Consider the following 143,673-nt stretch of genomic DNA (forward strand, 5'->3'; position numbering starts at 1 on the left):
TTTAGTAGAGACCAGGTTTCACCATGTTAGCCAGGATAGTCTCAATCCACCCGTCTTGGCCTCCCAAAGTGCTGGGATTACAGGTGTGAGCCACTGCTCCCCGCCTCCTGCATTCTTTCTTCTCTTTCTCATTTTTACAAGGTCTGGTCTCAGCCAGACATGAACCAATGATGATAGATGCTCCTGCTGAGCCCCATGACGTGCCAGGGACCTGACATGTGCGGCTTCTCTCTGATCCCCACGTGACCTGCAGATGCAAAAGCCAGAGCTCAGCATAGTTGAAAACCCTGACTGAGGTCATACCCCAGTTACTGGCACAGCCGGATTTAAACCTAAGACTTTCCCCTACTCCACAGGGCTTTTATTTCTTAATCATCTGAAAAGGTGTCAGCAAGGGAAATGGCTTGTCTATTTCCAGGGGCATTTTACAAGCAAACACTGAAAGGCTTCCGTGGGCTTAAAGGCTGATGGCTTTGATGGAATTTCAGGCATGTTGGCCCCCAGGGCTCTGTGTATATTTCCTGGGCCCACTCTGGGGATGTTGGAGCTGGAAAGTCCCCGCAGGCCACCTACTGCAGCCCTGCACTTCACAGAGAAGAGAAATGATTCTCCCTAAAATTACAGAGCTGGGTCCGAGATGCCTACTGGAGTAAATTCCCCTGGGGGCGCCTCCTATCGCAGGTGAGCCAGGCTAGTCTGCCCTCTCTGTGACTAACCCCCTGCACTTCAGCCACCAAAGTGTTCCAATCCTGGGGCATCCTTCAGTCCTTTTAGCCTGTCATATCCTGAGAGGCCAGAGCTACGGCCACAGATTCAAGAAGACACCCCACTCTCAGCCCTATCTCGTGCCTTTAGAATTATAAACACTTTTTGTCATCACAAGGTCCTGAGAGTCCCTTTAAGCCTTGGACATCAGGATTTTAAAGGAAGATGATTCTTAAGGTCCCATCCGACTCCCAAATTCCTGCGATTCGATGACATCAGGTCTGTGAATAATCAGCCTGGCCCGAAGCCAGAATGTACTGTGCGAACTTCCTCCCCTGCTTTATAAAAACAGGCCCCGCCCCAGCTCCCTCATGGGCCTGTCCACTGGGCATCCTCCTGCCGCACAGAAACCCGCCCAGCCGGGGCCAGCGACCCACCCCCTGCCTGGGAACTTAAAGGAGGCCGGAGCTGTTCAGGGAGCTCAGAGCTGCGATCCTACGGGAGTCCAGGGCTGGAGAGAAAACCTCTTTGAGGAAAGCAAGGAGCAAGTCGCGGTAGGTCGAGTTTCTGCGCCTGGGGTCTGTCTCCTCTTCTCTCTTAAAAGTCTTTCCGGCAAGCGGAGCCGGTGAAGGAATGCTTTAACAAAGGGACCAACTTTGTAATTCAGGCAACTAGAGGATACGCTAGAATCCACTCCAGAGGAGAGATGTCTGCATTTGCATGTGACTGGGATAGGCTGGAGTGTTTTGGAGAGGAGAGGGAGTCGGGGGAAGGGAGACTAGGGGGGATGCATTCCTTGGAGAAGCCTCTGCTGGCAGAGTAAAGGGGAAAGTGAAAAGGGCATACAGAAATGCCCCAAATGGGCTACAGAAGCACCTCAAGACAAGCAGGCAATGCAGGGAAAATTCAGAACGACTGGCTTTGGGTTGCTCTGGACAACCCATGTGTCACTGGACACGTGGTTGTGACAGCCGGGAGGGTCCTCTGGGGGTCCCCCAGTTAACTCCCTCCCCCAATAAACCCCCGGGAAGGAACTGAGGCTGTGGATGGGGCAGAGGGGGTCTTACTTCCAGGGCATGATTTGCTAGGTGCTGGGAGAGAGAGGCAGGTGACTTTCACGTCTCACAGTACCCCGTAGAGAAATGCCAGTGATCTCCTCCCGGGGCGCCGCCCCCGCGAGTCTCCACGGGTCAGTTTGGCGCTCTGGCTTTTTGCCCAGGGTGCCTCCGTCAAGGGTGCAGCCCTCCTTAAAGTCCGTTTCAATCTCAGGGGAAAAAACCAACATCAATGTCTTTTATTCCTAAAGCACTCTGCAGGAAGCCTGCGGACTCTCTAGAGTTTCACTGTTATTATCTTCATTTTCTTAACCTCACAGGGAGGGAGGAAGGGAGGGAAGAAAGAGGAAAACGTGCCAAGGTCCCAGGTAACTAATGACAAACTCAACCTCAAACAAGTGTGGTAACAAGGATGCATTTGGTGGCCAATTGGGAATAATATGGTGATCTCCCATAGCTACTTGATGACAGAAAAAAAATGTCCTCTGTGTGTGTGAGTGTGTGTGTATGTGTGTGCGCGCATGCATTGCCATCCCAGGAAGCAGTCCTGAAAATACCATTGTCAGGTGGAGTTCCCTCAAAGGTGACGTCCTAGCGGTTCTTGCTGGGGCAGGAACGCTCTCTCCGGGATCTAGAATCAATCCATGACAATCAAATCAATCAAAGCATGAGTTGCTGGGTGAGTGCTTCTTGTGCGGGCGGAGTTGGACTCTGGCACCGGCAGGGACGCGGTGCGTATTGAGATATGAATAGCTCTGTCTTGCCCATCCATTTATTCCACCTCAAATGTTCTCAGAGACGCCAGCCTCCGATCTCTGGATCAAATGATAAAGCCCCAGATCAAAATCTCAGGAGCAAGTAAAAGCTGCCATCTCTCCAAAGTGCTCCTTGTCTGCCTGGCTCTCCAAGACCAGCTCAGTTTGTTGCACGATGCCTCGTGTTGGATTCTCCCTGTGTCTGTGTCTCCCCCTGTTTCATCACAGGCCTGGGCCAGGTCAGGCAGCCGGGGAGTAGCTGGGAATAGCCATTCCCCTTTGTCAGTTTGTGAATTCACAGAGGCTTTGATTCCCCCCAAGGCCTGACATGTTGCCGAGCAGAGCCAGTGGTCAGTAGATTTCAAAGGATTCCCGCAAGCAGCCCAGGCACTTCTTTGTGAACCCAAAAGTATCTGAGACAGGTCTCAGTCAATTTAGAAAGTTTATTTTGCCAACGTTAGGGAAATATCTGTGACACAGCCTCCGGAGGTCCTGAGGACCTGTGCTCAAGGTGGCCAAGATACGGCTTGGGAAACATGAGAAATCAGACAATGTGTGTAAGATGTGCACTAGCTCAGTTGGGAAAGGCGGGGCAACTCTACAGGGACATAGGTCATAGGTAGGTAAGAGACAAAAGGTTGCATTCTTTACAGTCTTTGTCAGCCTTTCACTGAATACACAATTTATGTGTGAGAGCGGGGCAGAGGAAGAGTCACCTGTGCCTCAGTCGGCTCAGTGAATCTACTTTTTCTGGTTTTTTGTTTTTTGTGTTTTTTTTTTTGAGATGAAGTTTCACTCTTGTTGCCCAGATCCCGGCTCACTGCAACCTCCACCTTCCAGGTTCAAGTGATTCTCCTGCCTCAGCCTCCTGTGTAGTTGGGATTATCAGCACCCGACACCACGTCTGGATAATTTTTGTATTCTTAGTAGAGACAGGATTTCACCATGTTGGCCAGACTAGTCTTGAACTCCTATCCTCAGGTCATCCACCCACCTCAGCCCTCCAAAGTGCTGGGATTACATTCGTGAACCACCATGCTCAGCCTGAATCTACATTTTTAAAAAACAATAGGGCAGAGGAAGCAATCAGATATGCATTTGTCTCAGGTGAGCCGAGGGATGACTTGAGTTCTGTCCTTTGTCCTGTATCTTGTCACGTATTCATTTGCATTGCCAGGTGAACTCCAGCAGAACTGTTTTAGGGTAAAGAAATTGAAGCCCACAAAGAATTTTCTGGTGGATAAATTGTGAGGGAGGTAAGTAGCTTTTTATCTCTGTAGCCGCCTATGTAGGAATAAAATGGGAGGCAGGTTCTTAGCTTGGCTTTTCCCTTTGGCTTAGTGATTTCAGGGTCTCAAGATTTATTTTCCTTTCACACCTTGGTAGTGTCACTTGAAGCCATCATTACCATCTGGGGCTTTTCTCCTTTTCTGGTAAATGAGTAGCCGGGATTATACCACATTTGGGAAAAGTTACTGTGTAGCTCGGATGAGGCCTATTCCTGGTCTGCCAACAGGAGGTTTTTTTGGTCAAGGGGTTTTACAGAGCTTAAGGGGGCCTTTTGCTGGGTTCCTCCATTTGGAAGGAGTAGTGTTGACTTCAGGACTTCTGAAGCTTCCAGAGTGTGTAAAGGTTATTTTCAATCCTACGGCTGAGAGGGTGGTTGATAAACAATGGTAGTGAATGTGGCTCCCTTTGGAATTCAAAATCCATGTACTTCTCTGAGATACTGAGTATCTGGTGTTGAGGAAGATTTTAGGTTTTTGTTGAAATGTTGAGTTTTCCTTTTTTATTTTTTTTGAGACGGAGTCTCGCTCTGTCACCCAGGCTGGAGTGCAGTGGTGTGATCTCTGCTCACTGCAACCTCTGCCTCCCAGGTTCACGCGATTCTCCTGTCTCAGCCTCCTAAGTAGCTGGGATCACAGGAGTGTGCCACCATGCCTGGCTAATTTTTGTATTTTTATTTAGAGACAGGGTTTCACCATGTTGGTCATGCTGGTCTTGAACTCCTGACTTTGTGATCCACCTGCCTTGGCTTTCCAAAGTGCTGGAATTACAGGTATGAGCCACCATGCCTGAGACAGCACATTCTCTTAGCAATTTGTTGTATGTGTATTTGTGTATGTGTGTGTGTGTGTGTGTGTGTATTTTTTACAGACAAGGTCTCACTCTGTCACCGAGGCTGGAGTGCAGCAGTATGATCACAGCGCATTGAACCTTCAAACTCCTGGGCTCAAGTGATCCTCTGCCTCAGTCTCCCAAGTAGCTAGGACTACAGGTGCATGCTGCCACATCCAGCTAATTATAAAATTGTTTTGTAGAAGGGGGTCTTGCTATGTTGCTCAGGCTGGTCTCAAACTCCTGGTCTCCAGCAACCCTCTTGTCATGGCCTCACAAAGTGCTGGGATTACAGGCAACAGCCACTGCACCCAGCCCCTCTTAGTGATATTTTGCAAATTTCATATTCAAAAAAATTTTACATTTATCCCACTTGGGAAACTTTTGTAGAATGGGATAGAGGGACAGATAAACTCAATTCTTGATCCACTAAGAAATAGCACCTTTGACAGAGTGAAGATGAAACAGGTTCTAGGCACACAGCAGGTGTTTTAGAAGCATTTTTGAACTCAACTTTGCTGGAGTGGTGGTGCTGATTATGACTGCCAGGAAATGCGAGCCAGCTCTTCCTATGCGAGTTACATGACTGGGTGTCTGCAGCAGCTGCATGGCTGTGAATTATGCATACCGATGGCCAAGACCCAGCAGCGACTCGGCCAACAGACCCAGCCGATGCACACGGGTGATGGCGCTGTGCTCCAAACACACACACTGGTGGCTTGGGGAAGGTTTTTTGAGGATTGATCAGAAGATCTGATTCTGTCTGGAGCCTCTGAAGTGATTGCTTCCAGGCTAGGTGGAACCCGGATGCCAGGAGACCTGTGTATTGAGAACCTTTTCTATTTATTATGTAGTCACAAATATTCCATTAACATAGAGCTAGGCATGAGAGAATCCATACTGGATTCCTCCAAAGACCCCTAAATCCTTAGAATCCTCAGAGATTCCAAGCACATGTCCTCCTAGGACACCCTGGAGAGAGAGCCCCAAGGTGACTCTCCCCTTTGCCTGCTGTCGGGGCTGTGCTGATGGGTAGGGGGTTCTGTGCTTGCTGTGGCCCAGGCCCAAGTTGTGGGGATGTGCTGTGTCTGGAGCAGACCCCTTCACTGTCTGCCTAACTTCTTCGTGTGTTCCTGGAACAGCTTCTGTGTTACGCATTCTAGAAATCCTGCCTGACCACCCCCGCCTCAACAAGCCTGGGATGGACACCCTCCTCCGCATTCCCCTCCAAGCCCACCCCGCCCCCACCCCGCTGCATGGCAAGGCACTGCTCTGCTGGACCCGGAGTGTCTAGTCATTCATCGGGCCCCTTCCTAACTATGAGCTCTTTGAGGATAAGAGCTGTGTCTTTGCATCGCCAGAGCCTGTGCCAGGGCACGCTTGGTGCCCCGTTCACGTTGACGGTGAATAGATGGCACGGGTCGATCGTGGTCTGTGAATGCCTAAGAGGGAAGCAGCTCATGTGGGTGCTTGAGACCTGGGTGATAGGGGTTTGGTAGGCACTGGGAGGAGGACACCCTGCAACTTCTTCAGCTCCCTAAGTGGGGCTCTTGATATGAGCAGTTTTATTTCAGCTGAGTCTCTAGAAGGCAGGGGATGGGAACTGGGGCGAGGGGGCTGCTAAACCAGGTAGCCCAGCATGAATGAGCTAACAGAGGCCAGGTGCACAGCTCCTGCCTGTAATCCCAGTACTTGGGAGGCCAAGGTGGGCAGGTTGTTTGGGCCAAGGAGTTCGAGACCAGCCTGGTCAACATAGCCAGACTCTGTTTCTACAAAAAATGAAAAAAAAAAAAGTAGCCAGATATGGTGGCATGCACCTGTAGTCCCAGCTACTTGGGAAGCTGAGGTGGGAGGATGTCTTGAGCCAGGGAGGTTGAGACTACAGTGAGCTGTGATCACGCCACTGCACTCCAGCCTGGGTGATAGAACGAGACCCCGCCTCTAAATAAATAAATAAGAGAGAGAGACTACTGGTCAGCTTGATTTCTGCTGGCTATTCTCATTCTGTCATGTTCACCAAAAAGAGAAACTTGTTTTATTTTTGTCTTGTTGTAGCAAGAGTCAGTGTCTACCACCTGGGCAACTGAGAGAAAGGGAAGGATTTTTGGGGGGAAGCTTCAATTTCCTTATTTTTCTCACGTGATGCCTCCGACTTTCATGGTGCAGCCTGATCAGATGGGCCTTGTCAAAAGAGATGGCCTGAGGTCCCAGCTGTCTCAGCTGCTAGTTCCGGTTTCTGCTGGGAGTCCACAGTGGCCTCTGCATGCATGGTGTGAGAAAGGCAAATAAAAAAAACAGATGAAAAACCAGATTAGAGACACCACCCTCTATTAAGGAAATAATGGCTCTTATTGATACTGTTCTATGAACACAGATGAAGGCACAAAATTCTCCATCGGTTGCAGAGAATTGGTTGTAGGCTAACACAGGTGGCCAGACGATCTAGGAAGCAGGATTCAGTATTAACAGGGATCTATGAGGACTCCACGGAGTGTGGGGTCTCTTCCGCATCGGCAGCTTCAAGTTGGTCCAGGGAGAATCTGGAAAGCCTCGGAGCTCTGGTTGCGGAAGGAGTTTCATGACCGTAGGTGCAGGTCACTCTTGCCACGAACCAGGTGTGGGGGAAGGACTTACCTGCTTCTCCAGTTACCTTACAATTCAGCAAGATGAAAATGATTAGCTCATGAGAAAAACCAGGAAACTGAGGCTCAGAGAGAGTGAGTTGCCCACACAGGACCTGTGCTGTCCATGCAGTTAGGTTTCCAGGTTACGAATCCAGCGACCATGCCCCTTCCGTATGGCATCCTGCTGTTGTATAACACGTGGAACACATTAAAAATGCTATGACCGAGGCCGGGTGCGGTGGCTCATGCCTGTAATCCCAGCACTTTGGGAGGCCAAGGAGGGCAGATCATCTGAGGTTGGGAGTTCGAGACCAACCTGACCAGCATGGTGAAACCCTGTCTCTACTGAAAATGCAAAAATTAGCTGGGCGTGGTGGCACGCACTTGTAATCCAAGCTACTCTGGAGTCTGAGGCAGGAGAATCGCTTGAACCCGGGAGTCAGAGGTTGCAGTGAGCTGAGATCATGCCATTGCACTCCAGCCTGGGTGACAGAGTGACCCTCCACCTCCAAAAGTTACAGTCGGGTGTCACACAGTGAGGAGTAGTGGAAAGAGTGTCAGGTTTGGGGTAAGAGAATTGTGTCTCTTGGGCTCAAGTCCTCATGCCAGCTCTCACAGGGTGTGTCACTGTAGAGCACGACCCTTATATATATATATGTATTTTTTTTTTTTTGAGACAAGGTCTCGCTCTGTCACCCAAGCTGGAGAGCAGTGGTATGATCATAGCTCCCTGCAGCCATCCTCCCACCTCAGCCTCCTGAGTAGTTGGGACTACAGGCATGCACCACAATGACCAGCTAAGTTTTTGTATTTTTCATAGAGACAGGGTTTTGCCGTGTTGCCCAGGCAGGTCTCAAACTCCTGGGATAAAACCACCCACCCTCCTTGGCTTCCCAAAGTGTTGGGATTACAGACATGAGCCACCACACCTCGCAAATTTTTTTTTTTTTTTTTTTTGTACAGATGGGGCTTCCCTATGTTGCCAAGGCTGGTCTCGAACTCCTGGGCTCAAATGATCCACCCTCCTCGGCCTCCCAAAGTGTTGGGATTATGGACATGCTCTTGGCCCCTAAAACTTTTTTGAAGTTCAGTTCTCTCGTCTGTAAAAACGAGGTAATAATATTGCCTCGAATGACTTAATGGACATGAAAGCGTTTTGTAAACTCTGTGCCTGGAAGGGTGGAAGCTGCTCGAATGCCTGTTGAGTGAGTGGCATTAATCTGTGTACATTTCTCATACAACTATAATGTCACTTTCACATAAGGCCGGTAAAATGCAGGTCAAGTCGTGTAATGATACGATGAAAGCTTCTGATCAGTATTTCCTAATTCAAGCATATTGAAATGTGGAGATGGGCTGGAGAATTGTCAAAGCATTGCGTGTTTAATTACCTTGTGATGATGTTTGCTTTAGGGAGTGGAAGGAACATGAGGAACGAATGACCTTCATCACTGAACACGACATCCATTTAGATTCACTTTAGATTTCAGGGCTTGTTTAGATGCAGACTTTGTGGTTAACATTTTATTGCACTGACTGATTTAGTTTTCACCAGGTGGACCTTGTGTTTGCTTCAGAAGGATCTAAGTTTATTAGGACAGGGTTTCTTCTGTTTTGATTGTGGGAGGAGGCAAGATAGTCTTCTGTTTTCCTAGACCCACAACCAACATTCCCCACTTCTCCAAATAACCAGGATTACTGGGCCGAGGGTAGGGCATCGAGGGGGTGACAGCTGCACATGCCTGCTGTAGCTTTTTATGAGTTTAATTCCATATAGCTTAGACGCAGGCATGTGCCTACATTTGGAAGATGCTGTGGAGAAAATTCTACTCTGATGGGTGGGGACAGGGTGTGCCAGAAAAAGTTTCTATTTGTCTTTTTTAAGACCTGGGGTCTTTCTATGTTGCCTAGGCTGGTCTTGAACTCCTCGGCTTAAGTGATCCTCCTGCCTCAGCCTCCTGAGTAGCTAGGACTACAGATATAAACCACCACACTCAGCTCTGAGAGGATTCTATTCTCTTTACCTTATTGGAATTGGAGATATTAAATAAGGAACAGTTTCTTCTCCCCTAGTTATAAACAGTTCTGTTAAGAGAGGGAACATAATCATTAAGCCTATAGAAAATCACCGTTTTGAAAATGTAAGAATTACTTACGTGATGGTAGTTTTTGAAAGTGGTTTTTCTTTTGAGGTCATGGCCTCTGTAATAAGAAGGGCCTGGAGAAGTGGGACGAGAGCTACCAGGCTCGAAGCTTCTGTCTGGAACAAAGCTGTGCTTTCGTGGGAGCCTGCCGCCCTTGAGAGGCTAGTTCCTCTCCCAGCATCTCACCTCGGCTCTCGTCCTGCTCTAGAAACTTGCCTTTGCTGGTCCAAGGAATCGTGGCCCTTTCTTAATTGGTGGCATCCATCCAGGCTATGGTGGTTGCGGTGGGGGTGGTGGTGGAGAGTGTGTTGTTTGCTTTAAACCCGTGAGTCATTTTAGGGTATTGGTACTCTTGGAGCGTCTTTCTCTTGCTCTGATTTCCAGACAGACCTTTTGCAAGGCAACAATAACGGAAGAATCTTGACCAAAGACGAATGTAGCAAACCTTGTACATGGTGCAACAGTTAATAATAGTATCAATTTACTTTTGTGTTTCCCTTGGTATTTCCCTCCTCCACTAGCTTGCTGATGTTTCTACCTTATTCTTGCCACAAGAGTACAGACTATAATTCTTCAGTTCATTAACATCGGGAGCAATTGCTCTGTTTGCAATTTGATTGATTGACTACATGTGTACTGTTCCTTTATTGCAAGTCTCCTTTTCTTTTCTTTTTTTTTGAGACAGAGTCTCACTCTGCCACCAGGTTGGAGTGTAGTGGGGCGATCTGGGATCATTGCAATCTCTGCCTCCCAGGTTCAAGTGATTCTCCTGCCTCAGACTCCAGAGTATCTAGGATTACAGGCACCTGCCACCATGCCTGGCTAATTTTTTGGTTTTCTTAGTAGAGATGGGGTTTCACCATATTGGCTAGGCTTGTTACAAACTCCTGACCACAAGTGAATCCACCTGCTATGACCTCCCAAAGTGCTGGAATTACAGGCGTGAGCCACCACGCCTGGCCATATAATCTATTTTTTAAAAATGTTTTTATATGAAAATAAATAGAGACAGAGTCTCAGTATGTTGCCCAGGCTGGTCTCGAACTCCTGGGCTCAAGTGATCCTCCCACCCTGGCCTCCCAAAGTGCTGGGGTTATAGGCATTGAACCACCACATGCAGCCTCACTTTCCTATATAATCGAAACAATGGAACTACAGCACCATTTGTAGGAGTTTCCCAGTTTACACCGCGTGTGCACACTCCCTGTATCACATGTTCTCACAACAAAACAGAAACCACAGGATGTCAGCCCCAGAGGCAACCCTGGAGCATCCACCACTTGGTTCTGCATTGCTGGCAGCAGATTTTATGTCACAAAATATATATGTTTTTGGGGAAGGACAGCACATTAAGTTTTGCTCAGTCAGGCCGGGCGCGGTGGCTCAAGCCTGTAATCCCAGCACTTTGGGAGGCCGAGGCGGGTGGATCATGAGGTCGAGAGATCGAGACCATCCTGGTCAACGTGGTGAAACCCCGTCTCTACTAAAAATACAAAAAAAATTAGCTGGGCATGGTGGCGTGTGCCTGTAGTCCCAGCTACTCAGGAGGCTGAGGCAGGAGAATTGCTTGAACCCAGGAGGCGGAGGTTGCGGTGAGCCGAGATCGTGCCATTGCACTCCAGCCTGGGTAACAAGAGCGACACTCTGTCTCAAAAAAAAAAAAAAAAAAAAAAAAAGTTTTGCTCAGTCATCTTCACCTTATGTGAATGAGTTGATCAGTTCATTTCCTGGGAGCTGGTTTTTATGGAGGGAAGATGGAGCCAGAAGGAGGAAGATAGAGGGGGAAGGCGTTGAGACAGCGCCCCACCGACTTTCCCCTGTCCCTGCTCCAGCTCCACCTTTCCAGGGGCTGTGCCCAATCCAGAATCAGTTACTCACTGGTGCTCATTGACCATCATTCCCCGATGTGGCCACCACAGAAATGAACACCACCTTTCTGGTGTTCTGAGCCAAAACGGCACGCATCCTTAGCTCTGGGAAACAGTCCATCTTCCAGGAAAGTGCGCTTAAACAGTGTGGTACCCCAATCCCTAGTTACCAGACTAGTGTTCCCACGTTCCCCCGAGAACAGTCATCATTCACAGGTTGTTTGGCAGGGCCGGGGAACAGAGTCACTCTGGTTGCTGCAGTCAACAGACCAAAAATGGCTTCCAGCCAGGAAGCTCAGAGCGGCTCTGTGGGACATGCACGCCGCTCGGAAGCAGACAGGGCCAGCGGAGCACAGATCCGCACGCTGTGTCCGGCACACAGGTGCCTGGCCACACATCCTTCAGATCCAGCCTGGACTCTCTCGGCCAACCCACAGACCCTGTTCTTCTAATTCGTACAGATTCTTTGTCAACCTGCCGTGCCTTGCTGAACTTCATCCAACAGAGAAGGTGCCTTTGGCAAATCTGCAAAAATAACTTTGTGTGCTAGGGTGGCCTGACAGGGGAGGCTTTGGGGTCGTGGGACCAGCATTCCACCTCTCTGCTCTTACAGTGATTCAGGATTCCAGCCCAGCAAAAGTCAGCCACCTTGGGGCCTTCCTTTCTTTTTTCTTTCTCCTTTTCTGTTTTTCTGGGCCTCCCTTCCTGACCCTTTCCTTCCTTCTTCTTCTCTGCCTGTTTTTGTAGTTCTTTGATGATTGAGAAACTACTAAATATAGCAAAAGGAAGATAACACAGAACAAAATCACAAGTCTTTGTATTTATAAAAACGAGCCTCCGAAGGCTTCTTCCATCCATTCTGCCAATGCCATCTCTCCCCGACCTTGCCAGAGCACTCGCGGACCTCCCTTTGGTGAGGCCCGACGTCCACCCTGGCCACACCCTGCAGTCCTGGGTCTGAGTCTCGAGTTTTGGCTTTCAGTCTGCTCTGCGTCCTGGCAGTGCCGCCAGACCTCGACGCCCACCTCTTCTTCAGTGAAGGCAAAACAGGACACATTTTTCCTCCCTCTCCTCTCTTTCTGTTTTCAGACTGCACTGTTTTTCTGCTGGCTGGATGACTCATTTCTTTGTCATCTCTTACCCACTAGGCCTTTCCAGCTGCTCCAATGGCCTCTGCTTGATGTGGACAGAGCTATCGCCCTGCTGGGGTGAGATTCGCTTGCAATGAATCAGCTCAAGGCGCAGGAAGGTCCAGGGAGGCAGAGGAAGAGAAGAGACAAGTCTCTAATTCGCTGAGGAACAAAGACAGGAAGATGCTCCCGCTCCCTTAGCTCTTATTGAGATTGTTTCGTTGCAAAAGGGTTGAGTGGGATGCAGTTGGTGGTGTGTGTGGGCCAGCCCCAGACCCTGCTCCTCCTCCACAGGTACCCCCAACCCCTGGTTATCCAGAAAGGGGGATGTTCGCGCAACACTGGTGTGTCCATGCTGCACTTTTCACACTGCCGTTTCCCGCCATCTAGGATTGCATTCCATGTAGGAAGACTTTGAGTTCTTAAAATCAAGCAGTAACTTGGTGGGGCATCCGGAAAAAACAACCGAACTGATATCCCAGGCCTGGATGCGTGAGCCTGTCAAGAGGGCTGGGTGGTGTGGATGGGGATGAAGGTCAGGTTCCTTGGACTCACTCACCGGCTGTTTCATTCAGCATTCCTGTGAGGTGGGAGTGCTCACCATCCTTGGGGCTTGCCTAGGAGTAAGGAGTGGGCCAACCTAGAAATACATGAACATCAGGGAGAAGCGGGGAAGGAGTTTCAGATGAGCTGTTTTTAGAAGGTTAAGTAACGGGATAAAATTAAAGAGGGGAATTTAGGAGGAATTTTGGGAAGTTTTGAGAAACAGGAAATTTGAGGAACGCTGATAGAGAGGTGATCTGGAGTAAGTCCCGTGATGAGAAGATTCCAACCTGGACTCCTGATTTCTTCCGAAACTGCCTGGAGCCAGTGAGTAGCACAGCTCCTTCCTCCCGGAGAAAGGGACCCACGAAGAGCACACTCCAGGGAGACGCCGGGCACTGCGGGGGTCGCAAAGGCTGGAGCCGAAGATCCAGAGCCAGACCCAGGCAGGGAGGCAGGCCTGGAAGCCCCTGAGCCGCCAGGGTCTTAGGAGCTCGTGGGAGGGGGAGGGGGGACCTGAAGTTGTTGTGACTGAAGGGAAATGAGTCAGGGGAAGAAATGCCGTGCTTTAATCCTTGTGGATGAAGGAAGAGCAGGCTGCCAGACCGCAAAATAACACCCGACCGACTAACCTACTTTGAGCTGCCGAGGGCAGGGTAACCCGGGAGAGGCAGATGGAAACTCGAGCTCTGGGGTCCAGGAAGATCTGAGTCTTCCGACCAAACACCAGATGCCTCCCCTCCTTCCTGAAAATATGCACGTTGCCGGATCTGCTGCAGTCTATGAAAAAGGAGACAGATGTTCCTGCAGAGCGGTGGGGAGGGGCGGAGGCTGGGGAGGGGGGCCTCTGGTTTGTGGGGAGACCCTCAGGCAGGGGAGTAGGCTCCATCCTGCATGGAGGAACCGGGGCAGTCTGAGGCAGGCTGGCTCTGCAATGTGCTGGCAATAAAATCCCCACGGCTTCTGCTGCATAAGTCCAAGAGCACATGAATGTGGCTCCATCTAGTCAAGCCCAGGGCAGGAATTCCCTTCCAGGAAACCAAGCCAGGACACTGTGGTCTCTGGGCCGCCAAGAAGTCTCAGAAATGGTCTAGCCCTTCCGCCCACAGGGATCTCTGTGCAAAATTATCTCCCAGCATTGGCGAATGAACAGATAAACAAAATGTGGTCTATCCACACAGTGGAGTACTATTCAGCTTTAAAAAGGAAGGGAAAATGCTGGGCGTGGTGGTGGCTCACGCCTGTAATCCCAGCACGTTGGGAGGCTGAGGAGTGAGAGTCACTTGAGCCCAGGAATTTGAGACCAACCTGGACAACATAGAGAAACCTTATCTCTCTCTCACACACACACACACACACACACACACACACACACACACACACACAGATAAACCTTGTCTCTATACACACACACACACAGAAACCTTGTCTCTGTACACACACACACACTGAAACCTTGTCTCTGTACACACACACACACTGAAACCTTGTCTCTGTACACACACACACACTGAAACCTTGTCTCTGTACACACACACACACACACACACACACACACAGAAACCTTGTCTCTATACACAGAAAAACCTTATCTCTACAAACACACACACACACACCCACACACACACACACATCTAGGATTGCATTCCCACCTTCTCTCTACACACACACACACACACACACACACACGCACACAGCATGTGCAGTGGCACATGCCTGAAGTCCCAGCTCTTTGGGAAGCCGAGGCAGGAGGATCTGTTGAACCCAGTGGGATCAAGGCTACAGTGAGCCCGTGTTCATGCCACTGCACTCCAGTCTGGATGACAGAGCAAGATCCTGTCAAAGAAAAAAAAGAAAAGAAGAAAAAAAGAGAAGGAACTTCTGACACATGCTATAGCAGGGATGCACCTTGAAGACATTTGCAAAGTGAAATAAACCGGTCACAAAATAAGAAACAGTGATTCCACTTGTGGGATGTAAGAAGATTCATAGAGCCAGAAAGGAGCAGGGTGGCTGCTGGGGAAAAGGGGGGATGGGGAGTTAGTTTTAACGGCTGCAGAGGTTCAGCTGGGGGTGATGGAGAAGTCCTGGAGATGGGCTGTGGGGTGGCTGCACAGCAATGTGAATGCTTACCATGACTCAGCTATGCGCTTAACATCGTTAAGGTGGTAAACTTTGTGTTATGTATATTTTACCATAATAAATAATGCGTAGTTTCTAGAATCCTCTTCTAGATGCATGTCTGGCTTCTCCCGTGGGGCTGGTGCTGGAGGAAGCCAGCCAGGACAACGGCTGTCGTCTCCTCTTTTGCCATCGTGGACCTCTCGCACCATGTGATCAAGCTCTTTTTTCTCTCCTCCCAGAATTTCAGGGACGCTGTGAAGCAGTTATGAGTACGGTGAAGACAGGGCTCTGCTGTGTGCTGCTGCTCTGTGGAGCAGTCTTCGCCTGGCGCAGCCAGGTGGGTGTCCAGGATCCCCGCGTTCCGCCCCTTGAGACTGCGATGCTTCCAGAGGCTCCAGGGGTCTTCGTCCGTCCAGGCACGGGGTGGGAATACTGTCAGGGAGAGGAGAAGCACAGGGACGAGGGGTCAGCATTGCTGTGGAGCACACCGCCCACACTCCTCTCTGTACTGCAGACTGTATTTGGGGGCCCAGTGCAGAGCCCTAGGCACTTATTTTGAACTGAGTAAGCAGTTCATTCCACTCCCCGCCTATGACTGCTTTTTTGCAACTGGTTTTAAATAATGTATTCGGGCTGGGCACAGTGGCTCATGCCTGTAATCCCAGCACTTTGGGAGGCCAAGGTGGGAGGATCGCTTAAGCCCAGGAGTTTGAGACCAGCCTGGATAAAATAGTGAGACTCTGTCCCTACAAAAAATTTAAAAATTTGGGGGTGTAGAAGCATGCACTTGTGGTCCCAGCTACTTGGGAGGCTGAGGTGGGAGGATTGCTTAAGCCCAGGAGATTGACTTTAGTGAGATACGATTGCCCCAATGCATTCCAGCCTGGGTGACAAACTGAGACCCTGTCTCCAAAAAAAAAGGCAATGCAAGTGTCATGGCCACAGCAGCAGGCAAGCTGCACTCATGGTGCGTACTATCTAGCTGAGATGGAAGCGCTGCACACACTCTCAGAATGCCTGGCAGTAAAGGGCCTCACGGAAGACTCAACTAGCCCCACCTCTGCCACAGAACCCTAGAACGGGGAGAGCCCAGGTGACTACATGGAATAGACAGGCAGCCACAACCCCACTGCTCAATGTGATGGCCACTGACCACCTGTAGCTGTTTGAATTTAAAATAATTAAAGTTAAAAATTGTTTCTCAGTCCCACTGGCCACATTCCAGCACTCGGTGGCCTTGTGTGGCTTCTGTCATGGATAGCACACACAGAAAACATTTCCACCATGCAGAAAGCTCTTCTGGACTGTGCCAGTTAAGAAGGAGAGGAAGAATTGGACCAGAAGGCAGGAGATGGACGCTCACTTGGGCCAGTTACCCGAGGCGGGTCTCTGAGCTAGGGCATCTGGCTGGCAGATTCATGTGGGCTTCTGGGTTCCGCTTTTACTCTTAGGATGCCTGGCATGTACTGATCCTTCCTCTACCCCTGGTTTCTTTGCAGGAAATTCATGCCCGATTCAGAAGAGGAGCCAGATCTTACCGAGGTTGGTGCATGGGGTCATAGGGGCAGGAGGCAGGGTGGGTGCAGGGTGCATCGGGTCCTGTGAGGCCTTCCTCCACCTGCCACCTGCCTACGGTGTGACAGTGCCATCACAGCGTAATTTTACAGACATGCCTGTGTCGGCACCATTCTCCCTTCAGCTGTGGCCGCTGGGGTTCTGATTCTGACGGGGGCAGAAACAGGTGTCCAAGGAGCCCCCAAGGAGCTAGCTTGTCAGGGATCACAAGCTGGTGGGGGGGGTGGCTGGTCACTGGCCTGAGGTCCTGGTTACGCAGATTAGAAGGCAGATGCCAGGAGAGAGTGCAGCTTGCCCGGGGCCATGCAGCCTCCAGCAGCAGGGCCAGGGCAGTCATGGCCGCAGCCAACCCCACACTCTGGGTCCCGTCCTAGGCTGTGATCCCACCAAAGTGCACCGGCAGCTTTGCTGACAGCATCCCCGCAGCTCCATTTCCTTCTGCTGATCCAACAGGGATGTCCCACCTGGGCAACCCCCAGACGTGGTGGGGTCTCTAAGTCCACGTCTAGAGTTGACTCTAGGAGGCTGAGGAATGCGAGGCTCAGCTTCAGGCCCAAAACTTTCAGCCTAGACCCTCATTTTCCCTCCTTCACCGCCCAGTTCTTTCGGTTCCGGAAGACTTCACAATACCCTTCGTAAAGGTGTTAAAAAGGGTGACTGACTCCCCAGAGTGAGCCACACCTGGACGCCTAACGCCTTCGTTGTTGGATGGCCCCATGCTTCCTGCTAGGATATCCGGGCCTCAGCGACCTCAGAAGCCGCAAGGGTCTGACTTACAGTGAGGACATGTGACTTCTTTAATTAATTGAAAGTAAAGTTGTTTTTAAAGTTGGCATTCTGGCTTGAAACAGAAAGATGGCATGAGAATATTAACGGGAGTACTTCAACTATTTTCATTATGCCAAATACAGTTGGAGAAGTGGCACATTTTCTGCAAAGACTAAAATGTCAATTTTCTTTGTTTGGAGCCAAAAATGCATCATTTCTGTGTGGTAATACTTAATGTGGAACAAAAACTCTGGTAGGCAGTTATGCATATATATATATATATATATATATATATATATATATATATATATGTATACACACATACATACATTTTGATGGATTCCAATGAGAAAAAGTCCAGGTGTAATGGCTCACATCTTTAACTCCAGTACTTTGGGAGGCTGATTCAGGAGGACGGCTTGAGCCCAGGAGTTCAAGACTAGCCTGGGCAACATAGTGAGACCCCCCCTCAACTCCCCTACCCCCCCCACCTCTACAAAAAAAATTTAAAAATTAGCTGGATGTGGTGGTGCGTACCTGCACTCCCAGCTACTTGGGAGGTTGAGGCAGGAGGATTGCTTGAGCCTCATAGGCGGAGGCTGCAATGAGCCGAGATTCACACCCTATACCCCAACCTGAGTGACAGAGACCCTCAAAAAAAAAAGAAAGAAAATAAAATGAAAAATTAGGCTGGGCATGGTGGCTCATGCCTGTAATCCCAGCACTTTGGGAAGCTGAGGTGGTCGGATTACTTGAGGTCAGGAGTTTGAGACCAGCCTGGCCAACGTGGTGAAATCCCATCTCTACTAAAAATATAAAAAGTAACCAGGTGCAGTGGCAGATTTCTATAATCCCAGCTACTTGGGCAGCTGAGGAAGGAGAATCACTTGAACCTAGGAGGTGGAGGTTGCGGTAAGCCAAGATCATGCCACTGCACTCCAGCCTGGGTGGCAGAGCTAAACTTTGTCTCAAATAAATAAAAATAAATAAACAAATCATATGAGAAGTTACTCGATGGCACTCAGAAAAGAAATGCAAATTTATTTTATTTTATTTTGAGACAGAGTCTTGCCCTGTCACCCAGGCTGGAGTGCAATGGTGCAATCTCAGCTCACTGCGACCTCTACCTCCTGGGTTCAAGTGATTCTCCTGCCTCAGTCTCCTGAGTAGCTGGGATTACAGGCACCTGCCACCAAGCCTGGCTAATTTTTGTATTTTTAGTAGAGATGAGGTTTCACCATGTTGGTCAGGCTGGTCTCGAACTGCTGACCTCAAGTGATCCACTGGCCTCAGCCTCCCAAAGTGCCTGGACTATAGGCATGAGCCACAGTGCCTGGGCAGTATTCATTATCTTGTTGTCTTCCAGTTGCCTCTCTTCAAAAAAGTAGTATGCAATGGTGTCTATGGAAAGCAAGCGAGGGAGTTTTCCTGGTAGGTCCAGGGACAGTGAGTCATTTCATTTTGAGTCATACTCTGATGAGGCTGGCCTGTCTTTTCTCACAGCGCTCTGCAGAGATGAGAAAACGCAGATGATATACCAGCAGCACGAGTCATGGCTGCGCCCCGTGATCAGAAGCAACCGGGTAGAATATTGCTGGTGCAACAGCGGCAGGGCACAGTGCCACTCCGTGCCCATCAAAAGTACGTACTGACGCTGGGAGGTGGCGCATGCCTATGATCCCAGCACTTTAGGAGGCCAGGATGAGAGGACTGCTGGAGTCCAGGAGTTCAAGACCAACCTGGGCAACAGAGCAAGTCCCCTGCCTCTACAAAAATAAAAAATTAGCTAGGCCTGGTGGGGCTCACCTGTAGTTCCAGCTACTTGGGAGGCTGAGGCAGAAGGACCACTTGAGCCCAGGAGTTGGAGGCTGCAGTAAGTTATGATTGTGCCACTGCACTTCAGCCTAGGTGACAGAGCAAGCTCCATCTCCAAAACAAAACAACACAAACAAAGAAAAACAAAACCCCAAAAAAGCCCAGTCCGAATGGACTTTAAGCTGAGACTTTGCATTCAGGGGTCCAGTTTCAGGAGCCTGAACCCTGTCTTCCATGGTCCCCAGCAAGTTCAGATCTTCAAAAGGAGCTTCCAGGCCCGTTCGGCCTTAGGCGGAGGTGAACGAGAAGAAAAGGGAGTGAGACCGAGAGACCTTGGGCAAATGCCCACTTGCCTCGGTTTCCTCATCTCTAAAGTGGCGGAAATAATAGTGCACACTTCATGGTTTGCCGTGAGGATTAAATGAGCTGATTTTTGTAGACTGTCCAACAGTGCCTGGCACATAGAGCACACGCTCAACACTTTAACTCACATCATCCTTGGAGCTGCTTCGAGGGTACAGTGGACCCTTGAACAACACTTGTCTGACCTGCAGGGTCCACTTATGTATGAACTTTTTTCAACCAAAGGCAGGATGAAAGCAGTATTTGTAGGATGCGGAACTGGTAGACGCGTGTTCCACGCTGCGGGACTTGTGTGCATGTGGATTGTGTGGACAGGGCTCCTGGAACTGCAGCCCATGCACACAGAGGGAGGCGACACACTAGGGCTTCCTTGCTCATACTTGACAGGTTGCAGCGAGCCGAGGTGTTTTAATGGGGGCACCTGCCAGCAGGCCCTGTACTTCTCAGATTTCGTGTGCCAGTGCCCCGAAGGATTTACTGGGAAGCAATGTGAAATAGGTGAGTAGGTGGGAGCACGTGAGAGGGTCTGAAATGCCACCTCGCCAGCCCTCCAGGAAGGAAAGGCAGGGTGCGATGGCAGGGCCATGGTGGGGGGCCAGGGACAGGGAAGGCGCTTCTGACGTGGTTCGGGAAGCACAGTGCCAGGCAGCAGGCAGAGCCCGGGTGTGACCCTGGAACCAGGCTGGCACCTCTGCCACTAGTCTGTGGCTTTCCAGCCAGCCTACATCAGGCCTGGGGGATGACAGGGAAGAGGGGAAGCCCCCTGAGGGCTGAATGAAGGGGATTCCCATGTGAAGCATCTGTGCCCTGCTCTCCGTCAGATACCAAGGCCACGTGCTACAAGGACGAGGGCATCAGCTACAGGGGCACCTGGAGCACAGCAGAGAGCGGCGCTGAGTGCACCAACTGGAACAGCAGCGCGCTGGCCCAGAAGCCCTACAGCGGGCGGAGGCCGGACGCCATCAGGCTGGGCCTGGGGAACCACAACTACTGCAGGTAAGGGCATGATCCCGAAGAGGGTTCCCCTGGTGAGAAGCTGCTATGGCTAGGGAAAGATTCTATGAGATCCGTCAGGGTTCTCCCGAGAAACAGAACCAATACAGGATGGATGGATGATAGATGGATAGATAGATAGATGGATAGATAGATGGATGGATAAGAAATAGAAGATAGATGGATAGATTGACAGATGATAGATAATTGATGGATAGATGATAGATTGACAGGTGATAGATGATTGATGGATAGATGATAGATTGACAGGTGATAGATGATTGATGGATAGATGATAGATTGACAGGTGATAGATGATTGATGGATAGATGATAGATTGACAGGTGATAGATGATTGATGGATAGATGATAGATTGACAGGTGATAGATGATTGATGGATAGATGATAGATTGACAGGTGATAGATGATTGATGGATAGATGATAGATTGACAGATGATAGATGATTGATGGATAGATGATAGATTAGATAAATAGATGTTAGATACATAGATGATAAATAGACGATAGACAGATGATAGAGAGAGAGAGAGAGTGCATGTGAACCAAAGTATCTGAGACAGGTCTCAATCAATTTAGAAAGCTGATTTTGCCAAGGTTAAGGACATGCCGGTGACACAGCCTCAGAAGGTCCTGAAGACACGTACCCAAGGCTGTCAGGGCGCAGCTTGCTTTTACACATTTTAGGGAGTCATGAGACATCAATCAACATGTGTAAGATGTACATGGGTTTGGTCTGGAAAGGTGGGACTGCTCAAAGCAGGGGCTTCCAGGTCATAGGTAGATAAGAGACAAAAGGCTGCATTCTGAGTCCTTAATGAGCTTTTCACTGAACACAATTCAGTCTGGCTCAGTTGATCTGCATTTTAACGTAAACGATAGGGCAGAGGAAGCAATCAGATATGCACTGGTCTCAGGTGGGAGAGGGGTGACTTTCAGTCCCTTTACATCGCCAGGGTGAAATGCAACAGAACTGTTTTAGGGTAAAGATCTTCAGGTCCGCAGGGAATTTCCTTGTAGGGAATTTTTTAATAAAAATCTTTGTAGCTATCTTATTGAGGAAGAAAATGGGAGGCAGGTTTGCCTGGCGTGGTTCCCAGCCTGACATTTCCCTTGGCTTAGCGATGTTGGGATCCTGAGCTTTATTTTTCTTTCACACTGGATAGATAGAAAGACATTTATGTTATGGACCTGGCTGACAGGATCGTGGGGGCTGGCAAGTCTGAAATGTGTAGGTCAGCCAGGCTGGAAACACAGGCAGGAGCTGAGGCTGCTGTCTTAAGGCAGAATTTCTCATTCAGGAAACCTCGTATTTGCTCTTAAGGCCTTTAAGTGATTGGATGAGGCCCAACTACGTTATCTAGGACAATTTCCTTTTCTAAAGTCAACTGGCTGTAGGTGTTAAACACATCTATAAAATACTTAGACAGCTCTTAGATGAATGTTTAATTAACGAACTGGGTACCACAGCCTGGTCAAGTTTGGCACGTAAGACTGTGCCAGTCCACACCTTGTCAACTTGGCACCCATGGGCATCTCTTTAAACCACACCACCTCCAAGTAAACATAGGAATGAAGTCATACTCCTGCCTAACACGCTACAAGTACCAGTGTACAACCAAAAATGCACTCCTGCCTGGGCACAGTGGCTCACGCCTGTAATCTCAGCACTTTGGGAGGCCAAGGTGGGCGAATCACCTGAGGTCAGGAATTCGAGACCAGCCTGGCCAACATGGTGAAAACCTGTCTCTACCAAAAATACAAAACTTAGCCAGGCCTGGTGGGGGGCACCTGTAATCCCAGCCACTCTGGAGGCTGAGGCTGGAGCATTGCCCAAACCCAGGAGGTAGAGATTGCAGTGAGCTGAGATCGAGATCGTGCCACTGCACTCCAGCCTGGGAGACACAGCAAGACTCTATCTCAAACAAAACAAAACAAAACAAAACAAACAAAACAAAACAGAAAAAGCACTCCCCATTCCCCAAGAAGAGGATATAAGAGTCCTTGGGTCCCAGATGAGAGGCTTCACCATTGACCTACCCTGGTCATCCTGGGGCTAATTTTTCAGAAACCCGGACAGAGACTCAAAGCCCTGGTGCTATGTCTTCAAGGCAGGAAAGTACAGCTCGGAGTTCTGCAGCACCCCCGCCTGCTCCAAGGGTAAGCGGCAGCCACCCCACCTTCCCCTGAGTGCCCCTGAGGGAGGAGGGTCTGGGAAGACAGGCTGACAGCCCTCTTGAGTCTGAGGGGAGAAGCGGGAGGCAAGGAGTGAGTCATTTTGGTTGCAGAGGGAAGAAAGGCAGGACTTAGGGCTGTGCCTCGGCTTGGCCTCTGATTGGCTATTTGTCTGACCTGGAGTCGCCCTCTGACCCTCAGTTTCCTCCTCCGTGGAGGAGAGGATGGGCGGATTCAGTGGTTTTCAGTCCTTTTGAGAATAAATGGAGATTCTCCCTTCTTTGATTAATGGGTGAATGGGCCTTTCTCTCTTTCACTCCCTCTCAAACCTTTTAATGAAAAAAAAAAAAAAAAAAAAAAAAACTTCCCAGATGGAAAAAAATATATTAAGTTACAAGGCCAAGTACAGTGGCTTATGCCTGTAATCCCAGCACTTCGGGAGGCTGAGGCAAGCAGATCACCTGAGGTCAGGAGTTCGAGACCAGCCTGGCCAACATGGGGAAACCCCATCTCTGCTAAAAATACAAAAAATTAGCTGGGCATGTTGGTGGGCACCTGTAGCCCCAGCTACTCAGGAGGCTGAGGCAGGAGAATTGCTTGAAAGGAGCAGAGGTTGCAGTGAGCTGAGATCACGCCACTGCACTCCAGCCTGGGCTATAGAACAAAAAACTGTTTAAAAAAAAAGAAAGGAAAAAAATGTTAAGTTACAAAAAGGCACTATGGATTCAGTGGTACTTTTACAAATCATTACATTATTTATCACAGCACTATGAAAGATGCTTTTTAAAGTTCTAAACATATATAGGGCCAGGTGCCATGGCTCATGTCTGTAATCCCAGTACTTTGGGAGACTGAGGCGGGAGAATTGCTTGAGCCCAGGATTTTGAGACCAGCCTGGGAAACAAAGTGAGACTCCATCTCTTTGAAAAATACAAAAATTAGCCAGGTGTGGTGGCATGTGCCTATGATCCCAGCTGCTTGGGAGGCTGAGGTGGGAGGACGGCTTGAGCCCGGGAGGTTGAGGCTTTGGTAAGCAATGATTGTGCCACTGCACTCCAGCCTGGGTGACAGTGAGATCCGATCTCAAAATGAATACGTAAATATGTGTGGGGGTGTGTGTGTGTGTATGTTATATGTTAGACATGTATATTAAATGTATATATGTATATATATATAATTTATATGTATATGTCTAACACACACACACACACACACACACACACACACACACACACGCAGCAGCTATCATTCAGTGCATGGGTCCATGGGGCTAAGACGTTATGTCACTCTAAAGCATCCTCTCCATCACCCATGGTCTGGTCTAAATGAGGTCTCACAGAGCTAGATAATCTTAAAAATCCCTTCCATTTATGGTGTTTATGTATAGAGGTAGGCTTTGTCAGTTTCAGATGGGGAGAAAACAATGGGAAAATGGGAGAAATTGATGAAAACAGGCAGCACTCTACGGCTCATACCCTCCTCCTTTCTAAGCCCATCATCCGATCCTCAGGACACTGGCAGACACAATCTGAGAAATAACCCCCACCCCAGCCCCACCGAAGCACTTTGGTTCACTGCGGCCTGTCAAGTCTACACAAAGAAATCTCTAACAGCTTTCAGAGCAGATCCAGAAACAGTCCCCACTCAAGGAGCATAGCAGCCTTCCTGCTGAACCTGAAGATGCCCCTAACTCTCTCGCAACACAGCGAGTGATCTAGAGAGCCACTTCCAGTGGAGATGAACCCCCCTTGCCGTCTCTCTTAAAAGGACTCAAAGAAGTGGAAAAAGGCTGGGTGTGGTGGTTCACACCTGTAATCTCAGCATTTTGGGAGGCTGAGGTGGGTGGATCACCTGAGGTCAGGAGTTCAAGACCAGCCTGATCAACATGGTGGAACCCCATTGCAACTAAAAATACAAAATTAGCTGATCATGGTGGTGCATGCCTATAATCTCAGCTACTCGGGAGACGGAGGCAGGAGAATCACTTGAACCCAGGAGGTAGAGGTTGCCGTGAGCCGAGATCGCGCATTGCACTCCAGCCTGGGCAAGAAAAGGGGAAGTGTGAGGTGTTACACTTTTCTCAGTACCGGGCTAGCAGCCTCCAGCTTCCCTGGCTGGCTGCTCCACTTGAAGCCCCAGCCCCGACTTGCCTGCTTCAGAATTTGTTTTTGTTTGAGTTTGAGAATTCTTTTCTTCCAGGAGAAAATGGTGACTGCTACTTTGGGAAAGGGTTAGCCTACCGTGGCACCCACAGCCTCACCACATCGGGTGCCTCCTGCCTCCCGTGGAATTCCATGATCCTGATAGACAAGGTTTACACGGCATACAACCCCAATGCCCAGGCACTGGGCCTGGGCAAACATAATTTCTGCCGGTAGGTAGCATGGGGCAGGGGGTTCAGGACTTGGCAGAAAGCGGGATTAGGGTGTGAGATGGGGGAAGAGTCCATGCCTCAAGTTGTACGACAGACCCAGTGCATGGGACACACCCATGGATATTACGTAGTCCAGCCTCTTCATTTGCTAAAAAAACACTTACTGTGAAAAGCAAGGCGAGCCAGTTTTCCAACCCAAATCCCAAGTTAAGGGTCCTGGCCTGTAACCATTCAGTCCTCGTCTGTTCTCACCACATCTTTATTCCAATGATTTGTGAGAGTTCCGTAGCAGAAGAGCTCACAGTTCTGTCCACCAACCCTATGAGATTAATACTCTAGATTACTGGTTGAATAACAAAGTTGCAGAGACGTTCTCCTAGAGTGGGGGTGTGCCACAGAGTCAAGTTGAGCTCGGGGTCCTCCCTCCCAGCTCAGTGGTTTCCATCGGTTTACCGAGGCTCCTTCTACTCTTCCATGGCCTGTGATGCGACTGAAAATGGGATTGAAAACTTAAACTCCTGGCCTGGTATGGTGGCGCATGCCTGTAATCCCAGCACTTTGGGAGGCTGAGGCAGGAAGATCGCTGGAGCCTAAGAGTTCAAGACCAGCCTGGGCAACACGGCAAGATCCCATCTCTACAAAAAAATAAAAAATAAGAAGATAAAAAGGAAATCTTAAATTCTCTTATCATTTAGGAATCCTGATGGGGATACCAAGCCCTGGTGCCATGTGCTGAAGAACCGCTGGCTGACGTGGGAGTACTGTGATATGCCCTCGTGCTGTAAGAGCCGGGCCCCGGCCGCCTCCCTGCTCCTGGTCTCCCTTCTTCGCTGTCTCCTTACCACTTTCTAGGCCTTCGTGGCCGTCTGGTGCCGACTGTGTGCCTACCAGACTTCCAGGCTTGGTGGGGTGGGGTCTTCCATGACTGAAGCCATGGTGGGTGGGCAGGTATCCTCATCCCACACATGGGAGTGGTGGGGAGGAGCAAGAAGAAAGAAAAGAACACTGCAACCTCGCTGAGAAGTCAGTAGGCTCTACCCCGCTCTCTCTCTCTCTCTTTTTTTTTTTTTTTGTTTTGAGACGGGGTTTCACTCTTGTTACCCAGGCTGGAGTGCTATGGCGCGATCTCGGCTCACCGCAACCTCCGCCTCCTGGGTTCAAGCAATTCTCCTGCCTCAGCCTCCTGAGTAGCTGGGACTACAGGCCACGCCACCATGCCCAGCTAATTTTTGTATTTTTAGTAGAGACGGGGTTTCACCATGTTGATCAGGATGGTCTCGATCTCTCGACCTCGTGATCCACCCGCCTCGGCCTCCCAAAGTGCTGGGATTACAGGCTTGAGCCACCGTGCCCGGCTTGCCATCCTTTATTTCTTAGGCAAGGAAATGACTGTAGGAAAACATTAAGAGGAATGAAGGATGGCAGGTCCCCAGTTTTGGAGTCAAACACACTTGGGCACCAACCCAGGTGCCATTGCATCCTTGGGCAAAAATGCCTCCGCCTCCTGAAACTCATTGCTGTGGGAATTAAAGAGAATGTATGGACAACACTTGGCAGGCTGATCCCAACAAGTGAAAGTGGTGGTTTTAGTGCCATGCAGACGGCCCCATCATTCTACCTACATGTGCAGGAAGCCTGAGGGTCTGACGGCCTCCTTGTCCCTTCCTCCCCAGCCACCTGTGGCCTGAGACAGTACAACCAGCCTCAGTTCCGCATCAAAGGAGGGCTCTTTGCCGACATCGCCTCCCACCCCTGGCAGGCTGCCATCTTCGCCAAGTACAGGAGGTCGCCGGGAGAGCGGTTCCTGTGCGGGGGCATCCTCATCAGCTCCTGCTGGATTCTCTCCGCCGCCCACTGCTTCCAGGAGAGGTAGGAGCTCAGGAACGCAGTGGGTTTTTCCACCCTCTAAGGCCTAGAAATGAAATCCTTTAGGGGAAATCCCACAGCGAAAATAGCATTCTAAGGCTGTTTCTCTACCAGGTTTCCGCCCCACCACCTGACGGTGATCTTGGGCAGAACCTACCGGGTGGTCCCTGGTGAGGAGGAGCAGAAATTTGAAGTAGAAAAATACATTGTCCATAAGGAATTCGATGATGACACTTACGACAATGACATTGGTAAGAGGTTGTCATTCCCGGCTCCGGTTCATACTCCAGATCACACAACACACCCGCGGGCACTCACCTGTGTTTGCACACACGGGCCTCCTCCTCCAGCCCCTGCCCCTCTTGTGTGTTCCTCATCTCCCACGGGGCCGCAGCCCTCACACCCAGCTCACTCTTCCTCTCTCCCTCCCAGCGCTGCTGCGGCTGAAGTCGGATTCGTCCCACTGTGCCCAGGAGAGCAACGTGGTCCGCACCGTGTGCCTCCCGGCGGCTGACCTGCAGCTGCCCGACTGGACGGAGTGTGAGCTGTCTGGCTATGGCAAGCATGAGGCCAGTAAGTGGGAGGAAGTCTCGGCCCCATCCTGTCTGTGGGACAGCAGGGGAGGCTGCGGCGGACCAGAGGAAAACGCGGTCAAGAGAGCGACGTTCCAGCCCCGGGTCAGGCACTGATGCCAGTCCCATCTCCCGGTGCCATGGGGGCCCGTCTCTGTTGTCCCTGCCTCCCCGGGACACTGCAGGCCAGGAAAGGGCATAACAGCACGAGGGCCTCGAAGTGCTGCAGGTGTTGGGAAGGTTCTGAGTAGGAAGTATGGTCACCAAGCATGTGAGTTCTGGGAAGCTGAAGTTGTATAGACGCGATTTCAAATCCCACTTGCTGAGCTGTGTGACCGTGGACGTGGATTTTTACTTGGAACTGCTCCCAGCCTCAGTTTCCTCATTGGAAAAGTGGAAACAGAACTAGCTCCCTAATTAGATGAGGAGTGTTAAATGACATAATACTGAATGAATGGTTGTCAGCCGGGGTGTCCCCCCCCCCCCCCCGAGGAAACGTTTGGTGAGGTCTGGAGACGTTTTTGGTTGTTACAGCTCAGGCTGAGGGTTGACACCGGCCTTCGGTGAGTGCAGCCAGGGATGCAGGGCTGTGCCCTCCCCCACAACAGGGATCTGCCTGGCCAGAAGCATCCGTGCCACTACAGAGAGGCCACAGGTTCAATCCTGGAATCCTGCTGTTTTTGTGGTTCAAAACAATAAAATGCCAGCAATGTCATGGGATTCGACCTAACACATGTTGAATCTTGATTGATGTTAGCTATTATTGGAAAATTTGACTTTCTCTTTCTAAAAGGTTTATAAATAACTTTCCCTAAAACCATATGTTGGTTCTCCCTTTTCAGCTTCTCCTTTCTATTCGGAGCGGCTGAAGGAGGCTCATGTCAGACTGTACCCAGCCAGCCGCTGCACATCCCAACATTTATTTAACAGAACGGTCACCAGCAACATGCTGTGTGCTGGAGACACTCGGAGCGGTGGGCCCCAGGCGAACCTGCACGACGCCTGCCAGGTAACCAGGAGTGGCGTGCCCACGCCGGGCACAGCCTGGGGGAAATCCCCCCGGGACAACAGGTCTTCCCCAAGGAAAAACGTTATCACCAGAGTGGAGTGACTTCCTCCTAGCAATACCCCTGGGGATTCTAGACGAGGCCCTCAGAGAATAAAGCAACTGGAGAAAGATCAAAGTCACCTAAACCTGAGAACTCGAAACTGCAGGAAATTTCCCCAGGGTCTGCACAGGAAACTCCACCGGTGCGGGGTTTCCTTTCAGCCCAGGCAACTGATTGACTGCTGAAGGGATGGAGGGAGCCACACAGTTAAGAAATGTTTACCTCTGTTGGTGCCAGAGAATTGGAGTCTGCTTTGTAGAGGAGAAGGCAGAAAGGCCACTTACTGGGAAGCAGGATCTAGATGTTGTGAGAAAGAAGCTTTCAAACCTCATATTCAGCCCTAATACCCCAGGAAAGCACACTATTTGAGGTCCTTTGTGTGGGCAGCCTTATCAGAATTAGTACTTATATTTCATGATTAAGCAGATACTGGGGTGCCAGAGGACAGGCCAGCCTGCTGGTATTAAGACCTACACATAGCCAAGGATTGTTCTTCCTCAGACATTTCAGTGCCTGCGGCGTGCCAGACTCTCCTTTAGGGGATGGGGGTAGAAGAGATACAAAGAGAAGTAAGGCCAGGCTCTGGCTCTGAAGGAGGGGCGGGCTTTGTTCTTGCAAGCCAGTCAGATCAGCGGTTTCGCCTCTGATTCCCTGACAGTATTTGGTTTCTTTTTGAATGGTTTCTTCAGAAACCTCAGCTATACCACCTAGCTCACAGTCCAAAAACAAAAAGGTTGTACCAAAGTGAAACCATTATCTAGCTGCATGCTTAGTTAAAAACAAAAACAAAAAATCGATTCCAATATAAGAACAGCTAACAATTACCAAGAGTTTAATGTCTTCCATTGTCTCCATGCTTTCTATGCATTCTTCTACTGAATGCCATAACCATAACCACCCTATGGTTAGTATTAATATTATCTCTATGGTACAGATAAGAAAACCAAAGCATGGATAGTCTAAGGCCACTCAGCTAGTAAGTGGTGGAGCCAAGCCAGAATTTTTGAGGCCTGAAACATTTGAACAATTTACTTTACCGGAATAGATACAGCCTAATCCTCCACTTAACAGCATGCCTGGAAAAAATCGGTTCTTAGAAACTGCACCTGTAAGTGAAATGATGTATGACGAAACCAATTTTACCATCAGCTAATTGATATAGACAAGAGTTTACCAGGCGAGGTGGCTCCTGTCTGTAATCCCAGCACTTGGAGAGGCTGAGGCAGTGGATCACCTGAGGTCAGGAGTTCGATACCAGCCCGGCCAACATGGTGAAACCCTGTGTCTAATAAAAACACAAAAATTAGCCAGGTGTGGTGGTGCATGCAGGTAAGCACGAGAAATGTTTGAACCTTGGAGGCAGAGGTTGCAAGCCGAGATCGCGCCACTGCACTCTAGCCTGGGTGGGTGGCAGAGTGAGGCTCCATCTCAAAAAAAAAAAAAAAAAAAGTGAAGTTCCTGTGGCAATATTTCTAGTCATAAAAACATCAGCAAACTTTTAAAGACCCAAAACACTTCTAATATTCAATGTTGAAAGAAATGTGAGCTATACATATATTTAAGAAAGATTAATAAAGACAAACATCATATTTACACAATTTTTGGAGAATAAGTGAGTGATGGTAGTCATAATAAGTGGTGGGTTAATTCAGGGAATAAACGTTTGCAAAGCAAAAATGGTAAGAAACACCTCTCACTACCATGAAGTTCAAAAACAATCACAGGCTGAGTGTGGTGGCTCATGCCTGTAATCCCAGCACTTCAGGAGGCCTAGGTAGGTGAATCATAAGATCAAAAGATCGAGACCATCCTGGCCAACATGATGAAACCCTGTCTCTACCAAAAATAGAAAAATTAGCTGGGCATGGTGGCATGTGCCTGCAGTCCCAGCTACTCAGGAGGCTGAGGCAGGAGAATCACTTCAACTTGGGAGGTAGAGATTGCAGTGAGCTGAGATTGCACCACTGTACTCCAATCTGGTGACAGAGCAAGACTGTCTCAAAAAAAAAAAAAAAAAAAAAAAAAAAAAAACCACAAATAGGGCAGGCTTCCTGACTGCCTCCTCACCACATGGTTTATCGCCATTCATTTGTGTAGTTATCATAGACTAGACAGATTTTTACTTCACAACACTTTGTATTCATTCATTCATTGTCCAACCCACTTACTGCAGTTTGGGGTCTCTGGTAGGGGTGGCCAGAGCCACCAGGCAGCTCAGGGTGCAAGGCGGGACCAGTCCTGGACAGACAACACCATCCTATCGGAGAGCCACTGACACTCACTCAGACTGGGCCCATGTAGACACATCCTCAGCTGGCCTAACGCGCACAGCTTTGGGATGTGGAAGGGAACTGGAGTACCTGGACAAAACCCAGGCAGACAGTGTCCCCAGACAGAAATAGGTTTTTTGGTTTTGTTTTTTTCATCAATGTTATAATGAAATGATGTTGAATAGAACATTACTGAAGGACTTGCTGTCTTTTGAAGAATACAATGTTCATGCTACACATACTGACTTTCCCCAGATTGTCTATTTTTGCAAACGCTAAACCTGCCATCTCCTTTGCAGGGCGATTCGGGAGGCCCCCTGGTGTGTTCAAAGGATGGCCGCATGACTTTGGTGGGCATCATCAGCTGGGGCCTGGGCTGTGGAAAGAAGGATGTCCCGGGTGTGTACACCAAGGTTACCAACTACCTAGACTGGATTAAAGACAACATGCGACCGTGACCGGGAACACTCGACTTCTCAAAAGCAAACGAGACCCACCTCTTCCTTTTCTTCAGAAGACACTGCAAGGGTGGAGTGCTTCTCCATACAGACTTCTCCAGACCCACCACACCGCAGAGGTGGGAGGAGAGCCTCCAGGAGAGGGAAGAGTGCATTTTCCCAGATACTTCCCATTTTGGAAGTTTTCAGGAGTTGGTCTGATTTCAGTATACTCCATCAGATGGGAAGACGTGAATGCACACTCACCTCTCCAGGAATACCTCCTCCCAGGGCAGAGAGTGGGCATGCCACCATTTTCAGCTAAGCCCAACCTCCTGACCTGTCACCATGAGCACCTTTGGAAACAGGACCACAAAGATAAAAGCATGTCTCAATAGTGAAACAAGATCTTTCAGGAAAGACGGATTACATTAGAAAGAAACTGTATATTTATAGTCACGAGAGCCCAGCAGGGCCTCAAAGTCGGGGTGGGCTGGCCAGCCAGCCATGTTCCTCAAAAGCACCCTTAACATCACGTCTCCTTCCCCTTTCCCTGCTCCCTGGCTCTGGGAAGGTATTCCTTTTGTGTACAGTGTAAAGTGTAAATCTTTTTTCTTTATAAACTTTAGAGTAGAATGAGAGAATTTTTTATTTGAGCAAGTAGGCTTCGGCATATTTATAGCAATCCACGTTAGTTTTTACTTTCTGTTGCCATAACCCTGTATTATACTGTACTTAATAAATTCAGATCTATTTTTCACAGTTTTTCCAAAATCTGAGTGGAATGGTTTTGTTAGGGATGCTGGATCCCACTGTTCATTTGTGTTCACATTCTAAAATCATTTGGAATGTCTACTTCATTCACTCAACACACAACGCAACACTTGTAACATACAAGGCAATGGGCTAGGTGCTCCAGACCGGGAAAAGGAGGGACAGGGATGCTGAGTCTGATGGGATAATATGGCATTTAGAGAAGTACCAAGGTACAGTGGAGCTGGCCACAAAAGGGCAGAAACCTGTCATGGAATTCAGTTGCAAGAGGCATTGGGGAATCTTAAGGAAAAAACGGAATGGTGCAGTGTAGGGAGGACTTTTACAACCTGGGTGAGATGTGGACTGTGGACAGTGTGGAAAAGGCACTCTCCACAGAGGTCTGAATATTTAGAGGGCCAAGAGACGGGAGTACGGGGAGACGTAAGGAGTCGAGCTCGTCCGAAGAGAACGTCAGGAAGAGGAACATAGGCTGGAATTTTGATTATGGGGGCTCTGAACACCCAGCTGAGTTTGAACTTGACTCAATGCTGTAGGCAACAGGAGCTATGGAGATTTCTGCTCAGGGAAGTGAGGAACCGAGCATGGCCTAGGAAACCTAACCACGGGGTGACTGGCGAGCGAGCAGACGGCAGGAGAGGAAAGCTGGGGGACAGGGAGGAAGAACCTCACGGTGACCTTGCTAACACAGCAACATCCCAACTGTTGGTTTGGCCTAGAAGCTGGTATTTGGACCATCTGTTTCCCATCCTGCCTTAATTTTCTGCTCATTAGAAAGAATTAACCCCTAGGGCAGTCCACACAGTACGTTATCTAAGTAATGCTGCATCCTGCTTCTCTTAGACTACTTTCTACCTGTGAGATGTAACAACTCCTATTCCTGGCTGCTGCAGGCAGCTTTTGTTCTCGCTGACACCCTAGTTCCAAGAATAAATTGGATGCTGCAATGCTGCTGTTCGGGATACGCTGACACAGCTCCTCAGAGAGGAGAAGGTGGTCATCTCTCTGGTGGGGTTGTCAGAGCTGCTCAGTTTAGAGGGTCCTGGAAGAAAAGTCATTTAAATTCACAAAAGAAAGATTTTTTTTTTTTTTTTTTGGGCAGAGTCTTGCTCTCTCACCAGGCTGGAGTGCAGTGGAACAATCTCAGCTCACTGCAACCTCCACCTCTCGGGTTCAAGTGATTCTCCTGCCTCAGCCTCCCAAATAGCTGAGACTACAGGCGCGTGCCACCATGCCCAGCTAATTTTTGTATTTTTAGTAGAGACAGGGTTTCATCATGTTGGCAAGGATGGTCTCGATCTCTTGACCTCGTCATCCGCCCATCTCAGCCTCCCAAATTGCTGGGATTACATGTGTGAGCCACTGTGCCTGGCCAAGAAAGAGATTCCTTAATGCCCAAGAGCTTGATTGGGGTGGGGGAGGCAGTGGGGGACATCTCTGAAGTGCTGAAGTCCCCCCGCCAGTAAATAAATGCAGGTCACAGAGACTTAAGTCACACACTGCTTGCTTACACATTCAACAATCTTTAGACAGATGTGTATCTCAGCCATTTCGGAAAAACATCATTTGAGGCCAGACACGGTGGCTCACGCCTGTAATCCCGATGCTTTGAGGAAGCTGAGGTGGGTGGACCACTTGAGGCCAGGAGTTTAAGACCAGCCTGAGACAGAGTGAAACCCCATCTCTACTAAAAATATAAAAGTTAGCAGAGTGCGGTGGTGCAGGCCTGTGGTCTCAGCTACTCGGGACACTGAGGCAGGAGAATTGCTTGAGCCTGGGAGGCAGAGGTGGTAGTGAGCTGAGATTTAGTCACTGCACTCCACCCTGGGCAAGAGAGCAAGACTCTGTCTCAAAAAAAGAAAAGAAAAGAAAAACACTGATGGCCAGTAAGACGGAACACCCAGCCACTGAATTTCTGGCAGAAATTCTGGTTTCATCCCCCTGCTTTGCAGAATAAGCTCTTCTTCATGGTCAGTGAAATGAACTGAGGCAGTGAGGGCCCTGGGAATAAAAATGTGAGGTTAAAAGGCCCCAGCATTCCTCCCACACAGTCTTGAAACCACAGACTAGATGGAGACAATTGCTCAGAAGAGGCTCCTGACTGAGGGTCAGGGCAGAGTCCCAGCCCAGTGAGGCAGATTCTAAAACACGCTCAAAGAACAACATATTATTGCCCGGAATGGGTGTCAAGGAAATTAAATATCATCTCATTATTCCCAGCTGGTTAATAAAACAGATCGATGGTAACAGTCCAGGAGAACAAGAAAGACCTCCTGTGCAACTCTTCTTACTGGGTGACGAGCTAGAGGAACCCGGATGGCGACACTGTGCCCTCCCAGAGCCCCAGTCCCGTCTGTTTGTCAAAAAGCGTATGAACTTTTGGTTCCACCTAACTTCAAAAGCCAAAGACTCACACAATCCTCAGTACTTAGGATCTTGGAAGGCGTTTAAGAGTTTGAAATTAAATTTCCTTTTATTTATTTTATTTTGAGATGGAGTCTTACTCCTTTTGCCCAGACTGGAGTGCAATGGCGTGATCTTGGCTCACTGAAACTGCCCGACTCCCAGGTTCAAGCAATTCTCCTGCCCCAGCCTCCCGAGTTGCTGGGATTACAGGTGCCCACCACACCTGGCTAATTTTTATATTTTTCAGTAGAGATGAGTTTCACCACGTTGGCCAGGCTGGTCAAATTTCCTTTTAAAAATTCTAACAGTGGGCCAGGCTCGGTGGCTGACACCTGTAATGCCAGCACTTTGGGAGGCCGAGGTGGGAGGATCATGAGGTCAGGAGTTCGAGATCAGCCTGGCTAATATAGTGAAATCCCGTCTCTACTAAAAATAAATAATAATAAATTAGCTGGGCATGGTGGCAGATGCCTGTCATGCTAGCTACTCAGAAGGCTGAGGCAGGAGAGTCACTTGAACCTGGGAGGCGGAGGTTGTAGTGAGCAGAGATCGGGCCACTGGACACCAGCTCAGGCAACAATGCAAGACTCGTCTCAAAAAAAAATTCTAACAATTAAAACAATGAGTATTGATGACACGGAGTCCCCACCTACTGGCCAGAGATAAAAGTACATGTACACAACCAACTTCCCGTCCCACCACCAGGGTCAGAGCACAGGGGAACAGAACAAGGGAGCACGGGCAAAGAAGCAGTCTCTGATGGGGTGGGGCAACAGCAGGCACTGAACTCTCAAAGGAGTATGCATGAGTTTTAAGGTCTTTTCACGGTCATGAGACGTTTACAGAAAATCATTACAGGTGTGGCTAACAATTGGCTCCCAGCGCCTTATCTTGTAAGAAGCCTCTCCTGGAATAAAGACATCGAGCGCCGCCAACACCCCGCTTCATGCCTAAATTAACGGCAAGGGAAGCACGTTAAGAGAATGGGGAAAGCGCTAAGCCTCTGCAGCTTCAGCGGTTTTGTCTTTTACACTCTGGTGAAAAATAACTAGATGGATCGGGACCTCCCTTCTCAGAACCCTAAAAATGACATTAGTAGCAGCATCCGCTATCTTCCAGATGCAACCAGAGAATCTGGAATCGAAACACATGCTGCAGGTCTGCTGGCTGGACAGAAGCAGCAGGATCCTCCTGAGTTGCTGAGCTCCTTACTTACTGCTTCTCCTAAGGTGTGAGTGGCATAGCATTATTGTTAAGTCCTGGTAACAAATCACTGAGGACATAGAGGACTGGTGAAACTCAACTTTATTAAACTCAAACACTGGAGCCACTTCTGCACGTTAAACACACATGGAACCAAACAGCTCGATGGAGACACCCTGCGCTTCTGCTGACACCGCAGGGATGGTGGCGGCAATGCCCGCCTCACTCCACGGCCTGCTGCACACGTGACAGGACAGTCGTTTCATCTGTGCTTACACCTGCAGGCCCCTTACTCTAGAAACACTCTATTTCTTCTTAGGTACTTCCCTTGAAACAGGCTGAGTTCTAGAGGAAATAAAACAGCTGCACTTACAAACCTAAAAATATTCAGGGACTAAGATTAGTTGTTCTGTGACCCAGGATACCTTAGAATCCTGGAGGTCCCTCAGGAAAAGTGCTTCCAAGGACTTGGGAATCCACAGGCAGAGATGCTTCCCTTTCCATGGTTGGTGTGTATGTCACTCCGGGACAAACTGCGGAGTGATGTGTGTACAGCACAGTTTATCCCAGAGGAAAATCCCAAAGCAACACAACTCTGCAGCAAAACTAGTCCCAAAATCAGAAGATAAAACTAGCAAAAACTTTGCACAAGTATTTAGAGAAAAATTCTAGGGTGTAGAGAGTTAGGGTCTTCCTTTTTCTCCACACACGAAGCAGAGCACAGTATCATTCCTTAAGCTGTAATTAAACAAAAAGCCTTTTGTATAAATATTTAAATAGTAATAGACACACTGATCTAGGACAAAAATGACCCACTGGGAAAGAAAGCCTGAGGTATCCCTTTAGTTGCCATGTTTCTTAAACTGGGTTGCTTCCATCTATGATCAACACAGACCTCCTTCCTACAGCACAGATTTTATTCAGAGATTTAGAGGAAATGTTTTGTCTTAGAATGAAAAGGGACTGGTAGATATTAATGAATACATGATCAAGTACAAAACAAGATTGTGAGGAAATAACTTTACCAGGCAGCTTCAAGGCTCAACCACGCCCTTGACGGTAAACTTTCTCTTTTCCCAGGGAGACAGATGGAAAAGTTTCCAATGGGAAGGTTAGGGTCCGGTACCAGTCCAGTACTGGCAAGTGACCATATGAGCTCACTCACAGCCGTGCCCACCTTCATGGGAAATGAGTCGGCCCCCTCTACTCCACTATGAGGACACACAAACCCTGGCTGCACTGGGATTACGGGATTGGCTTCTCTGAAACTCTCCTACTTTTCAAAAATCTTGTGGAAGGATCAGGTAACAGGAAAATGGCTGAACTCTGCAAAAGGAAGTGAGTAGAACTGTTCTGGGTGAGAAAAGAGGCATTTAGGCAGCCATCATGGGAAGAAGACGGGTCACCTTCTCACTGAAGGTGAGAGACCAAGTGCTGATAGCCAGCAACAGGCAGTGTCTGAAAACTAGTTCGATACCATGATGGTCTTCGAGGGAAAATCTGATTCCACTGGGGTTTGCATGTCAATTGTGGACTCAAATTTAGTAAGTTTCCAGTCTGTTTCCAGAAGTACAAGTGTTCTCTACACATGACTAGGGGAATCAGAAAGAAACCAACTCAACTCTTTCCTTCCCATCCCTCCTTAAGGCAGAGTCTGACTGCTTTTCTTGCCAATCTTTCACTTAACTGTCTCCTCACAACTCCTTTCCTCCTATTTCCTCTTTCTTCTTCTTCACAGATCAGACCCTTAATGGGCCTTTCCTTGACTAACATTCATTTTCTTCCCATCTTTCTTTCTAATCTTTCTACCTTAAAAAATCAACAAAGAAGTATTTCATTGGCTTTAGACAATTAAAGCCAAGCAAGCTAACAAATGCTGGTCTTTCCTATGGAAACCATGTTTAAAATGGTTACGTAAGAACCAAGCATCCTACCCTCATCACACACCTCGTCCTTGAGAACTGGTGTTGCTGTGTTTCAGTTCTGTCCAGTTCTCCCTGGTGACCTTTTCCTCCCTTGATTAGTTCCATGGCACTGAAGGCTAAGGAAAAAAGGGAGTGGGTGGGTCCAGGAGGGGACGGACCTAGGAGACAGACTGATATTTTTTTACTTTTAGACAAGTTAAGAAATGAAAAATTGTGCAAGACGATTCCCTCTGCAAATGCTCCCTTCAGGTTCGAACTTGGAACTTTCCGGCTTTGGTCATGTATTTTATGCCCTTAAAGGGTTTGTACTTTTCTCCATACATATCCAGACGATTCACCTTGAGTCCTAGAAAGGAGGAAGACAGGGAAAATAAGACATGAGGATTATTCAAAACGAGCAGGTCGCATAACTGTTTCCATTCACTTCAATACACCAAGGTCAGTGGGATGGGCATCTCTGTGACAGGGAACCACCTATGCAGAGCAGATGGATTCTCCGGTCTTGGGACAGACACTGACAGCAAGAAAAGGCTCCAACAGAAAAGCTACCTATGAGAAGACCTGTCCCCGAAGTGGAAAGGGCACAAAGTCATGTGTAGACTGAAATGAGAATAAGGAAAAAATTAAACCACTGCATGATTTTTCTCAAATTATTGGATGGAATAAATGAATTAATAACAAAACGAATAGTGAAGTAAATTATAACTAAAGGAATTAACATCGAAAGTAATGAATTAATAAATGAATGCTTCCTAAGTATTCTCACTAGCCTAAGTCAAAAAAATTTTATACCATATAGAGCTTTATTGTTTTAAGATGGAAGAGTTTATAATTTAAATGAATTTCAATCACATAAATTGTATAAGGCCTGTTTGTAGAGAAAAACAGAAACTTCATATAAAGCTAAAATCATCTCCTTTCCACATCAGAGTTGTTCTAAGGATTAAAAGAAAAAACATACGAAAAGAGCTTAAAACAGTGCCTGGTACATAGTAAATATCCCCAAAGTGGTAACTGATTTCTATTGTGCTAAAGTCGGCACAGACTATAGCGAACTGACCTAGAGAGGCCCAGTGGTTCCAAAATAGAAATAAGGGCAAACATGAAAGTCTTCTGGCCGGGCGCGGTGGCTCAAGCCTGTAATCCCAGCACTTTGGGAGGCCGAGGCGGGTGGATCACGAGGTCGAGAGATCGAGACCATCCTGGTCAACATGGTGAAACCCCGTCTCTACTAAAAGTACAAAAAATTAGCTGGGCATGGTGGCACGTGCCTGTAATCCCAGCTACTCAGGAGGCTGAGGCAGGAGAATTGCCTGAGCCCAGGAGGCAGAGGTTGCGGTGAGCCGAGATCGCGCCATTGCACTCCAGCCTGGGTAACAAGAGCGAAACTCCGTCTCAAAAAAAAATAAAAAATAAAAAAAAAAAAAAAGAAAGTCTTCTGAAATTAGGAGAAAGCAGTGGAAACTCCTCTTTTCAGTTATAGCTGAGAATACACACGCATTCTCATACTGAAAACCTTGGCAACCTGAAATGAACAACCCTAGGATGATCCAAAAATGGCTGGTGAACACTTCTATCAATACTGTTTCTTTCTTAGTGTGTCTTAGGCACTTTTATTCAGGTCACTTATGCCAACTTCAAAGTAAGGATTGTAAATTTTCCCCAGAAATGTGCCAGAAATGATGTTACTAAAGATTGTATATCAGGTAATTAAACTAAATCTTGTAAACAGGAAGCCTAGAATGGCTTCCTGCTGTCTGCGCCGTGTGGGAGAAAGCCGTGTTCATTCCCTTTGGAGCCTCTTGAGCTCTGGGTCACTTACCAGAAATGGCCAGCTGCTGGATCTTAAACTGCAGGTTAATTGTGGGGTTTTCATCTGGTTTGGAAGCTCCAGCCTGAAGACTCATGGTCCCCTTCAAACTTGGTAGCTTTTGTGGATTTATTTTTCCTACATCCCAAGATAGCATCTTCAAAGAAAATAAAAATGGAGAAGTGGTCTTTCCAAAAAATAGTTACAGCAGAATCCCGCATTTGAGGTGGCTGAGATCTAATCTCAGGGCACCTTTTCAAAACATTATAAGCTGCCTCTGGGTATCTTTCCATTGAGAATCCTATGTGTTACTTTATCTCACAGGAGAAAACAAGTTCCCTTTGATTCATCTCGTCTTCCAAGCAAGGTCTAGAGTCTACGCAGAGAGAGCCTGCACACTGGTTTCTGCTTAACATCAGCAATTCAAGATGTCTTACCCATTCCTACCTTTGTGACTGGGTCGAATGTGTGTGTCCCCTGCGATGGAGTGAGGCTCATGTTGAGGACCCCCTTGGGCATCTGGCTGGTGACAGTCACTCCCTCAATGGTCTTCCCCATCGTCTGCTTGGGTCCCACCGTTATTTCAAAGCGTCCAAGGGAACTACTGTCCCGGAAACTGATGTTATGTTTGACATACACTGGGATTGCAACCAAACTGGAAATGAGAGACAAAGAGCCATTTCATTTGGGCACTGGGAAAATGGCAGTGTTTCCTCCTTCCACATGATGCTCTTTCTGCCCTGTTGGTAGCTGCTTCTCCCTTAACTATGTCCTTACTTTTTATCTGAAAAAATAAACAGAAAAAAACCCCAGTAATCTATTTTTTTCTTTTTGAAAAGCTAAGATACTGTCTAGTAAGTAAACTAACTTTCTCATGACTCTGAATAATATAAACAAAATCAAAGAGTATACTACTATGAGAAAGGCATAATGGACAAAAATGTATTGTCACTACATCTGTTTTTAACTTGTAACATGTAACCAATCATCATTTGCACTGGGGAGAATAAGATTCATAGCTCATGGACCTTTTATGTATATATATATATATATATATTTTTTTTTTTTTTTTTTTTTTTGAGAGAGAGAGGGTCTGGCTCTGTTACCCGGTTGGAGTGTAGTGGCACGATCATAGCTTACTGCATCCTCAGCCTACCGGGCTCAAGTGATCTTCCTACCTCTGCCTCCTGAGTAGCTGGAACCGCAGGCACAGAACACCATACCCAGCTAATCTTTATATTTTTTTCTGTATAGACCGTGTTTGGTCATGTTGCCCATGTTGATCTTGAACTCTTGGGCTCAAGTGATCCACCTGTCTCTATAATTTTTTTAGGATGCTTTCATCTGACCTCATCTGGTCCTTACAAAAATCCCATAAGGTGAAGTAGGCTGTCATGATTTGACAGAAGAAAAGGACTCAGAGAAGACACAGAATAATCCTGAAGTAATAACAGTTCCTAACATTTATTGAGTACTTCCTGTCTGCCAGTCACTATGCTAAATGGTTTCTCTCCATTTAACCCCTACTGTGTTTAATCCTCCCGATAAGTATGAAGTCGATACTGCTACTGTAACTATGCAGTAGGTACTGATTTTATAGATGAATACTGATGTCCTTAAGTATCTTGCCCAAGGTTCTAAGTACTGAAGATGGGGTTTAACTCCAGGGAGTGTGACTCCAGAGGCTCTGACCTCAAACACTCAGCTATTTCCCCAAATGATTTATTACATGAGAAGGGACTGGTGACTCTGGGGTCTCCTGACTCTCTTCTGTCTGTATGCCTTATGCTACACAACACTGCTTCCAAAACCCTTTAGATTCCAAATTAAAGAGAATGTTCAAGACCAAAAATCACTGAATTTTCTGCTTTTTCACAGCATAACTTAATGCTTCCTTTAGATGAGGGGTATTGAACACAGCAGATTCTGATTTGAGAAAATAATGTTCTTGTTTGGACATGTGACAACAACAAAAATAAGAGCAAACTTAATGAGCACTTCTTTGTGTTAAGCACTATTCAGTTATTCAATCCTCAGAACAAAGCACTTTATTATTTTCAGTTTACAGATGAGAAAACAGAGAGAGGTTAAGCAACTTACCTGAGGTTACTCAATTAGTAACCACAGAAGCTGGAATGTGAACCTAGGTAACTTTAGAGCCTGACTTCTTAATCACTACAGATACAGTTTCCACTACACATACATACACAGATTCCATTCTTAATTATAAGAGCTGCTTACTTCTGTGCACTGACATGGTAAGAGAGCAGGCGGAAGTTTCCATCAGGAGGAATGAAGGAGAGGATGCGCTCAGATTCCCAGCGCTTGAAACGAACACAAGGATGGAAGCTGACATCATCCAACAACCTAGGGTTCTACAGTCACCAGGAGAGGAGAAGCAAGAAGCGGGAATTAAACACCCACAGTGCTTTCAGGAAAGCAATTGAAATGCTGTTTTTTTAATTAAAACACCACACACACACACACACACACACACACACATACACACAGAGAAATAATGTAGTAACGTCTAGAAAATTCAAGCCTGATACAAGCTTCATGGCTGTCCTAATTATTTCTTCTTGTTCTATTCCATTCCCACTACTCTGTCTTTCCAGCAGTATCTCATTTCTCATCCCAAGAACTCAATCTCCGGCCCAGGATTTTACCATGAAGGAAAGTGTAAGGTCCGGCATGCCAGTCAGCTTGACACAGGCGTCAATCACCCCCTGGATCTCAGCAGTAATTGTGGAGCCTGAGACAGGAATAAGAAAAAAAGAGCACAGATTATTGAATACTTCTCTGTCCTTCCCAACAGACTTACTTCATCCCTCCTCCTTTTCCCCTTACTCTCTCTCCCTTTCTTTCTTTCTGTCTAACCATCCAATTCATTTATACAATCCATCTATCCATCATTCTGGACACTTATCAACTGCAAATCAAGTACAAGACACTATGATGAGGTAATGGTGATAAAAAGATTAATGAGGTAGTTCCTAGCCAAAAGGAGTTTTCAGTCTAGTATCAGAATTAAACAGAGCATCATTATTCCAGCCAACAGTCGAGAAAATTTCCTATCAGAAACTGTTCTCCCTAAGGTCGCCAATGAGCTCTGCTGCCAGAGTGAGTGGTCACTCCCGGTCTCTATCCTACAGGGCTTCTCTATGGCATGTGTCACTGTCTATCACTTCTGCCCTCCGTCCTAACCTCTCCTGGTGTCCTCCTATGTTCCCAGCTCCTCGTCCTCAATGTCTTCAGCAGGTTCTCTTTCTTTGCACGTCCCTTAGATGCTTTTTCAGTTCTCAACGTCTATTTTCTTGAACCTTATACACTCTCCTACTTCCCAAGGCTTCAATATTCATTTATGGCCTATTATTGCCTATTCCTTTTCAAGTTCAGCCCCATTCCTGCCTAATGGATATCTCCACTTGGATGTCACTGAGGCACATGTCAGAAGTGAGTCCATTCTCTCAAGCCCTGGACCCGCTGCTCCCATTTCCACATCTGTGTGATAGCACCATCTATCCCGCTGCCTAAGCCAGAAACACAGGTGCATCCCTGATGACTTCCACTTCCTCCACCCATGTCCAGTCAATGATCAGCTCCTCCCTTTTCTAGGACTCACCTCTCTCCGGTCTGTGCATTCCTCTCTGTCCTCACTGCACTATGGACATCTCTGCTTTGGGCCTGGACTTCAGCAGCAGCCTCCTAGCTGCTCCCTGCCTTCACGCCCGCCCCACTTCAGGCCATTCTTCACACAACAGCCGGACTCTAAACTACAAGTCTCATTAAGTCACTCCCCAACTTAAAACTCTTCGATCACTCACAACTGCCCTCCTGAAAGTGGCAGGCAAGGTTCTTCATGTTTGGCCATATATATTTTACTTTTTCATTGAGATAAAGCAGTAAAATGTAAAAATCTTTACGTGTACAGCTTAATGATTTTTTAAATATATACACATTTATGCAAATACTGGCTACAGCAAGAAACATTTTCAGCATCCAAGCACTCCCTCTTACCATCCCAGATAATCCACATCCCCAGAATTCTGACTTCTATTACCTTAGACTAAATTGCATCTGTTTTCAAACTTCATATACATGTAATCCCACTGTCTATAATCTTATACATCTGATTTTTTGCTCAATATTGTGTTTGTGCATAATTTGCTCCCAAATCCACATATCTTAATAACTTCATTTCACACCGATGAAGCATAAACACTCCCATGTCTCTGTTACGCTTTCTTCAGGGGTGGGTACCTCTCATATGCTCCGCCTTTTTAACTTCCTTTCTCCCTCACTAGATTTAACTAAGCTTTCTGCAGCCACAGACTATGTCTTACTCATCAAGTGCCGACTATCTAGCACTGTGCTATGACGCAAGTTTTCTTTTTTTTTTTTTGAGATGGAGTTTCGCTCTTGTTACCCAGGCTGGAGTGCAATGGCGCGAACTCGGCTCACCGCAACCTCCGCCTCCTGGGTTCAGGCAATTCTCCTGCCTCAGCCTCCTGAGTAGCTGGGATTATAGGCACGCGCTACCATGCCCAGCTAATTTTTTGTATTTTTAGTAGAGACGGGGTTTCACCATGTTGACCAGGTTGGTCTCGATCTCTCGACCTTGTGATCCACCCGCCTCGGCCTCCCAAAGTGCTGGGATTACAGGCTTGAGCCACCGCGCCCGGCCTGCAAGTTTTCAATAAACATTTGTTGAATGAGTAAGTTCACTAATGTGAAGAGAACTTTTTACAATTTTTTTTTTTTTTTTTTTTTTTTTTGAGACGGAGTGCAGTGGTACAATCTTGGCTTACTGCAACCTCCGCCTCCTGGGGTCAAGCAATTCTCCTGCCTCAGCCTTCTGAGTAGCTGGGATTACAGGTGCAAGCCACCATGTCTCGCTAATTTCTGTATTTTTAGTAGAGATGGGGTTTCACCATGTTGGTCAGGATAGTCTTGAACTCCTGACCTTGTGATCCACCTGCCTTGGCCTCCCGAAGTGCTGGGATTACAGCCGTGAGCCACCGCACCCAACCCTTTTTTTTTTTTTTTTTTTTTTTTCAATTAAAGACAGGGTCTCACTATGTTGTCCAGGCTAGAGTGCAGTTGTTATTCACAGGTATAATCATAGCTCACTGCAGTCTCCAACTACTGGGGTTAAGTGATCCTCCCACCTCAGCCTCCCAGTAGTTGAAACTATAGGTGCATACCATCAGCACTGACTTCTACAAATTCCAAAGCTTTAGGACTTCTAGTCATATTTACCTAATTCAGAACACATAAAAAAGAAGGCTCTCTGAATTTTGTGATTACAACTTTAGTTCTGCCATCAGAACTGGGAGTCAAATACTCTCAAGAAGGAAATCTTATCAGTAATAAATTAATTTTTTACTTCTTTTTTTTTTTAAGACAGGATCTTGCTGTTGACCAGGCTGGAGTGCAGTGGCATGATCAGGGCTTACTGCAACCTCACCTTCCCAGGCTCAAGCAATCCTCCCACCTCAGCCCCATGCAAAGCTGGGAATACAGGCATGCACCACTATGCTCAGCTAATTTTCTTCACTTTTTGTAGAGATGGGGTCTCACTATGTTGCTCAGTGTCTCACTATGTTGTTCAGGCTGATCTTGAACTCCTGGGCTCAAGCAATCTTCTCACCTCGGCTTCCCAAAGTGCTGGGATTACAGGCATGAATCACTGCATCTGGCCTGTTACTCCTCTTTTTTATTCAAGAGGTTAAGACCAATAAAGCAAGAAAATGTATGAAATAAACCCTGGTCTGCATCATAATATTAAAGTCCACTTCCAGGACCCAGCACAGTGCCCGACACAAGTAGACACCTAATTAAAGTGGATAACCTTGAATGGAGATTAACTCTGAAACTACAAGCATTATATGAAAGAGGCCCCTTTCTATTTTCGTATTTCTGAGAACATATTAAAAGGACCTACCTGATTTATCAATAATGGCATCGATCTCTTCGATCACATCAAAATAGGCCTCATTGTTGGTGTATTTCACCCCGGTCCGTCGCCAAGGCACCACTGACAGCTGGCCAGTGGGAAGTTGGTCACCCACATTGGTGCTTCCTGAGACAATTAATATGACTGCATTTTAACGCCAATTTGACTCTAGAAACCACAGAACACTTCCCTAGATGCTTCTATGCTCCCACTATTCACGCGCTTAATTGAATAATTTTTCAAACAAAAGAGGAGAGTTGTGCCAGCTTCCATATAGGGCAACCTAGTCTATTTTTAAAACCCTTTGTTGTCATCTGGTCTGCCTCTTCAAGCAGAATAAAGGTTTAAGAAAAAGTTACCTGAGAAACAGATATCATATTTTGGTTTTGAAAGTAACGTGAACTTAGTATCTCAGATTCCACAATAGCTTGCAGCTTAAATAATGTATTGGCTTTCAGTAGAGTTGGTAATCTACATATTGATATAAAAATTTCATGGGTAAAAATAGTATTTGAGCCTGAGGTAGGTTCTTAGGTACATTTATGGTAGGTATTAAAATGTATATATCAATATGATCTGTCTCATTCCTAAGCTCCAATATTGAAACTTAGGAAAACACAAATTTGATCTCTCTGTGTCTTTAAGAATTACAGACCAATTTCTTCACTTGTTTTTTTCCTTTACAGGCATAAAATTTTTTAAAAATTCAAAAGATTTTATAATGACATAATAAAATACATTAATTTGAATTATATTTCCTTCTTCCATTACCTGGATTGTTTTATTTTTTTCTGTCTTTAAAAAAAAATTTTTGTTTTTTGAGACAGAATCTCGCTGTGTTGACCAGGCTGGAGTGCAGTGGTACAATCTCAGCTCACTGCAACCTCTGCCTCTCAGGTTCAAGCAATTCTCCTACCTCAGCCTCCCGAGTAGCTGGGACTACAGGCACATGCTACCACACTTGGATAATTTTTGTATTTTTAGTAGAGAAGGGGTTTCACCATGTTGGCCAGGCTGGTCTTGAACTCCTGACCTTGTGATCCACCCACCTCACCCTCCCAAAGTGCAGGGATTACAGATGTGAGCCACCACACCCGACCAAAAAAATTATTTTAAGAGATAGGGTCTTCCAATGTTGCCCATGCTGGAGTGCAGTGATTATTCACAGGCACAGTCACAACTCACTACAGCCTAGACCTCCTGGGCTCAGGTGATCCTCCCACCTTAGCCTCCAGAGTAGCAGGGACCACAGGCATGTGCCACTATGCCTGGCTAAGTTCTGTATTTTTTATAAAGACAGGGTTTCATCATGTTGCCCAGGTTGGTTTCAAACTCCTATGCTCGAGTGAGCCTCCTGTCTTGGCCTCTCAAAGTCCTGGGATTACAGGTGTGAGCCAAAGTGTCAGGCCCATTTTGGCTTTTCCAAAGTGGTTCTCAGATTCCCCTTTTCTAGATTAAAGTGAGATACAGGCTTAACTAACTTCATAATATTCATAAATGATTCAGGTACTAACAAAGTTTTTAAGGCTTAAAATAAACTCAGAATATCGAAGAAACCACCAAATTTGTCTTCTTAAAAAGACGAACTAAGTATTCAAATGTATCATCAAGATATAATAATCAAAGCAGTCTAGGGAAAAGGCAGGAAAGCCTAAAAACAGACCAAGAATCTATAATGACAGGACAAGACAGAAATGTCATTCTAAAACAGGGAAAAGAGATAATTAAACAATGGTGCTAGAAAAACTATTTTGAAGAAATAAACATTATTGTATATCAAGATAATTTTTTTTCTTTTTTGTTGAGATGGAGTTTCGCTCTCATTGCCCAGGGCAGAGTGCAACAGTGCGATCTTGGCTCACTGCAACCTTCGCCTTCCAGGTTCAAGCAATTCTCCTGCCTCAGCCTCCCAAGTAGCTGAGATTACAGGCGCCTGCCACCATGCCCGGATAATTTTGTATTTTTAGTAGAGACAGGGTTTCACTATGTTGGCCAGGCTGACCTTGAACTCCTGACCTCAGGTGATCTGCCTGCCTTGGCCTCCCAAAGTGCTGGGATTACAGGTGTGAACCACTGTGCCTGGTCACCAAGATAATTTTCAAATGGATTAAAGAATTAAATCCAAAAATAAAATAATAAACGAACTAGAAGATAAGTTTTTTAAAAAGGATTTACCCTTCTCTGATCAAAAAGAAATTCTATTTTGTCTAATAATTATAAAGTTTGTTTGGGTTTAGCTCTTTAACCTAGCTGGAATTTATTTTGTGCATACTGTGAAGTGGAGGGACTTAATTTTTTCCATATTGAAGCTGACTGTCCCAGTACAATATAGTTAACAACTGCCCTGGTCCACTGATTTGATAAATGACCACATCTATCTACACCAAATTCCTGTAAAAGCAAGGGTCTCTTTCTGGACTATTTTATCCCAATAATCTAACTGTCTGTTATTGGACAAATACCAAAATTTTAAAACTACCCAAACTTGGCCAGGCGCAATGGCTCACGCCTGTAATCCCAAGACTTTGGGAGGCTAAGGTGGGTGAATCATGAGGTCAGGAGTTCAAGACCAGCCTGACCAACATGGTGAAACCCCATCTCTACTACAAATAGAAAAGTTAGCTAGGCATGGTGGTGCGCAACTGTAATCCCAGCTACTCAAGAGGCTGAAGCAGGAGAATTGCTTCAACCTGGGAGGCAGAGGTTGCCGTGAGCCAAGATTATGCCGCTGCACTCCAGCCTGGGTGACAGAGCAAGACTCCGCCTCAAAAAAAAAAAAAACTCCACTAATCAAACTTCATACAAGTTGAGTAATTTTATCTGAAATGTTCAGGACCAGAAGTGTTTCAAATTTTGGATGGTTTTAAATTTTGGAATATTTGGATGATATCAGTCAAGCATTCCAAATCCAAAAATCTGAAATCCTCCAATGAGCATTACCTTTGAGCATCATGTCACTGCTCAAAAAGTTTTGGATTGTAGAGCATTCCGGATTGATTTGGGATGTTCAACCATAATATATCTTGTAACTGGTAGGACACATTTTATCTTTCCTCTTTTTACAAAAATTATTTCCAAAACTCTCTTGGTTCTTGTAGTATGTCTCCTGCATGAGTATTTGTCTTATGTACTATATAAACTTGTCTTGATATTTGACAGGGCAAATCCTCCCAACAACCCCTTTGTAATTTTTTTTCAAAACTGTCCCGGCTATGGCAATATTTATACTTTTTTAAATGTATTTTTTGATCAGTTTGTAAAATTCCATGAAAATGCTTGTTTATGCATTAAACAAGACCCAAAATGTAAAACCTTAATGAAACAGAATGATGAATTTGATTCAATCAAAACATTTAAAATGTGACTAAACACCAGAACAAAGTTAAATTACAAGTGACAGCTTGTAAAAAAAATTCTGTAACGCAGTATTCAAAAAACATAAAAGAGATTATTTTAAATCCATATGAAAAAAGAAAAACAAGGCCAGGCACGGTGGCTCAAGCCTGTAATCCCAGCACTTTGGGAGGCCGAGGCAGGTGGATCATGAGGTCAAGAGATCGAGACCATCCTGGTCAACATGGTGAAACCCCGTCTCTACTAAAAATACAAAAAATTAGCTGGGCATGGTGGCGCGTGCCTGTAATCCTAGCTACTCAGGAGGCTGAGGCAGGAGAATTGTCTGAACCCAGGAGGCACAGGTTGCGGTGAGCCGAGATCGCGCCATTGCAGCCTGGGTAACAACAGCGAAACTCTGTCTCAAAAAAAAAAAAAAGAAAAGAAAAACACGTCAGCAACCAAAAATGAACAAAGTACACAAACCCGTAATTTACGGCAGAGGAAAACCGTCAATAAATATTTGAAAAGATTTTAGTCTCCTTAATAACGGAAAATGACTGTGTAAATACAAGATATTAATAAACTATCAAATTATTGCTATTTCTAAAAAAATGATTAATGATAATAATAGGGTTGACTACAGTATATTGAAATTGCTACTGAAAGTATAAATTGGCCTAAATTTTCTGGAGGGCAATGCATTATAGTCCTTAAAAATGTACACACCCCTTGATACAGCATTGCTACTTCTACTACTTAAAAGAAATCATCCCAGATGTGCACCAAGGTTCAAGTATAAGAATGGTAATCCTTGTTGACCAGGATGGTCTTGATCTCTTGACCTTATGATCCACCCGCCTGTCTCTACTAAAAATACAAAAATTAGCTGGGCATGGTGGTGCGTGCCTGTAGTCCCAGCTACTCGGGAGGCTGAGGCAGGAGAATTGCTTGAACCCAGGAGGCGGAGGTTGCGGTGAGCCAAGATCACGCCATTGCACTCCAGCCTGGGTAATAAGAGTGAAACTCCGTCTCAAAAAAAAAAAAAAAAGAATGGTAATCCTTGTTATTTAAAAGAACAAAAAAATCAGTAACCTCACAAATAGGGATTCAGTAAATAACTTAGGGTCCACTCCACATGGAAGAAAACTATAAATAATTAAAAATGAAGCCCGGGTGAGGCAGCTCCCACCTGTAATACCAGAACTTTCAGAGGCTGAGGTGGTTGGATCATTTGAGGTCAGGAGTTCAAGACCAACATGGCCAACATGATGAAATCCCATCTGTACTAGAAAATACAAAAACTAGCTGGGCATGGTGGTATGTGCCTATAGTCCCAGCTATTCGGGAAGCTGAAGCAGGAGAATCGCTTGAGCCCAGGTGGAGGTTATAGTGAGCCAAGATCACGCCACTGCATTCCAGCCTGGGTGACAGAGCAAGACTCCATCTCAAAAAAAAAAAAAAAAAAATATCGTCATGGGATAATGTTTATAAAGTATCATATGTTAAAAGTGTAGTGGGATTAAGAGTGATTTTTATATTCTTTGTGCTTTTATGTATTTCTTTAAGTTTCTACAATAATCACGTTTCTTCTGTAATCAGGAAAAAAAATTTGTAAAGAACACTTCATTTTGTCATTAAAATCAAGGTATTTTCTACAAAGCAAAAATATCATTTCAGGTTGTACTCAGTCTACACGAGCGCCCAGGCGCGGTGGCTCATGCCTATAATTCCGACACTTTGGGATGACGAGGCAGGCAGATCCTCTAAGGTCAGGAGTTCAAGACCAGCCTGGTCAACATAGTGAAACCCCATCTCTACTAAAAATACAAAAATTAGTTGGGTGTGGTGGTGCATGCCTATAAACCCAGGTACTTAGGGAGGAGGGGGGAGGCTAAGGCAGGTGAATCACTTCAACCCAGGGGGCAGAGGTTGCGTGAGCCGAGATGGAGATGACGCCACTGCACTCCAGCCTGGGTGACAGAGCAAGAGACTGTCTCGAAAGAAAAAAAAATCCACAAAGAGCAAAATTAATGCACTAGGACACCTGGGATCCCCAAAGACAAACACTCAAAACAATGTGCAACACTGGACTAAGCCACTCAGGCTACAGGATGGCCGCTCTCTATCGGTCTCCCCCTCCGCCGTACCTGTAATGGTGTTGACGACCGTTCGAAGGATAGTGGGAGGCTTTATGAGTTCTTTAAGAATATTCGACTCAGTAGCCAACGGAAAACCATTGTCAAGCATCTCTTCCAATACCTCATAAACCACAACCACATTGTCTTTGATCACTGGCTCTGAACAGACTCCAAAATAATCCTGATGGAGACAGAATACACACATTTATCACTCAGATACTGTAAAATAAATAAATAAATAAATAAATAAATAAATAAATAAAAGAATGTGCCTACAGAGAATGAGGATCTGGCCTGTCCATGTGTTTTTGGGGTACTCTTCTACAGTGAGGGACTGCAGCATAACGACCGTCCTCTTAGGCGGTCTGTTTGTTTGCTGGAGAGCACTAGACTGGCTTTTGGTACTACTGTCATTACTACAAACAAGGGGAACTTACTTAATCTCTTGGGTTAATTTCCTTAACTTGATAAAATACACAGGATATAAAATTGAATCTTATTATACGTGCTTATGAACAAGAATTTGAAAGAATTATACAGAATAATACTTGATATAACAAAGAAGAGTCCATGAAAATCTTTACCCCTACCGCTGTGCTATTTCTTAACATTCGTGCAGTGAGTAAGAGTTGAGAGACGGAAAAAACAAAATGAGGGGGACAAGCTAGCACACTTGAAAATTCCTTTCGCTCGTCCTTAAGATGCCAGGATTCTAAGAACACTGTCCTTTTTTTAAAAAAGCTAACCTTAGATGCTAAATTATCTGGATTGTGGGAAATGCGCTGGATTTCAAACCAGAAGACCTGGATTATAATTTTGTCATTTGTTAGATTAAGTCATGTTAACTAATTTCTACCTTGATTCTTTAATCGTATAATCAGGGTAACACCATTGGAGGCACAGGGCTGTTAGAACTAGGCATGACTAATTAAGCACTAATGCTCATGAATATACTTTGTAAACTATAAAGCACTACAAAATGGAATGCGTGGTAATTATTTAGAAAGAAATGTTTGTGGCCATTCAATGTTCCTTCTAGCAATGTCAGTATGTCTTTTATAGGGCCTCTGAAAAGGTCATGAAACCCCCTTGAACTCAGAGAATGAAGGAAATTTTACCCCTTTTAAGAAAGTCCATTCCATTCATGAACAGCTCTTATCATTCCAAAGTTCATTCTTTTGCTAAACTGAAATTTGTCTCCCAGCTGCTTTACAAAGCAAGTGTACGTAACCGCCCTGCAATTATTTGAAAACTACGAGTTTTCACTTCAGTTTTTTCTTCTTAGGGCCACACTTACAAGACACTTCCACTATTCATGGTAATGTATGGTTTCCAGGTTGTTTTAGCATCTCTCCATTTCTTTGACATCCAAAATTGAACAGATTCTACTAGAGTCTAAATTACATTAGATAACATCATTTATCCATGAGATTCCAACACCTGGGTCACCTAAGAGTTAGGAATGTATTCCTAAAACAAAAAGATTTTCTCTTTATAAGAGGAAAATTCTCATTTTGAATGAGAATTTAAAAGAAGAAAAAGTCGCACATTTCCTTCCCAAGAATGATTTAATTTTTAAAAAGAAAACACTTCACTAGGGTTTATAAACCAGGCATCATGTGAACTAAGCAGCTGGAAAGGCGCCTCACAATACGAACAAGTGCTGCAGCCGGCGAGGCTGCAATTCTCTAGCGGAGCCGCTCCTATCACATTCAGGTCCTGGAAAAACTATGCTGCCGGAGAGGACGCACATCAGAGAAGACATGAGAATCAAGATATGTCCATTGACTTTTAACAACTGCTTCAAAAATGACAAGCTCTGAAGTCTCAGACTTGCAAATTAGCAACTTTACTTTGTTTTCCCAAATTCCTCTGTGGTTTCAACTAGATCAAACAACTCTTCTCACTTCCTGTCTTGTAATAAGTTAGGTAATATCAGTGTGGCCATATGAAGCAGCTGTCAGTTTCACCAGTGGGGCTGTTAATCTTAGAATGGGTGAAGCATCACATGTGGAAATCATAAAAAGGCCCAGTTAAAGTGGTTTAGGATCACAGCTCCTGGGTTCTTCTGGTTCTTCCACATACCAGGGCTTATCATACTTAGGTTTTCACTGTGCAAAGGGACCAGTATGCTACATAAGAACTGAAATTCCAGAATACCAGTACTATCAGAGAGTATTTGCAGGGAAAAACATAAAACCTATTTTAATTCTCTTGGGAACGGAAGTTGTTCTAGATGTGGTACAGACAGGAGTACCAGAGAAAGGACTCTTTGACTTGCTTTTTAACTTTTATCATAATGCGTGGGTCCGCAGTCTTGTCTACAATTCCACAATTCCAGTATTCATATGACTCATTCCAGACCTCATATGACACAGACATCAAACCAAAGGGCCCTTGCTTCTCATCTGAGTTATGCAAATAACCACAACAGTCAGAAGCTGAGTGGTTCTGTTGGGAGAGGGTTCTTCTGTGTGAATCAGAGTTGGTGCCGTCTAAACTCCTGTGCTGCATGCGGTGGTATCAGCCCTGGTATCACAGACCTCCCTTAGACACCACTCCCTAACTTCTTAAAATCTATTCCTGAAGAAAAAGCTTAAAATGACAACTGTGCCTCATAAAACGGCTCATTAAATTCTTACGGGCACATAAGATGTTTCCCAATCTCATCTTTGCAGGGAGAGTTCATCAGTAGCACTCTCACGCCATTAAGAACCACCCCAAACCTGAGAAGCAGTACAGGTTCATGAATTACCCCTGCCTGGGACAGTTAAATTAAGCATTCCTTAGCTTTTTCTACTTTTCCTTTTCTATAACTTTACACAATCACTTTCTGATACAACTCAAAGCAACATAGGTAACAATGGTTAGCATCAAGACCACCAGGCAAAAACAATCTAAACTTCAATTTATGAGCAAAAAGTAGAACCAGAAGCAGAAAGGCTATATAGACATCGCAAATAGGGTGGCTTTCCCACGCAACAGGTTCAAAAACATTCCAATTGTCATTTTGTATACAGCCAATTCAAAAAACAGAAACCAGAATCTTATTAGATGGGAGAGGAAGTAATACCAGAGTTTTGATTTTTTTTTAAGTTTCTTTTTTGACAGAGTCTTGCTCCGTCGCCCAGGCTGAAGTGCAGTGGCGCGATCTCGGTTCACTGCAACCGCCACCACCTGGATTTAAGCAATTCTCCTGCCTCAGCCTCCTGAGTAGCTGGAATTACAGGCACAGGCTTGTTTTAGTAGAGATGGGGTTTCATCATGTTGGCTGTGCTGGTATCGAACTTCTGACCTTGTGATCCCCTCGTCTCAGCCTCCCAAAATGCTGGGATTACAGGCGTGAGCGATCGCACCGGCCAGATTTTTTTTCTTAATGGAGGCTTTATACAATGGAAATAGGACTACAAAGACACTTCACAGTTTACATATATGAACTATCCCACATTCACGAACCTGAAATGTGTCCACCACTCGGTGAAGAAACTCAATGACAAACAGAGGGGGAACCTCCGTCTGGATAACAGCTACGAAAAAGATCTTGTGGCGGTAAACACTTAAGAGATAGTGGTGAGGGGTAGGGATAACTGGAGGCACATTTTCTGCCTCAGTAGCTCTCTCTTGAGCCTCAAAAAAGTAATCACAAACAGAACGGCTGACCACGCTTTTCCAGTGTTTCTCCAGGAAAATGTCTCCAGAGGAGTTGATCAAGAAAAGACTATGGATCATGGTGGCGACTGTCCGTGACAGAAGAAAGCCTTTTTCAGTCTGAAAGCCTCAGGATGCAAATTTTCAACTCTAAAAACAAAAGTAGCAATATTCAGTTCCATTCAACCAAAACACCCTTCCCATCTTTTCCACAGTCCAAGACTTACCCATCTTTCAAGACCAGGCCCAATCTTTCCCTCCTGCATGAGCATGAAGATAGCCCTCCCTTGAATTCCAAAGGATAATGATCAGCCATCTGTCAATCATATACTCCCAGTCATCTTTACTATCGCCCGAATTGCATCCATTTAAAATTCTACTTAATCTTTGGGTGCCTACTGAACCGAACTGCAAGCTCCTTGAAGAAAAAAAAAAGGACCGTGCCTCATGTTTTGTGTTGCCTGACTGCAACATAATTAGTGTTCTTTGAAGACGGTTTCACTGAATTTGATGTTATGTTTTGGCCACAGCTCACACATAAACAAGAAATAGGCAGCTTAATACGACAGCCACTAGCCAAATGGGACCAGGGAGCACTTGAAAGATGGCTGGTGCGAACTGAGATGTGCTGTAAGTGTAAGACACAGGACAAATTTGGAAGGCTTTGTATGAAAAAAAAAAAAAAAAAAGAATTTCAAACATCAATAATTTAATATTGATTATATGCTGTAATATTTGGGATATACTAGGTTAAATCAAATATATTAAAATGAATTTAACCTGTTTTATTATTTTAAGGTAGTTTCCAGAACATGTACAATTCTAAATGTGATTCTCTTTCTATTTCTGCCGGACAGAACTGGTCCTTGGGGGTCTTTAATTCATCCAACCAGACCTATTCTCTGAGTGCTCCTCAAGCACTTGTTAATGCAGAAAGGCATTGGGGGCCTTTAAAAATATCCCTCTGGGCTCCCGGCTGTGATCCCAGCGCTTGTGGAGGCCTCCACCGGCAGATCGCCGGAGCCCAGGAGTTCGAGACCGGCCTAGGAAATACAGCGAGATCCCGCCTCGATAAAAAGAGATTCCCCTGGGGACAGACACCCCAAGTCCCTCCGGCGGCTGCATATCTCCGGTGCCAGTCGCCAGGATGTAACCATTCTGAGAACCGGCGCAGGTGGTCAAAACGCAGAGGCCTGCGGTGCCCAGCGCTCCGGGGCAACCTCAATACCTCTGCCGGGAGCCGGGAGCAGACAGCGGGTGGCAGGAATAGCCGGGCAGCGGGGGCTGCAAGGGAGAAGCGGCGGCCCAGGCCCGCGGTCCCTGCGCTGGCCCTAGCCCACCGCGGGCGGCGACTGAGGCCCCGGGGCGAGGGCAGGCAGGGGCCGGGCTGAAGGGGCGCGCGCGTTCCGAGGTACAATCGCAGGGGCGCCTGGCAGCGCCAGCGAGCGCACGTGCGCTGTCATGGCAACAGTGTCCCCTCCTCCTGCCGCCGCGGCGCCGGGGCGAACCCCCTCACCAAGCCCTGAACCTGGCCCCTCACCTCTCCCCGCCGCGTCCCGCAGCCCTGAGAAGCAGCCAGGCAGCATCCGGAGACCGCGTCCCCGCCCCGCGCATCTCCGCCCAGACCACCGCGCGCCCTCGCCCCCGCCCCCGCCCCCGCCCCAGGCCGGGGGTCGACCGCAAGCCTCACCAAGCCTAGCTGCTCGCAGCGCCCAACGCTCCTAGGCGCGGACAGGCCCCGCCCCGCCCACCGCGCGCGCTGAGGCAGCCGCTCGCCCGCTGATTGGCTGGCCCGAGGGCTATGCCGCCGCTCCGCCTACGAGCCCCTTCTGAAGGCCGCTGATTGGGCGACCGGGAACCGCTCCTCCCCCTCTGATTGATCGCTGTTGGCGGCTCTCCGAGTTATCGGGCTCCAGGCCCCCGATTGGCCCTGTTGAGGCAGCAGTCATCTCCGATTGGTGCAGCTCTGCAGCCTCGAGCCCTGATTGAAGGTCGAGGACAGTGCGAGCCGTTCGGCCCCAGTCATCCAGTCACAAAGGGCTGGGGCGGCCGCGGCTGCGGAGTGCGCCTGGAGGGGGCGCTGGAGTGTGTGTGCCGGGGAGGGGTGGCTTGCGGCCGCGAGTTGCTGACAGCGCCTAGCGGTTATTCAATCCGGAGGGTGGCGGCTACCCTCCACTCCATGGGCGCCTTTGGGAAGAGCGGCCTTCTCTGCTGGGTACCGGGCCCCGGGTCAAGTCGGCGAGGCTGGCAGTGGTGCCCGTGGCGCCGAGCCCTGGACCCCGACTCTGGCGGGGCGGCGGCAGGGCGCCCACCCTCCGGAATCTCAGTTCCCAGCCGGGAAGTGAGGGGCTGGGCGGGCCTCTCCACCTCTTTGGAGACCCGAGTCAGGACCTGGATACGCTTTTGAGTGGTCTCAGTCGTCGTGATCGCCGAAGGTGTGGAGTGGGAATCAGGGCCAGGGGCCGCCCCGTGACGCTAGCAGGCCGGGATGCGGTGAGGCGTCGCCGGCCTTGGACCGGGCGGTGGGCGCTGGTGACAGTGGCGACCTCGCCGAGGAGGGGTGCGCCCTCCCTGACTTTAGTTTTCGCTTTGGTGAAATGGAATGAGGGTGGCCGCTCCTCCACCACCAGCCCTTTGTTGAGGTGGTCTCCGCGCTTGCTAAGGGCAGATAAGTTGACTGATTTTGAAGTAAAGAGAAAAAGACAGAAGCAAAATGGCAAAATGATGGGTGGGCTTAGGGACGCTGGTGCCAGAGGACTTGGCTTGAACCTCCTCCAACACTTACAACCTCGGCGACCGACCGTGAGAAGGACGCGAATAGTACCTCCCTCCTCCTAGAGTTGTGAGGATGGAATTGAAAAGTGCTAGCAATGGTTATGCTCTAAGGAACAGCGTGCGATACTATAACACGTGGTGATGTGTGTCAAAGGCGAAGAAATGCAGTCGCTGCTGTGAGCGTTTCTCATTCATTCCCTCAATTAACATTTGCCGAAGACCCCCACGTATCGTCCTGTGCTGGGTGCTGGAGATGCTACAATGACTGCGGTAGTTACAGGGCCCAGCAAGAAAGACAAATGAGAACAAATATATATTAAGCAGAAAAAAAAAAAAAAAAAAAAAAAAGACAAATGAGAAGCAAGGGATTGCAATGCAGTGTAATGAATAAGGAATGCTTAGTGGGTGGGAGGTGTGCTGTAGAGATGACTGACCTCAAGTAAGGGAAGACCCTCTACCTTGAAACCTGAAAATGAGACTGGATCCCTCAAATGCAGGGATAGATGGACAGAGAAAAGAGTACATATGGAAGGCTCTGGAGTTAAGTAGCTGAGCTGGAATGGAAGGAAGAGCGCAGGGAGATGAGGCTGAAAAGCTAAGTAGGAGCCAGGTGGTTATGAACCTTGGAATTGTTAATATTTATAAAACACTACATGCCATACACTTTTATAATTTGTAAGTACCATTCCATAACTATTTAGTGAGCCCTCCCATGTGCCAGGCACTGTTCTAGTACTTGGATACATAACAAGAGTAAACAAAAGACAAAAATCCTTTGGGGCCAGGCGAGGTGACTCATGCCTGTAATCCCAATACTTTGGGAGGCTCACATGGGCGGATCACTTGAGGTCAGGTGTTCAAGACCAGCCTGGCCAACATGATGAAATCTTGTCTCTACTAAAATTAAAAAATTAGCCAGGCATGGTGGCACATGCCTGTGGTCCCAGTTACTCAGGATGCTGAGACAGGATTGTTTCTTGAACCCAGGAGGCTGAGGTTGCAGTGAGCTAAGATCGCCCCACTACACTCCAGCCTGGGCGATAGAGTGGGACTGTCTCAAAAAAAAAAAAAAAAAAAAGACAAAAATTCCTGTCCTAGTGAAGCTTATATTCTAGTGGGGAAGGACACATAATAATCAATAAACATAAGTAAACAGTAGGTTAGAAGATGGCACGTGCAATGAGAAAAAAAAAAACCATCAGGAATGTTATGGGATTGGAGGGCAAGTTACAGATTTAAGAAAGTAGTGATCCGGGCACGGTGGCTCAAGCCTGTAATCCCAGCACTTTGGGAGGCCAAGGCGGGTGGATCACGAGGTCAAGAGATGGAGACCATCCTGGTCAACATGGTGAAACCCCGTCTCTACTAAAAACACTAAAAATTAGCTGAGCATGGTGGTGTGTGCCTGTAATCCCAGCTACTCAGGAGGCTGAGGTAGGAGAATTGCCTGAACCCAGGAGGTGGAGGTTGCGGTGAGCCGAGATCGCGCCATTGCACTCCAGCCTGGGTAACAAGAGCGAAACTCCGTCTCAAAAAAAAAAAAAAAAAAAAAAAAAAAAGAAAGTAGTGAGAATAAGCCTCATTGAGAAGACAGATTAGCACAAAGACTTGAAGAAGACAAAAGAGTTAACTATGGGGAGATCTGGGGGAGAGCATTCTAGCAAAGGGAACAGGCATGGCAAACCGGTGAGGCCAGAATGCTTCTGGGGAGTTCCCAGAGCAGGAAGGGTGGCAGTGTGGCTGGAGTGAAATGGGCACAGGGTAAAGGAGGAGACAAGGTTACAGGGTGGGCGGTCTGATCACACAGGGACTTGAAAGCTCTTTTTAAAAAAAAAAAAAAAATGGGGTTTCACCATGATGGCCAGGCTGGTCTTGAACTCCTGACCTCAGGTGATCCACCCACCTCGGCCTCCCAAAGTGCTAGGATTACAGGCTGAAAGCTCTTTTAAAGATTCTGGTTGTGAAAGGGAGAGCCTATGGAGGGTTTGAACAAAGGAGTGAAAGGATCAAATGTATAAGTCTTCTGGGTTGAGAAGACTGTGGAAGGAGACCAGTGAGGAGGCCGCTGCAGTGACCCAGGTGAGAGATGATGGAGCTCAGGCCAGGCTGTGGCCACGGAGGTGGTGAGAAGGAGGTGGACTGTGCATGTAGTCTCCAGAAGGAGCCAGCTGGATTTCCAGATGGGTGGGGTGTGGGGAGTGAGAACAAGAGAGCAGGGAGGGCCACTGAGCTTCACCATGAAAAAGGATAGTTTCATCAACTGGACTAGAAACACTGTGGGTAGGCCAGGTGGCTCACACCTGTAATCCCAGCACTTTGGGAGGCTGAGGCAGACGGATCACCTGAGGTCAGGAGTTCCAGACTAGCCTGGCCAACATGGTAAAATGCTGCCTCTACTAAAAATACAAAAATTAGCCAGGCGTAGTGGTAGGCGCCTGTATTCCCGGCTTCTCAGGAGGCTGAGGCAAAAGAATTGCTTGCAACTGGGAAGCAGAAGTTGCAGTGAGCCGAGATTGTACCACTGCACGCCAGCCTCGGCAATAGAGCGAGAGACTGCATCAAAAAGAGAGAGAGAGGCCGGGCGTGGTGACTCACACCTGTAATCCAAGCACTTTGGAGGCCAAGGTGGGTGGATCACCTGAGGTCGGGAGTTCAAGGCCAGACTGACCAACATGGTGAAACCCTGTCTTAAAAAATAAATAAATAAAATAAAATAAATAAAAATAAAAAGAGAGAGAGACAGACAGACAGAAAGGAAAGAGAAAGAGGGAGAAAGACAGACTATGGGTAAGTCAGGTTGGAAGGGAGAAAACTTGGGAAAAAAAAAAAGAGGAAGGAAGGAAAAGAAAGACTATGGGTAGGGCAGGTTGGAAGGGAGAAAACTCCGAAGTTTGGTTTTGGACGTGTTAAGTTCATTACATGTGTTAGTCCATTTTGCATTGCTATAAAGCAGGGGTTTCCAATCTTTCGGCTTCCCTGGACCTCATTGGAAGAAGAATTGTCTTGGGCCACACATAAATACACTAACACTAGCAATAACTAAAAAAGGAAGCAATCACAAAGCAATGCAGCCCATGGGCCTCAGGCTATAAAGGAAGACATGACACTCTGTGATTTATAATATAAAGAAAAGAGGTTTATTTGGCTCATGGTTATGTAGGCTATGCAAGGGTGACACCAGCATCTGCTCGACTTCTGGTGAGGCCTCAGGAAGCTTTTATTCATGGCTGAAGGTGAAAGGGGAGCAGGCAGTCACATGGTGAAAGCAGGAGCGAGCAAGAGAGAGGAGGTGCCAGGCTTCTTTAAGCAACCAGCTCTCTCATAACCCAACAGCAAGAACTCACTCATTACCATGGGGATCAATTGAGGTGATTCACGATTCATTAGGGAAGCCATTCATGAGGGATCCACCCCCATGACATCTTCTACTAAACCCACCTCCAAAACTGGGGATCACATTTCTGCGTGAGATTTGGAGGGGACAGATATCCAAACTATATCAATGTATCTGTGAGCTCCATTAGCTATCCAAGTGGAGATGTTGAGAAGGCAGCTGGACATATGAGCCCAGAATTCAGGAGAGTAGGCTGGGCTTGAGATGTAAATTTGGGTGATTTCAGCATATGGGTATTTAAAGTAGTAGGATCTGTTGAGATGACTGAGGGAAAGAGCACGGAGAGAGAAAAGAACCAGATTCCAGGGACACTCCAAATTTAAGAGTTCACGTTAGAGAGGAGGATCCGGAATCATTTAATCCCCCCAACTACTCTAAGATGAATTACTGTTGTGATCCCCTTTTCATAGGTGAGGAAGCTACACAGACTGCTTAAATAACCTGCCCAAGGTCAAACAGCAAATCTGTGATTCAAGGACGTCGCAAAATCTAAGCAGAATGTCTCTGATTCCACACCTCCTACCTCTCATCCCAGGAACCTATTGAAGAAATGCGAAGCAGAGAGTGTCACGCTTTCAGATTTCCATTTCAGAAAGACCATGTGTGCAGGACGGACTGGAGCAGGCTGAGCCTGGAGGCTGGGAGGTCATTTAGACAATTGCAGCAGTCCCTAGGAGAGAGCTAGTGACTGGAGCCATGAGGCAGGGATTAGAGAGAAGTGGACACCTTCCAGAGAAGATAGGGATTAGGGATTGATGGAGGTGGTGAGGCAGACTAGGTTTCTGATTCCGGCAACAATGTGGATGGAAGCATCATGTGTTGAGATGGGGGTCACTGGAAGAGAGGCCCCTTGAGGGGAGGGTGCATGAATCCAGTCATCGCAGTGCCCAGGGGCATGAACCAAGTTGACACTCAAGTACTTGTTGAATTGAATCAAGTAAGATCGAATTTGGGAGCTCTTATGATACTTTCCCATGACTTTAAGAGAGGCCACAGGAAATCATTGACAAATGATAAGTCAGTCTATTTTGTGCATAAAAATCTCTAGGGAAAGATTTTCTAAAGCTGCCACTGACAAACCGTTCTGGTGTTCAACAGCTCTCACTGCTGAGAAATTTTTCTACCATAAAAAGTCAGTCCAGCTATCAGGGTTCACTGGGAACCATTTATTTAATTAATGTATTTATTAATTTATATTTAATTTTTGGTCTGAGACAAGAGAGGCCTTGCCCACCCAGAAAGACATCTCCAACGTCACCACTGAGGCTTCATCGCTTTCTCCCCGTTCACACGCATGCTCTCCTTGCAGCACACCTCAATGCCTTCTCCGCATGCCTCCTTCTCACAGAGCCCTCCACCTGGCACATGTTTGCCTTTTACTCATCCTATTTTGGAAATTCAATCCAGCCCGCAAGGCCCAGCCATATGTTTCCTCCTCCACAAAGTCTGTTGGAAGCTTCATGTCCCCACACTGGGAATAATGTTTCCTCCTCTGTGATCAAAGAGTATTTCCTGGCTCTTTCATGTAACCTACAGAGCGGGCACACTCTGCCATGCATCAGCGTGTGCATCTGCTGACCAAAATTGGATGATAAGCTCTTTGGGGGAACCATAGTGTGTGTCTCACAATGTTTAGTGAACAGTCACCTATTAAACTAACAGTGATGGAGTGCTTACAACCTCCTGGACACTGCAGGTATAAAGACGTGGTACTCTATGTTACTTCAAGGAGCATCCAATAAAATGTGAGGGAGTCTTAAAGAACAGACAGCTCCCCTTATCCAGGCCGGGCATGGTAGCTCACACCTGCTGGGCACTTTGGGAGACAAAGGCTGGCGGATCACCTGAGGTCAAGAGTTCAAGACCAGCCTAGCTAACATGGTGAAACTTTGTGTCTACTCAAAATACAAAACAAATTAGCTGGACTTAGTGGCACACACCTGTAGTCCCAGCTACTTGGAGAGGCTGAGGCAGAAGAATCGCTTGAACCCAAGAGGCAGAGGTTGCAGTGGGCCAAGATCACACCACTGCACTGCAGCCTGGGTGACGGGAAGACACCATCTCAAAAAAAAAAAAAAAAAAAAAAAAAAAAATCAAAACTAGCTTCTTTAAGCCTGATCATGAAAGGAGGCTGTCCATGTGGAGAGGAGAGACTGTACCTGATGCCCTACTCTAGAAAAAGAGACCCATCTTCCCCTTAGTGACCTCTGACTGCTGGCTGCAGCTCCCACCACCATACTGGTTTTGGGACAGTCAGTATCCCTTTAACTCTTCAATGGCATTTAGACACACTTTTTTTGTTATTCATTTAATTTCCCATAGCAGAGCAGAGACCAGGATGGACATTTATCCAAAGTTTGTCTAAAGACGAAGATAGGCTGGGTGCAGTGGCTCACACCTGTAATCCCAGTACTTTGGTAGGCCGAGGCGGGCAGATCACCTGAGGTCAGGAGTTCAAGACCAGCTTGGTCAACATGGTGAAACCCTGTTTCTACTAAAAATACAAAAATTAGCTGGGCAGTGGTGGGCGCCTATAATCCCAGCTACTCGAGAGGCTGAGGCACGAGAATCACTTGAACCCGGGGGGCGGAGGTTGCAGTGAGTCAAGATCGTGCCACTGCACTCCAGCCTGGCGCCCGGTGATGGAGTGAGACTCTGTCTCCAAAAAAAAAAAAAAAAAAAAAAAAAAAGACTTGAAGATAACAGAAGGGAAGTGAGCAGAAAGAGTAACATGCAACTAAAAATGTAACTCACAAATGTGATCAATCTGGGCATCTTAGATGTCTCTATGGGAGGCACACCTGCTTCCAGGGGGCAAAGGTGCTGCGTACCTCCTCTCATGCAGGATCCCTGGCAAGCCATCTCGAGTTTCTGAAATCCAAACCCTGTCAGACAAGGAGACAGCAGCTTCCCTCTCCTGGTGGCCTCAGGTTGACCTCCTTGTTCCAGTCTCCTGAGGGACATAATTATTGCACCAAATGCTCCCTTCCCCAGATGATTAACCACAAGAATATCCAATCATGAGGCCACACTCTAGCCTCAGGGGCATGGCATTATTCTGTGGCTTGTTAGACACTCTGCCATTCTTTCTCTACTTCTGCCTAGATGGCTTCAGGAGTGTAACACTCTTAATAACGACAGCTCTCCATGTATCTCCAAACTCAACTGTTTTCCCCAGCTTAGTAAACAATGCCACCATCCTTCCAGCTACTCAGACCCGTGAGTCATCCTTAAGTCCTGCATTACCCTCATCCCCTCATGTAATCAGAAGCACACCCTGTGGGTTCTATCTCGAAGGTACATCAGGAATTCAGGCTCTCTCCAGTGCAACGTCATCACACTGGTCCAGGCCATCATCACCACTTGCCTGAAAGATGATAACCGCTGCCGTACTGGTCTCCCATGTCTAATCTTGCCCCTCTCATCTTTTCTATACAGCAGCAAAAGTGAGCTTTTAAAACTGTAAACAGTTATGTGCAGCTTGGAACCCTTCCATGCATTCCGTGATTTCCATTAAATAAAAAATGCCTTTAGGCCGGGTGCGGTGGCTCAAGCCTGTAATCCCAGCACTTTGGGAGGCCGAGGCGGGTGGATCATGAGGTCGAGAGATCGAGACCATCGTGGTGAACATGGTGAAACCCCGTCTCTACTAAAAATACAAAACATTAGCTGGGCATGGTGGCACGTGCCTGTAATCCCAGCTACTCAGGAGGCTGAGGCAGGAGAATTGCTTGAACCCAGGAGGCGGAGGTTGCGGTGAGCCGAGATCGTGCCATTGCACTCCAGCCTGGGTAACAAGAGCGAAACTCCATCTCCAAAAAAAAAAAAAAATGCCTTTACTACTTCTTTTTTTATTTTTCTTGGTGACAGGGTCTCACTGTGTTGCCCAGGCTGGAGTGCAGTGGTGTGATCATAGCTCATTGCAGCCTTGAACTCCCCGACTCCTGGACTCCCACCTCAGCCTCCTGAGTAGCTGGGACTACAAGCACGCCACCACACCCAACTACCTTCACCACTTATCTGTCCTCTTGAGCTCTCCCGTTGAATCTCTTGCCACACTCCTTGACCCCTGTCCCCCACTCCCAGCTCAGGGCCTAGAATGTGCTCTTTCCTCTGCTTAGAAGCTCCTGTTCTTCCTTTAAGTCTTTCTTTATGGTACCTTCTCAGGGAATCTTCCATTAGCACCTTGTCTAAATCTACCCCCTATCTTCCTCTTCCACTGCCACCCTAAGTATTCTGTCTCTATTCTTCATAATACCCATCACAGCTTGTAATTACTGTGTTTATTCCTCTGTGGTCTGTTCTTCATTGTCACTCTTCCCCACTAGAGTAGGTGCCCCTGAGGGCAGGTAGTGTGTCTGTCCTGCTCACCTTTGTATCCATTGCATAGCACAATGTCTGGCACCCAGGAGATTTCAATAAATGTTTGTTTCCCTGTGAAAAGCAGTTTGGGGATCTCTCAAAGAACTTAAAATAGCACTACCATTCTACCCAGCAATACCATTACTGGGCATATACCCAAAGGAAATTAAATTGTTCTACCAAAAAGACATATGCACTTATGTGATTGTCACTGTGCTATTCACAATAGTACAGACATGGAATCATCCCAGGTGCCCATCAATGGTGGACTGGATAAAGAAAAGGCGGTACGTATACACTGTGGAATACTATGTAGCCATAAAACAGAGTGAAATCATGTGCTTTGCAGCAACATGGATGCAGCTGGAGGCCATTATCCTAAGCAAGTTAATGCAGAAAGAGAAAAGCAAATACTGCTTGTTTTCACTTGTAAGTGGCAGCTAAACATTAGGTACACACAGACACAAAGATGGGAGCAATAAACACTGGGATCCCAAAAGCGGGGGTAAGGGATGAAGTCAAGGGTCAAAAAACTACGTATTGGGTGCTATGCTTACTACTTGGCCGATGGGATCAGTAAAGCCTCAGGATCATGCAATATACTCATGCAACAAACCTGCACATGTATCCCTGAATCTAAAATTTTAAATAAATTAATGTTTGTGGCTTACATCAACTGTTCTGATCACCTTCCACTCACTTGTTGGTGAAGGAAGGGGATACCCGCCCTAAAAAGTGCAAGATAGCCAAACGCATGACCCCTGGCCCCGGACAGATGAGACTTACAGCATTTTATTCACAGTGTAAACTCAAAGCTGGAGGAGGAGGCCATTGTATGCTATGAGGAGACTGTGGGGGCTGCATTCCGGGGTACAGCAAACCACCAGAAAAGCAACCTTGGTAATGTCAAGAGGGCAAGATGGCCCTTGGTTCCCACTGGAGCATGTGATTGGTTTGTTTGAATAATTTCACAGGCTGATGGGAAGGCGAAGGTCATTAGGTTGAGAACTGTGTGGGTGCAGCTTGTCCAGCTGATACAATGAGCCAGACGTGTCTGGTGAGAGTAGGGGAATTCACAAGCCTTCGGGCCCTGTGATCCTCAAGGACATCAAGGTAGCACTTGAAAGTTTAGGTCTTACCATCCGTGGATCTATCATAGCATCTGGACAAGAGACATATACATAGAGTAGTCAGAGGCAGGTGGTATGGGGAAGATACTATATTATTACAAGACTAAGTGAATCAATTGTTTTACTATAGTCCTGTGATTTGTATGTACAGCCTACTAGATGAGTAGCTAGTGTAAGTTTTCCTTAAAAAAACAAAACAAAACAAAACAAAACAAAAAAAAAAACAAAAACTGGGGCCGGGCGCGGTGGCTCAAGCCTGTAATCCCAGCACTTTGGGAGGCCGAGGCGGGTAGATCACGAGGTCAAGAGATCGGGACCATCCTGGTCAATGTAGTGAAACCCCGTCTCTACTAAAAACACAAAAAATTAGCTGGGCATGGTGGCACCTGCCTGTAATCCCAGCTACTCAGGAGGCTGGGGAAGGAGAATTGCCTGAACCCAGGAGGTGGAGGTTGCAGTGAGCTGAGATCGCGCCATTGCACTCCAGCCTGGGTAACAAGAGTGAAACTCTGTCTCAAAAAAAACACAAAAAACAAAAAACAAAAAAAACTGAATTTCTGTTCCTACCTTTTTTTTTTTTTTTTTCTGAGACATGGTCTCTGTCACCCAGGCTAGAATGCAGTGGCATGATCTTGGCTCACTGCTGCAGCCTTCAGCTCCCAGGCTTAAGTGATCCTCCCACCTCATCCTCACAAGCAGCTGGGGACTACAGGTGTGTGGTCACCATGCCCGGGTAATTTTTCTGTTTTTTTGTAGAGACAGGGTTTCACAACATTGCCCAGGCCGGTCTCAAACTGGACTCAAGCGATTTGCCTGCCTCGGCCTCCCAAAGTGCTAGGGTTGCAGGCATGAGCCACTGTGCCAGGCCCCTTAATCCTCGTTTATTCTTGTCCTAAATGGGAGTCCATGGGGAATCACACTTAGCTGCATATAACAGAAAAGCTGAATAACACTGGCTTAAACAAGATAGGGGTTTATTTTTCTCTTCACACCATGAGAAGTCAAGAAGTTCAGAAACCCAGAGCTGGAATGGCAGTTTCCTTCATCGACTCAGGCATCTCTTAGCTTGTCTTTCCACCCTTCCTGGAGGTGGAGCTTTCGTCCTCATGCGTACAACATTGTTGCTGTGGCTCCAAGCATCAAGCTATATTCCAGGCAGAAAGAAGAAAAGATGAAGAGCAAATGGGCATGAGCCAGTTTGAGTGGCTCCCTCTATGGAACTTTTCCTGAATCCCACTGGCACTCTATTGTTCAGATAATAGCATGCTAAAAGAGGTCCTGGGATTGTTCTTAGCTGGGCACATTACTGCCCTGACTCCCACTTCCAAACCGGATTCTGTGAATAAGGACGACAGGAGAATGGATATCCAGCAGGTGACTAACAGTCTGTCCATAGCCAGTGGGAGTGAACAGTGTGATTACAATCAATGAATAGACTGAATATTTTAAATAAGGTCTGGAATTCAAGGGCTTAGGTAAGGTGGGCTGGAAAATAGAAAGGCTCCACAAGATTGCCTTTACTTAAAAAAAAATTTTTTTTTTTGAGACAGGGTCTTGTTCTGCTGCCAAGGCTGGCCTTGAGCTGCTGGTCTCAAGCGATCCTCCTGCCTCTGCCTCCTGAGTCAGGATTACAGGCACAAGCCACAGTACTCAGCTTTTTATTTACCCTTGTTAGAAGATAAGACAGACACATGTCCATTGTGAAAATAAGGTGTATATGTGATGCCATGGTAAGGGTCATGTCTGAAAGCATCATGGGGATGACAAGCAATCACAGGGTCATCGCTACAAACTGGCAGTGTGACCGTGGACAGCTTACCTAGGGAGGTCCTTGGGTCTCTGGGTCTTAAAATGAGAGGACTGAACTAAATTATCTCTAAGATCTTTCTCAACTCTAAATTTCTATTATAACGATCGTCATTTTTGTTTTAGACAGGGTCTGGCTCTGTTGCCCAGGCTGAAAGTACAGTGGCGCCATCTCTGCTCACTGCAGCCTCTGCCTCCTTCACTCAAACTATCCTTCAACCTCAGCCTCCAGAGCAACTGGGACCAAGGCGTGCGCCACCATGCCTGGCTAATTTTTTTTTTTTTTGACATGGGGGTTTTACCATATTGCCCAGGCTGGTCCTGAACTCTTGGGCTCAAAGGATCTTCCCAAGTCAGCTTCCCAAAGTGGTGGGATTACAGGTGTGAACCACCACACCTGGCCAATTTTCTTTTTTTAATTCGGTGAAATATTTTAGACAAATGAAAGGTTTCATAAAAACAGATGGAGAGCTGAGTGAGACAGAACATACCTACCTGTATTCTCAACTACTCAGGAAACTGACGCCCAGGAGTTCAAGACCATTCTGGGCAATATAGCCAGACTCTGTCTCTGAAAACAAAACCAACCAACCAACGAACAAAAAACGATCAAGCAGAGGTGCCCCAGAGGATGCAGGAAGAGAATTGGGGAGCAACGTCTACTTGGCCTCGGTCTCCATTCCCATGGGGTCCCCTGAGTTCTGTGGAGCTCACTTCTACGTAGCTCTTTGTGTAACTTCAACAAAATAAAATGATGCATTTATGGGTAAAAATCAGATTACCATCAGAAATGGAAAACTGCTTTTACTTGGTAATTACGATCTTAAGCACTTTTAACCAAACCCATCACATTAAATAACTAGCATTTCAAGTTGTGACACTGTGTAACAACCCTCATTTGAAATGACTGGAGAAATATGCACCAACTCTCACGGAAGAATGACAGAGTTTTCTCCAAATTTATCGGAAAAGAAAAGAGGTTGGACTGTCAAGAAACGTACTTATTATTTTCTAGTTATTCAGATAACACTCGTGCGCAGAGGGAAACACACCCCTGAGCTTTGCAAACCCTTGTTTCCTGTGTGTCAGACTCGCTTGCATCCTGTTTATCAAATGGAGCTGATAATAATTGGACGCAAAGACCACAGCCACTTACCTCTTATCAGTCACCTGCTTTTCTTGTCATACTTTCAGCATTTACGAAATTTTAAACTGTGCCTTTTAATCATTTGGTAATTATTTTTAAACTTTATTTAAAAATATAGAACTGAATTGTGAACAAATTATCCTTGAATTTCTCCCTCTAGTAGTTACACTTTTCAGTATCTGTGAAGTTTTCTGACTCCTCTGACCATTTTTCCTCCCGCACAGCATCTAAAGTGTATCTTTACAGAATAGCTGGAAGTCCCAGCTTGACCCTCTCTCTGCGTTTTCCTCTCACAGCCCCCTTCTCTTGGACTCTGCCCTTCCTCTCAGCACCGTAACGTTTTTTTATTTCCAGATAGGTTCTGTTCCCGTCTTAGGATCCCTGGGGCAGATGATAGGTGTCTCCCACATCCCAGACACATGGCCACCAAAGATGTTCTTGCCTTTTTAATGTTTATCAAGTTATTCCACAGGCAACAGAAAGTAAGTCGTCTTTAAGTATTTATGAAAGGTAACACAGACCTTTAAAAATATGATCGTGATACATTTCGAATGAGGACTGTGTGAGAAACATATAGGTCCTGTTGTTTCCCTCGTTGTGTTGTATTTTCTTTAGCCAGAAAGTGATCTGTTGCCAGCGACAGGGAGACACACAACTGGTCCTTATTCTAGGGACCAGGCCCAGCCTGGAATGCGGCCAGGCGAGGAGTTCCTGCGCCGGCCTCGGGGACGCGGCGGTAATGAGCCGCCGGCCTCGGAAGGTGGTGCTGTTGGGTGTGAGGGGAGATCCGGCTCGCGCTGGAACTCAGCGAGCGGCGTGCCAGAAGGAAGCCGCGATTTCCAAGGCAGATTCCCCTCGCTGGGACACTACTCTTGAGAGTGAGATCTCTAGGGAATCTGAGAGTTCGAGGCAGAGGCAGAACGGTTCTGGGCGGAGTGATGGCGAGGAGACCAGCATCCAGCGCCAGTGGCGGATGCCGGGCCGGGCGCGCGCATCCAGGGGCGCCTTGGGGACGGCGCGCGGAGAAAAGTTGCCGGGCGGAGAGAAAGGGTGGCGCTGGAAACCAAATGGTTTTCATCCCCTGGAGACAAAGAGGTGCCTTCTTTTGACAACAGCTGCCAGTGACATACACACCATACGGCGGGGCCGGCGGGGGAGGGGAGCCCGGGAGGAGAGAGTCTAAGGCGGGGACCGGCTCTGACTTTCAATAATGGGGTGGTTGCCATGGTGACGGGCCAGGCATCTAAAGGGGCGGCTGAAAGCACCCTTTGTTCTGGGGCCCGGCAGCCCGGGTTGTGCCTGTTCCTAAGAGACACCTTTAGACACCTCCCTCCGTGCCGGGGCGAGCTGCGCCCGCGGCTGGGAGCGTCTCCGCGGCCGTTTCACACCAGGGTCCCTGGCCGCAGATCGCAGCGCCACCGCGGCTGCACGCGAGCTGCATGCGGAGAGCAGCGCCGCCTCCCACGCACGATCCACCCGAAATCCGAGCTGGTAGCGCGCCCGCAGGGGCGCAGAGGCGCAGGCCGGGACTCGCTACTCCGCCCGCTCCTCTCTGCCCCGGGAAGACTTCAAATTACAATGCGGAGCAGGCCCCGGTGACTCCACAAATAACTCGCTGAGGTCTGGGGCGAGGGCACTCGGGAAAGTCCCGTAGAGTCACTTTGCAGTCGTGCTGGAAGGAAAAGCAGAACCAAATCACTGGATAAAGAAGATTAAAAGTAACAAGGCAGCGTTACAACGTTGCTTGTGAGAGCAAGCAGCTGGAAACAACCTAAAAGTCCGTTCCTGGGGGCTGGGTGAATGATATGGGGCGTATCTCTCTGAGGGAACCCTAAGTTACCATTAAAGAGTACCGGGCTGCTGCTGTATTTGCTGAGACACGGAAATTTTCCGGTGTATTCTAAGTAATAAAGTGCAGAACAGCGTGAGTTGGGTGTGTGTGTGTGTTTGCATCTCTGGAAGTGGTTGCCTCTTAGGATGGTCCCTGTGCGACTGGAAGTGGAGGAGAGAAAGAAAACTTGCTTTTCACCATTCTATAATCTCCCGCAACTTTTGAATTTTGCCTTTTGAACTATCTTACCTGCAAAGGAAAAAGAACTTTGAAATAAAATCGCATTTGCTTGAAGACTAATGAGATGTGGCACTCTCCATAAAGCATCTGAACTCTTTTTTCAGTGCTTTAATAAATATTACTTTTTGATATATATATACACAAATTCCATTAGCCCACAGATATGTAACGTTAATGGCAGTGGCAAGTCAGAGATGAAGATATTTACTTCTTTCCTGCCTTCTTGTGGTGCAGAGATGGACGGAGCCTGCTGTCATTTAAGAAGCCCGCTGTATAAACCCATTTATCTATTATTGTATCACTTTAATCACAGGGCCCTCACATTAAACAAACATGACACTAGGGAAATTTTCCTAGTTACAAAATAGTATATAACCAGTGAAATGGACTACTGAACACCAAGGTCATGGATGATCTTTCTACACAGATAAAAATAATTGTTTCTTAGCAATGACTTCACTGACTGAATGATAGTAAGTTAACATCTGTGTGCCTTATTGAGCACTGTTTAGAATTTGATATGCAGGCTGGGAGCAGTGGCTCACGTCTGTAATCCTAGCATTTTGGGAGGCCAAGGAGGGTGGATCACTTGAGGTCAGGAGTTCGAGACCAGCTTGGCCAATATGGTGAAACCCTGTCTCTACTAAAAATACAAAATTAGCTGGGCATGGTGGCACGCGCCTGTAGTGCTGGTACTTGGGAAGCTGAGGCAGGAGAATCGCTTGAACCTGGGAGGCGGGGGCTGCCGAGAGCTGAGAGGGCGACAGATTGAGACTCGGTTTCAAAAAAAATAAAATAAAAGAGTTTGATATGCATTATTACGTTTAATCTTCAAAACAATTTCCCTATTTCACAAATGAAGAAACATAGAAACATTCTTCAGTTTACCTGATGTCACACAACTAAGAAAGCCACAGAATCTGGGTTTGAATTCACATCTGACTGACTCTAAAACTTATGTTTTTAACCTCTACCCTACCTATTACTTTTAAAATAACGGTGAAGATTCAGGCTCAGTATGACTGTAATCCTGTGGTTTCATGAATTGAGAAAAAGGTATCTAAAGGTTGAGAACTGGATTACCTTTGAGGAAACAGTTGCAAAGCATAGTGGGTATAGCTGATGCAGTCTTCATCTCAGGGTCCTAACTAAAGTTTGATTGGAATCCAGCAAGCTCATGTGTTTGTGCTGTCTATGGCTGCTTCTCTGCTACTATGGCAGAGTTGAGTACTTGTAACAACTAAAAATATTGACTAAATGGACCTTTACAGTAATGTTTGCTGATCCTTGTTCTAGAGTGATGGTCAGTACTCAGAAAGGCAAAAGAGAGCAGAACTTTCAGAAAAATGCCAGCCCCATTCTAAATGTGTTATTTTCATATTCACCCAAGTACTCCATTCCTGTTCAAAACTATGCATTCAGGCCAGGCATGTTGGCTCACACCTGTAATCCCAGCACTTTGGGAGGCCGAGGCAGGTGGATCATTTGAAGTCCAGAGTTCAAGACCAGCTTAGCCAACATGGTAAGACCCCCCCCCATCTCTATGAAAAATAGAAAAATTAGCCAGGCATAGTAGTGAGCACCTATAATCTTAGCTACTCAGGAGGCTGAGGTTGGAGAATTGCTTGAACCCGGGAGGCAGAGGTTTCAGTGAGCTGAGATCGTGCCACTGCACTCTAACCTGGGCAAGAGAGTGAGACTCTGTCTCAAAACAAAAACAAAACCAGAATTGCATATTCAGTGTGGTCCCAAAGGGCTTTAGTATTTGGGAAAATAACACCAGTTTTTAACAGGATGAATATGGTATGGATTTCATTCAACTACAAAGGCCCTTCTTTCAAGCTTTATTGGAGCCAAAAGTCCGAGAAGCAATCGGGCTGCCTTTTGGTTTTGTTTCTCGGTTGTTTTTTTCTGTGAGAAGGAGCTAGCTTACCTATGAGCATGCATCCTTTGCTCCTGAGGCTGTTCTTTAGCAAAGACCTTCCAGGAAAAGAAAGAAGCCAAGGATAGATGATGTTTTGCCAAAATGAAATAATTATTATGACTTGAGATATGCATATGATACTTGAAATTGGCTTGGAGAGATGATTGCCAGTTTTCCTTAGATTTCAAAGAATTGTGCTCCTTTTTTAAAAGCTTTCATGGCTCTGGAAAACGCAGAAGATTGTGTGAATTTATAGAAGAGCACAGGGCTCTCTATCGGGACTGTTAGCCACCAATTTCGGGTAGAACTTTTAAGGAAACTGATGTGAAGGGATATGAATTCCAGCTACCCCCTCCTCTTATCACTGTCTCTGTCACTTTTACTCCAGAGAAGTAGCAGTTGCTCCTTATTGCACAACCAGAAACCCAAGTTTATGCTCATGGACATCACCTGCTTCTAAGAGCCAAAAGCTGTAGGTGTCTTTAGGCAGCATGCCAGATGACTTTGACATTTTGTTTCTTTAAGCTGGGAAGAACTCTCTAGAAGTTTCTCCACCCAGCTAACAGCTGACCTGTGTTGGCTTGTTTAAAACACTCATAAAATTGGCCACAGTACAAAACTCTTATGAAGCACTGGGCTTACCAGTAGAAACAGAGTACGTAATTATGGCAGAGCTATCACTACTCAACATCACTTGTAGGTCTAGGCAAATGCAAATTCCAGCTAATAAAAATTAGGTTCTGATTATAGAATCTGGGTGGTGGGTATATGGGTGTTTACTGTACATTTTTTTCTTTTCATTCTTTTTAAAAATTTTTTATATTTTTTGGAGACAGGGTCTCGCTGTTGGCCAGGCTGGAGTTCAGTGGCTCACTGCAGACTCAACCTTCTGGGCTGTGCATGCCACTCTCCCACCTCAGCCTCCTGAGAAGCTGGACTACGGGTGTGCACAACTCCATCTGGCTAATTTTTATTTTTATTTATTTATTTATTTATTTATTTATTTATTTATTTTGAGATGGAGTCTCTGTCACCCAGGCAGGAGTGCAGTGGCACTCACTGCAGCCTTTGCTTCCGGGTTCAAGTGATTCTTGCGTCTCAGCCTCCCAAGTAGCTGGGACTACAGGCGCACACCACCACACCCTGCTGATTTTTGTATTTTTAGTAGAGACAGGGTTTCACCACGTTGGCCAGGCTGGTCTCTAACTCCCAAATGATCCTCCCACCTCGGCCTCCCAAAGTGCTGGAATTGCAGGTGTGAGCCACTGCACCCGGCCATTTACTGTACATATATTACAAATTTCCTGTAAGTTTGAAGTTTTTTCTAATCAAATATGGGGAAAAAATTAGATGCCTGTCTGAAAGCTCTCTTTTCTCCAATTTTCTGGAGGGCAGAACAAGATGGAGAAAATATTAAAACTTAGTTAAAAACATATATAAGGCCGGGTGCAGTGGCTCACGTCTATAATCCTAGCACTTTGAGGGCTGAGGTGGGCAGATCATGAAGTCAGGAGTTCGAGACCAGCCTGGCCAATATGGTGAAACCCCGTCTCTACTAAAAATAAAAAAAGAAGTTAGCCAGGCTTGGTGGCGGGTGCCTGTAGCTACTCAGGAGGCTGAGGCAGGAGAATCACTTGTGCTTGGGAGGTAGAAGCTGCAGTGAGCCAAGATCACACTAATGCACTCCAGCCTGGGCAACAGAGTGAGACTCCCTCTCAAAAAAACAAAAAAGTATATATTCTTTCCTCCAAAAAAATCCTCAATTAAGATCATAAAAATTCTACAAAAATTAAAAATACAAGATAAGATTCATAAGCTACAATAATTTTGATGATCTTTTCCTAAGATTTGAAAACACTTTGGGAAAAACATTGAGACATTTCCTTAAAAAAAATTCGCAGGATTATTCTTAAATTACCAGTGAATAGTAATAAGAATAATTGTGTGTATTAGTGGAATGTTCTCCTCCCATTCAGACTTAAATTGCCATTACTTAATTGTTTCTAACTCCCAAGTATCCCTCTTTGAACACTTTTATCTCCCAGAAGTTCCCAAAGAGCCTCAACCCATGTAGTTGTCAAAGTTTCTTCTTTCATTTTCTCTGGTTTCCCTAATAAGCATCCATTGCCATCTCTTCTTACAGCTGCCAAACTACCCGCAAGCTTCTACTCAGTCCACCTCTCAGCCTTTTCAGTACATACATATATAAACATGCAGAGAAGATTATGAAGTTACTGAACATTGTACTTTTGACTAATTAGACCTAATGAATTTTCTTAGCTTACTAATAAATATTTTTTTCTTTTTTAGACAGAGTCTTGCTCTGTTGCCCAGGCTGGAGTGCAGTGGTGCAATCTTGGCTCACTGCAACCTCCGTCTCCCGGGTTCAAGTGATTCTCCTGCCTCAGCCTCCCAAGTAGCTGGAATTACAGGTACGTGCCACCACATCCGGCTAGTTTTTTATATTTTTAGTAGAGATGGGGTTTCACCGTGTTAGTCAGGATGGTCTTGATCTCCCGACCTTGTGATCCACCTGCCTCAGCCTCCCAAAGTGCTGGGATTACAGGCATGAGCCACCATGCTAGGCCACTAATATTTTTTATATTAATATACTGATATTTCATATTTATATACTAATATACCCTAAACCTAATCTCCCACTCCACAAAAGTCTCTTGATTAACTACATAAGGAGCCAAGTATTTAATTTAATTTAAAAAAGCAAGAAAATTGATGAAGAGAAAATGAAAATAACAATAAAAAGTGAAATTGAAAACTGATCAAACAAAAAAGGTGGGGAGAGTTAATATGTACAAAAAAATAGAAAGAGTGAGTAAGACCTGGTATTTGGTAACACAACAGGGTGACTACTATCAATGATAATTTAATTGTACATTTAAAAAATACTAAAAGAGGGGCAGAGCTTGGTGGTTTATGCCTGTAATCCCACCACTTGAGAGGCCAAGGTGGGAGGATCCTTTGAGGGCAGGAGTTTGAGACCAGCCTGACCCAACACGGTAAAACCCCAGTGCTACTAAAATGCAAAAATTAGCCAGCCATGTAATCGGCACACCTGTAATCTCAGCTACTCTGGAGGCAGAGGCAGTTGAATTGCTAGAACCCAGAAGGCGGAGGTTGCAGTGAGCTGAGATTGCACCACTGCACTCTAGCCTGGGAGACAGAGTGAAACTCTGTCTTAAAAATAAATATATATATATATAAATAAATGAAATAAAAATTACTAAAAGAGTATAATTGAGTTGTTTGTAACATAAAGGAGAAATGCTTCAGGGGATGGATACCCCATTTTATCTATCTATCTATCTATTTATTTATTTATTTATGTTTTTTTGAGATGGAGTCTTGCTCTGTTGCCAGACTGTAATGCAGTGGCCAGATCTCAGCTCACTGCAGTCTCTGCCTCCCAGGTTCGAGTGATTCTCCTGCCTCAGCCTCCCAAGTAGCTGGGACTACAGGCGTGTACCACCATGCCCAGCTCATTTTTATATTTTTAGTAGAGACAGGATTTCACCATGTTGGCCAGGATGGTCTCGATCTCTTGACCTTGTGATCCACCCACTTCAGCATCCCGAAGTGCTGGGATTACAGGCGTAAGCCACCGCATCTGGCTGGATAACCCATTTTACACGATGTGATTACTATACACTGCATGCCTGCATCAAAATACCTCATGTACTCTAAATATATACACTTGCTATGTACCCACAAAAATTAAAACAAAAAATTAAAAAGAGGGAAAGTAAAAATAAAAAGAATAAGAAAGATATAACCATGAATACAGGAGAGATTAAAGAAAAAATGTTTACTTCATAAAATTATGTGGTAGTGTGCTGGGTGTGGGGGTGCATGCCTGTAATCGCAGCACTTTGGGAGGCCAAGGCTGGCGGATTACGAGGTCAAGACATAGAGACCATCCTGGCCAACATGGAGAAATCTGGTCTCTTAAAAAAAAAACAAAAAAGAAAGAAAAAAACTATGTGGCAGCAAATACGAAGATATGGAGGAAATGGGTAACTTCCAGGTAGAATGTTAATTACCAGAAGTGACACAAAAGAAGGCGGAAAATCTGAATGGTCCAGGTCCATTATCATAGAAGAAATTGGAAAGGTTATTAGAGGTTTTTCATTAGAAGAAGAGGAAACAGACTGGGCATGGTAGCTCAGGCCTGTAACCCCAGCACTTTGGGAGGCCGAGGCAAGCAGATCATTTGAAGTCAGGAGTTACTAGCCTGGCCAACATGACGAAACCTTGTCTCTACTAAAAAAATACAAAAATTAGCTGGGCGTGGTGGCATGTGCCTATAATCCCAGCTACTCACGAGACTGAGGCAGGAAAATCGCTTGAACCTGGGAGACGGAGGTTGCAGTGAACTGAGATCATGCCACTGCACTCCAGCCTGGGCGACAGAGTGAGACTCTGTCAAAAAAAAAAAAAAAAAAAAAGGAGGAAACATAAAACTATTATCAATATCTTTAGGGTGATCTCCATGGAATGAGAGCAGGATAATATAAAACAAGGAGCAACAGAGAACAGAGGATAGAAAATAAGTTTTAGAAATTTAAAATATGTCTACATAAAAAACTCAATAAAACATTTGAAAGAGTAAGTCTAGGAAATCTCCCAGGAAGTACAGAAACAAAGGCAAAAGTATAGAAAACAGAAGAGAAAATATAAGAGAAATAAACCATTTCAGGAAGTCTAATTTTTATTTTGTTTTATTTTTTGAGTCAGAGTTTTGCTCTGTCGCCCAGGCTGGAATGCAGTGGAGTGATCTAAGCTCACCGTAACCTCTGCCTCCAGGGTTCAAATCAGTGTTCTGACTACAGGTGCACACTGCCATGCTTGGCTAATTTTTTTGGCAGAGACAGGGTTTTGCCATGTTTGCCAGGCTGATCGCAAACTCTTGGCCTTTAAGTGATCCGTCTGCTTCAGTTTCCCAAAGTGCTGGGATTATAAGCATGAGCCACTGCACCTGGACCTTATTTATAGAAATGTTATTAGAAATAGAGAAAAGGAAGGGGTGTGCACGTGCGTGTGTGTGTGTGTGTGTGTGTGTAAGTGTGTGTCTGTTTTGAGACAGAGTCTCATTCTGTCACCCAGGCTGGAGTGCAGTGGCATGATCTTGGCTCACTACAACCTCTGCCTCCCGGGTTCAAGTGATTCTTCTGCCTCAGCCTCCCCAGTAACTGGGACTACAGGCACGCACCACCATGCCTGGCTAATTTCTGTATTTTTAGTGGAGATGGGGTTTCACTATATTGGCCAGGTTGGTCTCGAACTCCTGACCTCGTGATCTGACTGCCTGGGCCTCCCAAAGTGCTGGGATTACAGGTGTGAGCCACCACGCCTGGCTTGTGTGTGTGTTTTTTTAGCTAGTAAATTTTCTAGTACTGAAGGGAAATGAATTACTGAGTATGTAAATTGAAATAAATCAACAAATGCCTAGGTAAAAGAATGAAAACCAACCCCAGTAAAACAAAGAAATAACTAAAACCTACAGGATGTAAGTTTTTTTAAAGTGGAGAAAAAATGGAGAAGGAGGGGGTGAATTAATAGGTCGCCTAGTGGCCTTTGATCAGGTGGGGAATAAGGAAGAGAAGTTATACAATGTAGTTCTACTGAAGAATGAAAGAAGAATGCTTTGGGTAAATAGAAACCTGAGCAAACAAACAAAAAGTAATCATTAACTTCAGGAAAACCAGAAAGTAACACAAGCAAAAAAAATGTCATCATAGCATATTATGTGGTTCATTAGTGAACATAATTTAACTAATCATTATAAATTCATCAACACTGGGACTTTATTTGGATTACTAATGAATCTCCAGCACCTACAGTAGTGTTTGACACATAGCATGCGCTCAGAAAAATATTTGATGAATTGATGAATGAATACTGAATAATAACATGAATTATGATATAACTGGAATACAAGATTGGGAGAGGAGAAGGCTTGGGAAGGCTGAAGCTCCCTCCTGTATAATAGAAAATCCATAGGTAAAGTAACAAAAAAAAAAGTGGGGACGGGTTGAGTCAAGAAAGAATTGTAAAAGAATACGGAAGTAGCCGGGCATGGTGGCTCATGCCTGTAATCCTAGCACTTTGGGAGGCAAAGCTGGGTGGATCATGAGGTCAGGAGATCGAGACCATCCTGGCCAACATGGTGAAACCCTGTTTCTTTTTTTTTTTTTTTTTTTTTTTGAGATGGAGTTTTGCTCTTGTTACCCAGGCTGGAGTGCAATGGCGCGATCTCGGCTCACCGCAACCTCTGCCTCCTGGGTTCAGGCAATTCTCCTGCCTCAGCCTCCTGAGTAGCTGGGATTACAGGCATGCACCACCATGCCCAGCTAATGTTTTGTATTTTTAGTAAAGACGGGGTTTCACCATGTTGACCAGGATGGTCTCGATCTCTCGACCTCGTGATCCACCCGCCTTGGCCTCCCAAAGTGCTGGGATTACAGGCTTGAACCACCGTGCCCGGCGGTGAAACCCTGTTTCTACTAAAAATACAAAAAGTTAGTTGAGCGTGGTGGAGTGTGCCTGTAGTTCCAGCTACCAGGAGGCTGAGACAGGAGAATCGCTTGAACCCGGGAGGCAGAGGCTGCAGTGAGCTGAGATGGTGCCACTGTACTTCAGCCTGGTCGACAGAGCAAGACTTTGTCTCAAAAAAAAAAAAAAAAATTAAAACTTTCATGTATCAAAGGACACAATCAACAGAATGAAAAGGCAATCCATGAAATAGGAGAAAACATTGACATGCCATATATCTGATAAGGGGTTAATATCCAGAATACATAAAGAATTCTTAGAACTCAGCAACAACAAAAAACAACCTGACTAAAGAATGGGCAATGGATTGAATAGGCATTGCTCTAAAGAAGACATGCAAATGGTCAATTATGTCTCAATCAGAGTGAGAGAAAAAACCAGACAAAACAACAAATGGCCAATAAGCACATAAAAAGTTCTCAGAGGCTCACTCCTGTAAGCCCAGCACTTTGGGAGGCTGAGGCAGGCAGATCACGAGGTCAAGAGATAAAGACCATCCTGGCCAACATGGTGAAACCCTGTCTCTACTAAAAATACAAAAATTAGCTGGATGTGGTGGTGGGCGCCTTTAGTCTCAGCTTCCAGGGAGGCTGAGACAGGAGAAGTGCTTGAACCTGGGAGGCGGAGGTTGCAATGAGTTGATACTGCACCACTGCACTCCAGCCTGGGTGACAGAGCGAGACTCCATCTCAAAAACAAATAAATGAAAGCAAATATGGTCAACATGGGGAAACCCCATCTCTACTACAAATAGAAAAATTAGCTAGGCGTGGTGTCACGCACCTGACCACTACACTCCAGCCTGGCTGACAGAGTGAGACTCCGTTTCAAAAAAAAAAAAAAAAAAAAAAAAGTGCTCAGCATGTCTAATCATTGGGAAAGTGCAAAACAAAACACAGTGAGATGTCATCTCCTAACCATTAGGATGGCTACTATTAAAGAAAAATCAGTAGAGAAATTGGAACTTTTGTACAATGTTGGTGGAAGTGTACAATGGTGTAGTCACTATGGAAAATAGTATGGTAGTCCCTCAACAAATTAAAAATAGAATTACTATGTCACTTCCACTTCTGGGTCTATACCTCAAGAAATTGAAAGCAGGTAGGTGGGAACTAAGCTACAGGTATGCAAAAGCATAGTGAATGGTGTAATTGACAATAGAGAATCAGCAATGGTTGGGGGGAGGCAGGGAGGGATGAAAATCTGCCTGTTGGGTAAAATACAAACTACTCAGGTGATGGGTGCACTAAAATCCTAGACTTCACTCCATGTAATTCATCCATCCATGTCACCAAACTCATACATACCCCTAAAGCAAGAAAAGGAAGAGAACCCCAAAAATGGGGGATAATATTTGCAAATCACATGTCAGGTAAGGGGCTAGTATCTAGAATATTTAAAGAACATTTATAATTCAACAGGAAAAAGATAAATAACCTAATTTTAAAATGTGCAAAGGATTTATATAAACATTTCTCTGAAGAAAAGATGCCCCAAATCATCAATCGACAGCGAAATGCCAATGAAAACCACAAGGAGATGTCCATTTATACCCATTAAGAAGGCTATAATCAAAAGAGATGAGAACAGAAAAGAAGGAAGGAGAAAAAGAAAGGAAGAAGAAAGTGTTGGGATGTGAAAAAATTGTAACCCAGTAGCTCACGCCTATAATCCCAGCACTTTGGGGAGCCCGAGGCAGGAGGATCACTTGAGGTCAGGAGTTCCAGACCAGACTGGGGAACATAGTGAGACCCCCATCTCTACAAAACATTCAAAGTTAAAAAATTAGCTTGATGTGATGGCATCTCCCTGTAGGTGGAGGTGCCAACTACTCAGGAGGTAGAGGTGGGAGGAGCCCTTGAGCCCAGGAAGTGGAGGCTGCAATGAGCCGCGATCACGCTCCACTGCATGACAGAGCGAGATGCCATCGCTACAAAGTTAAATAAAGAAATTGAAGCCTTCGTCTATTGCTTCTGGGAATGTAAAATGGTGCAGCGGCTGTAGAAGGCAGTGTGGTGGGTCTTCAATAAGTTAAACATGCAATTACCATTTGAGTGCCCATACCGGCGGCTGGCCCAGCCCACACACCCAGCCAGCGCCTTCTCTGCACCAGGGAAGCCCCACTCACCTGCAGCCAAGCTGTCCAACAGGCAGGCCAAGGCCAGACCACCAGGAAGTGGCCACAGCGGGCCACATCGAATGTCTTTGTGATGTTTGACCAGCTGCAACCCGGGAGTTTAAGGAGGTCTTCCATGGGTTTGTCCAGAGCTGTGATGGCTTCACTGACAAAGCAGACCTGTACCACGTGCTGGCCTTGCCAGGGGAGAAGCCCATGGTGAACAGCTGGAGAGTGAGCTGAGTGAGGCCCCAGGGCCCATCGACTTCACCATGCTGCTCCCTGCATTTGGGAAGCTGCTGAATGGCATGGACCCCGAACATGTGATCTGTAACACTTCGATGAGGAAGCCTCAACTTCAGGTTTTCTCTAGGAAGCCCCCCATGGTGACTGCCTGACAGACGAGCAAGTGGACGAGTCGTACCAGGAGGTTCCTATTGACAAGAACGGCAACTTCAACTCTGGAATTCACCCTCATTCTCAAACACAGCACCAAGGACAGACCACGAGGCCACCCCAGCCCTCCTGATGCCCTGGCCCGTCCCAGTCACTCCTCCCCCCCCACACACTCTGTACCAGCTCCATGCCCACAACCCTGAAAGACCCTCTCAGGGGGTCCCCACTTTGAGAGGTTAGGATCCCAGCTCCCAGTGGAGGAAACGGGCCATGAAATGTGAGTGCCAGGCAAGGGGCATACTGCCAAGCTGAGGCCGGTGTTCCCACCATGACCCCAGAGGTGGGGAGGAAGTCTGGGACCCCTCCAAGGAAAGACCACCTCCTGTGAGATGGACCAAGGGCAGGAGCAGGAGGCACCAAGGGAAGGCCCCTCAAGAGAGCCAAGCCTTGGCCAAGACCTGCCCATTCCTGGGCTGCCCTCTAGGAGGAAGGGCCTTGAGTTGTGCGATCTGACACCACTTCACATGCATTCTCACATAAACACAAAGTCACCAAGGTCCCCTCTCAAAGGACAGGATGCCAGACCTCTCTCCTGCACCCTGTCCAGCCCCAGAGCACACCCACACACAGCTCACCACGCACCGTGGGAGTGTACTGATGAGCATGCAGAGGGTGGGACATCCATTCTAGGGGAGGCAGACTCTCCAACAGAGGACCGAGCACTGAAAAGAAAAAGAAGGAAAGAATTACCGTGTAAATCAGCAATTCTACTCTTAGGCCCAAGAGAATTGAAAACATATGTTCACACGAAAACTTGTGCACAAATGTTTATAGCAGCGTTACTCGCAACCGTGCAAAACTGGAGACAACCCAAACGTCCATCAACCAATGAATGCAGAAACAAAATGTGACATATTCATGCAATGGGCTACTATTCAGTCATGAAAAGGAATGAAATGCTGATCCAGGCTACATCAGGATAAACCTGAAAACATGATGTTAAATTGGCTAGGTGTGGTGTGATGGTTCACGCCTGTAATCCCAGCTCTTTGGGAGGCCAAAGGAGGTGGATCATGAGGTTGGGAGTTCGAGACCAGCCTGGCCAACATGGTGAAACTCCGTCTCTACTAAAAATACAACAAGTAGCTGGGTGTGATGGTGGGCACCTATAATCCCAGCTACTCAGGAGGCTGAGGCAGGAGAATTGCTTGAATCCAGGAGGCGAAGATTGCAGTGAGTGGAGATTATGCCACTGCACTCCAGCCTGGGTGACAGAGTGAGACTCAGTCTCAAAAAACGTCCCCCCAAAATTAGGCTAAGTGAATGGAGATAGGAACCAAAGACCACGTATTGTAGGATTCCATTTATGTGAAATGTCCAAAATGGGAAAGTCCATTGAACAGAAAGTAGATTTGTGGTTACCAGGGATGGGAACGAAGAAAATTGCTACTAATTACTTACAGGGACAAGGTTTCTTTTGAAGTGATGAATGTTCTAGAGTTAATAGTGGTGATGGTTGCACATGTTCACTATAACTGAAATCACTAAAGTGTATCCTTCAAAATGGGTGATTTTTATGTCAGATAATTTATATTTGATTTAAAAAAAATAGGCCGGGTGCTGTGACTCATGCCTGTAATCTCAGCACTTTGGGAGGCCTAGGTGGGTGGATCACGAGGTCAGGAGTTCAAGACCAGCCTGACCAACATGGTGAATTCCTGTTTCTACTAAAAATACAAAAATTAGCCAGGCAGGGTGGCACACGCCAGTAATCCCAGATACTCGGGAGGCTGAGGCAGGGAATTGCTTGAATCCGGGAAGCGGAGGTTGCAGTGAACCAAGATGCTGCCACTGCACTCCAGCCTGGTGATAGAGCGCAACTCTGTCTCAACAACAAAAAAAAGAAACGAAAAGAAAAGAAAAAAAAAAGTATATATATATATATATATATATATATATATATAATGGGGATGAGTTTAAAATTACAAAAAAATCCCAAATAAAATAATCATTAATTATACCATTATCTAGTATTAACCCTGTTAAGCATATTTACTTCTATAAATTCTTCATATGTGTACCAACAATAAATCTTCATAATTTAAATAATGTAGTTTATGTAAAAAAGTTTGAAGATGAAAAAAAATCACTCCAAATCCCATCGATAGTTATTAGAGAAATATTAGTTCTAGATATAGCACACACACACATACACATACACACACACACACACCTAAAAGAAGAGAAAGTTTTTGTTAGAATAGGATTAAGCATAAGATGTTCTTTTAAATAAAAAGTATACAATTTATTTTTATTTGCATTTGATAGAATAAAAAGTAAGTGAAATACATCTAGAGGAGCGGTTGAATTTTCAAGTAAATTTTCTGCACAATAAAATATATTATTAAAAATCTTCTAGGTTTAAAGAGTTGGATATAGAGAAGGAGGGAGGGAGAAAGGAAAGGAAAAAGCACAAGAGATTATGAAAAATAAAGCTAGTATTTATTTTTAAAAACTCTCTAGTTCCATTTCAGGTAGCAGACAGTGTTCTTCTGCTTTGGAAGATGAGGGCATAGCTCTTACTCTCTCCCACCTCCCACAGAATTTTTGTTCGTTTGTTTGTTTATTATTATTTTTATTTACTTTTATATATTTTATTGCATTTTATTTGAAATGGAGTTTCCTTCTTGTCACCCAGGCTGGAGTCCAATGGATCTCAGCTCACTGTAACCTTTACCTCTGGGGTTCAAGCGATTCTCCTGCCCCAGCCTCCTGTAGCTGAAATTACAGGCACCCACCATCACGTCCAGCTAATTTTTGTATTTTTAGTAGAGATGGGGTTTCGCCATGTTGGCCATGCTGGTGTCGAACTCATGAACTCAGGTGATCCGCCCGCCTCGGCCTCCCAAACAGCAGGGATTGCAGGTGTGAACCACTGTGCCCGGTCCAGCCCCCATGTTTTATGCCCTGCTTATATTGGTATTGTCCTACTCTCCGGGTTTGTATCAGTCACATTCTCCTATGTCATAATAACCCAGTAGGTGGTCATTCTTGAGCTGGAGTTTATGGAGTTTGCGCTCATCGCCAGTTTTGCTTTGTTTGTTTTTTAATTGTGGCTTCTGGGTTTCTGGATTGTTTGTGGTGATTCATCTTGAAATTATCTGGATTTCATTGTCAAGCAGTTTGGTTTTTCCCTAGGAAGAACTCATGGTTTCGTATTTCCTGAGTTTTGTCATGCCTGTGAATTTCTTCTTATTGACTTTGCACATGAACAACATCTTGCCTGCCTATTCATTCCTGGGTTACAGGCTTTGGTTTTTTTTTTTTTTTTTTTTGAGACGGAGTTTCGCCCTTGTTACCCAGGCTGGAGTGCAATGGCGCGATCTCGGCTCACCGCAACCTCTGCCTCCTGGGCTCAGGCAATTCTCCTCCCTCAGCCTCCTGAGTAGCTGGGATTACAGGCACGTGCCACCATGCCCAGCTAATTTTTTGCACTTTTAGTAGAGACGGGGTTTCACCATGTTGACCGGGATGGTCTCGATCTCTCGACCTCGTGATCCACCCGCCTCGGCCTCCCAAAGTGCTGGGATTACAGGCTTGAGCCACCGCGCCCGGCTACAGGCTTTGGTTTTTGGGTAGAATTTTCTAACTACAGCTCCTTTGACCTGCGGTTTTAAGCACTGTCATGTCCCTCTTTTTGAATAATTTCATTTTATGTTTACGTGCCTACAGACTTCTTTCCCTATCCTTTAAATTCAAGGGCTTACACGGGAGATGTCTTAGGTAGGAGAGTTTATCAAATTCTCTTGGTATGCTATGTTATGTTGTATACTCTGTGGATTTAGGGTTTTTTTATTTTTTATTTTTTTGAGATGGAGTCTCGCTCTGTCACCAGACTGTAGTGCAGTGGTGAGATCTCAACTCACTGTGACCTCTGCCTCCTGGGCTCAAGCAATTCTCCTGCCTCAGCCTCTCAAGTAGCTGGGGCTACAGGCGCATGCAACCTCGCCTGGCTAATTTTTGTATTTTTAGTAGAGATGGGGTTTCACCATGTCAGCCAGGATGGTCTCGATCTCCTGACCTCGTGATCTGCCCACCTCGGCCTCCGAAAATGCTGGGATTACAGGTGTGAGCCACAGCACCCGGCACGGATTTAGTTTTTTCTTCAGCTTTAGGTATGTTGTCTTATATGACATAGTTTAACATAACTACTTTCTACTGCTTTGTACATATGTTGGATTATCTTTATCTATCTCCCATATGTTTTAGATTCCCCAGTTATTTTACCGTGTTTATCTTATTCATTCATCTACATTTGCTGTAGTTATTTCCAGCCTTTCTCCTTTGTCATTCATTCCTTTATCAATGCTGTTTATTTTGATTGTTGTTCTTTCTTATCTATTTATTTATTTATTTGAGACAGAGTCTCAATCTGTCACCCAGGCTGCAGTGCAGTGGCATAATTATGGCTCGTTGCCGTCTCAACCTCCAGGGCTCAGGTGATCCTCCCACCTCAGCCTCCTGAGCAGCTGGGACAACAGGTGTGTGCCACCACATCCAGCTAATTTTTATATTTTTTGTAGAGACAGGGTTTCATCATGTTGGCCAGGCTGGTGTCAAACTCCTGGGCTTAAACAATCTGCCTGCTTTGGCCTCCCAAGGTGCTAGGGTTACAGGCATTAGTAACTGTGCCAGGCCTCTAATATAAACATGTTGACTTGGACCTCAGTTGCTTCATAGTTCTGAATTCACCCTTTCTGTCTCACCTTTCAGTTTGTTTTATTGTGTTCATATATATATATATATATATATATATATTTTTTTTTTTTTTTTCTGCTTTGGAGTTTCACTCTGTCCCCCAGGCTGGAATGCAGTGGCAGAAACTTGGCTCATTGCAACCTCTGCCTCCTGGGTTCAAGCGATTCTCCTGCCTCAGTCTCCCAAGCTGGGATGACAGGTGTGTGCCACCATGCCCTGCTAATTTTTGTATTTGTAGTAGCAATGGGGTTTCACTATGTTGTCCAGGCTGCTCTTGAACTCCTGACCTCAAGTGATCTGCCTGCTTCAGCCTCCCAAAGTGCTCGAATTACAGGCTTGAGCCACCGCACCTGGTCAAAGAAATTTTTTTCTTTTCCTTGAATTATATATTTTTCCCAGTTGGACTCTTCTCTGCTTTTTTGTGGGGGGAAGGGGGCAGGCTGTAAACATCTTTGTCACCTGATATACCATGGTGAAAATGAAAAATGATGCAGCCGCTTTGGAAAATAGTTTGGTCATGCTTCAAAACATAAGAGTTACTGACCGATCCAGTTTAACTCATAGCTATATACCTATAAGAATTGAAAACGTAAGTCCACATGAAAATCTGTACCTAGCACCATTATTAAAAATGGCTAAAAAGGCCGGGCGCGGTGGCTCATGCCTGTAATCCCAGCACTTTGGGAGGCTGAGGCGGGTGGATCACGAGGTCAAGAGATCGAGACCATCCTGGTCAACATGGTGAAACCCCGTCTCTACTAAAAATACAAAAAATTAGCTGGGCATGGTGGCACGTGCCTGTAAACCCAGCTACTCAGGAGACTGAGGCAGGAGAATTGCCTGAACCCAGGAGGCGGAGGTTGCGGTGAGCCGAGATCGCGCCATTGCACTCCAGCCTGGGTAACAAGAGGGAAACTCCGTCTCAAAAAAAAAAAAAAAAAAAAAAGGCTAAAAAGTAGAAACAATTTAAATATGTATTAACGAATAAATGCTTGAACAAAAGTTTGTGCATTCATACAATGGACTATAATTCAGGCATAAAAAAGACAGCAGTGTAGATACATGCTACAGCAGGATGCGCCTTAAAAGCATTATGCTAAGTGAAAAAAGCCAGGTACCAAAGACCATTATTGCATGATTGCGTTTATGTGCAATGCCCAGATGTAGCTGGATTCTCTATATAATTAAAGGCAGGGCTGACAGGATTTGCTGACACATTGGTTGGGAAGTATGGGAGAAAAGAGAGCCAAGAACCACTTTGAAGCTGTTGGCCTCAGCACCTGCCAAGAATGAGACTGCTACCTCTACCAAGATGAAGAGAGTATTAGAAGGTTGGTTTGGGACAGGTTAAATTTGAGATGCTTCCAAGTGGAGCGGTTGAGGAGTGTGGTGTGATAAAGAATACATCTTTGTTCTGGGTCTCTGGCACGGAGCTTCAAAAAACTCTTGGAATTTCCTGAGTGACAGGGACAGGAATGCGCTTGTTACGCTAATGAGGTGACTTGCAGCCTTAGATGGCTTCCGGATGGGGGCTGGTCACCAGAAAGAACTGCCTTGTGAAAAGAGTTAGAGGGTTGCAGCTTTGGGTCAGCCTCACCCCTGGGAGGGGAGGGTGGCTGGAGATGGAGTTCAATCACATGGCCTGGGAACAAAAATCAATAAAAACTCTGGACACCAAGGCTGAGATGCACTTCCTGGTTGATGGTCACAGTGATGTGATCAGGAGAGCTCCGCACCCCTCCCAGACCTCGCCCTGTGCACATCCTTTAGGAAGTATAGCATCTTCAGTCAGCTCTGTCCATCATTTTAGGGAATTACGGAACCTGAGGGGGTCCCAGGGATCCCTGAATTTATAGCAGGTGGCCTGGGTGTCAGAGGTGTGTGAATCAGAGCCGCTCTATCTTGAATAGGAGCTGCATTCCCAAACAGTTAAGGCAGGCGTCCCCAAACTACGGCCCGCGGGCTGCATGCGGCCCCCTGAGGCCATTTATCCGGCCCCCGCCGCACTTCAGGAAGGGGCACCTCTTTCATTGGTGGACAGTGAGAGGAGCACAGTATGTGGCGGCCCTCCAACGGCCTGAGGGACAGTGAACTGGCCCCCTGTGTAAAAGTTTGGGGACGCCTGAGTTAAGGCATTCTAAGTCACAGGAGGAGACAGAAGGTTGGCACAAGATAAGGACCTTGCTGATAAAATAGGTTGCAGTAAAGAAGCTGGCTTTAACCCACCAAAACCAAGATGGCCGTGAGAGTGACCTCTGGTCGTCCTCACTGCTACACTCTCATCAGCGCCATGACAGTGTACGAGTGCCATGGTAACGACAGGAAGTTACCCTATACTGTCTAAAAAGGAGAGGCGTGAATAATCCACTCCTCATTTAGCATATAATCAAACAATAACCATAAAAGTGGGCAACCGGCCAGGCGCGGTGGCTCAAGTCTGTAATCCCAGCACTTTGGGAGGCCGAGGCAGGTGGATCATGAGGTCAAGAGATCGAGACCATCCTGGTCACCATGGTGAAACCCCGTCTCTACTAAAAATACAAAAAATTAGCTGGGCATGGTGGCGCGTGCCTGTAATCCCAGCTACTCAGGAGGCTGAGGCAGGAGAATTGCTTGAACCCAGGAGGCGGAGGTTGTGGTGAGCCGAGATCGCGCCATTGCACTCCAGCCTGGGCAACAAGAGCGAAACTCCGTCTCAAAAAAAAAAAAAAAAAAGTGGGCAACCAGCAGCACGGGGGCTGCTCGGTCTACGGAGTGGCCATTCTTTCATTCGTTTACCTTCCTAATAAACTTGCTTTCATTTTACTCTGTGGACTTGCCCTGAATCCTTTCTGGCATGAGATCTAAGAAACCTCTTTTGGGGTCTGGATTGGGACACCTTTCCTGTAACATGAGGACCCCACAGTGGCTGCTATCTGTGGCAGGGACAATTCCCTTGAACTTGTGGAGTCTGATACTAACAGCGGTGGTTAGCCTCAGATTGAATGGTATTTGAGTGTGCCCAGTTGCTGTAGGAACAGGTGGATGGAGATAGATGAGGGGTTGGCTGGCATTCAGCTCAGGGATCCAGGTAAGCAGTCAAGGCTGGAGACAAAGCATTGTGAGCTATGAGCACATGGAGGCTGTTTGAAGATCCAAGACTGGATGAAGCTTGGGTGTGTGTGTGTGTGTGTGTGTGTGCGCGCGCGCATGCATGCGCGCGCATGAGTGTTCCAATAAAACTATTTGTAGACCTTGAAATGTGAATTTCATGGAATTTTCATGTGTCATGAAATATTCTTTTTTTCCAGCCATTTAAAAAGATGTAAAAACTATGAGGTTACGTTAAGACATAATGAAAGCAGCCAGCCACCAAGGACCACATATTGTGATTCCATTTATATAAAGTGCCCAGAATAGGTGAACCAACAAAGAAGGAAAGTAGATTAGTGGTTGCTCAGGGCTGGGAGAGATAGAGAGACTGGGGGTGCAGGGTTTCTTTTGGGAGTGATGAAAATGTTCTAAACAGTGATTGTGGTGGCCGGACACCGTGGTTCATGCCTGTAATCCCAGCACTTCGGGAGTCTGAGGCGGGTGGATCACAAGGTCAAGAGATCAAGACTAACCTGGCCAATATGGTGAAAACTCATCTTATAAAAAATAAAAATGACTGTGGTGATGATGGTCACACAATTATGTATATACTAAAAGCACTGAATTATACACTTTAAAATGGGTGAGTTGGGTCGGGTGAGGTGCCTCACGCCTGTAATCTCAGCACTTTGAGAGGCCGAGGTGGATGGGTCACTTGAAGTCAGGAGTTTGAAACCAGCCTGGCCAACATGGTGAAACCCTGTCTTTACTAAAAATAAAAATAAAAATAAAAACGAAACAAATAGCTGGGTGTGGTGGTGGGCACCTATAATCCTAGCTACTCAGGAGGCTGAGGCAGGAGAATCGCTTGAACCCGGGAGGCAGAGGTTGCAGTGAGCCAAGATCGCACCACTGCACTTGGATGAAGCTTTCTAAGAAGTGAGCATAGACAGAAAAGAGAAGACGTTTGAGGCCATGGCAACATTTAGAAGTGAGAAAGGCTGGGTGTGGTGGTTCACACCTATAATCCCAATGCTTTGGGAGGCCAAGGTGGGAGGAGTTTGAGACCAGCCTGGGCAACACAGCAAGATCCTGTCTCTACAAAATTTTTTTAAAAATTAGCCAGGCGTTGTGTGATGCATGCCTGGAGTTCAAGCTATTCAGGAGGCTGAGGCAGGAGGATCACTTGAGCCCAGGAGTCCAAGGCTGCCATGAGTTATGATTGCGCCACTGTACTCAGCTTGGGTGACAGGATAAGACCCTGTCTTAATAAAAATTTTAAGAAATAAAGTGAGGAAGCTGAGGAGGAAGCAGTAAAGGAGACTGGAAAAGAGCAGCCAGAAGGGAAAACCAGACAACGGTAGCCCCTGGAGAAGAAAAACTGCATCCGATGTTGCTGATAGGCAGAGTCAGGTGGAGACGGGGGGGTTTTCATTCCATTTAACAACATGGAGATTCTAGGAGATCAAGGTGAGAGAAGGTTAAAGGGAGTGATGAAGTACAAGAACGAATGGGAGGCGAGAGATTAAAGCAACTTGTGCAACAGTTTTGCTGTAAAAAGAGGAAAAGAACTACAGTGGCTGGAGGAGGGCATTGGTCTGCTTTCTGAAAGGCAGAATGAGCAGAAGGGTCATATGCAGATGGAAATGACCCAGGAGGAAGGGAAACATTTACACAGAAGAGGGACCTGGATCAGGGCAAGTGGGGTGAGTGAGAGGGGAGCTGGGACGGGGTCCCACGCACAGTGGAGAGGCCAGCTCCGGTGACAGCAAGACACAGTTCACCCACAGTGCAGAAGGCAAGAGCAGGGCTGTGTGGGTGCGGTGCCACGTGCCTGCAGAAACTCTGCTCTAATTATTGTTGTCACGGTTTGGAGGATCCAGAAGCAGACACTGAGACGGAGATGTTTATCAGAGATCAACTCCTATGAACAGAAAGCAAGTGTAGGCAGAGGAAGAAGGCAAACTAGGAGGCAGGCCCAACACAGCTTGGCTGGCCCAGTGGGGCACTCTGGAGGTCACACTGCCCACCATGGTTGTCCTGCTGTCCTCTGCAGCTGGCTTCCCTCGCCCATTCTGCAGCCTGAATGTGCTGGGATTCTCTGGGTTCTCCCAGTAAGACGCTGTCGTACACGTGTAGCCATGCTCGATGCCAGCTGTGGACCCCCGGGGTGCCCTGAGGACTGTGCATTTTCCGGTCCACTAGGTCTTGTAACTCCTCAGAGAGCTGTGTGTCGAGGGCCACTCACCACGTGTACATTGGTTCGACATCTCCGAGGAAGGACAGGAAGAGGGATGTGTGCTGTGCAGGGTCGGGGGCTGGCAGTCTGCATGTGGGAAAAGCAAGAGAAAGATCACGAAAATGAATGGGCTGGGCACGGTGGCACACACCCCTCATTCCAGCACTTTGGGAGGCTGAGGCGGGTAGATCGCCTGAGATCGGGAGTTGGAGCAACATGGTGAAACCTCGTCTCCACTAAAAGTACCAAAATTAGCCAGGTGTGGTGGCAGGTGCCTGTAGTCCCTCAGGAGGCTGAGGCAGGAGAATCACTTGAACCTGGGAGGCAGAGGTTGCAGTGAGCCGACCTTCATTTGAAAAAAAAAAAAAGAAATGGAAAATGAACCAAATCAGATGAACCAATCCAAACCCCAAGAACAGCCTCACGAATCAAGACGAAGTCACTCCCAGCTCTCCACTGAAATGGTCTCTCCTGGGGTGAATGTGGCTTACTGTCCCTAGCCGTGAACTGCTCATTAGGTCATCCCCGGGCTCTCTGAGGTAGGAAATCACTCCTCGCTCTGTGCCTCTTCTGTTTGGCCCCCTGGACACACCACCCTCTCTTCCCAGCCCTGACCTCTGCTCTGGGAGGCCAACCTTTACAAGTTAGTCAGTTCCCTCCCTCTTTGGGTTGGGTTCAGTTAATAGGGAGCTCCATCAGAAAGTTGGAAGCGAGGAGGAGAATGAAGCCAGAGTACTTGTTCCCCTGACTCTCCTGTGATGCCACCCTGGGCTGGCTGTGTCCTTGGACAGTAGGTCACTGGTTCTATTAAAACAGCTTAATCCACATGACTGTCCTTCAGCTACAGGCATGCTTTCCCCACTGTTCTCTCAGAACACATTCTACAGAGTCCTGTCTAGTCTTTGGCATAGTTTGCTTTTACCCTACCCATATTTTGGGAATTAATCCTTTTGCAAATGAACCCTTCTCGAATATTACATTTCTGGTCCCTGGCTGATCCACCTTCTAAGTCTTGATCTGTTGCTGGAGCGGCTAGGAGTGGAGGACAAAAACAATCGGGCAGAGAAACCCCTCAGAGGAGAGTATGTATCAGTGAGGACCCTCGCAGGGGCCGTGCTCAAAGCCCAGGAGCCCGTGGGAAGCAGAAACCACTGGCTTATGTAACTTGAGAGCATACAGGCCATCTTTCTGCAGGCACAACTGATCTAAGGATGGAAACACTTCCTCAAGGCCCTGTCTCTTGTTTCATCTGCTGCTTTTGCTCGAGGTGTTTGTTTTATTCATAGGCAAGCTCTGGTTTTGAGACGGCAAAGACGACTAAAGGCAACAAGTGCTGATGTTACCCTTCAGCTGCTGATCCCATAGAAAGGAAGAATCTCTTTCCTGGCAGCGCCAGCAAAAGTCCGGAGTCTTTCACTGATTGGCTTGATTTGGGTCACATGCTCATTCTGAACTGATGATGATGACCAGGGGATGGTGTCACAGATTGTCCAGACTTGGTTCATCTGCGCCAGCTCTGTGGTAGGAGGTGGTGGAGGGCCAGCCTCGCTTGCAACACATAGTGTGAGTTCTCTACAAGGAAGAAGCGCTCCATCACCAGCAGTGGGGTAGGAAAATGATCGAGGGCAGCAGAAGTGAAAGGTCCCACGGCTGATTGTCAGTGACTTAAGGGTGAAGGTATCAGTAATAGGTTTCCGGAATTCTGCTGTGAGAAGCTGCTGACCCCTTTGCCCTAGAGGTAGGTGATATAGCAACATGGCCCTCTTTCCACACTTGGTGGTCGGCCTCATGGGTGGAAAAATTGGGAGAGGTAAGCTCTAGGGGATTGTGAATTGCTTTGAAGTTTGACACTATCTCCCAAAATGAGAAACAACTTCAGGCCTCCAAGTCTGTTTAGATATCTCACAAGCAATGCTATTGATATTGTAGGGCTCTGGGAGCCACAGCAAGGAAGAGCCAAGTGGATGTACCCTTAGCCCAGCATCAAGAGCCCCAGTCCAAGAACCGTAGGGCCCAGCAGGCAGACGCGAATGTGTGAGGCTCAGCCCCTACCAGCCTCCACCTGGCTGCTCTCCCTGGAGCCTACACAATCGCATCATGCTGGGGCCCCAGGAGGCCTCCTTGGAACCCTGTACCTTGAGTTTTTGCTCTCCTTCAAGGAATTCTCTTGGACCCACTGCACTAGTTTTATTTTTGCCGTACCAATTCATGTAAGAAACTCTGCCTAGTCAAGAGAATCTTAGGCTGGATGTGGTGACTCACGATCTTAATCCCAGCGCTTTGGGAGACCTAGGCAGGAGGATCCGTTGAGGACAGGAGTTCCAGATCAGCCAGGGCAACACAGGGAGACCTTGTCTCAAAACAAGTTTTTTAAATTAGTCAGGGATGGTGGCATACCCTTGTAGTCTCAGCTACTTGGAGGGGGCTGAGGCAGGAGGATCACTTGAACCCAGGAGGTTGAAGCTGCAGTGAGCGATGATTGTGCCACTGCACTCCAGAAGCCTGGGCAAGACCTGCCTCTACAACAAAAATAAAAACAAACCCTAAGCTCAGACTTCCTTACCCCCACCATGCTGGTCCTGCTGGTCTCACTGTGGAGAGTGGAATGTCCAGTTCTTAGCTGGTTCTATTGGGGCAGGACCTAAATTTGGGGCAGCTCCAGCCACCTTACGAAGAGGAGAGGACTTCCCATGTGCCTATAATAGTTCATTCGGCCAACTGCCCTCCTAAATCTACATTCTCGCAGAGCTGTGCAGAGCGTGTGTCTCCTGTTCTGTCTTCCACTCGCTCCTTCACATTCTCGATTTTCCTTCACAGGGTATCTACGAAGTGAAGATGTGTCGGGGGCTGTGAGCCAGGAGTTAATGGGCCTCCAACCCTCCAGGAGCCAAAGAGTCCAGAGGCCAGGAAACAGCAGGACCTGGGCTCACTCGGCCTGTCCACGGGGACCATCTGCAAGAAGATGACCCTGGCCACGTGGAAGGTCATCTTCCCTGTCAGTCAGAACTGCTGCGCCAGAAGATATCCAGAAATAAATGGGCAAAGCTAGGGTTAATCACAGAGAAGAAAAGAGGTGATGAAGTGCAGACATGAACTAGGGCCTGGCAGTTAAATACTCTGGACACCAGGCTTCTAGCAAAGCAAAGTAAAGTCCTTTTCCGTTTAGCTGTCATATCCCCATCCAGTAGCAAGTCAGTCTGAAAGGGGCAGACCCCACCGGACATGGGTTTGCCTGCAGGCCCCTAAAGGGAGGATCCCAGCTGGCTAGCTTAGGCTAGAATCTCCTAGGCCATATCAATCGCCCTGGGGGCCAAATTGCAAAATCCAACAGGGTCAGAGGAGCAAAGACTGCCTGCCTTTGCCTTTCTCAGAAAAAGAGTCAATAAGCAGTCAGGGGGCAGTGTGGGGAGAGGGTAGGCAGGTAACGAGTAGAGCTGTACACCAGAGAATTGGTTAAAGTGAGGTCCCAAGGTCAAAAGTGACCTGGAAGCAGACAGGAAGCCAGGAGGATGAAGAAGTGGAACTGATGACCATAGGTGGCAGAATGTGTCATTCCTTGGAGAAGACCCTGACCCAGGATAAGTTTGCATAGATGCCTGGGCCTTGCCTCCACATGGTTCCTGCCTGAGGATGCCCCACAGCCAGGTGCAGCGTGTTAGAGCCACAGGCTTCCGCCAGACACCCAGACTTCAGAAATACATGGGGCTCCTCCAGGGAGAGAAGTAAGCCTCAAACAGGGCTTGCAGGACTCGGAGCACTGCACAGAGATAGACAGGTGAAGTCCGTAGGATTAATTTAGAGCGGGGCGGGGCATGGGGAATAAGGCGTAGAGGAATGGCAGGTGGCAATTGGAGCTAAGCACAGATGATTGAGACCTGACACAAGAATCCCTGCTCCGGCCAACACTAGCAGCATTTCCAGTTCTCCCCTGAGATGGCATTCTCTGGTGGGCATTCAATTTGGTGGCCATAGCTATGAACCTCTCCTGGGCCAGCTATGGTCACCTGGGGACACTCTGGAGTGACCCCAAAGGCCATATTTTGGAGGGCAGGAGGTGTGTGTTCTCTGTCCTTCCAGGAACCCTCCATGGCTCACAGACCTGCCCACTCACCTCACCAACTCAGTAAGGGCCAGCAGCTTCCAGCTCCCCAGAACCCCTGCGCTCCAGAGTTGCTTTCTCAGGATTCTCACTTTTGAATCCCAGCCCCCATGCTGTGATAAGCCCACATGACGTGGCGTGGAGAGGCCATGGGTAGATGCTCTAGTTGACCATCCCAGCTGAGCTCAGCCTTTGGTCAGCCCAGTCCAGGCACCAGACATACAAAGGAGGGAGTCACTGAATAATTCCAGCCCTCAGCCATTTGAATCCTGCCAAGGTATGGGACCAGGTGGAATGCTGCTCCTCTTGTGCCTTGGCTGAATTCCTGATGCACACAGTCTATGAGTGTGATCAAATGGGTGCTATTTTACACCATGAGTTTGGAGTGGCTCATTATGCAGCAATCGATTTTAGAATAGGTCTCAAGCCTTCAAAAGCAAGTCTACTGAGAGCAGTTTTCACATTCATGGATGGGGGCTGGGCTTCTAAGCCTACAGGTACAGTGGGCAGGGGCAGTGGATGGAGGAGGGGAGGAAGTTGCTCGCTTCTCCGAACCTTTCTGTAGGCAGCCCATTGGCCAGTCTCATCTTTATCTCACCTTGAAAAGAGTCCAAGTAGCCTTTTGAGGTGGGAGCCCGGTCTTGAACCTCAGCCTTGCCAATCTCTAGTCCCCAAGACTGTATACTCTTCTCCTCCAAATTCTAGTTGATTCCTGCATCATCTTAGATCAAGCTTGTCCAACTGGCAGTCCATGGGCCATGTTCAGCCCAGCATGGCTTTAAATGAGGCCCAACACAAATTTGTAAACTTTCTTTCTTTCTTTTTTTTTTTTTTAATAAAGACAGGGTTTCACCATGTTGGTCAGGCTGGTCTTGAACTCCCGACCTCAGGTGATCTGCCCGCCTTGGCCTCCAAAGTGCTTGGATTACAGGTATGAGCCACCAAGCCCGGCCTGTAAACTTTCTTAAAACATTCTGAGGTGTTGTTTTTTGCAGTGTTTTTGTTTTTGTTTTAGCTCATCAGCTACTGTTAGTGTTAGTGTATTTTATGTGCGGCCCAAGACAATTATTCTTCTTCTAATGTGGCCCTGGGTAGCTAAAAGATTGGACATCCCTATCCTAGATGATTCCCAATTGGAGATACTACCCAGGGCCTCAATTCAGCCCTGGGTCATCATAGGCATTTAATATGTCTTTTTTTTTCTTTTTTCTTTTTTTTTTTTTTTTTTGAGACGGAGTTTCGCTCTTGTTACCCAGGCTGGAGTGCAATGGCACGATCTCGGCTCACCGCAACCTCCGCCTCCTAGGTTCAGGCAATTCTCCTGCCTCAGCCCCCTGAGTAGCTGGGATTACAGGCACGTGCCACCATGCCCAGCTAATGTTTTGTATTTTTAATAGAGACAGGGTTTCACCATGTGGACCAGGATGGTCTCGATCTCTTGACCTCGTGATCCACCCGCCTCGGCCTCCCAAAGTGCTGGGATTACAGGCTTGAGCCACCACGCCCGGCTAATATGTCTTTTATAAATGAATGAACTAATGACCTGTGACTCTGAGGCTGAAAGCCACTGCAGTTTAAACCAGACTTCACATCTTTCTTGTTCCAGACCCCGTAGCAATAGGGCTTGAGCTTCTGGGATTAAATCTGAGTCTGCCATCCCTTGAGCTTTGTGATTTGAATAGCTATTTTTATGGAACTTCTCCAAGAAACCTGGTTTTTTTTTCTCTTAAGGACTTCAATTGATTGGATGAAACTCACCCACATTGCCTAGGATAATCCCCTTCACTTAATGTCAACTGACTGTAGATGTTAACCACATCTACCAAATACCTTCACAGCAACGCCTAGATTAGTATTTCATTAAATAATAGCCTAGTCAAGTTGACACATAACACTAACCGTCCCAGACGTAGACGTCGTGGGGGACCATTATTCTACCAGTCACAGGTGGGAATAGTAAGAACGATAGAAATGGCTTCTCTTCCAAGAGTCTGAGGGAGTCCTTTAGTAGGGGAGGGGACTCCACAAAGTGCTGATAATATTTAGCTTAAGAAAACACCTACAAGATCATGCCAGAGACGCACATTTCCTGTGGGAGACAAGGCAATATGTATTGCTCGGTTTGCAGTTTGGGGTTGGGGAAAGCGTTTGCAAGAGGCACTCCTATAGGGACTGTGTCAGATGGAGGAGGGTGGAGGTAGCGAGTCCTGTTGCTGGAAATAAAAGTGCTGAGGTGAAGCCTCACCATCTTCAAAGCTTCTCAGGTACATTAGGTCAGGAACCCCTGATGGACAAACCCAGCCGTAACTTCTCCATGCTTCCTCTGCAACAGATAAAAACTAAGCCCCAAAGTCCTATGTGCTCATTGTGGGGGACAGCTGCAAGTGAGAGTAAGGAACACTGTGGTCCAGTGGTTGGCGGGCTTTAGGGGAGAGAGAAGATGGAGAAAACGTTCCTGACCCAGAGTGGAGGTGGCGGCTGCTGAGAAAGGGGACAGAAGACAGAATCGTAGGCTTATGAGTAAAAGAGGAGGAAAAGCAGGTTCCTGGAACAAGCTCTTAGGGCGGAGCAACCGAAAGACGCATGCATGATCCTCTAACATCTGGTGAGCACTGGGAAGCACAAGCCGTCCTTGATCCCCACTGGATTTCATGCCCAATCAACAAGTATCCCAGGGCGGAGCCTGGGGTTGGTGAAACACACACACTTCAAGCTTCGTAGGTAAAGCTGACGCCGACTCTGTTGCTCTAGAGCCATCTGAACGGATGGGTTGTAGACATGGATTTGGATGTTATTCCCTAAATGTGGACCTGGAACCGGCTCCATGGTCTGAACGCTCATGTCCCTTCCAATATTCGTGTTGAAACAGAATCCCCAGTGCAACTGTGCTGGGGCCTTCAGGAGATGATTAGGCCCTGAGGGCTCCACCCTCATGCGTGGGATCGTTTCCCTCCTGAGAGGGCTTGAGGGAGTGTTTGGCTTTTCCATCCCTTCCTCCACAGCAAGGCGCCATCTTGGAAGCAGAGAGCAGCCCCCACCAGACGCAGAACCTGTCAGTGCCTTGATCTTGGACTTCCCAAGCCTCCAGAACTGCAAGAAATAAATTTCTATTATTTACAGATTACCCAGTTTGACTCTCTTTAGCGGCAGGAATGGATTAAGGCACCAGGGTCCCACTCATCCCTTCATAGTGCCTTATCAGACTGAAGGTGTTCACCAGCCAGCCTTTGTGGCAGCCCGGGTCCCTAGAGCAGGCCTAGAAGGTCGGGGAGCTCCAGTATCAGTAGCAGAGGCAAGCCCCTGCTGAGCTCTATGATGACAAAATCAGAGTTCTTGGGCATCCCTCAGATGGTAGCCCTGGCAGGCGAGGTGAATATGCAAAGACACACTGTCGAGTTTTTGCTCGAGAAGCACTTGTACGATTTGTGAACTTGGATCTAAAAAGGAGAAGACATCTGTTCTCCAGGAATTAGGGAGATGGCAGGACTCAGAAAGAGCAAATTAAAGCTGTTGTGAAGCGGTACTGACACCGTCTTGACACAATAGATATTTGAAACCCAACGGTGAATAGAGCTCTTACTGAAGAATTGGGGTGGAAGACCAGGGCAAGAGGTCTCCAGAGAAGCCATGGGATGAAACCCTTTGGCCGAGAAAAGAAAAGCAACTGAGTGAGTGAGAGGGAGTTCCAGCAAGTCTCCCCTCATATGACGTTGGGGCTTCTGATAGAGAGGAGGCCAGAAATTGTCTGGGGCTCAGCTGGATTCCCTGAAGACAGGAGCTGATAAACTCTGCCAAATCCATTGTAAGAAACCCCTGTGGGAGAAGAGACGACTTTTGACGTGGAATTAAGGTGGAATTAAGGTGGAATTAAGAGAATTCCAGCAGCTTCCAGAAGTTAATGCGTAGAATGAAATCCTGGCATTGTCTGAAGGTTGGAACATGGAATTCAGAGACACTCAACGTTTCGCATGCCCATCTAGGCAAAGAAATAGAATCAATGAGGTTTTGTCAAACGGAGGTTATCTATGTCCAAGTCACTTAACATGAGGTGTATCTATTCCTAAAGTACTTTCCGCCGGGTGCGGTAGCTCACCTTGTAATCCCAGCACTTTGGGAGGCCAAGATGGACAGATCAACTGAGGTCGGGAGTTTGAGATCAGCTTGACCAACATGGAGAAACCCTGTCTCTACTGAAAATACAAAATTAGCCAGGCATGGTGGTGCATGCCTATAATCCTAGCTACTCAGGAGGCTGAGGCAGGAAAATCACTTGAACTCAGGAGGCAGAGGTTGCGGTGAGCTGAGATCGTGCCATTGTACTCCAACCTGGGCAACAAGAGTGAAACGCCATCAAAAAAAAAAAAAAGAAAAAGAAAAAAGAAAAAAAGTACATTCCATGAATTAAAACTATCTGTGGCCACTTGGTCCCATCATCTGTGGAACTAACTGCAATGTGGAATTTCATGAAAGATGGCATAGATTAAGGTGCTATATAACTGCTGCAATAAATTCACTTGGGGGGGAAGTTCGGGGCCTTCCAAAGGGACTTTTAGGGGGTGTCTAACAAGGCTGAAGGCAAAACAGGGAGGACCAATCAGCTGCAGTCACCATGCACTACTCCATGGAGCTGCAAATGCATCCACATCTGGAATGCTGGTATTCTTAGCATGAGAAGAAACCACACCTCTTCCAACCTGGTCTCACAGGTTGAATTGGTTTGGGGAGTCCCCTGGAGCTTGCTGTGGTTCATGTAGAAACATGGTATACTATGCCAACAGAGTATTTGGCCTCACACCTACATGCAGACCCACCCGTCTTCCCGTGTTACACTCAGCTGCTAAGGAACAAAACTTGAGTTGCATCTGAGGAAATTCATCCTTCATAACGATGATTGCTTCTTGGAGAAACCCTAAATTTCATGGGATCCTCAATCATGACAACAGAAAATCAAGAAGGCAGTGTAGAGACATGATGAAGATAGGGAGGTCATTTGAAAGGTTCTTACATGGCTTAATTTTCAGCCCACATAGAGGAATTAATTATCTACCATTTCAATGGAGACAGTTGCTGCAAACTCATCTGTAACCTTGCTCAAAAAATAAGTGCAGTTTATAGATCAAAGTTGTATCGGGTGCCAAATGATGGAATTCAGAGCCCTATCAGTGAAAATCAAGTGTATCCACTCTCCAGAAAACAGCGGGGGAGTAGCCACAGAGGGACCCAGGGGACCAGAGAGAATTTTTTTTTTTTTTTTTTTTTGACGGAGTTTCGCTCTTGTTACCCAGGCTGGAGTGCAATGGCATGATCTCGGCTCACCGCAACCTCCGCCTCCTGGGTTCAGGCAATACTTTTGCCTCAGCCCCCTGAGTAGCTGGGATTACAGGCACGCACCACCATGCCCAGCTAATTTTTGTATTTTTAGTAGAGATGGGGTTTCACCATGTTGACCAGGTTGGTTTCGATCTCTTGACCTCATGATCCACCCGCCTCGGCCTCCCAAAGTGCTGGGATTAGAGGCTTGAGCCACGGCGCCTGGCCAGAGAGAATGTTTTACAGGAGTCATTTCTGCCTTTTCCCTTGTCTCCTATCCCACATCATGTGACCCGGGCAGGCTACTAACTTCTTTTTTTTTTTTGGTTATCAGAACTTTTTTTTTTTTTGAAAGAAAGAAAGAGAAAGAGAAAGGGGGAGAGAGAACAGGAGTCTTGCTCTATTGCCCAGGCTGGAATGCAATCTAAAAATAGGTATTAAAAACCTCTTTTATGCCAATAATTGTGCTTAACAGTGGAGACACGAAGGAATAAGGGAAGAAAATAACAAACAGCCAACCAATATTTCATTTAAGTCTGTGAAATGCTATGCAAATGCTGAAGGGTGATTTACTTTCAATTATGTGGTCACTTTCAAAATCGGTGTAATATGATACTGAGAAAAATGTATGTTTTGTGGACCTGGGGTGACCAGGTTACTAACTTCTATGTGTTTCTTGTATCTGCTCTTTTCTCTCCACTTCCATCACCAAAGCATTAGTCATTTCTCTTCTGCTCTATTCTCAACTGATCTCTCTGCCTGCATTCCTACCTGACTTGAAGTCATCCTTCGCACTCCCCTCAGCATTAACTGATTCATTCCATTACTGGAAATCCTTCAATAAAACCCCACTGAGGCTGGGCGGTGGCCCATGTCTGTAATTCCAGCACTTTGGGAGGTTTAGGTGAAAGTATCACTTGAGGCCAGGAGTTCAAGTCCAGCCTGGGCAAAATGGTCAGGCCTTGTCTCTATGAAAAATTTAAAAATTAGCTGGGTGTGGTGGTGCATGCCTATAGTCCCAGCTACTCACCAAGCTGAGACCGGAGAATCGCTTGAGCCTAGGAGTCTGAGGCTGCAGTGAGCTATGATCGAACCACTGTGCTCCAACCTGGGCAATAGAGCGAGACCTTGTCTCAAACCACCCTCCACCAACAAACTCACATTGGGTATCTACAGTACAATAAAATCCAAACTTTTGCTTTTCACTAAAAAAAAAAAAATTTTTTTTTTTGAGACAAGGCCCTCTGTATTGACAGGTGGGCCTGCCCTCTGTATCGACAGATGGACACACCCTCTGTATTGACAGCTGGACCCACTGATATGGTTTGGCTGTGTCCTCACCCAAATCTCATCTGAGCTCCCATAATTCCCTCATTTCCCTCATGTGTGGGAGGGCCCCAGTGGGAGATAATTGAATTATGGGGGCAGTTTCCCCTATACTATTCTCATGGTAGTGAATAAGTATCACGAGATCTGATGTTTTACGGGGGGAAACCCCTTTTGCTTGGCTTTCATTCTCTCCTGTTTGCCCCCATGTAAGATGTGCCTTTTGCCTTCCATCATAATTGTGAGGCCTCCTCAGCCACGTGGAACTGTGAGTCCATTAAACCTCTTTTTTGTTTATAAATTACCCAGTCTCAGGTATGTCTTTTATCAGCAGCATGAAAATGAAATCATACACCCGTCTTCTGTATTGACAGTTGGATCCTCCTTCTGTACTGACAGCTGGACCTGGCCTCTGTATTGACAAATGGATCCTCCCTCTGTACTGACAGGTGGATCCCCTCTCTGTATTAAACAGGTCAGCTCACCCTGTATATTAATAGCTGGACCCACCCTCTGTATTGACAGATGGATCCTCCTTCTGTTTTGACAGGTGGATCTTCTTTCTGTATTGACAAGTGGACCCATCCTCTGTATTGACAGATGGATCCTTGCTCTGTGTTGACAGGTAGACCCACCCTCTGTATGAACAGGTGGATCCTCCCTCTGTATTGACAGCTGGACCTTCCCTCTATTGACAGGTGGGCACTCTCTCTGTATTGACAAAAGGATCCTCTGAATTGAAAGGTAGATTCACACTCTGTATGAATGGATCTTCTCTCTGTATTGACAAGTGGATCTTCTCTCTGTATTGACAGGTGGATCCTCCCTCTGTATTGACAGCTGGACCTGCCCTCCATATTGACAGGTGGATCCTCCCTCTGTATTGACAGCTGGACCCACCCTCCATATTGACAGGTGGATCCTCCCTCTGTACTGATAGGTGAACCTGCCCTCTATATTGACAGGTGGATCTTCTCTCTGTATAGGTGGACCCACCCTCGGTATTGACAGGTGGATCCTCCCTCTGTATTGACAGCTGGAGCCGCCCTCGTATTGACAGGTGAACCCACCATCTAACTTGATAGGTGGACCTGCCCTCAGTATTGACAGGTGGATCCTCCCTCTGTATTGACAGCTGAACCTGCCCCCTGTATTGACAGGTGGACCTGGCTCATTGGGCCCATCTTGGCCTCAGTCAAGGTGTTTGGTGCTCTCCATCCTTCCCTGACTTCTCTAGGCAGGTGGATGCTTCTTTCTCCCCACTCTCGTTCCCATAAAGCTGTGCTGGAGGACCACCCATGGCGTCAGAGTTCATGGCATGGATGTCTGCCTTCCTGTGGAACCGAGCTCCTCAAGGGCAGCTTCGTGTCATTTACTGTCTCCCTGGTGCCTACCACAGCACTGAGTAAATCATGCTAAGAAACTCATCAATTGTTTTTATTATTTTTTTTAGGCACAGCTTTGTGGATGTAAAAACTCATCAGTTTTTAAAAATGAATATTTATGGTCTTCCTCTTCTTCCTCTTTCTCTTCTTCTTTTACTTCTTCTTTGAGATGGAGTCGCACTCTTTCATCCAGGGTGGAGTGCAGGCGTTATCTGAGCTCACTGCCACCTCCACCTCTCAGGCTCAAGACATTCTCTGGCCTCAGCTTCCCGAGTAGCTGGGGTTACAGGTACCATGCCTGGCTAATTTTTGTATTTTTAGTACAGACGGGGATTTTGTCATGTTGGCCAGGCTGGTCTTGAACTCCTGACCTCAAGTAATCTGCCCTCTGCAGCCTCCCAAAGTGTTGAGATTACAGGTGTGAGCCACCAGACCCAACCTTATTAATTTTTCAATAATTTCTCATTCCTTTCTGTCATTGATTCCAGTCTCTAACACCTACTCCATAGGCTTATCTTCCTTGTTGCATCTATGTATCCTCATCTTCCTGTCCACAATAGTTATCCCTACCTGTACTTTCTCTCTCTGTATAGAACTTTTCAAAGTGGAGTATACAGACCCCAAATGATAATACATTATAAATATCTCTAAACATCCCAAGTGCCAAGACACATTGATGGAGAAACCGTGCCCAGCTCCACCCCTCCCTCTGGAAGGAGGACCAAGTTCCACCCCTTATGATGACCAGTAAAGTTAATTCTAAGTCTTTGTTGACTTGAGTGTGGTGTCTCTGGACCTGCAGTGCCTTTTAAGTCCTACTGCACGTGTGACATCATGGAAATCCTTCTGATTAGAGTCAAAGAGGAAATGTCAGAGTGTGGTGCTCATCCCTGCAATCCCAGTACTTTGGGAGGCCAAGGCAGGTGGATCACTTGAGGCGAGGAGTTTGAGGCCAGCCTGGCCAACATGACAAAACCCCATCTCTGCTAAAAATACTAAAATTAGCTGGGTGTGGTGGAATGTGGCAGTAGTCCCCGATACTTGGGAGACTGAAGCAGGATCACTTTAACCTGGGAGGTGGAAGCTGAAGTGAGCCAAGATCATGCCACTGCACTCCAGCCTGGGCAACAGAGTGACACTTTGTCTCAAAAAGAAAAAAAAAAAGAAGAAGAAGAAATGTCAAAATCTTGAATCTCTGAGATTTTGGGCGAGAGGTGTGCAGGCACCCTCTTTACAATATTCCTTTACTTGCTTAGTTGTTTGAGTGCGAGGGAGTTTATTGCCTTAAATCTTTCCGTCTTTAAATACTTCCAGTTCCTTTAGCCTTTTTGGAACCGTATACTTTTCCTGACACTCGTTGCTTTCCCTAAGTCTGAATTCCTCCTGAGCTCTTGAGATGTGCATGAGTCGCCCTGTGGAGAGGCACCCATCAGAATCTTCTCAGTCAATGAATCTTGGGGAAACACCCCAGGGATTTACACATACAGAACTTTCACTCTTGTTAGCAATAGCGCCTCACTCTTAAATACGCCTCATCAAGCAACAACAAAAAGCAGTGTTTGCTCGTGAAACCAAGGGCAGCTGGGGGCCTCTTAACTTGGACACAGCACAATCTAATGAGTGACTGCCCTAAATCAGAGGCTGCTCTCTATAAAGAGATATCTAGATAAAGTATGATCTAGTGGGCTATCAGTCATGAATACGAGAGTCCATGAAACAGAATAATGGCTAAAGTTTTGTTTTGTTTTATTTTTTGAGGCCAGGCGTCACTCTGTTGTCCCAGGCTGGGGTGCAGTGATGTGATCTTGGCTCACTGCAGTCTTGACCTCCAGGACTCAAGTGATCCTCCTGCCTCAGCCTCCCAAGTAGCTGGGACTATGGTGCATGGCTTTTTTTCTTCTTCTTCTTCTTCTTTTTTGTATTTTTCATAGAGACAGAGTTTTGCCATGTTGTTCAGGCTGGTGTCAAACTCCTGGACTCAAGTAATCCACCTGCCTCAGCCTCCTGAAGTGCTGGGATTACAGGCATGAGCCATCGTGCCTGGCCAGGTCAAAGTTCTTTGACTTAGTTCAGCCTGTATTAGTTTAGTCCACACAACCCGGCACAGATCCTCTGGATCCTCACTTCCCTTGTGCCTCCTGTGCCTCCACCCCCACCAGCCCTTGTACATCTCCTGCTACTGCCCACGCTAGGGATTTGCTCCCGTTCTTCCTGCCGCTGGAAGATTTTCCTCCCTCCAGGCATATTCTGTTCATAAATAACTTGTAGCCAGGCACGGTGGCGCACACCTGTAATCCCAGCACTTTGGGAGGATGGTGGTGGCTACCTGTAGTCGCAGCTACTCAGGAAGCTGAGGCAGGAGCATGGCTTGAACCCAGGAGGTGGAGGTTGCAGTGAGCCAAGATCGCACCACTGCACTCCAGCCGGGGCAACAGAGTGAGACTTCATCTCAATAAATAAATATTTTGTCACCCGAATTAATTCACATGTTCTTCTCTGAAGTCTTTGCGACCCTTTGTCTTTTTTCTCCCATTAAACTACAATCAGAAGAAGCTGACCAGTTTGGCCAGGTTCGGTGGCTCAGGCCTATATTCCCAGCACTTTGGAGGCTGAGGGGGGTGGATCACTTGAGGTCAGGAGTTCAAGACCAGCCTTGCCAACATGGTGAAACCCTGTCTCTACTAAAAATACAAAAAATTAGCCAGGCATGGTAGCAGGCACCTGTAATCCCAGCTACTCAGGAGGCTGAGGCAGAAGAATTGCTTGAACCTGGGAGGTGGAGGTTGCAGTGAGCTGAGATCATGCTACTGCACTCCAGCCTCAGTGACAGAGCCAGACTCCATCTCAAAAAACAAAACAAAACAAAAACTGTCCAATTTACACCGTGTGCAAATGTGCTGATAACGATCATTTACTGAGCATTTTTTTTATGTCATGCATGGTGGGGATCGGTACAATTTAATTAAAAAGACAAAACCTGGCCAGGCGAGGTGGCTCACGCCTGTAAACCTAGCACTTTGGGAGGCCTAGGCAAGCGGATCACGTGTTGTCGGGAGTTCAAGACCAGCCTGATGAACATGGAGAAACCCTGTCTGCTAAAAATAAAAAATTAGCTGGGCATGGTGATGCATGCCTGTAATCCAGCTACTTGGGAGGCTGAGGCAGGAGAATCACTTGAACTTGGTAGGCAGAGGTTGCAGTGAGCCAAGATCACATCATTGCACTCCAGCCTAGGCAACAAGAGTGAAACTCTGTCTCAAAAAAAAAAAAAAATACAAAATCTTATGAAGGTAAATATATTTGTTTCACATTTGAGGAAACTGAGGCTCAGAGAGATCATGTGGTTCCCCAGAGTTACAAAGTGAGTGAATGTTAGAACTGAATCAGGATCCCAAGACTAACCCAAAGCCTATAATTATTTTTCTATAATTTTTCTGTGCAATAAATAAGCTACTGTATATAAAAATATATAAAAATATTTTTTGAATGTAGAAATGTAGTGTTTATTGACATACTTGATTTGTTTCTATGAATTTGAAGATTAAAAACATTATTTGAAGAAAAGCCACCCGAAATTACAAAGTTATAACTGGATCTCCTCTTTGTACACATCTCTTCTTTAACCTCTAATCAGAAGTGTCTCCATGTCAGGGTGAGGGTGAGACTGTTCCTAGACCTGCTTGGTAGACAGAGCAAGGGAGAGAGAGAGAGAGAGAGAGAGAGAGAGAGAGAGAGTGTGTGTGCACACACATATATCAACATCTATATTTATTTTATTATCCATCTGTGTATACTGAAAACCATGAGTTCACACCAATACCTCTAATTTTTTTTTTTTAGACAGGGTCTCACTTTGATGCCCAGGCTAGAGTGCAGTAGTATGATCTCAGCTCATTGCAGCCTCAACTCCTGGGCTCAAGCGATCCTCCCATCTCAGCCTCCCAAGTAGCCGGGACTACAAGCACATACCGCCACACCCAGCTAATTTTGTATATTTTCTGTAGAGATGGGGTCTTACTATGTTGCTCAGGTTGGTCTCAAATTGCTAGGCTCAAGGGATTCTCCCACCTCAGCCTCCCAAAGCACACTGGGGTTATAAGGGTGAGCCACCATGCCTAGCCCAATATCTCTAATTCGGTCTAACTTCTCCCTTCTTATTTTATATCTCCCTTCTCTGATTCCTAGAAAGCTACTCCCTTTTTTCTGAATATGTATATTTACTTTTGTATTTTTTGTGTTTTCTTTTTTGAGACAGAGTCTTGCTCTGTCACCAGGCTGGAGTGCAGTGGCGCTATTTCAACTCACTGCAACCTCCGTCTCCCGAGTTCAAGTGATTCTACTGCTTCAGCCTCCCAAGTAGCTGGGTTTACAGGTGTGCACCACTACACCTGGCTAATTTTGTATTTTTACAAACCCCGTAGAGATGGGTTTTCACCATGTTAGTCAGTCTGGCCTCGAACTCTTGACCTCAAGTGATCCACCTGCCTCGGCCTCCCAAGGTGCTGGGATTACAGGCGTGAGCCACCGTGCCTGGCCATGGATACATATCTTTACTTTTTAAACAGCGCTCCGCTCGGGTGTGTACTCTGTCTCCTAGTACTCCCACCTCCTCACCCTGCCAGAGCTCCGACACTGCACTCAGCCCCAGCCCCAGCCCCAGCCACACTGTATGATAACCTGTAAGTCTCAGAGCTGGGACTTGAACCAGGCAGATCGGCTTGAGTGTCTGTGATCTTAGTTTTTGGGCTGAATTATTCAGCAGAGAAGGAAAGAGAAAAGGCAAATATGTTTCTCCTTGACTTTTTGAACATATGGAACACAGTTATAATAACTGTTTTAATGGCCTTGTCTGCTAATTCTAGCTTCTGTGTCAGTTCTATGTCAGTTTTGATTGATGTATTTATCTCCTTACTATGGGTCATATTTTCCTTCTTTGCATGACTGGTTATATTTTATTGGATGTCAGACAACATGAATTTTACTTCACTGGGTGCTGGATATTTTTGTGTTCCTATAAATAATTGTGTGCTTTGTTCTGTGATGCAGTTAAGTTTGTTGGAAACAGTTCAATCCCTTTGAGTCGCTTTTATGATTTGGTTGTGGGGATGGGCTGGCGCTGTGCTCAGTCTAGGCTAATTATTCCTCACTGCTCAGGCTACTTCCTTCTGGGAACCCTCGCTGGTGTCTGGGACTCTTCAGGCCTCCGCTAGTGGGAGAACTGACAGAGAAGGGGCAGAAAACAATAGTTAAACATTTAAAAATAATAATGGCCAGGCGCGGTTGCTCACACCTGTAATCCCAGCATCTTTGGGAGGCCAAGGTGGGTGGATTGCTTGAAGTCAAGAGTTTGAGACCATCCTGGGCAACATGGTGAAACCCTGTCTCTACTAAAAAAAAAAAAAAAAAAAAAAAAAAAAAATTAGCCAGGTGTGGTGGCAGGTGCCTGTAATTCTAGCTACTCAGGAGCCTGAAGCAGGAGAATCACCTGAACCTGGGAGGTAGAGGTTGCGGTGAGCCAATATTGAGCCACTGCACTCTAGCCTGGGCAACAGAGTGAGACTCTGTCTTAAAAAATAATAATAAAAAAGAATTAAAAGCAAAGAATTAAGGGTCCTGCCCTTAAAGAATTTGCACATTTTCAGGGAGACAAGATATTTACACATGTAAAATGAAATCACAGGGTAGAATTGCTAATGTTTAGAAGACTGATTAAGACAATGAAGATAAAATCGGATATGCTAGAAAGTATCTTCTTTCTGATAATAGACACTGGTAGGGTGTTCTACCCCACCCACTTTTCTTTTCAAAACACTTCCATTCAAATAGATTAACATTCCTACATTACCCTCTTCATTTGACAAGAACAAAAACTTGACATGCTGTAGCAGATATGGTAGACTGGTTCTCTCAATACTTATTTCAACCTCTCTTCTATGGTACCTTCTTGCACTGCAAAAACAGGAAAACTAAAAACTCAGAAATGATTCTTCCCAGACTCCCTTACAGCTGGGGTCTGGATGGGATTCAGGTTCCACCAATCGGGTGCCTCTGTTTCTGGAAGTGTCTATGCAACTGAGTCAAGTGAGAGAAAAGGCAGCGGGCATTGATTTTGTGGGATTGCAGCAGGTGCAGTACAGCTTTGTAGCTGACTATTGCAGCGGTGTTGCTAAATACACAGGACACAGCCAAGGCAGCGTGTTCCTTATCTCCAGAATCTGTTGAAAGCAACATGGTAGCAGCCCCCTGGACTTCTGACTGGCTAAGCTTATGATGCTCTAGACAAGAGGTCCTCCACCAGGGGCTATTTTGCTTCCAGGGGGGGATTTAGCAAAGTCTAGACACATTTCTTTTTTATTTTGAGATAGGGCCTTCCTCTGTCACCCAGGCTGGAGTGCAGTGGTGCAGTCATAGCTCGCTGCAGCCTCAAACTCCTGGGGTCAAGCAATCCTCCCCCTCTTAGCCACCTGAGTAGCTAGAACTACAGACACGTGCCACTACGCCTGGCTAATTTTTAAAAGGTTTTTGTAGAGATGGTGTCTCCCTATGTTCCCTAGGCTGCTTTTGAATTCCTGGGCTCAAGTGATCCTCCGGCTTCAGCCTCCCAAATTACTGGGATTACAGGCATGAGCCTCAGTGTCTGGCCTGGAGACCTTTCTTATTGTTGTGACTGAGGGGGTGCTATCTGTATGTAGTGGGTAGAAGCCAGTGACATTGCGAGACATCCAGCAATGCACAGGGCAGCCCCCTTGACAAAGAATTATCCTGTCCCAAATGTCAACTGTGTCTGTCCTAGAGCCTGTGATTTACATGGTGGTGTCCTAATTCCAAAAGCTTCCAGTAATGATAAAGTAGCCATTCCCTCAGGTGGTTTACTTTTTTTTTTAGATGGAGTTTTGCTCTTGTTGCCCAGGCTGGAGTGCAATGGCATGATCTTGGCTCACTGCAACCTCCACCTCCCGGGTTTAAGCAATTCTCCTCCCTCAGCTTCCTGAGTAGATTAAATTGCAGGCATGTGCCACCATGCCTGTCTAATTTTGTATTTTTTGTAGAGATCAGGTTTCACCACATTGGTCAGGCTGGTCTTGAACTCCTGAATTCAGGTAATCTTCCCACCTCGGCTTCCCAAAGTGCTGGGATTACAGGCGTGAGCCACCGTGACTGACCAGGCAGTTTACTTTTATTTGCATTTATGTTATACCAATTTATTCCTGAGCCATAACTTTTTGTTTCTTCAGTTTCTTTCAGCGTATCTTTTTCTTCTGTGCAACCTCCTCTTCCAGGTTAGGAACAGTTTTTTTTTGTTGTTTTTTTTTTTTCAGGAAGGGTCATCTTAGCGTGTCAGGAGGAGTGCATGCATGGGTTCATCTGACCGTGAGCTCTGAGTTTCATGGGCCATCTTGGGGGCTTTGTTCACCATCATGTGCTCAATGACTACAACATCTATATCCAAACTCCTTTTTTTTTTTTTTTTTGAGACAGAGTTTCACTCTTGTTACCCAGGCTGGAGTGCAATGGCGCGATCTCGGTTCACTGCAACCTCCGCCTCCTGAGTTCAAGCAATTCTCCTGCCTCAGCCTCCTGAGTAGCTGGGATTACAGGCACATACCACCATGCCCAGCTAATTTTTTGTATTTTTAGTAGAGACGGGGTTTCACCATGTTGACCAGGATGGTCTCGATCTCTCGACCTCGTGATCCACCTGCCTCGGCCTCCCAAAGTGCTAGGATTACAGGCTTGAGCCACCGAGCCCGGCCCTACATCCAAACTCTTAAGGTCAGCATTACTCTCTGTATTTGGGGGCAGCAATAATTCAGCACACTTTTTGGGCCACCGACCCTGCATTATCCCCAGTCCGGCCTGGGCACTGCTGCTGACCATGGTGGCATGGTAAGGCAGCGTGCCACACGTTGCTTCTGTATTGTGACATCTTTCAGATACTGGGTGGCTTTGGGGATAGGCGAAGCCTTGGTGGCCTGGGCAGTTTCATGGGTATTCCTGAAGTGAACACAGAGATTTGAACTTTGTGATTTGTGTAATCTTGTGGGTGTTGTGGGTCAAGTGAATCATGCACCATTTTCAGAGATTAACTTAGGCCACTTATGGGAAAAGCAGAGGGTCACTGGGGCCCTGTCATTCTGAAAGGTCCAGCCTAAAGCCTGCTTTTCCAACCCACAAACATTTCTGTAAGCACCTAATTCCTTGGATTAAATTCCTTTTCTGTTTAAGACACCCAGAGCAGTTTCTAATCTGTGATTGAAGCCTGATGCGCATGCCATTGCAGAAACTGAGCCCCTATGATCTCGCTTTTGAAAAAATGCACAAAATGTAATTTTGTGTTAACGAACCATGAGAGGTGTTAAGCTCTTGTGTATTTTTTTTGTCTCTTTCCTTTTACCCACAAAGGCATCTGTCAATCTGTATATGGAATCATGTGTAATATGCTTGATCTAAGGATTTTAAGATACCACAAAGCAGATAGCCAGAAAGCCAGAAGAAGATGAAAGGGAGCTTTCACGATGTGTCAGGAAAAAAATTCCAGCAAGACATTTCAAATATAAATAAACAGACAAACAAGAATGTGCAATGGCCTGGAGTGGCCATGAAGGCTTGCTGGAGGCAGCACGAGGCAGGGGTGGAGAGCGCCACGCTGGTCAATAGCAGCTCTTTGGGTTCAAACCCTGGCTTTATGTCCTGGGGAAATAGGTTAACTGCATCTATAAGTTGGCAATTGATAATAGTCTGTATATCGTCGGGATAAGTAATCCATATATGTAAAGCATGCAAATGCTGCTTGATGCATAGTAATTGTGGGGTTTTTTTTGTTTTGTTTTGTTTTGTTTTGAGACAGGCTCTTCACTGTCACACAGGCTAGAATGCAGTATTGCAATCACAACTGACTGTAGCCTTGACTTCCTGAGCTCAGGTAATTCTCCCACCTCAGCCTCCTGAGTACAAGGGACCACAGGCATGTGCCATCACATCTGGCTAATTTTTGTTTTTTTGTTTGTCTGTTTTTGTTTTTGTTTCTGTTTTGATACAGTGTCTCACTCTGTTCTGTTGGCTGGAGTGCAGTGGGGTGATCTTGGTTCACTGCAACCTCCGCCTTCCGGGTTCAAGCGACTCTCCTGTCTCAGCCTCCTGAGTAGCTGAGATTATAGGCATACACCACCATGTCCAGCTAATTTTTCTATTTTTAGTAGAGATGGGTTTTCACCATGTTGGCTAAGCTGTTCTCAAACTCCTGACCTTAAGTGATCTGCCCACCTTGGCCTCCCAAAGGGCTGGGATTACAGGCGTGAGCCACTGCACTCAGCAGTAATGCTTTTAAACGGTATAGTAAATCAAATAAAAATGGAGGTAGAACTTCAGTTGGTTGGAATGCGTATTATCAAATGAGTGAAAAGATTTCTGAGGTAGGTAAAAGAATAGCAAGGCTGGAGCACAGGAAGAAAAGTGGCTCGAGTTCTGTGCAAGCTGGTATTGAGAGATGGTGGCTTCAAATATCAGCACAGTAAGGGAAGGGCAGGGTGTAGGGTCTTGAACAGCTTCCTAAATAGGAGAGGCTATAACCTGCTAAAAATTGAGATGTGGTTGGGCACTGTAGCTCATGCCTGTAATGTCAGCACTTTGGGAGGCCAAGGCAGGCGATCACCTGAGGTCAGGAGTTCGAGACCAGCCTACATGGGTGGTTGTCACGAGTATTGTTACTTCTGTGCCAGGACGATGCTAGATGCCTGGATAGGTGTGGGCAACAGGCTTTCCCCTGATAAACTGCCCCCTGAATGTGCCATGGCACCTCCAGCCTGGGGCTGGGATGGCCACTGCCTTGCCCTGAGATGCCACAGATACGTGTGCCCAACCCATGCCCAGGACCCCACTCCAGGGGGTGCAGAAGGTGGCAGTAGCCACAGGGGATGAGGAGGGGAGACCTGTGGTGCCGGGGGTAGGAGTAGTGGGCTGAGAGCCTGTCCCAGAGGTGCAGGGATGGTATGTCAGCTGAAGCTCCAAGCACCCACCACAGGCTCCATTGTCTCGGAGGACTTCACTGACAAAACACACATTCAAAGATAACATTATTAAGCACTTCAGAACACCTGTCAAAGGGCATTAAACATCAGGCATGGGGACTTTCTGAGCATAGGGTGTGACTCAACAACTGTATAGTGTGGCTATATTGTTCCACAGCTGTTGCTGTGTTCTGAATATTTGTGTTCCCCTAGAATCCATATGTTGAAGCCCTAATTCTCCATGTGATTGTGTTTGGAGATACGGATTTTAGGAGGTAATTACGGTGAAATAAGGTTATAAGGGTGGATTCTAATCCAATAAGACTTGTGTCCCTATAAGGAGAAAGAGAGACCAGGCTCTCTCTGGGATTACAGGTGGCTTGTGCCTGTGATCACAGCACTTTGGGAGGCTGAGACAGGTGGATCGCTTGAGGTCAGGAGTTCAAGACCAGCCTGGCCAACATGATGAAATACTGTCTCTACTAAAAATACAAAAGTTAGCTGGGCCTGGTGGCACATGCCTGTAATCCCAGCTACTTGGGAGGCTGAGGCAGGAGATAATTGCTTGAACCCAGGAGGCAGAAGTTGCAGGGAGCTGAGATGGCGCCACTGCATTCCAACTCGGATGACAAAGCAAGACTCCATTCCCTCCCCTAGAAAAAGAGAGAGAGGGAGACACAGCAAATTACACCTTCTTCTTTTTTTTTGTTTGAGACGGAGTTTTGCTCTTGTTACCCAGGCTGGAGTGCAATGGCGCGATCTCAGCACACCGCAACCTCCGCCTCCTGGGTTCAGGCAATTCTCCTGCCTCAGCCTCCTGAGTAGCTGGGATTACAGGCACGTGCCACCACGCCCAGCTAATTTTTTGTATTTTTAGTAGAGACGGGGTTTCACCGTGTTGACCAGGATGGTCTCGATCTCTTGACCTCATGATCCACCCACCTTGGCCTCCCATAGTGCTGGGATTACAGGCTTGAGCCACCGCCTCCGGCCAAATTACACCTTCTTAATGAGCATGCATTGAGGAGAGGCCACGTGAGCGTACACAAGAAGGCAGCCATCTGCAAGCCAGGAAGACAGCCCTCACCAGAACATGCAGGTGCCCTGATCTCAGACTTCCAGCCTCCAGAACTGTGAGAAAATGTCTGTTGTTTAAGCCACTCAGTCTATGACATTTTGTTCTGGCAGCCTGAGCCATCTAATGCACCTGTGGAGCCAGACCGGGGAGCAGGAAGATCATGAATTCCTTTATGAACCTGTTGAGTTAGGGGATCTAAGTGATATTCAACTGGCAATTCCTCATATACAAACTAATAGATCCAGTGGCCAAGAGGAAAGCTAGAAATACCAGTTTGGGAGTCATTAATATACAAATAGTAATTAGATCCATGGGAGTGGATGAGATCACCCAAGCATGGTGTTTAAAGTGAGAAGAGAGTGAAGTTAGAAACTAAGGTAGGGGTGCCAACATTTAGGAGGTGGCCAGAGGCTGAAAGACAAAGAGTAGGAAAGATCAAAAAGAAGGGAGGAAATCCAAGAGTCAAGTATGGTATTCTGGAAACCAAAGAAAGGTAGAAATTAGTCAGCTTGTTAAACGCTGTTAACAAATCAAGCAAGAGAAAGGTTGGAGAATGCCTGGTGAATCTGGCCATGAGGAGGTCTCGGGAAGGTAATCTGGTTTGACAAGTGGAGCCAGAAGCTGAACTGGGATGAAGTGAGGAATGCAAGGGTGAGAGGCAGCATGGGGAAGCCCTATGTCAATGGGGCTGTATCAGATCCACCCACAAGCTGTAAAGGTCAAGATTCCAGGGCTCTTCATGAAGGGACTATAATTTGGTAGATCTGAGACCCAAGAATCTGTTGGGTTTTTGGTTTGTTTATTTATTTATTTATTTTTTAATTTTTTTTCTTTTCTGGCCTCTAGATGATTTTGATGCCCTGGCAGGTTTGGGAACTGCTGAGAGAATGCAAATAATCTGAACTGCATTCAGAGAGACTAGGATTGCAATCTTGATTCTATCACATTTTAATTTTAGCTGTTTGAACCAGAAAGAGAGACTTCAATCTCTTTGAGCTTCAGGTATCTCGTTCACACACTAAATAGTGATAGTCTTGCTTTGTGTTATTGATTTGAAGATTGGAGAGCATATATATAATCTGGCACAGAGTAAATATTTAGTAAATAGCAGCTGGTGCTACCAACAGTGGATAGAGCAAATACAGACTTTCCCTTAATAAAGAGGTTGGCTAGGAGAGGCAGGAGAAAGAAGGATCAATCTTTATAGTACCATGTTCAAAGAGGGACAGTATTTTGTTTTGCCTTGATTTTTGTAAGACAGCAGAGCTGTGAGCTCATCTGTAAGCTGGGACAGAAGAGGGGGAGGTAGGGTACGATGAGTCCACATCTCTGAGTTGACGGAAGGAATTGGCACCAAAGCACAGATGGAAGAATTAGCTTTGGGCAGAAGAAGAAATGCCCTTGGAGGAAGTTAGCTGGTATGGGAGCAGGACCTTCAGGGGTTTCACTCCTGATAATTCCGTTTTTTTCGGTGAAGTGGGAGGAAGTGTCATATAGCAAGAGGGGTAGGAATCTTGAGTGTAGGCACAGGTGTGGGGAGAATGTGTTGGGAGTGTGAATGAGAGAGCTGGAAGACAAAAGCTACACAGAAAGGGTAATAAGAGTGTCCAGTCTAGATTGGAGACCACCAATTTCTTCTTTGCCTCTCTCTGTAATATCTGTGGTTTCAGCTAGCCTCTATATTTCTTTGGAAACAGCAGATGTACCACTGCTGTGTGCTGAATACTTGTGCCAGGCATTGCACTAAGCACTTTTCATGTGTTATTTCACTTAATCCTTACAACAGTCTCACCACGTAGGTACCATCCATGATCCTTGTAATAGATAATGAGCTGAGGCTTAGAGAAGTTAACTAACTTGCCCGAGGTTACACAGCTATGCAGTTGCACAGTAAGATCTGTTTCAGATCTGACTCCAGAGTTTTTGTTCTTAACTGTGGCACGCCACACATTAATTGGGCTTATATTTTGTTGGCACATATAATGGAAAATCAAAACGTGGATCAGATAAGATACAGGTTTATTCTTTTTCTTTCTTTCTTTTTTTTTTTTTTTTTGAGACCGAGTATTACTCTGTCACCCAGGCTGGAGTGCAGTGTCGGATCTTGGCTCACTGTAACCTCTGCCCCCTGGGTTTAAGCGATTTTCCTGCCTCAGCCTCCTGAGTAGCTGGGACTACAGATATTCTGCTAATTTTTGTATTTTTAATAGAAACAGAGTTTCATCATGTTGGCCAGGCTGGCTTCAAATTCCATACCTCAGGTGATCCACTTGTTTCGGCTTCCTGAAGTGCTGGGATTACAGGTGAGAGCCACCCTGCCTAGCTAGGTGTATTCTTTTTCATGTAATGGAAACTCAGAGGCAGGGAGCTCACGACTGGATGGCAGCTCCACAATCATCAAGTTCCCAGGCCTTTTCTATCTTTTTAGTCCACATCTTTAACATGTGACTTCCATCTGCAAGGTTGCTTCATTGTCCAAATGGCTCCTGAAGTTCCAAACCTCATATCCACATTCCAGAAAGCAAGAAGGTACAAGAAGCGAAACAGGGTCTATCAGGGTCTGTCCTTTCAAAGAACTTCTCTGCAAATCCTACCCAATTACTTCTGCGTACACGTCGCTGATGTAAGATCTTCTCCATAGATACAGGAGAAACAAGAGTATGTCATCTTAAGGACACGTTTTGCTATCTACAACATAATTGAGTTTTGTTAGTAAAGAAGGAGAAAGCAGACATTGTGTGGGCAACTAGCAGTGTCTGCCATACAATGAGTTTCACATATACTTAAAACCATAGGGGGAAATCTGCTAATTCTCATTTCATTAATATGCAAGACAAGTAGTTCTTGCTAAGCTTTCCAAACTCACTAAGCAGGTGTTCTCTCTCAGTAGTAGATTCATAGCGGAATGTTTCAATAATGTCTTAATGTGAAGGCATCATTATTACATAACTAGAGACCTTCTAGGTCCTAGTGAGAGAAGATCAAACATAAACTGGCCTATCCTTCAAACAAACTACCTTAAACCTTGATCAGGCTAGCTGGTGAAGTTCAGAGGCAGTGGGCCTTGGAGATGTTTTGGGCAGAATGAATCCTGATAAAAGTTGAGGCTAGGCTGGGCGCGGTGGGTCACACCTGTAATCTCAGCACTTTGGGAGGCCAAGGCATAGGGATCACTTGAGGTCAGGAACTTGAGAGCAGCCTGGCCAACATGGTGAAACCCCATCTCTACTAAAAATACAAAATTAGCCGGGCGTGGTGGCATGTGCCTGTAATCCCAGTTACTTGGGAGGCTGAGGCAGGAGAATTGCTTGAACCTGGAAGGCAGAGGTTGCAGTGAGCTGAGACTGTGCCATTGCACTCCGGCCTGGGCAACAAAAATGAAACTCCATATCAAAAAAAAAAAAAAAAAAGTTCAGGGTTGAGGGTACGTGTTTCTTTGCCACATCCACAGGGAGAGAATAAGCCTGTTTTCCCAAGAGTCTCCCTTAAGTGCAAGGAAAAAACTTCCCAGCAATCTTCCGTGCAACTTTCCGTCGGTCACATGAGACAGGGTCTCACTCTGTCTCCAAGGCCGGAGTGCAATCTTGCTATCACAGCTAACTGCAGCCTTGAACTTCTCATCTAAAGTGATCCTCCTGTCTCAGCCTCCTGAGTACCTGGGACCACAGGTACCACGCTCAGCTAATAAGAGGCCCCTTCTTAAACAAGGCATGAAACGGAAGATAAGAACACCTGTAGACTAATAGGGCTACCCCATTTACCGTGATTTCAGTTTCCCCAACCAGATTGCTGCTAGGGAGAGGTGAAGGACAATTTTATCTATAGCATTTCCCCCACAAACATAGCAGAAGACATTTTCGTATTCCTGTGTTCTTATCATGAAATATGATGTATTGCAATGTTCTCGTTTTTGTTCGTTTGGTTGGTTGGTTGGTTTGGTTTTTGAGACCGAGTCTGGCTCTGCCGCTCAGGCTGGAGTGCAGTGGGGCAATCTTGGCTCACTGCAACCTCCGCCTCCCAGTTTCCAGCAATTCTCCTGCCTCAGCCTCCCAGGTAGCTGGGATTACAGGTGTACGCCACCACACCTGGCTAATTTTTGTATTTTTAATAGAGATGGGTTTTCACCACGTTGGCCAGGTCGAACTCATGACCTCAGGTAATCTGCCTGCCTCGGCCTCCCAAAATGCTGGGATTATAGGCATGAGCGATGATGCCCAGCCTAAAGTTCTTGACAAATTGCTGATGGATGGGAGTATCATAAACATGGTAAATATGAAATTTGTCAAATACAAATGAGAAAATGGAAAGAAACGGAAAAAGTAAAGCTACATAAATTCATAGCCTCACTGTTGTGTTTAGCAAGAGTTTATTTTTCCCTGTATGGGAATATTGATATTTTTCTTTCTTTCTTTCTTTCTTTCTTTCTTTTTTTTAAAGGGAGTTTCCCTCTTATTGTCCAGGCTGGAGTGCAATGGCGCAATCTTGGCTCACCACAACCTCCACCTCCTGGGTTCAAGCAATTCTCCTGCCTCAGCCTCCTGAGTTGCTGGGATTACAGGCACGCACCACCATGCCTGGATAATTTTGTATTTTTACTAGAGACAGGATTTCTTCATGTTGGTTAGACTGGTCTCGATCTCCCAACCTCAGGTGATCCACCTGCCTCGGTCTCCCCAAGTGCTGGGGTTACAGGTGTGAGCGACTGTGCCCAGCCGAATATTGATATTTTTCTAAGAAAAAATTTAAAGTGTGTGGTTAATTCTTATACTCTTTATAGGTTTTTCTTTTAAGTTTTATTTTTTGAAATGGAGTTTCACTCTTGTTGTCCAAGCTAGAGTGTAACAGTGCGATCTCGGCCCACTGCAACCTCTAGCTCCCAGGTTCAAGCAATTCCCCTGCCTCAGCCTCCCAAGTAGCCGGGATTACAAGTGCACGCCACCACACCTGGCTAACTTTTTGTATTTTTAGTAGAGGCTGGGTTTTACCATGTTAGCCAGGCTGGTCTCGAACTCCTGACCTAAGGTGATCTGCCTGCCTCGGCCTCCCAAAGTGCTGGGATTACAGGCGTGAGCCACCATACCTAGTGATTTTTACATATTTTAGGATTCACCTTTTACTGAATTTTGTGAAATAATCTATTGACGGAAAGAACTATGTCTAGACCTCTAGAGCAGGAAGAGTTATTAGGTTTCTGTAGCTTCTGGTTTCCATTGTAGAGGGGCTTCTGATACAGTAGAAATCCCTGCTTCCCTCTACTCGACTCTATCTTTGTTTTATGGGACTGGGGGTGACTTATCTGAATGGTAAGTTACAGATGAAGAACTGAGCAGATATATCCAATGTGAAAACCCATTATTACTAACTGTATTTTTCACTATTTTATGTTTATTATTACTGATACCCTGGAATTTATTTCTTTATCTGCAAAAAGAGCATAAATTTAGTTTTTAAATATGACTCATTCCATATTTTGTCCTTTACCTGTTTTAAAGATATGCCCTAATTTTTTTTTTCTTATGGTAGTTACCCTTGGAATTTTCACCACCTACCTTAACAAAATCTAACAATGATTCAAGTCGTCCGCTTTACACCAAATCATCCTTTAACTCCAGTCACCCCCTTCTAAGGTTATATTGCTATTGGGTCTAACCAGGCCTTTTCTTTTCTTTTTAATTTTAAAGACTTAAAAAAATTTTTTTAGGCCGGGCGCGGTGGCTCACGCCTGTAATCCCAGCACTTTGGGAGGCTGAGGCGGGTGGATCACAAGGTCAAGAAATCGAGACCATCCTGGTCAACATGGTGAAACCCCGTCTCTACTAAAAATACAAAAAGTTAGCTGGGCATGGTGGCGTGTGCCTGTAATCCCAGCTACTCGGGAGGCTGAGGCAGGAGAATTGCCTGAACTCAGGAAGCGGAGGTTGCGGTGAGCCGAGATCACGCCATTGCACTCCAGCCTGGGTAACAAGAGCGAAACTCCGTCTAAAAAAAAAAAAAGAAAAGAAAAGAAAATTTTTTTTAATTTTATTTATTTATTTATTTATTTATTTATTATTTTTAAAAGATGGGGTTTCACTATGATGGCCAGGCTGGTCTTGAACTCCTGGCCTCAGGTGATCCACCCACCTCAGCCTCGCAAAGTGGTAGGATTACAGGCGTGAGCCAGCGTGCCTGGCTGACTTTTTTTTTTTTTTACAGAAAATTTTTCACAGTAAAATTAAGAGGAAAGTACAGCCTGAGTGTGGTGGCTCATGCCTCTAATCCCACCACTTTGGGAGGCTGAGGTGAGCAGATCACTTAAGGTCAGGAGTTTGAGAGCAGCCTGGCTAACATGGTAAAACCCCATCTCTACTAAAAATACAAAAATTAGCCAGGCATGGTGGTGGGTGCCTGTAGTTCCAGCTACTCAGGAGGCAGAGGCAGGAGGATTGCTTGAACCCGGGAGGCAGAAGTTGCGGTGCACAAGATCGCACCACTGCACTCTAGCCTGGGTAACAGAGAGAGAGCTTGTCTCAAAAAAAATGAAAAAGAGAGGGAAGTACAGATGTTCTCCATACACTCCCTGCCTCCACATGTGCACAGCCTCACCCATTATAAACATCCTCCACCAGAGCGGTTCCTCTGCTATAACCCATGAACCTACATTGACACATCATTTTCACCCAAAGCCCATAGTTTACATTAGCGTTTACTCGTGGTATTGTATATTCTGTGGGTTTGGATAAATGTATAAAGACAATGTGTCTGCCATTGTAGTATCATACAGGGTATTTTCACTGCCCTAGAAATCTTTTGTGTTCCACATAGTCATCCCTCCCTCTCTGCTAACCTGGCAGCCACTGATCTTTTTATTGTCACCATAATTTTGCCTATTCCAGGGTGTCCTATAGTTGGGATAATATAATCTGTAGACTTTTCTGATCGGTTTATTTCACTTAGCAATCTGCATTTAAGGTTCCTTCATGTATTTTCATGACTTGATAGCTCATTTATTTATTTATTTTTAATTAAATTAATTAATTAATTAATTTTTTGAGACAGAGTCTCACTCTGTCCCCAGGCTTGAGTGCAATGGCGTGATCTTGGCTCACTGCAACCTCTGCCTCCCTGGTTCAAGCAATTCCCCTGCCTCAGCCTCCCGAGTAGCTGGGACTACAGACGTGCACCACCACCCCCGGCTAATTTTTCGTATTTTCAGTAGAGATGGAGTTTCGCCATGTTGGCCAGGATGGTCTCAATCTCCTGACCTCGTGATCAGCTGCCTCAGCCTCCCAAAGTGCCTGGATTACAGGTGTGAGCCACTACACCTGGCTGATAGTTCATTTATTTTTACTGTTGACAAGATTCCTTTGTTTGGAATTCAAGATTCACAGTTTATCTGTTCAACTATGCAAGGTGCTCTTGCTGGTTTTCTTCAGCCCCACAAATTGGACAATATTATTGCTTTCTAACCACCAATGTTTGTTTAGAATGACCCATACTTCAGATCTTTTGTCCAGGATCACTTTCTTTCTTTGTGAAATATATATCCTTTGTAAATTCCTAGTAGAAAGCAAATTGCTTTTTATTTATCCTTCTTGGCATTTATAGGAATTTCTGAATCTATGACTTACTATCTTTCATCAGTTATGAAAAATTCTCAGCAACTATTACTTTAGTATTGCCTCTCCCTCATTCTGTTACCTCCTTCGAGAACTTGTAGGACGTGTACGGCAACTTCTCACTTTACAGGCACATATCTTTTTTTTTTTTTTTTTTTTTTTGAGATGGAGTCTTACTCTGTCACCAGGCTAGCGTTCAGTGGTGCGATCTCGGCTCACTGCAAACTCCACCTCCCAGGTTCCAGTGATTCTCCTGCCTCAGCTTCCCAAGCAGCTGCAATTACAGGTGCCCAACACCACACCTGGCTAATTTTTGCATTTTTAGTAAAGATGGGGTTTCACCATGTTGGCTAGACTGGTTTCGAGCTCCTGACCTCAGGTTATCCACCGCCTTGGCCTCCCAAAGTGCTGAGATTACAGGTGTGAGCCACCACACCAGCCTGCAAGCACTTAGGTTAATGAGTGTCTAGGTCTGTTAAAGCTGCTATAACAAAAACACCATAGACTGGGTGGCTTATAAACAGCAGAAATTTATTTCTCACAGGTCTGGAGGCTGGGAAGTCTAAGATCAAGGTGGCTTCATGGTCCGGTTCTGGTGAGGGCCCCTTTCCTGGTTCATAGATGGCTGTCATCTTGCTGTTTCACGGGGAAGGAGTGGGATGGGCTGTTTCTGGGGGCCTCTTTTTAAAAGGTACTAATCTCATAGTGTGCCCTTAAGACATAATCATCTCCCAAAGGCTCCACCTCCTAATACCATAGCCTTGAGGCTTGGGATTTCAACATAGGAATTTCTGGGGAACGTAAGCATGTAGACCATAGTGAGCAGTCTCTCGAAGTCTCTATTTCTTGTTTCTGGACTACAGTCTTGGAAATTCCTACAAATTGACCCTCTAGTTCAGTATTTAAACGTTTCCAGTATGCTGTTTAACTTTTCTGGTTTTTCTCCAACATTCTACCATGATAATTTTCAAACTATGGATAAGTTGAAAGACTATTACGTTAAACTCCCATATACCCACCGTCTATGTCTTACAATTAATATTTCACTGTTCTTGTTTTATCACATATCTTTCCACTGTTGACATCTCTATGCACAATCTCAACACTGTGCACACCAAAGTCAGTCGCAGCATTGGTGTATTTACTTCTAAATCTTCCATTTAGTTTTCATTTTAGATTGACCTAATTTCCATTTCTAAAAGGTCCATTTACTCCTCTTTCATATGCATCCAGTCATTTCTGATGGTCTCTTGCTCATCACTTCTCTTTCCATTTTTTTTCATTTCTTAAATATATATTTACTTTACAGTCTGTATCGAAAGTTCTCAGATTTAGCAATTAAAAATACAGAATGGGCCGGGCATGGTGGCTCATGCCTATAATCCAAGGACTTTGGGAGGCCAAGGCGGGTGGATCACTAGAGGTCAGGAGTTTGAGACTGGCCTGACCAATGTGATGAAACCTTGTCTCTACTAAGAATACAAAAATTAGCTGGTTATGGTGGTACATGCCTGTCATACCTACTCAAGAGGCTAAGGCGGGAGAATCGCTTGAACCCGGGCGGTGGAGGCTGCAGTGAGCCAAGACTGGGCCACTGGACTCCAGCCTGGGTGACAGAGTGAGATCCTATCTCAAAATAAAGAAATAAATAAAAATTAAAAAAATAAAAATACAGACTGTAGGCCAGGTGTGGTGGCTCAGGGCTATAATCTCAATGCTTTCAGAGGCTGGGGTGGGAGGATCACTTGAGCTTGGAAGGTCAAGGTTGCCGTGAGCCATGGTTTCACCACTGCATTCCAGCCTGGGCAGCAGAGTGAGATCCTGTCTCAAAAAAATATAGATATATTTTAAAAATAATAAAAACACAAATACAAAATGCCAAATTAAATTTGAATTTCAGATAATTAACAAATAAGGTTTTAGTCTAAGTTTGTCCCAAATATTGTGTGGGACATACTTACACTAAACATTTATTCATTGCTTATCTGAAATTCAAAGTTAGCTGACAACCCCCTATTTTATCTGGCTATTATCTGTTAACTCCCCTATCTAGAGTTTCTAGGGCTGATTGGCTTGTATTGCTGAATCTTACTCGTGAAAACGTATTTCCTTATGTATTTTGTGAGTTGCGGGTTGTTAGCTCATCTTTTAAAAAATTTCTCTGTCACACTTCTTTCATGCATAGGTAGAGGGTACATTCCTCCAAGGAGCCGCATCTGCGTCTTCCAGGTGTCTGAGGCATTGCAGATCTGGTTTCACTTTTTTTTTCTTTAAAATGGAGTCTCTTTTGCCCAGCCTGGAGTGCAGTGGTGTGATCACCGCTCACTGTAGCCTGAACCTCCCGGGCTCCAGTGACCCTCCCATGTCAGCACCCAGAGTAGCTGGAACTACAGGCACATGCCACCACACCCAGCTAATTTTTCGATGTTTAGTAGAGATGGCATTTCACCATGTTGCCAGGCTGCTTTCAAACTCTTGGGCTTGAGCCATCCACCCACCTCAGCCTCACAAAGTGCTGAGATTATAGGCATGAGCCACTGCACCCAGCTTCTCACTTGTTCTTTTTTTTTTTTTTTTTTTTTTTTTTTTTTTTTTTTTGAGACAGAGACCTGCTCTGTTGCCCAGGTTGGAGTGCAGTTGCACAACTCAGGTCACTGCAACCTCTGCCTCCTGACTGAGTTCAAGCAATTCTCATGTCTCAGCTTCCCAAGTATCTGGGACTATAGGCATGTACCACTACACCCAGCTATTTTTAGTATTTTTAGTAGAGATGGGGTTTCATCATGTTGGCCAGGCTGATTAACCTCCACCTCCCAGTTTCAAGCGATTCTCCTGCCTCAGCCTCCTGAGTAGCTGGAATTACAGGCACGTGCCACCATGCCTGGCTAATTTTTGTATTTTTAGTAGAGGCGGGGTTTCACCATGTTGGCCAGGCTGGTCTCAAATTCCTGACCTCAGGTGATCCGCCTGCCTCGGCCTCTCAAAGTGCTGGGATTACTGGTGTGAGCCACTGCGTCTGGCCGTCATTCATTCTTTTCCTCAATGTCTTACACTGCTGAGTCCTGGCTTTATTGTTTTGAGGAGTGGTAAACTCCCCACCCTATACAGATTCAGTCTGTAGACAGGCACACTCCACTTCCTTACTCTTTGCCTTATAGCGCTTCACAGATATTATGTTTTTTTACCAATTGAAGATTTTTGGCAGCCCTGCATCCAGCAAGTCTATCAGCACCATTTCGCAACAGTGTGTACTTACTTTGTGTCTCGGTATCACATTTCAGTAATTCTCACAGCACAGTTGACCCTTGAACAACACAGGTTTGAACTGTGTGGATCCACTTATACACAGATGTTTTTTCTTTGAAAGTGACTTAGGGGCCGGGTACAGTGGCTCGCACCTGTAATCCCAGCACTTTGAGAGGCTGAAGTGGGTGGATCAGCTGAGGCCAGGAGTTTGAGATCAGCTTGGGCAACATCATGAAACCTCCAGTCTCCACTAAACACAGAAAAATTAGCCACATGTGGTGGTGCGTGCCTGTAATTCCAGTAACTCGGGAGGTTGAAGCACAAGAATTGCTTGAATCCAGGAGGCGGAGTTTGCAGTGAGCCAAGATGGAGCCATTGCACTCTAGCCTGGGCAACAGAGCCAGACTCCATCTAAAAAAAAAAAAAAAAAATTACACAGTGTGCCTGTCTCTCCTGCCTCCCCTTCCACCTCTTCCACCTCTTCCACCTCTTCTATTTGCCACCTCTGAGACAGCAAAACCAACCCTTCCTCTTTTTCATTTTCCTCCAGCTACTCAACATGATGACAAAGACTTCTACTTAATAAATTGTAAATTGTCAATATAGTTCTCTTTCTTTTTTTTTTTGAGGTGGACTTTCGCTCTTTCACCCAGGCTGGAGTATAGTGCTGAGATCTCGGCTCACTACAATCTCCATCTTCCATTTTTAAGCGATTCTCCTGTCTCAGCCTCCCGAGTAGCTAGGATTACAGGCACCCACCACCACACCCAGCTAATTTTTTTTTTTTTTTTTTTTTTTTTTTAGTAGAGTCAGAATTTCACCACATTGACCCAGATGATCTCTATCTCCTGACCTTGTGATCTGCCCGCCTTGGCCTCCCAAAGTGCTGGGATTATAGTCCTGAGCCACGCTGTAATCCAGCCACAGTTTTCTTAATAACATTTTCTTTTCTCTAGTTTACTTTATGGTAAGAATGTAGTATCCAATACACATGACAGACAAAATATGTGTGAATTGACTTGATGGTATCAGTAAGGCTTGTGGTCAACAGAAGGCTATGAGTGGTTAAGTTTTTGAGAAGTCCCATAGAGAGTGGTGTAACAGACACTGGAGACTAGGAAGCGTGGGAGGATGGCAGGGGCCTGAGGGATGAGAAGTGACTTAATAGGTACAATGGACACCATTCAGGTGACAGCTGCACTAAAAGCCCAGACTTCACTGCCACACAAAATATCCATCTGACAAAACTGCACCTGTATTCCTTAAATCTATAATTTAAAAAAATATATTTTTGAAGGCCGGGTTTGGTGGCTCATGCCTGTAATCCCAGCACTTTGGGAGGCCGAGGCAGACGGATCACCTGAGGTCAGGAATTCGAGACCAGCCTGGCCAACATGGTGAAACCCCGCCTCTACTAAAAATACAAAAATTAGCCGGGCATGCTGGCACATGCCTGTAATTCCAGCTACTCAGGAGGCTGAGGCAGGAGAATCGCTTGAACCTGGGAGGTGGAGGTTATAATGAGCTGAGTTTGCACCACTGCACTCACTCCAGCCTGGGCAACAGAGCAAGACTTTGCCTCAAAAAAAAAAAAAATGTTTTTGAAGTCAGGCATGGCAGCTCATACCAATCCCAGTGTTTTGGGAAGCTGAGGTAGGGGGATCACTTGAAGCCAGGAGTTTCAGACCAGCCTGGGCAATACGGTGATACCCATCTTTACAAAAAGTAAAACAAATTATCTGGACTTGGTGGTGCATGCCTGTTGTAGTCCTAGCTACTTGGCAGGCTAGGATAGGAGGATTGCTTGAGCACAGGTTCAAGCCTGCAGTGAGCCATGATCACACCACTGCACTCCAGGCTGGACGGCAGAACAAGATTCCATCTCTGAAAAAAAAAAAAGTTAAAAGTTATATGTGAATTTTCAACTGAGTAGGGGCTGGCACCCCTCGGTCCTGCCTTGTTCAAGGATCAACTGTATTTCATACTTTTTTTTTTTTTTTTTAAGAGACAGAGTCTTGCTCTGTTACTCAGGCTGGAGTGCAGTAGTGTGATCACAGCTCACTCCAGCCTTGAACTCCTGGGCTGAAGTGATCTTCTTGCCTCAGCCTCCCAAAGCCCTGAGATTATAGGCACGAGCCACCATGCCCAGCCTCGAACATTATGATGAAGATGATGTGTGTTATGATGATCTGTGGTGGGTGATCTTTGATGTTGTCATTGTAACTGTTTTTTGATGCCACCAACTGCACCCATAATTGTTCAATGTGTTCTGACTGCTCCACCAAACGGCTATTCCCCCATTTCTCTCCCTCTCCTAGGCCCCCCCATTTCACGAGACACAGTAATATTGAAATTCGGCCAGTTAATAACATTACAGTGGACTCTAAGTATTCAAGTGAAAGGAAGAGTTGTACACCTCTCACTTTAAATCAAAAACTAGAAATGATGCTTAGTGAGGAAGGTATTTCAAAAGCTGAAACAGGCCCAGGCTGGGTGCAGTGGCTCATGCCTGTCATCTCAGCACTTTGGAGGGCCAAGCACTTGAGGTCAGGAGTTTGAGACCAGCCTGGCCAACATGGCAAAACCCCATCTCTACTAAAAATACAAAAATTAGCCAGGTGTTGTGGCATGCACCTGTAATCCCAGCCACTTGGAAGGCTGAGGTAGGAGAATAATTTGAACCTAGGAGGCGAAGGTTGCAGTGAGCTGAGATTGTACCACTGCACTCCAGCCTGGGTGACAGAGCAAAACTCAGCCTCCAAAAGAAAGCTGAAACAGGCCCCAGATCTAGGCCTCTTGTGCCAAACAGTTAGCCAAGTTGTGAATGCAAAGGAAAGTTGTCGAAGGGCATGAAAAGTGCTTCCCCAGTAAACACATGCATGATGAGAAATTGAAACAGCCTTATTGCTGGTAGAGAGGAAGTTTGAGTGGTTTGGACAGAAGATCAAACCAGCCACAACATTCCTTTAAGCTATGTAGCCTACTCCAGAGCAAGGCCCTAATATTCTTTAATTTTATGAAGGCTGAAAAAGATGACAAAGCTGCAGAAGAAAAGTTGGAAGTTTGCAGAGGTTGGTTCATGAGGTTTAAGGAAAAAAAGGCATGGTCATAACATCAATTTGCATGGTGCTGATGGAGACGCTGCAGCAAGTTCTGCAAAAGATCCAGCTAAGATCACTGATAAATGCAGTTAAACTAAACAACAGATTTTCAGTATAGACAAACTAGTCTTCACTGGAAGAAGATGCCATCCAGGGCTTTCATGGCTAGAGAGAAGGAGTCAATGCCTGGCTTCAAAGCTTCAAAGGACAGGCTGACTCCTGTTAGGGCTAATGCACCTGGTGACCTTAATTTGAAGCCAGTGGTCATTGACCATTCAGAAAATCCTAGGGCCTTTAAGAATTTTTCTAAATCTCCTCTACCTGTGCCCTATAAATAGAAAAACAAAGTCTGGATGATAGTACATCTATTTACAGCATGGTTTACTAAATACTGTAAGCCCACTGTTGAAACTTACTGCCCAGAAAAAAAAGATTCCTTTCAAAATATTACTGTTTACTAAGAATACACCAAGAGCTCCGATGGAGATGTACAAGGAGATCAGTGTTGTTTTCATGCCCGTAACACAATATCCATTCTGCATCCCATGGATCAAGGAGTAACTCTTTTTTTCTGAGACAGTTTTGCTCTTGTCACCCAGGCTGGAGTGCAGTGGCGTGATCTCGGCTCACTGCAACCTCTGCCACCCAGGTTCAAGTGATTCTCCTGCCTCAGCCTCCCAAGTAGCTGGGATTACTAGCATGCGCCAACACCTGGCTAATTTTTTGTATTTTTAGTAGAGACAGGGTTTCTACCACATTGACCAGACTGATCTTGAACTCCTGACCTCAAGTGATCTGCCTGCTTCAGCCTCTCATGTTGAGATTACAGGCGTGAGTCACTGTGCCCGGCCTGAGGAGTAATTTTGACTTTCAAATTTTGTTATTTAAGAAATACACTTCATAAGGCTATGGCTGCCATAGACAATGATTCCTCAGATGGATATGGGCAAAGCAAATTGAAAATCTTCTGGAAAGAATTCACCATTCTAGATGCCATTAAGAACATTTGTGATTCATGAGAAGAGATCAAAATATCAACATTAACAGGAGTTTGGAAGAAGTCAACCCTCATGGATGATTTTGAGGGGCTCACGACTTCAATAGAGGAGGCAACTGTGGATGTGGTGGAAACAGCAAGAGAACTAGAATTAGAAGCGGAGCCTGCAGATGGGAGTGAATTGCTGAAACTGTGTGATAAAACTCAAACAGATGAAGAGTTGCTTCTATGGATGAGCAAAGGAAGTGGTTTATGGAGATAGAATCTACTGGTGAAGATGCTGTGAACATTGTTGAAATGACAACAAAGGATTTAGTATATTACATAAATTAATGAAGCAGCAGCAGGCTTTGAGAGGATCGGCTCTAATTTTGAAAATTCTCCTGTGGGTGAAATGCTATCAGATCACATCATATGCTACAGAGAAATCTTTAGTTCAAGAGGAGTCAACCTACCTGGCAAACTCCATTGTTGTCTTATTTTAAGAAATTGCCACAGCCACCTCAACCTTCAGCACCCACTGCCCCCATCAGTCAGCAGCCAGCAACATGGAGGCCAGACCCTCCACCGGCAAAATGATTACAACCCACTACAGGCTCAGATGATTTTCAAATTTTTAAGCAATATTTTTAAATCAAAATATGTGCCAGGCACTGTGGCTCATGCCTATATTCCCAGAACTTTGGGATGCCTAGGTGGGCGGATCACCTGAGATCAGGAGTTCAAGACCAGCCTAGACAACATAGTAAAGCCCTGTCTCTACTAATAATACAAAAATTAGCTGAGCCTGGTGGCAGGTGCCTGTAATCCCAGTTACTCAGGAGGCTGAGGCAAGAGAATCGCTTGAACTGGGGAGGCAGATTGCAGTGAGCTGAGATTGCGCCACTGCACTCCAGCCTGGGTGATAGAGTGAGACTTCGTCTTAAAATAAATAATTAAATTAATCAATTAAAGTGTATACTTTCTTTCTTTCTTTCTTTCTTTTTTTTTGAGACAGAGTCTTGCTTTGTCGCCAGGTGCCAGGTGGGAGTGCAGTGGTGCAATCTCGGCTCATTGCAACCTCTGCTTCCCGGGCTCAAGCAATTCTCCTGCCTCAGCCTCCCAAGTAGCCAGGACTACAGGCGTGCACTACCGCACCCAGCTGATTTTTGTATTTTAGCAAAGACGGGGTTTCAGCATGTTGGTCAGGATGGTCATGATCTCTTGACCTCGCGATCCGCCCGCCTCAGCCTCCCAGAGTGCTGGAATTACAGGTGTGAGCCACCGCGCCCGGCCAAGTATGTACTTTTTAGACATAATGCACACTCAATAGACTACAGTATAGTGTAAATATAGCGTTTATAAGCACTGGGAAACCAAAATCAAGTTTTGGTGCCTTGCCGTATTGTGATATTTGGTGTGTTGAGGTGATGTGGAACCGAACCACAGTATCTCTGAGGTCTGCTGGTAGTGCTGCCGGAGGGCAGAGGCTGCGGTCGCTATGGAGCAACTTCAGTGTTTACTCCCAGCCCTCCCTGGACTTCTGCGCTGCTTTGCTCCTGGCATCAGAGGAATTCCACCTGCATTCTTCAGATGCATTCATTTATTTAAATGAGTGATTTTAAGATTTTGGTTGGCTTTTTAGATCTTTTTGTATGCCCTTCGGTTAGCCTTATTGCTGGCAACCTGTGTCCTTTATTCATCAAATGGTCTTTTGATTTTCTACAGAGTGGCTTCCGGAGTTGTTAAATATGAAAACCTATCCAGGCAGACCCTATCTGATTGTTAACATCTGTAAGAAAATATAAGCAGAATTCCTTTCACAATTCTATCTTACCTCAAGAAGTTAATCTTTTTTCTGGGTGTGCCACATGGTAGAAAAGTAAATCAATTAAAGTAGCCACATTAAAAAGAAATAAAAAACCAACCAAGACAGTGCAACTGGAATGACCAGCTTCACCAGTTCAGTCACACGCACAAAGTCACATCCCTTTAATATTCAAAGTAATCTACCTTACCAGAGAGAGAACTGGAGACCCTGATCAGTCCATTAGTGATCCCCATTTCCATTGCTGCAGAGCCCACTCCCTGCCCAGGGTTCCTCAGGTACAGGCTCCTTATTTCTTCCCCAGGCACCCTGCCTCTGCTTGTCACACTGGCCGCATGGCCTGGCTGCCCTGCATCAGGAGACGTGGCCAGTCTCCTCAGCATGACAAGGCTCCTGTTTACCCCGCCACCGTCATCATCCAGACTGGGTTTTGGTTCAGATTCCCCTTTCTTCATAACAAGCAACTGCCTGCAAACACTTGAGATCTTTTCCTAACAGAGGACCCCAGGCAGGCCTGACTCAACATGGCTGGAATATTCGAATAACGTTGTACCTCAAACAGAAAGAATGTGTGCATGAGGGTCTCAATCCTGTAATGCCCTGGAGAAATCAGACCGCATGCAGAATTTCTTTTCACTTCACAGCATAGCAAGAAGTACTGGGAATGGCAAGCCTTATCCAATCATTTAAAAATGGTTGGCTGGTTGTGGTGGCTCACGCCTGTAATCCCAGCATTTTGGGAAGCCGAGGCAGGCAGATCGCCTGAGGTCAGGAGTTCAAGACCAGCCTGACCAACATGGAGAAACCCCATCTCTACTAAAAATACAAAAATTAGCCAAGCGTAGTGGCGCATGCCTGAATCCCAGCTACTTGGGAGGCTGAGGCAAGAGACTCGCTTGAAGCCAGGAGGTGGAGGTTGTGGGGAGCCAAGATGGTGCCATTGCACTCCAGCCTGGGCAACAAGAGTGAAACTCTGTCTCAAATAATAATAATAATAATAATAATAATAATAATAATGCTACATTCTTATTCCAGGGAAATAGGGGGTTAATTAAGAAGTATCACTCTAGGCCCTGAGTGGGTGGCTCACATCTGTAATCCTAGCAGGTAAGGAGTTTGAGACCCTGTCTCTACTAAAAATTAAAAAAAATTAGCCAGACGTGGTGGCACACACCAGTAATCCCAACTACTCGAGAGGCTGAGGCACAAGAATTGTTTGAATGCAGGAGGTGGAGGTTGCAGTGAGTTGAGATCGTGCCACTGCACTCCAGCCCAGGCAACAGAGGAAGACTATTTAGAAAGAAAAAAAAAAAAAAAAAAAAGACATTCGAATAATTGTCTCAAAAAAAAAAAATTTACTCCCAAGATGAAGTGCCTTATGATCTCCAACACTAGATGTGAAAGCAAATGGAGGCTGGGTGTGGTGGCTCACACCTATAATCCCAGCACTTTAGGAGGCCAAGGCAGGCAGATCACAAGGTCAGGAGTTCAAGACCAGCCTGGTCAACATGGTAAAACCCCGTCTGTACTAAAAATACAAAAATTAGGGGGGCATGGTAGTGGCACGTACCTGTAGTCCCAGCTACTGTGGAGGCTGAGGCAGGAGAATGGCTTGAACTTGTGAGGCTGGGGTTGCAGTGAGCTGAGATCATGCCACTGCACTCCAGCCTGGGCAACAGAGGGAGAGACTCTGTCTCAAAGAAAGAAAGAAAGAAAGAAAGAAAATAGAAACTTTTATTTATTTATTTTTAATTTTAATTTTTTTGAAAAGTATGATCTTAATAACTTCACTTTCCAGCTGAATAAATTAGGGGAAAAAAAGAACAAACCCAAAGCAAGCAGAAAGAAGGAAAAAATAAAGACTAGAGTGGAAATAAATGAAATAGAAGGATAGAAAAATAACAGAATATACAGCCTGGGTAATGTGGTGAGACCCCATCTCTACAAAAAATTAGCTAGGAATGGTGGCATGAACCTATAATCCCAGCTACTTGGGAGGCTAAGTTGGGAGGATCACTTGAACCCAGGAAGCAGAGTCTGCAGTGAGCGGAGATTGCACCTCTGCACTTCAGCCTGAGTGACAAAGTGAGACACTCTTAAAAAAAAAAAAAAAACAAAGAAAAAATAAAAGAAAAATAACAAAAATAAACCAAACCAAAACTTGTTTTTTCCAAAAGATCAGCAAAATTGATAAGCCTTCAGCTAGACCAAGGAATTAAAAAAAGAGAGAAAACTTAAACTACTAAAATTGTCTTTAAATTTATTTTTATGTTTTTCAGACGAAGTTCTGCTTGGGCTGGAGTGCAATGACATGATCTCAGCTCACTGCAACCTCCGCCTCCCGGGTTCAAGTGATTCTCCTGCCTCAGCCTCCTGAGTAACTGGGATTTCAGGCACCTATCACCATGCCCAACTAATTTTTGTATTTTTAGTAGAGATGGGGATTCACCATGTTGGCCGGGCTGGTCTCGAACTCTTTACCTCAGGTGATCCACCTGCCTCAGCCTCCCAAAGTGCTGGTATTAACAGGCATGAGCCACCTCACCTGGCCTCAAACTACTAAAATTAGAACTGAAAAAGGGCACATTATTCCAATAGACAGGAGGAAAGAAGGGATTAAAAGGGAGTACCATGAACAATTGTATGTCAACAAATTAGACAATTTGGATGAAATGGACAACGTTCTACAGAGACACAAAGCACAAAAACTGAATCAAGAAAAACCAGGAGATCTGAATAGGCCTATAACAAGTTAAAAGATTGAGTTAGTAACTTTAAAACTTGGCATAAAGAAAAACTCAAGCGCGGGTGACCACATTGGTGATTCTACCGAACACTTAAAGAAGAATTATACCAATTCTTTATAAACTCTTCCAAAAAGCCGAAGAAGAAGTAACTTCCCAGTTCATTCAATGAGGGCAGTACTACTCTGATTCCAAAACCAGATGAAGATATACAAGGAAAAAAACCCTACAGAACAATAACATTTATGAATAAAGATGTAAAAATCCTCAACAAAACACTAGCAAGCTAAACGCAGGAACATATAAAAAGGATTATACACCATGACCACAAAGGAACTATCCTGGGAATGCCAGGTCGATTTAAGATCTGACAATCAATTAATGGAATACTATAAATTAATAGAATCCAGGGGAAAAAAAAACTAGATCATCTCAATAAATGCAGACAAAGCATGCGACAAAACATGACACTTTTTCATGATAAAAATGTTCAACAAAACTAGGATAGAAAAGTTCTTCGTCAACCTGACACGGGATAGAGGGAAGCTATTTTAAAAAATGGTGGCCGGGCGCAGTGGCTCATGCCTGTAATCCCAGCATGTTGGGAGGCCAAGGTGGGTGGATTACCTGAGGTAAGGAGTTTGAGACCAGCCTGGCCAACATGGCAAAACCCTTTCTCTACTAAAAATACAAAAATTAGCTGGGTGTGGTGGCATGTGCCTGAAATCCCAGCTACTCGGGAGGCTGAAGCAGGAGAATTGCCTGAACCTGGAAAGTGGAGGTTTCAGTGAGCTGAGGTCTCACCACTGCACTCCAGCCTGCATGATAGAGTGAGACTCAGTCTCAAAAACAAAACAAAACGAAATACCCAGTGGTAAAAGACCAAATGTTTTCCTCTAAGATTGGGAAGAAGACAAGGATGTCTGCTCTAATCATTTCTCTTTAACAGTGTACTGAAGCCATGGAAATTAGGCAAGACAAGGAAATAAAATGCATCTAAGCTGGAAAAGAAAAGTAAGACTATTTCTATTTATAGGCGACATGATCTTATATAGAGAAAATTATAAGGGATTCACAAAAAATCATTAGCCCTAATAACGAAGTTCTGAATGTTTGCAGGATACAAGATCAACACACAAAAATTAACTGTATTTTTATACATTAGCAATTAACATTCTAAATATGATATCAAGCAGTCAATTCCATTTATAATAGCATCAAAAAGAATAAAATCCTTAGGTACAAATTTAACAACAGAAGGGCAAGACTTGTACATTCAGAACTATAAAATGTTGAAAGAAATTTAATAAGCTCTCAATAGGCCAGGCATGTGGCTCACACCTGTAATCTCAGCACTTCAGGAGACCAAGGTGGGCAGATCACTTGAGGTCAGGAGTTTGAGACCAGCCTGGTTAACACGGCAAAACCCCGTCTCTACTAAAAATACAAAAATTAGCCAGGCATGGTGGCACACGCCTGTAATCTCAGCTTGAGGCCTGGAGTTCAAGACAGCCTGGGGCGACATAGGAGACCCCATCTCTAAAAAAAAATAAAAAATAAAAATTAGCCAGGGTTGGTGGTGCACACATGCCTTCCCTAGCTACCTGGGAGACTGAGATGGGAGGATCACTTGTTCCCAGGAGGTTGAATGATCTCCAGTGAGCACTGAGCCAGGATCAAGCCACTGAACTCCAGCCTGGGTAACAGAGTGAAATCCTGTCTTAAAAAAAGAAAAAAAACACAAAGAGATTTTCTTACCTAACCATAGTACAGTTCTCATGATGTGTGCTATTTACTCTACCACAGAGAGAGTAAAAACCAACACAAAAAGAATATATACATGTTTACATCAAATTATTATACATTAATATACACATACATAAAAGTATGTGTATATATGTGCATAAAACAATATAAAACATGTAACTGAATATAATATACATACACATACATATATATGTATACAGAGAGAGAATTATGACAAATAGACAAACTTAAAAAAAATCTCTGGATAAAAGATACACAAAACATTTTCTAAATTAGTCTTATAACTGTCCCACATGTTGAAGTCATTTTAAAATAAAAAGGTTTTATAATATAAGTCTATGGGGGCCAGGTGTGGTGGCTTACATATGTATTCCCTGCACTTAGTGAGGCTGAGGTGGGAGGATTGCTTGAGCCCAGGAGTTTGAGACCAGCCTGGGAAATATAGCAAGACCCTGTCTCTGTAAAACTTTGAAAATTAGCTAGATGTATTGGTGTACATCTGTGCAGCTACTCCAGAGGCTGAGGCAGGAGAATCCCCTGAGCCCAGGGGTTAGCTGTAGTGAGCTACGATCACACCACTGCAGTCCAGTCTACGTGACAGGGCAAGGCCTTAAAAAGTCTGAGTCTGGCCGGGCGTGCTGGTTCATGCCTGTAATCCCAGCACTTTGGGAGGCCAAGACAGCAGATCACTTGAGGTCAGGAGTTTGAGACCATTTTGGCTAACACAGTGAAACCCTGTCTCTACTAAAAATACAAAAAATTAGCCAGGCATGGTGGCATGCCTCTGTAGTCCCAGCTACTTGGGAGGCTGAGGCAGGAGAATCACTTGAACCCAGGAGGTGGAGGTTGCAGTGAGCCGAGATTGTGCCACTGCACTCCAGTCTGGGCGACAAAGCAAGACTCTGTCTCAAAAAAAAAAAAAAAAAAAAGTCTGAGTCCAACTTTGAAAAGTCTACCCTTTTATTTAAAAATAAATAAATAAATAAATAAAACAAAAAAACTTGTACAATAAATGTGACAAGGGATTAATAAGTATTACTTTTTTTTTTGAGATGGAGTTTCACTCTGTCACCTAGGCTAGGGTGCAGTGGCACGATCTGCGCTCAATGAAACCTCCACCACCCAGGCTCAAGCAGTTCTCCTGCCTGAGCCTCCCGAGTAGCTGGGATTATAGGTATGAGCCATCATGCCCCGCCTAATAGGTATAAATTCTGTCTTTATGATCTCATGTGACACAGTGGAAGCCACAGGTACCCGAAGATTCAAGAGGGTTCTTCACACTGCATGGGCGAAGTTCCTCAACTTTCCTTGTTTGCCTTAAAAAGGACAGTTTTCTGGGCTGTACATGATCTCTGGCCTTGACCCTAGCTGGCTGCACAGAGAAAAGCAGAGGTCACTCTTCTCCAAATGGAACCTCCATCACCTGATTTACGTTGTTGATCAAACTCCCCTTTCCAACCCCATATCTGGTAGATAACACTATTCTGGTTTGGCTTTTTTTGAACTATGGTATAGGACCTTAGATTTATTCACTGACCCTTACATAGTAGTAGCCCCTTCTCTACAGAACTAGGTTTTTACATGTTATTTTAAAGAAATAAACAACTTATTATTTAGGAATAGAAACTAAGATGGAAAACTAAAGAAAAGCAAGAAATTATCAACACAGGATAGTGATTACCTGAAAGCTGGGGAAGGGAAAATGGAGGGAAATGCGGCTGGAGGAAGAACATTAAAGGTACTAGCAATGTTTTGTTTATTAACGTGAGTGTGTATAGGTGTGTGTGTGTATATATGTGTTTGAGACAGGGTCTTACTTTGTTGCTCAGGCTGGAGTGCAGTGGTGCGATCTTGGCTCACTGAAACCACCACCTCCCGGGTCCAAGTGATTTTCATGCCTCAGCCTCCCAACAGCTGGAATTATGGGTGCCTGCCATGACACCCGGGTAATTTTTGTATCTTTAGTAGAGACGGGGTTTCACCATGTTGGTCAAGCTGGTCTCGAATTCCTGATCTCAAGTGATCCATCCACCTCAGCCTCCCAAAGTACTGGGATTATAGGCATGAGCCACCACACCCAGCCCTGAATATCTGTCTTAGGTACTATTGCCTTCCTGGGGTGAAGGACGTCAATGACCATTTATTTCCTCTGAAGCAGTTGGTTAGTCATGAACTTTCTAACTTGGATAGTTCCTGTGTCGTTCACGATGGTGATCAATCCGGAGACGACCAGGGAAGGAAAAAGGGCGGACTACTGTAAAACAATTTTTTCCTCAAGGAATTTCAATGATCCTCAACAATCCATTTTTAAGTACTCCAGTAGTCCTGTACGGTTAGAGGAAGGGTGAATGGGACAGAGGGCGTGAGGCGAATCTCTAGAGGCAGACAATGCCAGGTCATGAAGAGCCTTGTGTGCTAAAACCATGCTGTGTTGCAGGGAGGTCTCTACCTAAGCCTGGACGAAGACCAGGTACGTGCTGCCAGTGACCTCCACCCCAGCCTTGCTTCATCAGTGCATCTGGGGTAGATCAGGACACACTGTGGAACTCCATACCACGTAATGTGTAAGCTCACAGGAAATGCCTTAGCTTCTTAAATCAGGTCAGCACTTTTTTTTTTGAGACAGAGTTTTGCTCATTACCCAGGCTGGAGTGCAATGGCGCGATCTCAGCTCACTTCAACCTCCGCCTCCTGGGTTCAAGCAATTCTCCTGCCTCAGCCTCCCAAGCAGCTGGGATTACAGGCACGCGCCACCATGCCCAGCTAATTTTTGTATTTTTAGTAGAGACGGGGTTTCACCATGTTGACCAGGATGGTCTCGACCTCTTGACCTCCTGATCCACCTGCCTCTGCCTCCCAAAGTGCTGGGATTATAGGCGTGACCCACCGCACCCAGCCAGCATTATTATTTTTTTTTTTTTGAGAAACAGCTCTTGCCTTGCCACTGGGCTTTGGTAGAAGTTGGAACATCCAGCCATTAGCCACCAAGGCACCAGGTAAGCTGAGCTGCCTTCCATGGACCAGGTGTCAGCTGATCCAATCACTGCACTGCTGCCGCTCACTGGTACGACATCATCCAAAGGAACAGGTATGAGTAACAAGGACTAGGCCAGAACAGGCCCTGGAAGACAACTGCTTCAAGAACAGATGGATCAAGGGCTCAGTGCTGTACCTCACACCTGTAATCCTAATACTTTGGGAGGCCAAGGCAGATGAATCACCTGGGGTCAGGAGGTTGAGATCAGCCTGGCCAACATGGCGATACCCTGTCTCTACTAAAAATACAAAAATTAGCTAGGCGTGCTTGAGCGTGCCTGTAATCCCCACTACTTGGGAAGCTGTGGCAGGAGAATTGCTTGAACCTGGGAGGCAGAGGTTGCAGTGAGCTGAGATTGTGCAACTATACTCCAGCCTCGGTGGCAGAGTGAGACTCCATGCCCTGGACCAAAAACAAACAAATAAAAAAACAGATGGATCATATTTGCAGTGTGTCTACTCACAGTGCACTCTGGCCCCTGCTTAACTGTGGACACTACTGTGTCCTTATGAAGAATTCTTCACTAAATCCAACTGAATGAGGAGAAACTATTTTGAGCCTGGCTTACCAAGGGAATCTGTGGTGCTGTAGCCTCACTAAGAAGTTGTCCTGGGGCTGAGCATGGTGGCTCACGCCTGTAATCCCAGCACTTTGGGAGGCCGAGGTGGGCAGATCACCTGAGGTCAGCAGTTGGAGACCAGCCTGGCCAACATGGTAAAACCCTATCTCTACTAAAAATACAAAGCTGGGCATGGTGGTACGTGCCTGTAATCCCAGCTACTCAGGAGGGTGAGGCAGGAGAATCGCTTGAACCTGGAAGGCGGAGGTTACAGTGATCAGAGATAGCACCATTGCATTCCAGCCTGGGCAACAAGAGCAAAACTCCATCTCAACCAATCAATTAATCAATCGAAGTTGTCCTGAAGGACAGTGAAGCAGAAAAATCTTCCAGGCAGATAGAACATTCAGCAGCACATCTCCTTGTCGACCTCATCAAGAAGAGATTAGCCTGAATTGAGAACCTACCTGAATTCACAGATAAAGGCTGGTGGCTGGACTGAATGATCAGTGACTCGGAATGACCTTGATTTGGAGGGTAGCTGTTTTGGAGAGAAGGTTTCAGAACAGACCTCTCAGACAGGGCCAGTAATATGCAAAACTCTGTGCCCAGATATATGTTCGCCTAAGAAGAAGGCTCCAAATAACCAGGTTGGCAAGATGACTGGAGCCAGCTTCCTTCTCCCACCACTTCAGTGCTTGCTCAACGACTCATGAATAAAGTGGCAGTGGTGGCAAAGCAGGAGCTGTGCAAAACCTCATCATCGTGAACTTCCCTTCACCAATGCCAGCCTTGGGTATCATGGGCTCATGACCATGCTTCAGCCTATCACACCGGTAGCAGCCACCAGTCTTGAGTCCCCGGTACGGTATCACTTCCGGGTATCAGCTGTTACATGGTAGGTTGATTACATAACATAGGACCTCTTCAATCCTGAAGTGGGTAACAATCGATCCTCATAAGGAGGCACACAAATGCTTACTTTGCATTTGTTTTCTTTGGCTGTTGTAGCACTGCCATCCATGGACTTACAGAATGTTATACACGTCACAGGACTCTGGAATAATAGTACTTCTAACCTAAAATATCAGTCCACACTGAAAAAACAAAAGGACTGGGGTTTATTGTCTCGGGATTCATTGATCTTACTGTGTACTGAATCACCTAACAGCAGCTAGCTGCTCATTTAGAAGGGTAGCATGGACCATTATGGTCAAGTGGAAACAATTATGTAATCGCCACCTACTCCAGAGAGACGAAAACTTTCCCATCCAAGTGGAACTGGACATGCAGAATCATGCGAATACGAAAAAGCAGCATATCTGAGGCATTGCAGGTAGAAAAGGGCAGAAAACGGGGCAGGCAGGTGAGCTTTGTAGGTCCTACTGAGCAACCTAGGCTTTCCCCCACAGGTGATAGGAAGTCAAAGATGGTTGCTATGAGAGTGACAGGGACCAGGACAATTTACATTTTGGAGGAAAGCTTCATAACACTCCTCCCCTCTGCAAGCCTTGCCTCCATGCATACCCCCCTCCCCACAAGGATAATTTATTTCGTGAGTCTGCGATGTTTTAAACATTCTGTCCACAAATTCTTTGACACTATTCCTTCCCGGAGGTGGGGCTTCCTGTTTCCCTTACGTTGGATTTGGTGACCAGCATCTAACAAAACAATGGAAAAGAACATCTTTACGGTGGAGAAGTTTGCTTAACTAAACCATTGAGGATAATATCACGTAGCCTCTGATACGATGTGATGAGAAGAACACGTCACCTGTCCCATTCTGCCCAAAAGCTAAGTAAGGGGTACACAGAAACTTTCTGTACTATCTTTGCAACTCTTCTGTTAAATCCGAAACTATTTCAAAATGAAAGTTTAAAAAAATGATTGCAGAGTAAAAACGTTTAAAAGGGGGATGACTTTGCATCCAAAAAGATCCTCAGTAAATGGGTTATTTATTTATTTATTTTTGAGACAGGGTTTCACTCTTTCTCCCAGGCTGGAGTGCAGTGGTGTGATCTCAGCTCACCACAACCTCTGTCTCCCAAGCTTAAGCGATTCTCCTGCCTCAGCCTTCCAAGTAGCTGGGATACAGGCACGTGCCACCACACCTGGCTAATTTTTATATTTTTAGTAGAGACGGGGTTTCACCATGTTAGCCAGGCTGGTCTTGAACTCCTGACCTCAAATGATCCACCTGCCTCAGCCTCCTTAAGCGTTGGGTTTATAGGCCTGAGCCACCACACCCTGCCTGGTTTTTTTTTTGTTGTTGTTTGTTTGTTTTTTGAGAAATAGTCTCACTCTGTCCCCTAGGCTGGAGTGCTCAATCTCAGCTCACTGCAACCTCTATCTCCCAGGTTCAAGTGATTCTTGTGTCTCAGCCTCCCGAGTAGCAGGAATTACAGGTGTATGCCACCACGCCTGGCTAATTTTTGTATTTTTAGTAGAGATGGAGTTTCACCATGTTGACCAGGCTGGTTTCGAACTCCTAACCTCAGGTGATCTGCCCCTCCTCAGCCTCCCAAAGTGCTGGGATTACAGGTGGGAGCCACCGTGCCCAGCTTTGGCCTGGATTTTTTAAAGAATGTATTTCAGCCAGGCACGGTGGCTCATGCCTGTAATCCTAGCACTTTGGGAGGCCGAGGTGGGTGGATCATGAGGTCAGAAGTTCAAGACCAGCCTGACCAATATGGTAAAACGTCATCTCTACTAAAAGTACAAAAATTAGCCAGGCGTTGTGGCGCACGCCTGTAATCCCAGCTACTCAGGAGGCTGAGGCAGGAGAATCGCTTGAACCCAGGAGGTGGAGTTCAAGTGATTCTCCTGGGTTCAAGATCTTGCAGTGAGCCAAGACCTCACCACTGCACTCCAGCCTGGGCAACAGAATGAGACTCTGTCTCAAAAAATAATAGTAATAATATATTTCAAGCAGAGTGAAAGTGGTTCTACATGGAAGGATGATATTTAAGAAGGAATGATGAGGGAGGAAAGTGTAAGTACTTGGGTAACTCTAAACAAACATCAAACACATAATAATGTTTCAAGAGTTTAAAAAAAAGGGGAACATGTACATGACAAAAGTATCAAGTATATTTAGGGGGATATAACAGTTAAATTATTCTAGGAGTCTTGTGACATTCAAGACGATGCTAAAGATATTAGCTTTAGACTTCAATACACACACACACACACACACACACACACACACACACACACACACACACACATCTCTGGGCTGGGTGCAGCGGCT

At 46.0% G+C, this 143,673-nt stretch overlaps 3 protein-coding genes across 4 annotated transcripts; 2 read left to right on the forward strand and 1 right to left on the reverse strand.

Moving 5' to 3' along the window:
• The first annotated feature begins 1,105 nt into the window (after positions 1 to 1,105).
• Positions 1,106 to 32,177, forward strand: PLAT (plasminogen activator, tissue type). Its single transcript, XM_010330235.3, has 14 exons — positions 1,106 to 1,259; positions 15,306 to 15,403; positions 16,566 to 16,608; positions 18,913 to 19,050; positions 19,975 to 20,085; positions 20,409 to 20,583; positions 22,669 to 22,760; positions 24,975 to 25,149; positions 25,845 to 25,930; positions 26,823 to 27,018; positions 27,130 to 27,266; positions 27,448 to 27,588; positions 28,430 to 28,596; positions 31,266 to 32,177. The coding sequence occupies exons 2-14, from the start codon at positions 15,332 to 15,334 to the stop codon at positions 31,422 to 31,424; spliced, it is 1,692 nt and encodes a 563-aa protein (XP_010328537.1). The 5' UTR covers positions 1,106 to 1,259; positions 15,306 to 15,331; the 3' UTR covers positions 31,425 to 32,177.
• Positions 32,178 to 35,871: 3,694 nt separating this feature from the next.
• On the reverse strand, positions 35,872 to 56,355 carry AP3M2 (adaptor related protein complex 3 subunit mu 2). 2 transcript variants are annotated; one of them, XM_039463394.2, is made up of 9 exons: positions 56,293 to 56,355; positions 54,411 to 54,752; positions 50,964 to 51,135; positions 45,469 to 45,606; positions 42,191 to 42,276; positions 41,763 to 41,896; positions 39,969 to 40,176; positions 39,534 to 39,678; positions 35,872 to 38,057 (listed from the first exon to the last, which is right to left on the reverse strand). In XM_039463394.2, the coding sequence occupies exons 2-9, from the start codon at positions 54,681 to 54,683 to the stop codon at positions 37,957 to 37,959; spliced, it is 1,257 nt and encodes a 418-aa protein (XP_039319328.1). In that variant the 5' UTR covers positions 54,684 to 54,752; positions 56,293 to 56,355; the 3' UTR covers positions 35,872 to 37,956. The 2 variants fall into 2 exon arrangements, with proteins under 2 accessions (XP_039319328.1, XP_074239923.1); XM_074383822.1 differs by lacking the exon at positions 56,293 to 56,355 and adding an exon at positions 56,143 to 56,162.
• Positions 56,356 to 125,440: 69,085 nt separating this feature from the next.
• Positions 125,441 to 126,127, forward strand: LOC141580906 (transmembrane protein 78-like). The gene is made up of 2 exons (XM_074384238.1): positions 125,441 to 125,542; positions 126,065 to 126,127. The coding sequence occupies exons 1-2, from the start codon at positions 125,441 to 125,443 to the stop codon at positions 126,125 to 126,127; spliced, it is 165 nt and encodes a 54-aa protein (XP_074240339.1).
• Positions 126,128 to 143,673: the final 17,546 nt, after the last annotated feature.

Source organism: Saimiri boliviensis, chromosome 13, assembly GCF_048565385.1.
Source record: "Saimiri boliviensis isolate mSaiBol1 chromosome 13, mSaiBol1.pri, whole genome shotgun sequence".
NCBI lineage: Eukaryota > Metazoa > Chordata > Mammalia > Primates > Cebidae > Saimiri > Saimiri boliviensis.

What these genes read in the sequence shown, in the direction of transcription:
- AP3M2 (XM_039463394.2), bottom strand. Translation starts at nt 54,683, where the DNA reads ATGATCCATAGTCTTTTCTTGATCAACTCCTCTGGAGACATTTTCCTG. An exon ending in GAGTGGTGGACACATTTCAG is followed by an intron (nt 51,136 to 54,410) that starts GTTCGTGAATGT and finishes TGTCTCCATCAG; the next exon opens with GATTATTTTGGAGTCTGTTC. An exon ending in TACCATGTCAGTGCACAGAA is followed by an intron (nt 40,177 to 41,762) that starts GTAAGCAGCTCT and finishes TCTCATTTCCAG; the next exon opens with TTTGGTTGCAATCCCAGTGT.
- PLAT (XM_010330235.3), top strand. Translation starts at nt 15,332, where the DNA reads ATGAGTACGGTGAAGACAGGGCTCTGCTGTGTGCTGCTGCTCTGTGGA. An exon ending in CACTTACGACAATGACATTG is followed by an intron (nt 27,267 to 27,447) that starts GTAAGAGGTTGT and finishes TCTCCCTCCCAG; the next exon opens with CGCTGCTGCGGCTGAAGTCG. An exon ending in ACCTGCACGACGCCTGCCAG is followed by an intron (nt 28,597 to 31,265) that starts GTAACCAGGAGT and finishes TCTCCTTTGCAG; the next exon opens with GGCGATTCGGGAGGCCCCCT.
- LOC141580906 (XM_074384238.1), top strand. Translation starts at nt 125,441, where the DNA reads ATGGAGTCTCTTTTGCCCAGCCTGGAGTGCAGTGGTGTGATCACCGCT. An exon ending in CTCCCATGTCAGCACCCAGA is followed by an intron (nt 125,543 to 126,064) that starts GTAGCTGGAACT and finishes AATTTTTGTATT; the next exon opens with TTTAGTAGAGGCGGGGTTTC.